Below are 144,179 nucleotides of genomic sequence, written 5' to 3'. Positions count from 1 at the left end.
AGCAAACTTTATGCAACTCACTTACGTGAAAAGTTTGCGGACTGGCTGGAACAGGAGCACATCCTAAAGGAAGCCCAGGCTGGTTTCAGGGCACATAGATCAACTCTAGACCAAGGACTGGTATTGCAACATCTAGTGGAGAAATACACCTCAAAGAAAGGAGGCTCTCTCTATGTAGCCTTTATAGATTTCAAATCAGCTTTCGATTCGATACCCCGGCATAGACTTTGGGAAAAATTAAATGCCACAAACATCGATAGACGTCTTTTGCTTCTTATCCGTAGACTACATGAAAATACTCGGATCCGTGTTAGATGCGACCGCTATGGGAACCTATCAAAGGAAATCCAAAGTTTCCATGGTGTCAAGCAAGGCTGTGTTCTTGCCCCTATTCTATTCAACTTCTATATAAACTCCTTAGTCGGAAAGATGGAGGAAGCAAGTACTCATTCCCCAAACCTAAACAATATACCAATCCCAGTCCTTTTGTACGCAGATGATGCGGCACTTATTTCCTTCTCCTGTGTGGGTCTAAGAAAACTTTTACGAGCTCTTACAGAGTATTGCGAAGCTGAACACCTAATAATAAATTACACTAAATCAAAAATTATGGTGTTCTCCAAGAGAAAACTCCGACATAAATGGAAAATTAATAACCAATCTATTGAGCAAGTAACATCTTTTAGATATCTTGGAATAATTTTTGATGAGAAAGGATCTTGGTGCCATCAGATTAAGAATTCCATTGCAAATGCGCAAAGATCTTTTAGAGCTATCATAAGATTCTTTTACAGAAAAGGAGGTCAATATGTTCCTGCTGCCTCCCAGGTCTTTGTTGCAAAAATACTTCCACAACTGATGTATGGCACCCAGATATTTAACTGCCAAAAACTCAAGTCCCTGGAATCTGTACAAACTAAATTTTACCGCTCCCTACTAGGGTTACCTACCTGTGTCTCCAACACTGCCATTAGGCTGGAGGTAGGTCAACTCCCTATTAATGCCAGGATATGGATCCTGAAGATTCACTTCTGGCTAAAACTTATATTTTTCCCAGTGGGAGTGGCTCCATTGACCTTATTAGACCCGTTTCAGTCTAAATGGAGATTGTCGCTTTATGAAAAATTGAAGGGCCTGGGGCTTTCCCTACAAGAACTTATAGCCGCAGGTTTTGAAAAGGCTAAAATGATGGTGAGCCAGCGAATAGGAGATGTAGAGCTTCAGGACCATATGAGCAAGATAGATAAATACCCAGCTATCCAAGATTATGGGAAAGGGTTTAATTTAACCCCATATTTGCTGGATCTACAAATCGCAAAATATAGGCGGGCGTTTACCCTTACCAGATTTGATGTACTGCCATCTGCCTTACTAAAGGGCAGATACGAGGGCACACCCTATGCCGAACGAGTTTGCCCATGTGGTCTGAAGGAGGTGGAAACGGCTTCACATGTGTTGTTACACTGCGACCTCTACGGGGATATCAGGTCACTGTTTATCTCTCCTATCGTTCAGAAATTTCCAGGTCGATCTGAATCTCAGCGGCTGAAAATCCTACTAGGAGATAAAAACCCAGAAGTAACACTGAAAGTGGCCAAGTTTTCTGCGGCCGCGATCAAGCGGAGGGCATTAGTTGTAAAAAAGTAAAAGATCTGACCCTTGGACAAGCCCCCCCCCCTTTTTTTTTTTTTTTTTTTTTTTTTCTTTTAGTCTACACATATATTGTAGTGCATATATGAGTATATATGTGCGTGTGTGTGGGTGTGAGTGCATATGTGTATTGTTTTGTAAACTACTGTTGTTTTTATGTTTTTTTTCTTCTGGTCTATGACCGTAATAAACTTATTCATTCATTCATTCATTCAATAAGCAATGAGCATCCATGCTCATGAACTTGATTCTGAATACTCATTGAAGACATCCAAATAACTAGCATTAAAAGATTCCAAGGAGTATCTCTGTCTCTCTATCTAGCTATGAATCACAGTCTCTTTAAATTACTTCTGTCCATTTGAGATTATAATGCTAGTAAATTCCTTATCACATTCCTATAACAGCTAGCAGCTCTTTAGCACATAATAGTGATTTCTCTGTAAAATCTCCCTCTATTTTCAAGTCAGCACATGTGATTGTGTTCCATTACATTTAAGTGTAAGACAACTTTCATGTCTCTTTAGGTAGAAACACATGGCCAAATATGGTGACAGCTACTTTCCCTTCTGTTGGACTGCAATGATTTGGCTTGTTTAGTTTATAACACTTGCTTTCCCATTACCTATACTCCAGGGATGGAGAACATCTGGCTCTCCAGACATTGTTGGACTCCAACTCCCATCAGCCCCCACCCAGCATGGCCAATGGTCAAAGATGATGGGAATTGTAGTCTGGAGGGATCATCACTTGGCTTAGAATTCCCATCATCTCTGAACTGCATATCCAGCTATTCAGTGTTGCTGATAGTGTTTAGATTTGCAAATGATATATAATAAGCACAATCAGTTTCATTCTGAGGCAGAACATTCTATTAAATGTTTTTCCCCAATTTTTTAAAAGCTATTTTTGAAGTTGTCGATACACCTCAATCACTGTGAAGAAAATGAAAATGATTTGTTATTTATGGCTAAATGCTATATAATTATTTCCCACAAAGGGCATCAAAGTTCATTCCATAACTACTACTCTGCCATGAAAGATCCTCTTTTTGCTTGAAGAGCAGGAAACAGATAATTTAGGTATTAAAGACTGCATAATAAGTACACCAGCTCTTTGACGACAAGAAGGTTACACATCCAGATGGCTGGATACCATTTCATGATAGCACTGAGAGGAGGGGGAGATATATTCCCCAAATGTTTATACAGACAAAATCTGAAGTGAAGGTAATGAAACATGACGAATTGACAGGAGTAATTAAAGCCAGGGGAATATGAATGAGACTAGTGAAGGGCATGGCAGCCAATTCTTCCCCATATCATCGTCAAAATACTTACACCAAACGACAGAGAACTTGGAAGAGGGCGACTGGTTAGAGAAAAGATTTATGCTTTGCTGTACAAGTAATATAATCTACCCTCTTTAAAACTCAGTCATAAAGGTATCATAAAACCCTTTAAAGCCATCTTCAAAAATGTGTACAGAATGATCATTATGTGACCATTGTTAATAATTTCTCTTCCACCTGCAACCCTTTCCTTGCACTTCCATGTGTCAGCAAAGGGGGAGTGATGTCCCTTGAAAAGAGGAGCATCAGCAGGTGACCATGTCAGACCACTGGACCATCTAGGCAGGTTTTCTGTATTCTGACAGGCACCTGTTCGCCAACCCATTAGGCAAGTGGAACCCTTTGCCGCAGGTGGCAGATTGTGAGGGCCATGAGTCAGGGTCCCCTGGCTCATTCACATCTGCCACCTCCACCCACCAAGAGAACCACTCAGTGCTGTTTTGCCAGCTGGCCAATTAAGTGTTGCTGTGGTGAATGGAACTGCTGGTCAACCAGCCACTACTCCAGCCCAGATACAGCTGCCTAGGACTCTAAGAGCAGCAGCACCCTTCCACTGAAGCAGAGTGGCTCTAGTGCTCATAAATCCCTGCCTCCCTTACCCGTGCCTTGGTCCAAGGAAGGGACCTTCTGTGGAGTGAGGTGTTTGGAGTGAGGCAACCCTGGAGAGCAGGAGGAAGGATACCATGTCTTTCAGAGCAAGACAGTACTGAGGTTAGAGGAAGAGGTGGGGGCAGGTGGTTAATGGGGGGCTACAGCTGTCACTGTGTATAGGGAAGCGGAGGCAGCTGGTCTGCCTCTGCTCAGGTGGCAGAATGTCTTGTGCCAGCCTTGGAGGCCTTTATAAGCATCATCCATTTTAACTGAAGGTGCCTGGCGTTGGATTTGGGTCATTTGGCACACAAAGCATGTGCTCTGCTACTGAGCCAGGGTCTCTCCCCTTGATAGGAGTTTGAGCTGAAGCCCAGGAGTTGAGGTGCTGTTTCTTCTCATACTGCGGCTAAGCACTTAACTAAAGAGGAATGTCAACAGCTGCATCTGTGATTAAAAGAAATGTGAAAGTTGCTTTGGTTTCTCAGACCCCCTGTTCTAGAGAATGGAATCTACTGAAAATAGTTTTTTCTCTCTGCTCCAACCTAACCTTGTTTTCTTGTTTAAGAAAACCAGAAACTTAAACTGTCATCAAAAACCAATCTGGCAAGGCAGAATGAAACTCTAGAAACAGAGAAAAATATTTCCTTTGGTGCATGGGGCTTAAAATAAGCTATTTGCTTGTGCAATTTATTTCTCTATTTACTCTGTTTCACATGCCTCATATTGACAAACCAGAGTGAGAAATATTAAAGACTATGGTGTGTAAATCGTTTTACACTCCATCTGAAATGTAAATGTGTTTTAGAAAGATTTCCCTGTCTGTCAGCAAAATATAAAGCCACTGATTGTTCCATTGCTGTGGAGAGCAGAAGGCTGGAGAATGTAAATACTTATTTACATTCATACTAATTATATGAGTCTTCAAGATATTTCTGATACAGTTGTGCTCTGTTTTCATGTGAGGGAATCAATACTGCTGTTTTTATTTTTCCTGCCTTACAGAGAATTGGGGGGGGGGGTGTCAGTAGGTCTTGGAAGAGATTGTCCCCATCTGTTTAAGCATCAGCAGAGGGTACTTGAGCACCTTCAGAGACAACCAGTTTAAGGCAGGAAGGCCTCATTTCATCCCCAGCCATTTGTGATCTCCCCACCACTTGTGGGGCAGTCCTATACATATACTCCCCACTGAGTTCATATATGCAGCCCATGTGGTTCACAGGGGGGAGAAGAATGAATCCCACCCATCTTGTAAGTCCCCATACACACATTGAACATCTCTGCAAGAAGGAGGCCTATCTCCATACAGTTCAGTCATGCCACACAAGGCAGCATTTATTTTCATGTGCAACCAAAAACATGGAATATGGGGAGTGTGTGGTTGCAGTGAAGACTAGCTGTGCCCTGCCCTCTGTGTTTTGCTGTCTTCTTTGAATGCCCCAACGACCCTTTCTCTTCTTGCTAGAGACAACACTTTCAAATCTTCCTCTATCTTCAACACCATTTCTTGCCTTTGACCACTGCCGCCGATGGTGGTGGTGGTGGTGGTGTTATTTATACCCCGCCCATCTGGCTGAGTTGCCCAAGCCACTCTGGGCAGCCTCCAACACATATAAAAACATACTAAAACATCAAACATAAATAACTTCCCTGAGCAGGGATGTCTTCAGATGTCTTCTAGAAGTTGTATGGTTATTTATTTGCTTGGCATCTGATGGGAGGATGTTCCACAGCCCGTCCAGTTCAGCACTCTGTCCTCACAGTGGCCAACCAGATGCCTCTGTGGGAATTCTGCAATCAGCACCTGAGCCCATCCGCATTCCCTTACCTGCCTGAAGTTCCCAGCAACTGGTATTCAGAGGCCTGACACCTCCAACAGGAGAAGATTCAGGACAGGTAAAAGGAAATACTTCTTCATACACCACATAGGTAAACTATGGAACTCACTCCACAGGAAGTGATGACCATTAACCTGGACTGTGTTAAAGGAGGATTAGACAAACTCATGGAGGAAAGCCCAGTGAATGGTTACAAACCAGGATGGCTCTGCTCTGCCTCCACAGTCAGAAGCAGCAATGCTTCTGAATCCCAGTTGCTGGAAGCCGCAGGAAGGGACATCTGCTTTTGTGCTCAGATCCTGCTTGCAGTTTTCCCAAAGGCATCTGATCAGCCACTTTGAGAACAGGATGCTGGACTAGGTGGGCCAGTGGTCTGAGCCATCGGGCTCCACCCAGGTTCTTATGAGACAGTGCATGAGGTTGAGGTGCATGGACCACCCTTGTGGTCCCCTCCCTGCTTGAAGACTACATCCTAAAACTTTGTCCCGTCCCACGCCCGCCATCCGCATAGGAAGAGATCATGCCTCTGAGTTGGGAATTAAATTTCTCCTAATCCCATTACCATTTTAATTTTTCTACATTTTAACTGTATTTCTGGTCCAATGAGAACTTGTCACTAGAGATTTATTATCATTCCCCACCCCCACCCCACCCCGGCGGCCTTCATTTATTTTCCTTAAGCAGCTTGATTTTTTAAAAAGGACAATCTTCAAACCAAATCCCTTCCAATGATTCTCTACTTCTCCATGCCTTCTCTCCTACTCCCCCCTATGCCTCATTACATGAGATAAAGTCATTTAACAAGGAAATGTCTGTTTTGGCAAACACTATGAGGTAAATGATAAAAGTTCTGGAAATATTGTGACTTCAAAAAGAATAAAGTAAAGGTAAAGGAACCCATGACCGTTAGTTTCAGTCGTGAATGACTCTGGGGTTGCGGCGCTCATCTCGCTTTACTGGCAGAGGGAACTGGCGTACCGGCGAGTCATGTGGCCAGCATGACTAAGCCGCTTCTGGTGAACCAGAGCAGCTCACGGAAACGCCGTTTACCTTCCCGCCGGAGTGGTACTTATTGATCTACTTGCACTTTGACGTGCTTTCGAACTGCTAGGTTGGCAGGAGCATGGACCGAGCAATAGAAACTCACCCCGTCGCAGGGATTCGAATCGCCGACCTTCTGATCGGCAAGTCCTAGGCTCCACCCGCCACCCGCATCCCTCAAAAAGAATAGATCTGCCTTAAAACATAAGCATAAAATTGTCTTTAATGGGCTGGATTTCAGTTGTTAAGATGAATGTATTGCCAAAGATGTTATTTCTGTTCTAAGCCCTCCCAATTATAGAGAATGTGAAATGTTTTAAAGAACGGCAGAAAGTTTTATCTAGATTCATCGGGCGGGGGGTGTGTGACAAGAATTAAATATAAACTACTTACAGACTCTAAAGAAAGAGGGGGATTTTCCCTGCCAGATTTGAAAATCTATTTTGAAGCTGCGGCGCTTTGCTGGATTAAGAAATGGATACAACTAGAAGATACCAACGTTTTAGATTTGGAGGGATTTGACAATGTGTTTGGATGGGATACTTATTTATGGTATGATAAAGTAAAGGCCCATAATGCTTTTAAAAACCATGTAATTAGAAAATCTTTGTACAATGTATGGATAAAATATAAAGATCTCTTGGAAAGGAAGACACCCAGATGGCTTTCGGCAATGGAGGTGAAGGACCAGAAAAAGTTAAATATAGACACCAAGTGGATGAGATATTCAGATTTGCTAGTGGAGGACAAAGAAAGTTATAAATTAAAACCATTTGACCAAATTAAAGAGAAGTTAAATTAGTTACATTATCACCAGATTAATGAATTGTACAAATTAGATAAGAAAAATGGTTTTGCTTCAGAAAAATCTAAGTTGGAAATGGAGTTGTTGGACTCTAAAGTTAAAAATTTGTCTAAAATGTATAATTTACTGTTGGAGTGGCATACAAAGGATGAACAAGTTAAATCAGTAATGATAGACTGGGCAAGAGATGTGGGACATAATATAATGTTTGAAGTGGGAAAGATTGTGGAAGAAAGGGGTCAAGAAATGTAAAGTATTGCACCTGGGCAAAAAAAATGAGAGGCACAAATACAAGATGGGTGACACCTGGCTTGAGAGCAGTACATGTGAAAATGATCTAGGAGTCTTGGTTGACCACAAACTTGACATGAGCCAACAGTGTGACGCGGCAGCTAAAAAAGCCAATGCAATTCTGGGCTGCATCAATAGGAGTATAGCATCTAGATCAAGGGAAGTAATAGTGCCACTGTATTCTGCTCTGGTCAGACCTCACCTGGAGTACTGTGTCCAGTTCTGGGCAGCACAGTTCAAGAAGGTCACTGACAAACTGGAACGTGTCCATAGGAGGGCAACCAAAATGGTCAAAGGCCTGGAAACGATGCCTTATGAGGAACGGCTAAGGGAGCTGGGCATGTTTAGCCTGGAGAAGAGGAGGTTAAGGGGTGATATGATAGCCATGTTCAAATATATAAAAGGATGTCACATAGAGGAGGGAGAAAGGTTGTTTTCTGCTGCTCCAGAGAAGCGGACATGGAGCAATGGATCCAAACTACAAGAAAGAAGATTCCACCTAAACATTAGGAAGAACTTCCTGACAGTAAGAGCTGTTCGACAGTGGAATTTGCTGCCAAGGAGTGTGGTGGAGTCTCCTTCTTTGGAGGTCTTTAAGCAGAGGCTTGACAACCATATGTCAGGAGTACTCTGATGGTGTTTCCTGCTTGGCAGGGGGTTGGACTCGATGGCCCTTGTGGTCTCTTCCAACTCTATGATTCTATGATTCTATTCTATGATTCTAAGTTCACTGCATGTAAGGTGTTAAAGGAAAATATTATGAAAATGATGTATAGATGGTACTTAAAATTAGCAAAGATTTATCACAATAGTGATAATCAATGCCGGAAATGTAAAGAAAAAGAAGGTGCCTTTTTTCATATGTGGTGGACCTGCCCCAAGGTGAAAGACTTCTGGGAGAAGAGTTATAATGAACTGAAAAAAATGTTGAAATATACACTTACTAAGAAACCAGAGGCCTTTCTTCTTGGAATAACAGGTTTGGAATTGCCCAATAAAGATGTTAAATTATTTTTGCCACAACTGCAGCAAGAATTTTGTTAGCGAAGAATTGGAAAACACAAGAAGTACCAAGAGTGAAAGATTGGCAGATGATAGATTTTTTGGAGCTGGCCGACCTGACTGGAAGAGTCCGTGAACAGAAGGAGGAGGAGTACCAGGAAGAATGGATGAAATTTAAAGACTACTTAGCTAAATATGTTAAGATAACTTAATTGGGAAAGCTTGCAAATAATAGATAGGTTTAGGATTTAAATATGTAAGGATAGGATTTAAGATGTTTAAAGCTAAATTAGAAAGAATGAAAGATGTTAAGTGATCAAGTTAATATTATGAGAAAATCGATTTTGGAAAACTGTTAAAATAATATATAATGAAATTCAACCAAGGGGATTTGAGGATGTATGTATGTATGTTTGTTTTAAATTTTTGGAAAATCAATTAAAAAATTGGGGGGGGGGACCATAAGCATATGAGAGAAACAGCATGGACATTACTGTAATATGCTATTGAAAGCTGCTATCTGGGTTTTTAAAGAAAGATAACAAGTTTGAATGATATGAAATGCATTTTGTAGTGATTCTACAGTTCAAGCTAGCTGGTTTAATCCTCTCCCTCCCCACCCCCTATGACCACCATCCAGGCAACATACTCTGGGCTTAAATTTTAATTTTGTTTTTCTCCTAGAAAATTGGAAACATGTATACAGTAAGGCAATCTATGTGACCTTTCCAAAGCAGCAGTTATAAATAAAAATTTTCCCATTGATTTCCTCACTGGAAATTAAGTACATTATTACCAGTCCCCTCTTGTTTTCCACAAGGAAGAGTATGCATTGGCAGATCAGACATTTACAATCTATGAAACTTTTGCATGTGATCAGTCATAAGAAGGGCTTTTTTTCAGCTGGAACTCACCAGAACTCAGTTCCGGCACCTCTCAGGTGGGCACCATTGCCATTCTAAGAGAACAAGGGAGGTGTTCAGGGTGAGTTCCGGCACCTCTTTTTCTAGAAAAATAACCCTGGGTAAGTTAGGGACACGGGTGGCGCTGTGGGTAAAACCTCAGTGCCTAGGACTTGCCGATCGTATGGTCGGCGGTTCGAATCCCCGCGGTGGGGTGAGCTCCCGTCTTTCAGTCCCAGCTCCTGCCCACCTAGCAGTTTGAAAGCACTCTTAAGTGCAAGTAGATAAATAGGTACCACTTTATAGCGGGAAGGTAAACGGCGTTTCCGTGTGCTGCGCTGGTGCTGGCTCGCCAGAGCAGCTTCGTCACGCTGGCCACGTGACCCGGAAGTGTCTTCGGATGGCGCCGGCTCATGGCCTCTTAAGTGAGATGAGCGCGCAACCCTAGAGTCGGACACGACTGGCCCATACGGGCAGGGGTACCTTTACCTTTACCTTTACCTTTAAGTATCCTCTACCCCAAGGAAGGGGAACCTTATGCCCAGAGGTGAAATGCCACCCTCTAAGTCTAAGCCTCTTCATCTGGCTCCCAGGACTTCCCCGAGGCTATAAGTCCGCCTCAGCCCCACCCCTTACCCCCAGGCCATGCTGCTCACCAGCCCCACTTTGCAAAAGCAAAAATGCTACCTTTTAGTGTTTCTTCCTGGCTGCACACTTTCCCTGCACCTCGGAACACTTTCCCTGCACTCCGATAATGACTCTTGTTTGCCTGGATGGGCACCGCACCCGCCTGACCCTGTTCTGCTGCTCTACTGTCCTCCTTGCCAGGCCCCTCAAAGGCCATTTTAGTGGCAGGGATGTGCATTCCAAGCCACTGCATTTGGGGTAAATTAAAATGGCAGATAAGCATTGTCAATGGCAGTTGAACCGGCTGCCCATTCAAAAGTGTTGCTGGCCCCCCTGCTAAAATGCTGCCCCATGTGGAGGGCCATAAGTGATGCTGCTGCTGTGGTGAGTGCGATGGTGGGAGGGGTTGACAACACCCCCCCTCCCGAGACATGCCAGTGTGGTGTAGTGGTTAAGAGTGGTAAACTCGTAATCTGGCGAACTGGGTTTGTGTCTCCACTTCTCCACATGCAGCTGCTGGGTGACCTTGGGCTAGTCTCACTTCTTTGGAGGTGCATTACCCATACAAGTTTTCTCCAAGGACATCTAAAAAGTATAGTCAGAATTGAGACTAAGGACTGCAGTTCATGAGTTTCCCTTGTGCCATAATTAGTGACCTTGTTTTATGTGTTTTTCTTACCACTGGTGGCAAAGCCATGAAATTCAGAAAAGTGTCTCCAAAATGAATAATTGGTTTATGTCAGTACATAAGTTCTTTAACCCTTGTAGGAGTTTACTGAGCACATGTGGATTAGTTGAGCTTTAACTGTTATTTTACTAGGCTGTTTAAAATTCAGCCATTGCCCAATCTGATATACATTCTTTTTATGAATCACAGATGTTGGCTGTCCTTGTTCAAGTGATACATCATTGCTGCACACCTCACAAGAAGGCAACTAACTCATTGTTCTGAATCTCATAGCAACTTGGGTGAGAGTGCTAAGAATTACATTGGTACAAGTGCCATCTGAATGAGTCAATGCAGTGTAGTGGTCAGTGTGCTGGATTAAGAGCAGAGAGATCTGGGCTTAAATCCAACTTGTACATGAAGCTTGAAGGAAGATCAGCTGCTACCTGTCAGTCTGACCTCTCTGGCAGGGTTGTCTTGAAAATTGCATGGAGAGAGCACCTTGTCCCTAGAGGCCCTACAAGAGCAGAACAAAGCCAAGCCCAGTCTCCCCCAGGCCGGTGTCCTCCAGATGTTCTGGACCACAACTCCCATCCTCCTTGGCCAGGTAGAGGTTGCTGGGAATTGGAATCCCAAGCAACTGGGGGGGGCACTGGGCTGCAGTTAGGCTGGCCTAAGACCTGAATATTTCCTGCCAGCTCTCTGTTTTGTATCCATCCCCTGGAAAGAGCTCTAAAGCCATCTGGAGTTATTGGATGGACTGTGGGAGACCTTTGTCTTCTTTGAGATATTTAATGTAATTGCCCACCCTCTCTTTCCAAGCAGATTTAGTCAATGAGCTCTATAAATAATGGTTTCTGGTGACTAACTGTCATTTCCATCCTCACATATTTCCAAGCCTTTGCTAACTCAGCAAGGGCACATTCTGCACTTCGCCAGAAAATAACAGCCTGATTGCATCCTTTTTTTTTTTTTTTTTGCAATGTGATAACTGAAATATATTAGCACATGGTTTCCTCTGGACCACTCTTCTGATGAAAAATAGAGCTGGCATCCATGGGTTTTTTCTAAATGCAACCTTTGGACATCTGTTTCTTGTTCCAACTGTCTCAGCCATTTTATCATCCTGTGTTAAACACAGCACAAATCAGAGACATACTGAAGGATTGCAAGTGTTTAATTCTCATGGGGCTGGGAAGAAAGATCATAAGGAAGATGAAATAATGGCTTTATATGGAGGGGCTCATAGCATCAACACCCCAGCAGAGATGGCTTTCTGCTTAGTCACAGCTTAGGAGGCAACATACAGAGCAAGCCTGCTTTCTAACCCAGCTGTCACACAACCAACCTAGCTGTTGTCCTTCTATTTGCCACCCAGGGGGGAGGGAGGAGCCCACCTATTTATCCTCCAGCACAGGGTAATACTAATGAAGGTACTTAGCTAGCAAGCTGAGTCATTATCTTAGAATTGCCTAGTTCAACCAAAGACTCTTCCATCAGATTTTAACCCTTGATGAGTACAGGACCCCAAGAATTGGAAGGGACTCAAAGCATCGTGCAGCCTGACCCCCTGAACCTACAACACTCTTTCTGTGTGTATCTCTGTTTATATTCTGCGATAGCTCAGTTGATAGAGCACGAGACTCTTAATCTCATGTTTGTGGGTTCAAGCCCCAACATTTGGCAAAAGAGTCCTGCATTGCAGGGGATTGGACTCCATGACCCTTGTGGTTCATTCCAACTCTACAACTCCTTGCTTCTATGATTATATCATTCTGCCCTGTCCCAAGATAACAAAAAGCAAAGCAGCAAACAACAACCCTACAGCAAAACAGAGCACAATTCAATTTAATCTGATGGCATTTCTCCTTTGTTCCTCTACTTCAGGGGTCGGCAACCTAAGGCCCATGGGCCGGAAGTGGCCCATGGAGGCCATTTAACCATCCCACAAGCCGCCCCCGAACCAAGCCACCCACTCGGCGAGTCCCCACATGCTGCACTAAAGCAGCCCAGCACGGTGTGAGTCCCCACATGCTGCACTAAAGCAGCCCAGCCACGGTCTTCCGTGGCGCCAGAAATCACTTCTGAGCATGCCCAGATCATAGAATCATAGAGTTGGAAGAGACCACAAGGGCCATCGAGTCCAACCCCCTGCCAAGCAGGAAACACCATCAGAGTACTCCTGACATATGGTTGTCAAGCCTCTGCTTAAAGACCTCCAAAGAAGGAGACTCCACCACACTCCTTGGCAGCAAATTCCACTGTCGAACAGCTCTTACTGTCAGGAAGTTCTTCCTAATGTTTAGGTGGAATCTTCTTTCTTGTAGTTTGGATCCATTGCTCCGTGTCCGCTTCTCTGGAGCAGCAGAAAACAACCTTTCTCCCTCCTCTATGTGACATCCTTTTATATATTTGAACATGGCTATCATATCACCCCTTAACCTCCTCTTCTCCAGGCTAAACATGCCCAGCTCCCTTAGCCGTTCCTCATAAGGCATTGTTTCCAGGCCTTTGACCATTTTGGTTGCCCTCCTCTAGACACGTTCCAGTTTGTCAGTGTCCTTCTTGAACTGTGGTGCCCAGAACTGGACACAGTACTCCAGGTGAGGTCTGACCAGAGCAGAATACAGTGGCACTATTACTTCTCTTGATCTAGATGCTATACTCCTATTGATTCAGCCCAGAATTGCATTGGCTTTTTTAGCTGCCACGTCACACTGTTGGCTCATGTCAAGTTTGTGGTCAACCAAGACTCCTAGATCCTTTTCACATGTACTGCTCTCAAGCCAGGTGTCACCCATCTTGTATTTGTGCCTCTCATTTTTTTTGCCCAGGTGCAATACTTTACATTTCTCCCTGTTAAAATTCATCTTGTTTGTTTTGGCCCAGTTCTCTAATCTGTCAAGGTCGTTTTGAAGTGCGATCCTGTCCTCTGGGGTGTTAGCCACCCCTCCCAGTTTGGTGTCATCTGCAAATTTGATCAGGATGCCCTTGAGTCCATCATCCAAGTCGTTGATAAAGATGTTGAATAAAACCGGGCCCAAGACAGAACCCTGTGGCACCCCACTAGTCACTCTTCTCCAGGATGAGGGGGAACCATTGATGAGCACCCTTTGGGTTCGGTCATTCAGCCAGTTACAAATCCACTGAGTGGTAGCATAGTCAAGACCGCATTTTACCAGCTTCTTTACAAGAATATCATGGGGCACCTTGTCAAATGCCTTGCTGAAATCAAGGTAGGCTACATCCACTGCGTTCCCTTCATCTACCAGGCTTGTAATTCTGTCAAAAAACGAGATCAGGTTAGTCTGACATGACTTATTTTTCAGAAATCCATGCTGACTATTGGTGATCACAGCATTCCTTTCTAGGTGCTCACAGACTGTTTGCTTAATGATCTGCTCCAGAATCTTCCCTGGTATTGATGTCAGACTGACTGGGCGGTAATTATTTGGGTCCTCTCTTTTCCCCTTTTTGAAAATAGGGACAACATTTGCCCTCCTCCAGTCTGCCGGGACTTCGCCTGTTCTCCAGGAATTCTCAAAGATGACTGCCAGTGGTTCTGAAATCACATCTGCCAGTTCTTTTAATACTCTTGGATGCAGTTCATCTGGCCCTGGAGACTTGAATACATCTAGACTAGCCAAGTATTCTTGTACTATCTCCTTAGTTATTCTGGGCTGTGTTTCCTCTGCTGAATCATTTGCTCCAAATTCTTCAGGTCGGGCATTGTTTTCTTTATCGGAGAAGACTGAGGCAAAGAAGGCATTGAGGAGTTCAGCCCTTTCTGTGTCCCCTGTTTGCATTTCACCATCTTCTCCTCTGAGTGACCCCACTGTTTCTTTGTTCTTCCTTTTGCTACGAACATACCCATAAAAGCCTTTTTTTTTGTTGCTTTTAACCTCTCTAGCAAGCCTGAGTTCATTCTGTGCTTTAGCTTTTCTGACTTTGTGTCTACACGTGCTGGCTATTTGTTTGAATTCCTCTTTGGTGGTTTCCCCCCTTTTCCATTTTTTGTACACATCCTTTTTTTAATCTTAACTCAGTTAAAAGCTCTTTAGATAGCCACCCTGGCTTCTTTAGGCACCTTCCATGTTTCCGTCTCATTGGTATTGCCTGAAGTTGTGCTTTTACTATCTCCCTCTTAACAAACTCCCAGCCATCATGAACTCCCTTTCCTTTTAGTATTACTGTCCATGGGATCTCACCCAGCACTTCCCTAAGTTTTATGAAGTCGGCTTTCTTAAAGTCGAGAAATTGAGTCCTAGTATGCTTGGCTGCTCCTTTCCGTTGTATAGTAAACTTCAGAAGAGCATGATCACTCGCGCCTAATGATCCTTCCACTTCTACCCCACTAACCAGGTCATCAACATTGGTTAGGACCAGATCTAAAATGGCTGTTCCTCTTGTTGCTTCTCCCACTTTCTGGACAATGAAGTTGTCTGCAGGGCCAGTGAGGAATCTGTTTGACCTTATGCTCTTGGCTGAGTTTGACATCCAACAAATATCTGGGTAATTGAAGTCCCCCATTACTACTGTCTCCCTTCCTTTTGCATGCTTGGCCATCTGTTCCAGGAAGGCATCATCTATGTCCTCCGTTTGGCTTGGGGATCTATAGTAAACTCCCACAATGAGGTCACTATTATTCTTCTCTCCCTTAATTTTGACCCAAATGCTCTCACTTTGGCTTTGAGGTTCTAAATCTTGGATCTCTTCACAGATATACACATCCCTGACATATAACGCCACTCCTCCTCCTTTCTTGTCTGGTCTGTTTCTCTGAAATAGATTGTATCCCTCCATTATTACATTCCAATCGTGGGACTTATCCCACCAGGTTTCAGTGATTCCTATTATGTCATATTTAGTTTGCTGTACCAAGAGCTCAAGCTCATCTTGTTTATTTCCCATGCTTTGCGCATTAGTGTACAGCCATTGAAGTCCATTAATCATTCCCCCGTGTCTCTTATTTAAGGATTTTTTCCTCCCACCACTAGGTCTGCGTGCTGTTTGCTCCATTTGGTCTATGACATTTGGATGATCATCTTCATCAATTGATAGACTCCTACCTTCAGGAGCACTGTCTCCCTCCCCCACATTAGTCAGTTTAAAGCCCTCCTGATGAGGTTTCTGAGATTTTTTGCAAAAACATTCCTCCCAACCGTTGTGAGGTGCAGCCCATCGCTTGCCAGAAGTCCATCTTCAAGAAACTGCATTCCGTGATCTAAGAATCCAAACCGTTCCTGTTTACACCATTTGCGAAGCCAGTTGTTCACTTCCACTATTTTTCCCTCTCTCCCTGGGCCACGTCGTTCAACTGGGAGGACAGATGAGATGACAATTTGTGCATTTAATTGCTTCAATTTCCTGCCCAGAGCCTCGTAATCTCTTTTGATCTTCTGGAGGCTATTGCTTGCAGTGTCATTGGTTCCCACATGAACCAAGAGGAAGGGGTATTTGTCAGTGGGTTTTATGATTCCTTGCAGTCGTTCAGTTACATCTTGGATCTTAGCCCCGGGGAGACAGCACACTTCCCGAGACATCTTGTCAGGCCCACAGATCACTGCTTCTGTTCCCCTCAGTAGGGAATCCCCTATCACCACTACACGCCTCCTCTTAGGTCTGGTCGGGGTTCTTCCGTGAGCTGTCCGTTCCAAGGTCGCCTGCACATTCCCTGAGGGCTGACTTTGCTGCTCGTCTTCATATACCTGATCGACTGTAATGAGGGAGAGATCCTCAAATGGAGTCTGCTCTTCGTCTTCCATGCTAGGGGAGAGGACCTCAAAGCGATTGTGTATTTCTAAACAATCAGAGTGAACCCTAGGCCTCCTACTTCTTTGAGTCACGTTTCTCCATATATCTGGCTCCTGTGTTGGTGAACTAGCCTCCTTCTCAGGGGAGTCCCCTGTCTCCTCCTTGGTGGAGACGGTGTGCTCTGTTGCTTCCAAGAAGAGCTCCAGCTCTCTAATTCTTTGGAGCGTAGCTACACGTTCCTCCAGTTGCTGGACTTTGTCTTGTAAGAGGGCAATCAACATGCAATTGCTGCAGGTAAAGCTGCCTGCAACCTTTGGCAAGATGGCAAACATTGCGCAGGAACCACAGGCGACTGCAGCTGTTCCCTCACCCTCCATCTTGAGAACGTGTCGTTGGGGCTGACTACAGCGGTCCTCCATCATAAAAAGCATGAAGACAGGACAAATAAATCCCCCCCAAAAAAACCTAGGTCTCCCCCAACAAACGTTTAAGACTAGCTCCCTAAATCTAAAAGATGGATCAAACTGCGCGCGCCTCTGACCTTTGCACAGGGAGAGCAGCTAATCAGCCACAAGAAACACGCACAAGAAAGCCCTTTTTGCACCTTCTTCGGCTGCTGCCCTACAAGCTCTGAATGCCAAAAATCGCTTCTATGCAGGTGCAATTTTTGGTATCTGGCCATGCACAGAAGCGATTTCCAGTGCCGCGGACATGCGCAGATGCACTGGCCCAGACCACAGAGGATCTCTATGGGAGTGATCCGGCCCATGCCCGGTAAGCCTTGCAGACCCCTGTTCTACTTCATCCTCATAGGTCAGACTCTGAAAAACCAGTTACTCAAATCTGGACTTTGGTGGATCTTTGGTGGGAAGAATTTCATAATTTGGGGTGGGATAGTGGAGCAGCCACTGAGAACAGCTGCTCCTCCCCCCTCCCCATAACCCTTCAGGGTCTGATTCCCTGTGTATGCAAAAGGGACCCTAAATTGTATCCTTTCTCATTATTCTTCCAATATTGTCAAGGGTGGACCACTAGAATTTTTAAAACAAGTCTCATTCCAGCCTCAAGTCAAGGCTTAAAGTTAGGTTCCTCTGCCATATGCCTTGATCTATTGCATTCACTCATGCCGCTTGAGTTTCAGTCAGATGAATAGATTTGACATATTCCTTATTTAAGGAGAAGGGGAAAATTTTCAAATGGTTTTTATGGCATGTCTAGTTTCCTCCCCTCTCCCCCCGAGGAGAATCGGAAATCAATGTTGCTACCATCTGTGGAAAGGGGCTATAGATTTGTGACAGTTCCTGGCATACATCATTTCGCAATTCAATTATGCAGTTTGTGACGCTGCAGCAAGGGATATTGATGGCTTCTGAACTCAACTCATGGAAGGGATTCGGGCCAAAAGTTGGGCCAAAGAAGCAAAAAATATAGCAGGGGATTTTTGGGGCCTGGTGAAATCCTGAGGTCAAGAGACTGAGTTCTCAACTACATATCTTGTTCGACATCTTTGTAAATTACTTAGAATCATAGAATCATAGAATCATAGAGTTGGAAGAGACCACAAGGGCCATCGAGTCCAACCCCCTGCCAAGCAGGAAACACCATCAGAGCACTCCTGACATATGGTTGTCAAGCCTCTGCTTAAAGACCTCCAAAGAAGGAGACTCCACCACACTCCTTGGCAGCAAATTCCACTGTCGAACAGCTCTTACTGTCAGGAAGTTCTTCCTAATGTTTAGGTGGAATCTTCTTTCTTGTAGTTTGGATCCATTGCTCCATGTCCGCTTCTCTGGAGCAGCAGAAAACAACCTTTCTCCCTCCTCTATGTGACATCCTTTTATATATTTGAACATGGCTATCATATCACCCCTTAACCTCCTCTTCTCCAGGCTAAACATGCCCAGCTCCCTTAGCCGTTCCTCATAAGGCATCGTTTCCAGGCCTTTGACCATTTTGGTTGCCCTCCTCTGGACACATTCCAGTTTGTCAGTGTCCTTCTTGAACTGTGGTGCCCAGAACTGGACACAGTACTCCAGGTGAGGTCTGACCAGAGCAGAATACAGTGGCACTATTACTTCCCTTGATCTAGATGCTATACTCCTATTGATGCAGCCCAGAATTGCATTGGCTTTTTTAGCTGCTGCGTCACACTGTTGGCTCATGTCAAGATTGTCAATACATGTCAATACTTAGATGAAGGAATTGAGGGAATGCTCATCAAATTTGCAGATGACACCAAACTGGAAGGGGTAGCTAATATGGCTGAAGACAGAATCTGAATTCAAAATGATCTTAACAGATTGGAGACCTTGGGCCCAAACTAACAAAATGAATTTCAATAGGAACAAATGTAAGGTTCTGCTCTTAGGCAGGAAGAACCTGATGCACAAATATAATATGGGAGACACCTGTCTTGCTAGTAGCATATGTGAAAAGGATCTAGGGGTCTTGGTGAACCACAAGCTGAACATGAGTCAACAGTGTGATGCAGCTGCAAAAAAGCTAATGCTATACTGGGCTGCATCAACAGAAGTCTAGTGTCCAGATCAAGTCATATTACCTCTCTATTCTGGCTTGTTTCAGTCCCCATGTGGGGACTATGTCCAGTCATGGGCACCACAGTTTAAGAAGAATGTTGCAGAGGAGGGAGATCAAAATGATAAAGTGTGGGGTAATTGAGCATTATGATGAATGGTTAGAAGAATTCAGTATGTTGAGCCTGGAGAAGAGAAGATTGAAAGATGAAAGGATCTTGTTTTCTGCTGATCCAGAAAGTAGGACCTGAACCAACAAGAAAGGAGATTCCAACAAAACATTTGAAATAAGTTTTAGTTGGTAAAAGCTGTTTGACAGTGGAACCAGCTCTCTTGGAAAGTGGTGGACTCTCCTTCATTGGAGATTTTCAAACACAGATTGCATGGGATTCTTTAGCTCTGATTCCTGCATTCAGGGGGTTGGACAAGTGACACAGGGTTCTTTCCAACTCTACAAATTCTATGATTCTATGAAATCAAGAATTCCAGGTTCAAATTGTACCTCAGCCATAGACCTACTAAGGAAACTTAAACCTGGCTGCCCTTCTGCCCTTCTTAGGACAAACTGTCATGTTTTACGAGTTTATTGTAAAGATTAGAAATTAATATTTCAATGTTAGGTTTTTTTAAGAGGCCTTTTACACCTAGAATTTTAAATTTTTGATGGCTGTTGAAATCTTGACTTAAAAAACCCAACAACATCCAGCTTCCTGGTGAGTGAAGGGCTATACCCAGGTATTTAAAGCGGGTGACCTGCTCTTTTTTTTATAATATATTTATTAAGGTTTAGGAATTTATATAAAACAGAAAAAAACAGAACAATAAAAAACAAAAACAATAAAAATACATACAACCCAAACAAAACACATACAAAACAAGTATAATTTCCATCCCTTATATTCATAAAACTTACTTTCCCGACCTCCTCATACCTCCCCTTTCTGTATTCCATTCTCTAATTAAGTCAATTCAGCAAATCCTTCCCCTAATTTCTGTATAATTTTTAGCCTTTCTTTTCTTAATCACATAATCATTACAGCTTTTAACCCCTTAATTTCTGAATCAACATCGTTCTAGCCTTCAATAATTTTACAATGTTTCTTAAGATAGTCCTTAAATTTCTTCCAGTCTTCTTCCGCCGTCTCTTTTCCCTGGTCTCGAATTCTGCCGGTCATTTCTGCCAGTCCCATATAGTCTATCACTTTCATCTGCCATTCTTCCATGGTGGGTAGATCTTGTGTCTTCCAATACTTTGCGATGAGTATTCTTGCTGCTGTTGTAGCATACATAAAAAATGTTCTGTCCTTCTTTGGCACCAATTGGCCGACCATACACAGGAGAAAGGCCTCTGGTTTCTTCAGGAAGGTATATTTAAATACCTTTTTCATTTCATTATAAATCATTTCCCAGAAAGCCTTGATCCTTGGGCATGTCCACCAAAGGTGAAAGAATGTACCTTCAGTCTCTTTACATTTCCAACACTTATTATTAGGCAAGTGGTAAATTTTTGCGAGCTTGACTGGAGTCATGTACCACCTATAAATCATTTTCATAATATTTTCTTTCAAGGCATTACATGCTGTAAATTTTATACTGGTGGTCCACAACCGTTCCCAGTCCTCAAACATAATGTTATGACCAATATCTTGTGCCCACTTGATCATAGCTGATTTAACTATTTCATCCTGTGTATTCCATTCCAACAGCAAGTTATAGATTTTTGACAACTTCTTAGTTTTGGATTCTAGTAATTCTGTCTCCAGTTTTGATTTTTCCACCTGGAAGCCAATTTTCCTGTCGGACTTAAAAACCTCCATTATTTGATAGTAATGGAGCCAGTCTCGCACTAAAGCGGGTGACCTGCTCAATCTTATGTCCGTCGATGTACTTACCATACACATGATTTGGGCCTCTTGGCAAAGACCATGATTTGGGGTTTTTGGCAGTTGAGATCCAATTGGCTCTCTTTACAATATGCAGTGAGTGTTTTCATGGCTGTTTTAAGGCCAATCAGTGTTCTAGAGAGGATTGCAGTGTCGTCTGTGTAAAGCAGCACCGAAATAGGATTTCCTGTAAGTTTTGGAGGATGGAAATTTATATTGCGGAAAATAAGGGATCATATCATTTATATAATAATTGAATAAGGATGGGGCCAGTATGCATCCTTGTTTGACTCCTTTCTCGGTTTCTATTGCATTGGGTAAGTGGCCTTGGGAGGTACAACACACTTTTAATGAGGTCCCTTCATGTAACATGTGTATTAGGTATAGCAGGCATCTATCTAGTGTGGAGGTCTCCACTTTTTCCCATAGCTTTGTTCTGGAAATAGAGTCAAAAGCTCCTCTGAAGTCAATAAAGGCCACAGAAAGAGAAGCAGTTTTACTAGATGAGTACTTCTCTATTAGATGTTGGAGAACTAAACATTGGTCGATGGTCGAACGACCCTCTCAGAATCCCGCTTGCTCATCTGCAAGAATGTTTCCTGCTTGGCAGGGGGTTGGACTCGATGGCCCTTGTAGTCTCTTCCAACTCTATGATTCTATGATTCTATGTTTTCTTGTTGCAGCCAGTATTGGAATTTCCACTGCAAGTGTCTTGCGTACAATTTACTTATTATGTTGAGAAGACTGACTGGTCTATAGTTGGCAGGATCGTTTTTTTGTTGTTGTTTTTTTGCATTTTGCACAATGATTGTTAGTCCCCAGTCTTCAGGAATATATCCATAGGTGTCTATGCCAGGTTAGGGAATGGAAGCCAGGTTATTTCACGTGAGCACTAAAGGTCCATATAATCCCCTCTTGGGATTCAGGCGGTGGCCATTGATTTCTAATGTGGTACCCTCTCTGCCAGCACGGAGGCCAAAGAGGTTAGAAACTTGGAGGATACTGCATGGACTATCCCTGTCCTAGGAAGTCTAATGCCCTGTTAGTGGCAGACTTTGGGCTCTCAGATCTGAGTGGTGCCCAGTGTGATGCTAAAATTCCGGGTGGGGGCACCTCCATTCTACAGCATTGTGGTGGCGCCCCGTGCAGTACAGCACTCGGTGTGGCTGAACCAATTGTGCTCCCTTAAAACTGCCTCTGGCCACGTGGCATGAGTCTCTCTCTAAATCCCTAGATTCAGTGACATCCAGGAGTTAAGTATCTTTTATAGCACTTGCTTTGCAATCCCCCCTGGGGGGGGGGTAATTTTCTTTGATCCAAGCGTGTGTTGGGGTCTACTAAAGAAGGGAGGGGCTCCTTTTCCCAAGGATTCCCCACCAGGCTCTGGGAGATGGCAGAAGAAAAAGTTACAAAGGGCTTTCCTTCTTCTTCTGGGGACTTCATCTGTCACCGCCCTCATTCACGATAAAATCCTCTGGCAACTGTAGTTGCCGATCAACTACACAATGAAAGGCAAGCCAAGTCATTTCCCATTAGTGATGGTGGGGGAAGTTCTGCTGACCATCACTTTCACACCCAAGGGTCCTTTGACAGAAACAGCTCCCAGGTTGCACACTGCCAGGTGCCTGGGAGGTAATGAGATGGTCGGTCTGCTGCTGCTGCTAACTGTGCCTGGCTCAGCTGGGAAAATTAGGATTGCAGCACCTGTGCCCCACCCCCATGGCATTTGAGACGGATGCTGAAGATAAATGGCAGCCAAAATGGCAATCACTCTTCATTTCTGAAGCTTCTCTGAAATGGGGGTTGTTTTGACTCCATCAGCTATTGGCATGGGGAAAGTGATGAGGTATCTTCATTTCCCCACACAGCCTTCAGCAACCCTGGTAAGATGGTATGTGGAGGAGGCCCTCGCCTGCAGAGCACAGTGATCAATTGGCTTTATAATGGGTGAGGTGCTCTTTCAGGTTACATACGCTTCAGGTTACAGACTCCGCTAACCCAGAAATATTACCTCGGGTTAAGTACTTTGCTTCAGGATGAGAACAGAAATTGTGCTCCGGCGGTGCGGCAGCACCGGGAGGCCCCATTAGCTAAAGTGGTGCTTCAGGTTAAGAACAGTTTCAGGTTAAGAACAAATTAAGTACTTAACCTGAGGTACCACTGTATTCTGGTCCCTAGCTGTAAAGGCCTTTATACACCAAAAACAGTAATAATAATAATAATAATAATAATAATAATAATAATAATAACAACCTCAACAACAACAACAACAATAATAATAATAATAATTTATTATTTGTACCCCACCCATCTGGCTGGGCTTCCCCAGCCACTCTGGGCGGCTTCCAAATTTTTTTAAAATACTCTAATACATCAAACATTAAAAGCTTCCCTAAACAGGGCTGCCTTCAGATGTCTTCTAAAAGTCTGGTAGTTGTTGTTCTCTTTGACATCTGGTGGGAGGGCGTTCCACAGGGAGGGCGCCACTACCGAAAAGGCCCTCTGCCTGGTTCCCTGTAACTTGGCTTCTCGCAGTGAGGGAGCCGCCAGAAGGCCCTCGGAGCTGGACCTCAGTGTCCGGGCAGAACGATGGGGGTGGAGATGCTCCTTCAGGTATACAGGACTGAGGCCGTTTAGGGCTTTAAAGGTCAGCACCAACACTTTGAACTGTGCTTGGAAATGTACTGGGAGCCAATGTAGGCCTTTTAAGACCAGTGTTATGTGGTCTCGGCGACCACTCCCAGTCACCAGTCTAGCTGCCGTGTGACCTTAGACTGCAATTTGTACTGTGATGTATGGAACATATAAAATTGTCTTATACAGAGTCAGACCATTGGTCCGTCTAGTTCATGGGTAGGCAAACTAAGGCCCAGGTGCTGGATCTGGCCCAATCACCTTGTTTTTACATGAGTAGAATGTGTCCTTTTATTTAAAATGCACCTCTGGGTTATTTGTGGGACATAGGAATTCATTCGTGTGTGTTTTTTCAAAATATAGTCCGCCCCCCCACAAGGTCTGAGGAACAGTGGACCCGCCCCCTGCTGAAAAAGTTTGCTGACCCCTGGTCTAGTTCATTGCTGTCTGCATTGATGGGCAGTGGCTTTCCAGTGTTTCTGACAGGGGACATTCCCATTCCTACAGGGAAATGGTGGGGACTGGAATGGGGAGCTTTTGCACAGAAGACAAGCGCTCTACTACTGAACGACAGTCCACCCCAAAAGGCAGAGTTGCATAGTCACAGAACATGTGGTTGTGATCAGGTATTTGGGAACGAAAACAAGGAGCGGCATTTAATCGCCCACATCTCCCCATGCTACTCACTGATGAGTTCAATTACTGGTTATATAAGTGGCCAGACTCTGCATTTTGCAGCTCTCCCCCCTTTTTCTTGTATTTTTGTTTTTGCAGCACTACGCATTCATTCTTGACCTTGTTCAGTGTAATAAATAATAATAATAATAATTTATGTATACCCCGCCCATCTGGCATCCCCAGCCATTCTGGGTGGCTTCCATCAGAATATTAAAAACAGAATAAAACTTCAAACATTAAAAACTTCCCTAAACAGGGCTGCCTTCAGATGTGTTCAGTATATTCAGACATAACCAACATCTTCAACATAATTTGGCTCAAAGTGAAGTTCAAAGCTGAATTGCAGGCATTCTCATTTTTAACAAAATCTCAGTGGAACTTTGCAGAAAATCAAATTAATTTCAGTTAGGAACTTCACATAACTTTGGGTGGGGATAGGGCAGTCTAGTCTCTTGGGCTTGCCGATTCGAAGGTTGGCGGTTCGAATCCCCACAATGGGGTGAGCTCCTGTTGCTCTGTGCCAGCTCCTGCCAACCTAGCAGTTCAAAAGCATGTCAAAGATAAATAGGTACCACTCTGGCAGGAAGGTAAACGGCATTTCTGTGAGCTCTGGCACTTGTCATGGTCCTCCGTGCACCAGAAGCGGTTTAGTCCTGCTGGCCATATGACCCGGAAAGCTGTCTGTGGACAAACGATGGCTCCCTCGACCTGAAGCGAGATGAGCGCCACAACCCCATAGTCACCTTTGACTGGACTTAATCGTCCAGGGGTCCTTTACCTTGTTTACCTTTACCTAGGGCGGTCTAGTTCCCACAGTTGTCAGTGGAATTTCAAATCAGACTTGGAAGCATCTCTTTGAGCAAAATCTTTAACGAATATTGAGGAAAGCCAATAGATTATTGAGAGTAAGAATATTTTTTCAGTAAGATTTCAAATGCCACATCAGTTATTTATTCATGATGCGTTTATATCCTGACCTTTTTATAGATTAGAACTCAGGGCAATGGACATGAGGTTCCTTCCCACATGGTTGACTTGACTTCCCAGGCATTGACTTGAAACAGACATGCTTTGCTTCAGAAAGTGTGGTTAGATATGCCTTCAGACCTTTGTCATCAATAAGATTTTTATCATGAACCAGGACAAAATTCAGGATATGAAGCCATGTACATGAGTGAAGTGTCAGAGGAGGAAGAAGAACCAGCTTCAGTGATGAGCCCAAGTGACGCCCCTTTGCACCAAGAGCCCATCTCTCTACCATCTCCCAGTGTGAGGAGGTTGTACTCCCATCATCCAAGGCTTTTTGCCCAGAAGTCCCAATGAAGCCACAGGGGCCACCATCCCAGTGAAGCTGATGGTTGCTTAAGCAGGCAAAGCCCCTTTAACTAAAAAGCTAACCATCCAGACAGGTATCACTCTGGGACTCTAGCTGAAGCAACATTTGAACCTGCTCATACAATTTTCCAACTTGAGAGCCTGCATGGGAGCGCTCTCCAGGGCGCTAGCTAGAACCTGAACTAAACTTTGAATTGCTTTGCCCTGAGCTTTGCTTTAGTTTCGTTTGCTGAGCCTTCAGTACTAGTCTGTCCCTCCTCAAATTGCTTGGTTTAAGGGAGCTGTTTGCTTTTGCTGTTGAGTCTGTGTACATTTTTCCACCTGCTGTTCAAACATTGTTTTTATTTGGTTGTTTTATAGTTATTGTACTTTCCCTTTTATGTTCTCTACACGGCTTCCAGAGGCCTTTCTGGGGTGGTTTATAAACTATAATGTCAACTATCAAATAATAAATAAATGTGATGGGTCTGACCTAATGTAGGCCCATTAGCATCTGGTTCAACATGAAGGTGTTTTGACAGAGCCAAATAGCATTACTGAGCCAAAAATAGCTGTTAAAATGTGGTTTTTAAGAAGGCTGAACCAAAGGTTATCCACAAAAAGCTTCACACCTAAATTTGAGCACAGGAGACATGGAAAAGCGGGGCTGAATGCTACCTGGCAATTTTCAAGGGGGTAAAATTGGGGGAACCATTACTTCACATTACTATTGAGCTCCTCTCAGAAGCCCCATTGGTGACCACACTTTTCTCACCTCAAAACCCCTCAGATGTTACATTACTTGGTGATGTAGTGTCACTGTGCTGGAGGCTTCTGGGGGCAAAAAGGGGTGCAGCCATTTTGTTACAAGAGTCCCCACCAGATCATTACTTTGTCATGATGTAGCATACTTCCTGGGAGGGGGAAGGCAAAGAATAACTCAGTGCTGAACATTAATAATAATAATAATAATAATAATAATAATAATAATAAATTATTATTTATACCCCGCCCATCTGGCTGGGTTTCCCCAGCCACTCTGGGTGGCTTCTAACAAAACACTAAAATACAATAACCTATTAAGCATTAAAAACTTCCCTAAACAGGGCTGCCTTCAGATGTCTTCTAAAAGTCAGATAGTTGTTTATTTCCTTGACATCTGACAGGAGGGCGTTCCACAGGGCGGGCGCCACCACCAAGAAGGCCCTCTGTCTGATTTCCTGTAACTTGGCTTCTCACAGCAAGGGAGAAGGCCCTCAGCGCTGGACCTCAGTGTCCAGGCAGAACGATGGAGGTGGATACGCTCCTTCAGGTATACTGGGCCGAGGCCGTTTAGGGCTTTAAAGGCACCAGCACTTTGAATTGTGCTCGGAAACGTACTGGGAGCCAGTGTAGGTCTTTCAAGACTGATGTTATATGGTCTCGGCAGCCGCTCCCAGTCACCAGTCTAGCTGCCACATTCTGGATTAGTTGTAGTTTCACCTTTGTAGGTCAACTTCAAAGGTTGCCCCATCTAGAGCGCATTGCAATAGTCCAAGCGAGAGATAACCAGAGCATGCACCACTCTGGCAAGACAGTCCATGGGCAGGTAAGGTCTCAGCCTGCATACCAGATGGAGCTGATAAACAGCTGTCCTGGACACAGAATTGACCTGTGCCTCCATGGACAACTGTGAGTCCAAAATGACTCCCAGGCTGTGCACCTGGTCCTTCAGGGGCACAGTTACCCCATTCAGGACCAGGGAATCCTCAAAACCTGGCCGCCTCCTGTCCCCCCAAAACAGTACTTCTGTCTTGTCAGGATTCAACCTCAATCTGTTAGCTGCCAACCATCCTCCAACCACCTTCAGACACTCACACAGGACCTTCACCGCCTTCACTGGTTTCGATTTGAAAGAGAGGTAGAGTTGGGTATCATCCACATACTGATGAACACCCAGCCCAAACCCCCTGATGATCTCTCCCAGCGGCTGCATGTAGATGTTGAAAAGCATGGGGGAGAGGACAGAACCCTGAGGCACCCCACAAGTAAGAGCCATGGGGTCTGAACACTCATCCCCCACCACCACTTTCTGAACACTGCCTAGGAGGAAGGAGCGGAACCACTGTGTAACAGTGCCCCCAGCTCCCAGCCCCTCTAGATGGTCCAGAAGGATGTTATGGTCAATGTGTCAAAAGCCGCTGAGAGATCCAGCAGAACTAGGAAAAAGCTCTCACCTTTGTCCCTAGCCCGCCGGAGATTATCGACCAGTGCAACCAAGGCAGTTTCAGTCCCATGATGAGGCCTGAATCCCGACTGGAAGGGATCCAAATGGTCCGCTTCTTCCAGGCATGCCTGGAGTTGTTCAGCAACCACTCACTCAATCACCTTGCCCAAGAATGGAAGATTTGAGACTGGGCAATAGTTGGCCAAATTGGCAGCATCTAAAGATGGTTTTTTAAGAAGCAGTTTGATAGCCGCCTCTTTCAGCAGGTCTGGGAAGGCTCCCTCACAGAGAGAAGCATTCACCACCCACGAAGCCCATCGCCCAGCCCTTCCCAGCTAGCTTTTATAAGCCAGGGTGGGCAAGGATCAAGGAGACAGGTGGTTGGTTTCACTCCTCCAAGCAGCCTATCCACATCCTCGGAGGTAACAGATTGGAATTGATCCCACGCAACTTGACTAGACAGGACTCCAGCACTCTCCCTCCCCAGCCCTGCTCCCACGGTGGAGTCTACCTCTTCTCGAATCTGAGTAACTTTATCCACAAAAAAACTTTGCAAAATCATTGTGGGAGATCATGTGGCCCGTACTAGGCCCCAATGTAGCAGGTGGTTCCATTAAATTGCGAACCACCTGAAAGAGTCTCCTGCTGCTGTTTTCTGCAGATGCAATAGAGGCAGTGAAGAAAGTCTTCTTCGCCATCGCTACCGCCACTTGGTAGGCTTGACATTGAGCTCTAACCCGTGTAAGCTTCAGAATGAGTTATCCACCACCGGCACTTTAGCCGTCTCATCGATTGTTTCATCACCCTCAGAAACCACGGGGCTGGCTGGGCTCCATGCAATCAGAGAGGGCGCTTCGGAGCCAGACAGTCGATAGCCCTGGTTAACTCTGCATTCCAACGGGCCACCAGGGAATTAGCTGAAAGGCCATCAACATGGGATAAAGCATCCCCTACCACTCTCTGGAAACCATTTGGATCCATTAAGTGGCGGGGGTGGACCATCCGAATTGGTCCCACCTCCCTGCAGAGGGGAAGGGTCGTGGAGAAGTCCATTTGCACCAGGAAGTGATCTGACCATGGCACTTCTTTCATTTTGCTTTTACTTAATGTCAGATCACCAACATCCATAGAGGTGAACACCAGGTCTAAGGCATGTCCGTGGCTATGGGTTGGGCCAAACTTAATCAGGGACAGCCCCATGGAGGCCATGCTTTCCACAAAGTCCCAATCGGTCCCTTGTAAGGTTGTGTCGGCATGGATGTTAAAATCCCCAAGGACAACCAAACTAGGTGTCTCCAGGAGAACATCCGCCACAACCTGAAGCAGCTTGGACAGGGAATCCTTGGTGCAGCGGGGAGGTCGGTACACCAAAAGGAATCCTGTACTGCCCCTATTGCCCAACTTTCAGAATATGCACTCAGAGAACTGGGTGTTCCCAATAGGATGCCTGGTGCAAACTAGTGACTTCCTAAAAATCACTGCAATCCCCCCTCCCTGCCCACAAGGCCTGGGTTGCTGTTCATAAGAGAAACCTGGTGGACAAGCAGCGGCAAGGACCGGCCCATCTGCTTCACCCAACCAAGTCTCTGTTACACATGACAGGTCAAGTCCTCCATCCATGATGGCAGTGGATGGCAGTGGTCTTATGAATCATTGACCTGGCATTGCACAGCAGCACCTTCAGGTCATGTGGGTATCCCTTGCTGATTCTAGTATCCGTCTGGTCAGGACCAGACCCGGAGGCAGGGATAGTCCTCAAACAATGACTAAACCTGCCTCCTCTGTAATGACACGGTCTGGTCTTAGCATAACTTCTCCTCCTACCCGTGATCACTGAGATCGGTTGTCCCAGTGCATCCCCCCTTTGGAACATGCCCCAGCCATTTTGTTGGCTGGGACCCACTCCCCGGCAGCCCTCCCCTTAAGAACAAAATAAAACTCAAAATAAAACAATACTAACAAAAAACTGTAAAAATTACAAACACATCAAAATCAAACAAATTCCCAAGCCCAACCAAACATCCATCCCATCCCACCCCCCCAAAAAAAAAAATTCAAAAGGGAAGAAGAAAATTTCAAAACATTTTAAAAAGAACTCTGCGCCCCTCCGAGTCCTCCTGGACAGCAGCAGCAGTAGCAGCAACCGTCCTTATGAGGCCTGTCAGGCCCCGCCCTGGGCCAAGTGGTGAGTGACAGGAGCGGGGCCCTTAGGCACTCACGCAGGAGTCCTTCCTATGCACTGGAGATTGCTGTCCATTGGGATTTGTGGGGTGGAAGGAGGAGAGGCCAACAGGATTTGGAGCCAGAGCCAATGACAGGCAGAACCAATTAATAGTTTTGTCCCAGTCTTCCTCCCTACTGCTGAGATGTAAAAGGGGCAATACTGAGATCAAGGAGGATGGAGCTGGCAGACAAGGCAAGCCCCTTGACTACTTGTAAGTAGGAAGGAAGGCAGGTGGGGCTGGCTGAGGGCAGGCTGAGGTTGGTGGGGCAATTCCCCCTGCCCCCCAGTGGGCCAGCCTCCACTGTTCCTATCAGTAGTCATCAAGACCAAATCTGGTAACCATTTGGCAGGAACACAAATGATCAGAGTTGCCTATATTCTGTATGTACTCCAGGTATGCTAGCTTTCCATGTATGGAAATGAGGACCTGGTGCTCAATTTGCCATCCCAATGGCCTCTGGTTCTCATCTCTTTTGAAATAAAGACAGTATCTAACATGTGGGGTGGGAAAGTGTGAAGGCATATAGGAACATAAAAATAAACAATGCAAAGAAGATGCAAATAGACTTAAATAATTTATTCTGGGCACCAGATTTGGTAAATTGGGGAGATGGTGCAGTATACAGAAGGCCCCAGCAATTGCCAAGGCTATTAACACTGATACTGTCCGTTTCTTAGACTGTACCTCCCAAAAGAAGTTTGCATCCAATCATCCTATATAAGCCAAGTGCACTGAATATGCTATTGCTACTTAACATATTTTAATAGATTGCCAACATAAAAAAAAAACTTTTTTTGCAAGTCCACAAGTGCAGGTCAAGCAAAATCTTTAGAAACAGCCTCTACAAAATTGGGGGCCGACATTAAGATGCCAATGGTACAAATTATTGTGAAGACCGAAAAAGCCATCAAACAGAGGCGGTCCACAACAGAAGCAGCAAACTTCCATTCATTGCAAATGGCTTCTGCCTCATCCTGGTCTCGAAACCTGTTGGCAATATATCGGACCTCCTCTAGGATCTTTGCCAGTTCTGGGTCAGTTTCAGACGGATGTCCACTGTGAAGGAGGTTGTCTTCGTCAGTCGGGGAGCAAGTCATTCTCCCACAGATCACACCGGAATCAGTGGTAGGGGTGCAATGGACACCTTCCAGGCCTCTGAAGCCTATGTAGAGCATATTCCCATTACTGGATTGCTGCCCACTCACAGTGTTTACATCTATGCTGGACATACTGCATCGACGCTGTTTATGCTGGCATGCTGGTCGCACTTTGTCCTCCCCTGGTCTTTTCATTCTCAGGAACCAGGCACACCAGTTGAGAAGGATGATTCTGGTCTGGGAAACATGTATAAAAACACACCGTAGCTATTATATCTTGGAAGATATCTGACCCCTTGCATGTTACTTGCTTGTCTAGCAATGGTAAGGTCATTGACCAATGAGCCCTGTGCCTGCACTCCACTCTGGTTCATACATTCAGTTAGGGGCTAGCACTACAAGAGTGTGGAGGAGGAGCAGTCTTTAAAGGGGAGCCCAAAGCACAGTGGAAGAGCACATTCTTAGCATGCAGGAGGTGCCAGGTTCAATGCCTAGAATATCCAGCTGAAACAGGGATGGGCGCCTGTGGCTCTCCAGATGTTGCTAGATAACTTTAGGAAGAAAGTAAGTGCTGTTGGACTATGAAATGGACTACTGTAGAAGGTGGTGGACCCTCCTTCACTGGAGGTTTTTAAATGGAGGTTGTATGGCTATCTGCCAGGGATTCTTTAGCAGTGATTCTTCATTGCAGGACCCCTGGGGTCCCTACCAACTCTACAGTTCTATGATTCTTTCCATCCCTACCTGTGACCCTCCAGATGTTATTTGACTCCTGCTTCCATCAGCCAACATGGCCAATGGTAAGGGATGATGGGAGTTTTAGTTCAGCAACATCTGGAGGGCCACATGTGCTAGTTACATGACTAGCCAGTCACATGAGGCCAGCTTACACAATTCTCCCCTCAAAAGAGTGAGGGAAAGATCATATTAATTAGGTACACACTTGGATGGCCCAGGTTGTACTGGATGCTACAAAAAGGCTCCTGTTGCTTCTCTACTTCTTCTACTGCCAAACTGTCCTAGCTGAATGTATGAGCAGGGCTGGCCCACCCATGAGGCAAGATGAGGCAACCGCCTCAGGCAGCAGGATCCACGGGGGCAGCAGATTCCAATTTAGATCTTTCTCTCCCCGCCCCGCCCTGTTCCTGATGTAGTTCTTCCCTCACCCTTTCTTCCCTAGTGAGGAGAGGGGCTCCATTTTGGGGTCCACCTCAGGGGCCAAAATGTTTTTGGCTGGCCCTGTGTATGAGCCAGGGTCTTGTGAAATCAAACCTCCCCACTGGCCTCTGAGCCACACATGTGCAAAGTGTCTTCCAGATAAACTACTTTACAAAAACCTTTTTGTTCAGATCTCTCTCTCTCTCAAACTCTCCAAAATCAAAATACTGTTTTCAATCAAATTTAACACACTATTTTTAATCATCTTCAGTTTTGCATTTTTTTATTGACAGTTCAAACTCTCTCGGTGCAGGAATGTTTAAGAGCTATTCTTAAACCAGATGTTGGGGATATATATATCACCTAATGCAAAAAAAAGATCTCACAGAAACTCATAAACCACTTTTGAATATCCTGTCTTCATCCTCTCTACTGTTTGTTTGTTAAGAAACTACCTGGTGATTAGCAAAATCAATGGTCCATCTTGCCTAGCACACTCAGCCCTGACTGGTAATAGCTCACAAAGGTCTCAAGCAGAAGTCCTGAGATCATTTTTATGGGAGGGCATCATGATGGACCTTGATGCCTGAAATATACTCAAAGTCGCAAAGTGATTTCATGCTCTTTATTCAGCTCATAGTGGTGAGGAGGAATGAATGAATGTCCCCTCAAAGTATCTGCTTCATATACATTATTTACACAATGGGCTGCACATGATTGGCTAATTCCGGAATTCTACTGTAAGCCAATCAGGTTGTGGATTCACTTCTATCTGGAGCATGATTGGGTGGTTCCTGCCAACCAATCATACTGCTGCATTGTTCTAGGACCAATCAGACTGCTGCATTCTGAATCCTATTGTTCTAGGACCAATCAGACTGCTGCCTTTTGGATCCTATTGTTCTAGGACCAATCAGACTGCTGCAGTTTGGATCCTATTCAACTCAGTACATAACAATGCCTTAGTCCATACAGCCTAACATACTGCCTTTCATTTGACAACATAGAAGTCTGAAGACACAAATGCATACATATGTTTGTTTGGGATGAGTAGAATCTGCTCCAATGGCTGAGATCTGACTGCAGTTTGAAGCACGTCCAGCCACTTCATAAGGAAAGATTTTTAGAAATGTTTTTTGAAGTTAGAAGGATAGGAGACCAGGGACCAGGCAGAAAAATCCAAGGTTCAGGTCCCCTGAGCCACTCACTAGCAATGCTCCTGACCTGTTGCCTCCAGAACTCCACCTCCCATCATCCTTGACCATTGGCCATGGTGGCTGAAGGGCCACAGGTCCCCCATCTCTGATGTATGGCTGAACTATGCTTGCAAAGACATATGTGCTATCAAACCATTTCCGTTTGCTGCCTCATCCAACTAATATCTGGGGAACAAGAATGACTTGCCTGCTCCTGTAGCAGGACTGTGATCTGCAGGGTTTCAGTTATATATAGACAGGGAGAGGAAAATATGCATCATCTGGGCTCTTACCCACTTGGGCATTTTCCCCCCATCTGGATCATGGTGGTGATACTGCAAAACGATCACGGTAACCACAACTGAAAGTCCGACAATAATCATGGTGCTTGCAAAATACTGTGCTGCAAATGGAGAGGAGAAGAAGATGAAAAGGAGGAGGAGGAGGAAATAATGACCAGGTTATGGGGAGAATTTAGGCTGCAATGCCACTTCAAATAGCTGTCATTCACCTAATAGTCTAACATTGTAGTCCAAACGCTGTTGGACTACAACTCCCACCATTCCTGGCCATTGGCCATGCTGGCTGGGGACTGATGGAAGCTTGAGTCTAAGGACAGTCTGGAAAGCCACGGGAGAGAGGACAGTGCAGTTGGTAGAGCATGAGACTTAATCTCAGGATCATGGGTTTGAGCCCTACATTGGAGAGATTCCTGCATGGCAGGGAGTTGAACTAGATGACCCTTGTAGTCCCTTCCAACTCCACAATTATTGGATAGCCCTACATCCTGGATCCAAAGGATGGAGTGCACAGAGCCCCCTGTGGATATGGGCATTTTATTCTATCCTTCCAGAAAGTAAGCACAGGGTGAGTGCAAGACAGGAAATACTTCTGCACATGTGCAGTATTTAATTCCTTTTATTTATTCATTGCATTTATACCTCACCTCTCCTCCAAGGAGCCCAAGGTGGTGTCTCTAGTTCTCCCCTTCTCCATTTTATCCTCACAACAAATCTGTGAGTTGGGTTAGACTGAGAGGCAGTGACCCAAGGTCACCCAATGCGGATTTGAACCCTGGTGTAACCACACTGACTCTCTTATTATAGAATGAATGAAGAGATTAGAAGCCCCTACATGTTGGAGGCTCTGGGTCATGGCAGTAGAATTAACCACTTAATTGGCTACCAGCACCACAGCATAAACCTTTTACTTTTAAGCATTGTAATTTCTTTCCTCACCGAATATTTGCCAACTGTGCAATTTCCTACCCCCAAACCATAAGCCAAGACTTCTAAACCAGTAAATCTACTGAACACACACAATTCCTGATCTATATTATTGTGGCCTTGTTGCAAGTTTGAATATACAATTGCTCACTGAACATTAATACTGCTGTTACTCACCTATTAATGGCACTGAATCAGATGTCGCTGGCATAATTTCGGCCACCAGGAGCATAAACACTGTGAGGGAGAGTAAAACGGTGATTCCTGAAAGGCAAAGTATTGGTATGGAATCAGGACATAAAGGCACTCTCGGGGTTGAGGAAAAGAGGAATGAAATTATTAAGAGGCTCACATACTAATGAAAATATGTATTTCTTCCCCTACAAGGAAAGGTTGCAGAGCTTGGGGCTTTTTTATTTAGGAAAAAAAGGCAAGTAAGAGGTGACATGATAGAAGTTTATAAAATTATTCATGATATATAGAGAGAAGATAAAGAAAAGCCTCACCCTCTCATATAACACTAGGACACGTGGGTGAGATCCTGTGGTCAGAAATAGTCAAAGAGAAGGGAGTCCAAGAAGGATGGGAGATTCTATAAGGAGAAATATTGAAGGCAGACAATTCCAAAGGCAGACAATTCCAACAAGGATGTGTAAGAAATGGAAGAAAGGGGAAATCACAAAAGAGGAGTAGACACAACTAGCCAACAGTTGCAAGGTGAAGGTCAGGCTGGCTAAAGCTCAGAATGAGCTTGCAAGAGAGGTTTAAAATAATTTAAAAGGTTTCTGTGGCTATGTTTGAACCAAGAGGAAGAACAAGCAAGTTGTAGGTCCTCTGTATGGAGAAGATGGAGAAACGCTATTGGGTGACAGAGAGAAAGCAGAACTGCTCAGCACCTGCTTTGCCTCTGTCTTCACCCAAAAGGAAAGCGATGCCCAACCTGGTGATAACAGAATAATTGATGTAAGGAGGGAGCTGCAGCGCAATATAGGAAAAGAGGTGGTAAGAGAGCACTCAGCTACTTTAAATAAATTCAGATCTCCAGGACCTGATGAACTTGATCAACCTGATGAAGGAGCTTGCGGGTGTAATCTCAGACCCTTTGTCTATGACCTTTGAGAATTCTTAGAGAACAGGTGAGGTCCCTGCAGACTGGAGGCGGACAAATGTCCCCAACTTCAAAAGGCAGGAGGCAGAAAAACCAGGTAACTACTGACCGGTGAGCTTGACATCAATACCATAAAATGTCCTAGAACACATAATTCAACAGTCAATCTGTAAGCACTTAGAAAAGGATGCTGTGATGACTAAGACCCAGCATGGGTTTCCTTTTTTTTGATAGAGTTACAAATTGGGTGGATATGGGGAATGCTGTGGACATAGTGTATCTTAACTTCAGTAAGGCTTTTGACAAAGTCCCCCCTGAGGAAGCTAGTAAAATGTAGGTTGAACGAGGTAACTTTTAGGTGGATTTGTAGCTGGATGACTGACTGAACCCAAAGAGTACTCATTAATGGTTCCTCACCATCCTGGGGAAAAGTGACAAGTGGGGTGCTGCATGGTGGTGTCCTGGGCACGTTGTTGTTCAATGTGTTTATTAAAAAGACTTGGACAAAGGAATTAAGGGAATGCTCATGAAATTTGCATATGACACCAAACTGGGAGGGGTAGCTAATAATGCAGAAGACAGAATCGGGATTCAAAATGACCTTAACAGATTGGAGAACTGGGCACAAGTTAACAAAATGAATTTCAATAGGGACAAATGTACAGTTCTGCATTTAGGCAGGAAGAACCAGATGCATAAATATAAGATGGGGGACACCTGACTTGCCAGTGGTACATTTGAAAAGGATCTGGGGTCTTAGTGGACCACAAGCTGAACATGAGTCAATGTTGTGATGCAGCAGCAAAAAAATTCCAATGCTATTCTAGGCTGCATCAACAAAAGCCTAGTGTCCAGATCAAGGGAAGTAATAGTACCACTCTCTTCTAACTTGGTCAGACCACATCTGGAATACTGTGTCCAATTCTGGGCATGCACCACAATTTAAGAAGGATGTTGACAAGCTGAAATGTGTGCAGAGGAGGGCAACCAAAATGATCAAGGGTCTACAAACCAAGCCTTACGAGGAGTGCTTGAAGGAGCTGGGTATGTTTAGCCTGGAAAAGAGGAGAATAAGAGAGATATGACAGCCATCTTCCAATATCTCAAGGGCTGTCACATGGAAGAGGGAACAAGCTGTTTTCTCCTGCTCTGGAGGGCAGGACTTTCTGACAGTAAGAGTTGTTCAGCAGTGGAACTGTTCAGTTTCTGTTAATTGGTTCTCATGGGAAACTTACAGATTCTGGCTTCACACAATTAACTCAAGGCCGTGTCAATTTACTCTTGGCAGAAAGCCAAGGTCAGCTTGACCTAGAAACTACTTACTCTGATTGGTTAACGACCAGCACTCAACTCTGTTATCTAGGGATTGCTAGCACAGTTTGGTGTGTTAGGGGTGTGTTAGGAGTAGAAGTGCTGTGTATGGTTAAGAGAGAGAGAGAAAGAAAGGATTTATTTTGCTTTGTTTTGTATGCAGAAACTCTGCTGGTTTTATTTTTCCTTTTAATAAATCCTGTAAATAGTTATTCTGAGTCTAGCTGACTAGTCATTTCCACCTCAACTAGCTTCTTCGCTGTGCAGGAAAACTCTGCTACGTTTGGGCTAAAGCCATTAGAGCTATGCCTGACACTTCAAAGTTCCATGAGGTTATGGGCATTGTGCTGCCAGCCTGAGTTGTGGTGGTGTCAGCATCAACGGCGTTGGTTCCAGTAGTTCCAGAAGTTGTTGTTCCTGTTGGTGCAGCAGATGGACACTGGCTGGTTCCTGACTGTTGTGAGCTGGTGACGCAGTGGACACAAGGACAACAGCTGCAGCGTGTGAGTGCTGGGTGCTGTGGTTCCTGTTTTCTCTCTCGGTGGTCGTGAGTAGCTGGTTCCGGGTTCCAGGGACATCGCTCTCAAGATGGCCTCACAACCAGTTCAGATGGCTTTTGAGCGTCTGAATGACTCCAATTACTTGCTGTGGTCGGAACGCATGCAGGCAGTGCTGCAGAGGGATCGTCTCTGGCAAGTGGTGAGTAAGTTTCCTGCGAAGCCTGATGATGAAGACCTCGATAAAGACCAAAGAGCAAGGGCCACAATTGTCTTGGGGCTGGAAGATTCCCAGTTGCCGTATGTGAGGGGAATCAAGACAGCTAGAGGTGTGTGGCAAGCACTTAAAGAACTCCATGTGCGTGAGACAGCGGTTTCCAAGCTGTTCATTCGCAAGGCATTGTACAAGGCAATGTTACAGCCTGGGGTTACAATGCAGGAACACCTACACAGTTTACAGTTAAAGTTTGCTGCGCTACAGGAAAGAGACTGTGCATTAGACCAGCAGGAGAAGGTGGCTATTATTTTGAGTTCTCTCCCGGAAAGCTGGGATAATTTAGTTTTGTCTCTAGAAGGCATACAGGAGCGTGATTTATCAATCAGTTACGTTACTGGGCGTTTGATTGAAGAGTGGCAGAAGAGGCAAGAAAGGTCGTTTGCTGCAGAGGCTTCTACAGGCGGGCGGTTTGGAAGGAGTTCTCATGCCGTGCCAGAGGTGAAGCAAAAGCAGCATACCGATGAGGAGTCAGCGTTTGCTGTTAGGCATTGTTTCCGATGTGGGTCTTCAGCGCATCTAAAACGACAATGTCCGGAGTTGGTCAAGTCTCAGTTGCCGGTGCAGGAGCAGAGACGAGATCAGCAGCAGCAGCAGCAGCAGCAGCGGAAAAAGAAGTTCTTCAAACAAAAACAGTCGGCTCAGCTGGTGACCGCCGAGGTCAAGATTGCTGATGAGAAACAAGCTGTCTGGGTGGTCGATTCGGGAGCGTCTCGGCACATCGTAAATTCAGATGAATTGTTTGTTTCCAAGAACTCAGCACAGCGCAGCCAGGTGGCTCTAGCAGACGGAAGTACTTCCGAAGTGATTTCGGGGGGTGCAGTTTTTGTTCCTTGTCTTCATGAATGCCTGCAAAATGTACTTTATGTGCCTTCATTAAGGAGCAATCTGATGTCTGTAGATTGTTTGCTAAAAGCTGGGTTTAAAGTGTATTTTGAAGGAGACAGTTGCATTATTAAGAAGGCTGGTGAGATTTTAGGCACTGCTAAGTCAGAGGGAGGCTTGTTTTGGCTTAAAGCAGGATCTCAAGTTGCAGCAGTAGTCAGTAAATCTCAGCCTGCAGTGAATAACAAAGCTATACATGACAACTGTGTGCACTTATTGCATAGGAAAATGGGGCATGCTGGCTGGAAAAGTATACTAAAAATGTCTGAATTGGCTGATGGGGGTAATTTAAAGAGTTGTAACAAGTACCTTGATTGTAATGTTTGTAAAAAGGTTAAAACCCACAGAGTCTCTTACCCCAGAAGTGACAGAGTTAGTGAGTCACCGCTACAGCTGGTTCACATGGACGTAATTGGTCCGTTTGCTGTAAGCAGGGGTGGATCGCGTTTTTCATTAACAATTGTGGATGACGCCACGCGTTATTCTTGGGTTTTTCCCATGAAGAATAAGGGTGACGTGTTCACTAAGTTTAAAGGCTGGGTGGCATCTGTGGAAAGATTTCTGTCCATTAAACTCAAAAGGATTCAGACGGACAGAGGTGGCGAATTTATGTCAAATGCTTTTAGAGATTGGTTACAAAAGCGTGGCATTGGGCATAGAAAAACGAACGCTTTTTCCCCAGAGGAAAATGGCGTTGCAGAGCGAAAAAACAGATCTTTACAAGACATGATGTTTGCCATGCTTGATGATGCTGATTTGCCCATGTCTTACTGGGGGGAGAGCATGCTCACCGCGTGTTATCTCCAAAATAGGCTCTTTCATCAAACAATAGGTACAACTCCATACTTTAAATTGTTTCAGAAAAAACCCAAAATTGACCATTTGCATGTGTTTGGATCAAAAGCCTGGGTATTAATTCCAAAACAAATGAGAAAGAAGGGAGATCCTAAGACCAAACAGTTAGTGTTTGTGGGTTACCAGGAGCTGGGAAAAGGTTTCCGCTTTGCTGAAGGGACAAATGGCATTGTGATCTCCAGGAATGCCAGTTTTTGTGAACATAGTGGCTGGGAGAGACTACATGCCAATACTGAGGTTTGGTTTGAACCTTCCCAGGAGCTTCATGACTCTGAAGGTAAACATAGAGAATCAGAGTCTGAGGGGGAGGAAAGTTCAGATAAGAGCTCTCAAGAAAGTGGAATTAGCCAGAGACCAGTTGCTAAGCAACAAAAGAGAGGTCGTAGTTCTGAGGAGGAAAGTGGGTCAGAAGAAAAATTTTCTCCCAGAAGATCTAAAAGACAAAACAAAGGAGTGCCTCCGGTGCGTTTTTCTCCAGATACTGCAAATGTGTTTAGTGTAATTGCAGAGCCCAAGAGTTTTCAGGAGGTGTTAAAGTTACCAAAAGAGGAGGCAGAGCTCTGGAAGCAGGCAATGGAGGAAGAGATGTCCTCTCTGAATGAGCACAAGGTTTTTACACCAGTAGCAGCGCCTGAGGGGGCAAAGATTGTAGGCTGCAGGTGGGTGTACAAACTTAAACCTCTGGTGACAGGAAAGTACAAATTAAATAAAGCTCTATATGGTCTCAAACAGGCTGCAAGATCTTGGAACAAATGTTTCCATGAGGCCTTAGTGTCATTTGGTTTCAAGCAGAGTACAGCTGACAATTGTGTTTATGTACGTGGTACAGGCAGTGATCAAGAGTTTTGTCTGATTTATGTAGATGATGTATTGTATGCTTGCAAAACAGATAAACAAACTAAAAGGTTTGCCAAGCAATTGTCCAGTAAGTTCAAAGTGAAAGACTTAGGCCCGGTTAGGACATATCTAGGGTTGGAAGTGTGCTGGGCCCAAGATGGCAGCTGCCTAATTAGTCAGCAGAACAAAGTTAAACAACTACTGACTACATACAGGATGCAGGATTGCAAAGGGGCAGTGGTGCCTATGGATCCAGGTTTCATAAAAACACTTCATACAGATGAGAGTCCTGAATTTGAACATCCTGATGTATATCATTCTGTAATTGGAAGTTTATTGTATCTAGCACAGTGGTCCAGACCTGATATTAGCTATGCAGTAGGCATATTAAGTAGATTGGTCTCAAAACCCACACTAAATGCCTGGAAAGGGGTAAAACAAGTTCTGAGATACCTCAAACAGACAATTGGCTATATGTTACAATTAAATTCTTCAGAGGATGAAATGTTGAGTTGCTACTGTGATAGTGACTGGGGAAATTTGCCGGATAGAAAATCTGTCACAGGACTAGTCATAATGGTCGGTGGAGCTTTAATCAGCTGGCGGTCACGCAAGCAAGACGTTGTAAGTGTGTCATCAACAGAATCAGAGTACGCCGCGTTGAGTGAATTGTGCAACGAGGTGATTTATTTCAAGCATTTGTTAACAGATTTAAATGTAAATTGTGGAGAACCAGTACAAGTTTACATTGATAATCAAGCTTGTATAACCTTAAGTAAAACAGAGGGTTTCAAATCGCGTTCCAAACATATCTCTGTAAAATACCAAAATGTGCGTTGCTGTGTACAAGACAATGTAATCACCTGTACTTATGTATCAAGTGAAGAAAATGTAGCAGATGTGTTAACTAAACCATTGGCAAAGGTAAAGAACAAGCGAATGTGCAAGGGTTTAGGTTTGCTGGAAAAATAATCTCCTACATAGGTGTATTTGATGTTAATTGTCCAGCAGAATCTGTGAGGGGGTGTTCAGTTTCTGTTAATTGGTTCTCATGGGAAACTTACAGATTCTGGCTTCACACAATTAACTCAAGGCCGTGTCAATTTACTCTTGGCAGAAAGCCAAGGTCAGCTTGACCTAGAAACTACTTACTCTGATTGGTTAACGACCAGCACTCAACTCTGTTATCTAGGGATTGCTAGCACAGTTTGGTGTGTTAGGGGTGTGTTAGGAGTAGAAGTGCTGTGTATGGTTAAGAGAGAGAGAGAAAGAAAGGATTTATTTTGCTTTGTTTTGTATGCAGAAACTCTGCTGGTTTTATTTTTCCTTTTAATAAATCCTGTAAATAGTTATTCTGAGTCTAGCTGACTAGTCATTTCCACCTCAACTAGCTTCTTCGCTGTGCAGGAAAACTCTGCTACGTTTGGGCTAAAGCCATTAGAGCTATGCCTGACACTTCAAAGTTCCATGAGGAACAGACTCCCACAAGTGGTGGTGGACTCTCCTTTCTTGGAGGTTTTTAAGCAGAGGTTGGATGATCATCTGTCATGGATGCTTTAGCTGAGATTCCTGCATTGCAGGGGTTGGATTGGATGACCCTTGAGGTTCCTTCCAACTCTATGATTTTATGATTCTATGAGTTGTTGGAGGCTGAAGGGGCAACAGGATTTGGTGAGCAAGGAGAGCCTGTGACAGAGAGCAGTTCTGACTCAGAGGCTGAAGCAGAGGTGGGGGTGGGGCAAAGGCTGCAGAAGAATACAGATTGTCCTACTGTGACAAGCTCTCCTCCCCACTTGTCTCCAAGGACACACAGAGAGTGATGCACAGAGTGGAACAGAGATTGGAGATGCCCCATTGCAGTTTGAGACTGCTTGGGAAACTTCTGGCAAAGTAGGAGGCTTGGAGGTGGGTGAAGGTGGGGAACCTCAGTCCTGGCAACTGTTCTACTGGGGCAATACTTGCTGGGATGTATTGCTGAATTGTATGCCGTTTCTTTGAATAAAGAGTTAGCTTCTCGGATAAACTCTTGTTTCTTGCTTGCTGACCTGCATCTGACTCCAGTCCTGACAGCAGGCTTCCTTTGTTTCCTATATGTGCAGCCTTAACTGCATTACTACTACTACTATTACTATTATCATATTCATTATTGACTTGGAAAGAGCCCAGAATGTTTCTCCTCCCTTCTGTGTATTTTTGTAGGGTTGTGAATTGTGACCTTTGGCACTTTTTTTTCATTGCTCATCACTTGCACAGGGAAAGATGCCAATGTGAGCCATCTTTTGCAGATGCATCCTTTCCCAATAATAGCAAACAAAGCAAGAACAAAAGTTTAACCCTGAACAAATGCCCATTGTTGTGGTTGTTTAGTTGTTTAGTCATGTCCGACTCTTTGTGACCCCATGGACCAGAGCACACCAGGCACTCCTGTCTTCCACCGCCTCCCGCAGTCTGGTCAGACTCATGTTTGTAGCTTCGAGAACACTGTCCAACCATCTTGTCCTCTGTCGCCCCCTTCTCCTTGTGCCCTCCATCTTTCCCAACATCAGGGTCTTTTCCAGGGAGTCTTCTCTTCTCATGAGGTGGCCAAAGTATTGGAGCCTCAGCTTCAGGATCTTTCCTTCCAGTGAGCACTCAGGGCTGATTTCCTTCAGAATGGAGAGATTTGATCTTCTTGCAGTCCATGGGACTCTCAAGAGTCTCCTCCAGCACCATAACTCAAAAGCATCAATTCTTCAGCGACCAGCCTTCTTTATGGTCCAGCTCTCACTTCCATACATCACTACTGGGAAAACCATAGCTTTTACTATACAGACCTTTGTTGGCAAGGTGATGTCTCTGCTTTTTAAGATGCTGTCTAGGTTTGTCATTGCTTTTCTCCCAAGAAGCAGGCGTCTTTTAATTTTGTGGCTGCTGTCACCATCTGCAGTGATCATGGAGCCCAAGAAAGTAAAATCTCTCACTGCCTCAATTTCTTCCTCTTCTATTTGCCAGGAGGTGATGGGACCAGTGGCCATGATCTTCGTTTTTTGGATGTTGAGCTTCAGACCATATTTTGCATTCTCCTCTTTCACCCTCAATAAAAGGTTCTTTAATTCCTCCTCACTTTCTGCCATCAAGGTTGTGTCATCTGCATATCTGAGGTTGTTAATATTTCTTTCAGCAATCTTAATTCCGGCTTGGGATTCAGTACTTTTATTTTTTTACAGAATAACTGTTTCTCTACAATATATTTTTGAAAGTTATTTGTTCACTATGGATTTGGACACTTCTTAAAAAACCAGAAGCAAATTTTACATGATTGTTTTTGAGATCAAGAAGCAGGCTTTCTTCTATGTTGGGATACGGTTGGATGCCATTTTGAACCAAGATGATGGACTGGGGCTGTGTATACACCATACATTTTAAGCACAACTCCTCCCCCCCCCAAAAAAAAATCCCTGGAAACTATAGTTTACCCCTCACAGAGCTTGAAATCCCAGACTACAGCTCCCAGGATTCTTTTGGGGATGTCATGTGCTTTCATGGTATGTACACAGTTTGATCCTTTCAAAACCTGCAATTTTTGAGGGGGTGGGGAGGCTGCTGTTCTTTTCCTACATCTATATTTCCCTGGGTTCATGGCTGTTGCAAGAAGTGCCTGTGGGGCACTGAGAGCCTGGGATTGTTTATTTGTTTGCTTTTTTCTTAAATTCAGCCACAGTAGACTTTTAAAAAAAGAATTAAAGCTTCATTTAAGTTATATAGAGAGAGATTATATAGATATAGATTATATAGATTATATAGATTATATAGATATAGATATAGATATAGATATAGATATAGATATAGATATAGATATAGATAGATATAGATATAGATATAGATATAGATATAGATATAGATATCTTCCATTGCTCTGCTATAATGATGGTGGTGATGATGATGATCGTGATAAAAAATCCACACGAAGAGCTCTTGTGAACTCCACAAGGAGAATTCTAGACAATTGAAAGGCCTATATCAGAGGCCTGTGGTCTTTGGAGGACAAATTACAAGGCTTCTACAATCCATCATAGAGATGTAGAGTGGGAAGGTATCCCAAGGGTAATGCACTTCAACCCCCTGCAATGCAGAAATAATTATAACCAAAGAACCAAATCTCTTCCCATCTGAAAGTTATTCCTATTGTTGAGCCCAAACCTCCTTTCTTGTAATCCATTGGTTCAGGTTTTGCCCTTTGAAGCAGCAAAAAAGAAGCTTGCTACATCTTCCATATGGCAGCCCTTCAGATATTTCAAGATAGTTCACCTCTCAGTCTTCTCTTCTTCATGCTAAACATACCCCGCTCCCTTAATCATTTCTCATAAGGTTTGGTTTCCAGACCCTTGATCATCTTGGTCATCGTGCTCTGCACACCTTCCAGCTTGTCAATACCTTTCTTAAACTGTGCACGCACAGCCACCAGGGAATTTTGAGGAGGTCCCTTCCTTGAAAAAAATTGGGGGGCCCAATGGCACACCTGCCCACACCCACACAGCCCTCTCACACCTTCCCCTAATTGAAGGCAGTTGGAGTATCTTGACTTCTCCTGTGGTGGGACTGAGTGGCTGTGCAAAGAACAAACAGCAGCACCATGTTTCTGGGTCAGAGGGGGCAGGTGGTGGAGGTACGGGGTGCTGCTATTGCCTGGGTTTAGGGTTAACAAGGCATGGAATGGGGTGCAGCCAACATCATCCTAGGAGAGGGAGGGGAGACACTTTATGTCTGTTGTCCCTACTCAGCCACACATCCCACACATACATTAGCAGAAAAATAGTACAATATCCCTCATGAGGGTGGGGATACTTGAAAAATGTCTAGCCAAAATTCATGCAACAAATGGATGAATTTAAAATCTGCATTAGAACTACAGACACATTTCCTTCTTTTTAAAAAATGTAAACTGGTGCAGAAATGTAGTGAACTGAACTTCAGAATGGGGGGGGGGTGAAAGTGAAAGAAATTGCATTTGACAGATTCATCCATCCCATTTCCAGGGTACATATACAGTCTGCACTGCAGTATCCCTCCTTCTGTGATTGTGCCATGAATAGGTTCTGTCCCCTTTTCATTCATCTTCCTTCTCTCTCTATCCCTGGACCATGCATTCTGTGACTTCTTGAGAGTTTCCACTTGTAACTACTTTCTCCTTGCCAGAAACTGACTGTGACATTTAAGCTGAAAATGCATGCAAAATAGCTTTGCTTATAAACAAATAGAACAATATGTTTACCGAGTGAAATCTTCTCCCCAGAGTCGGCTGGAAGCAGGAAAACGAGAAGGGCAAGAGCTGAGATCAGCACACAGGGGATGAGAAGATTGAGCCCATAATACAGAGTCCTCCGTCGCATCGTCACCGTAAAGGTCACATCTGGATAAGGCTCTTTGCAACAGTCATAGAAAGATTCGGTTCTTTTCCCAGGAACACCTGTGGGGGTGGGACAAAAGGTCTCCTGTGAATTTCACCAAAGCAATTACTAAGAAAAGTCTCCCAGGGTTATTGCTGAGAGCAGATGTGGGCACCTCATGGCTCCCAGGCCATCTGTGGCCCTGGCAGAACTTCACTGAAGCCCACATGGATCCTCCAGCCGCCCCTCTGTTACCACCAACATCACTACCTGCTTCCAAAGGTTGCTGCCTCCCCATTCAGGGAGCTTAGCTAAGGACAGCAACTGATACAAATAAATGATTATCTGTCATCAGAAATTATTGTTCTCCAGCCTACCAAAGACTGCTTTGGTTGTGTGATACTGGCACCCTGTCTGGTAAGCCGTTGAGGCTACAAGTCAGAGTAGCAGTATGATTGTGATGGGGATGACAGTGTGTGTCAGGAGAGTCATCCCATGTGCTTCCCCCCACATGTAAAACTGCTCTGCCTCCCATCACCCCACCAAGCAGAGGTTTAGCAGCTGAGAGAGCACATCTGTAAGGGCTAGCAGTGACTACTAGCCATGATGACTATGTTCTGCTTCCACTATTGTCAGTGGCAGGCCTCTGAACACTAGTAACTGTAAATCACAAGTAGGAAGAATGCTGTTGCCTTCATGCCCTGCTTGTCTCGCATCTAGTTGGCCACTGTGAGAACAGGATGCTGGACTAGATGGGCCATTCAGCAGGGTTCTTCATATGTTCTTAGGATGATGCAGAGCTAGCAGGGCTTAACCAACAGGTGAACCCAGGTCCCACTCACTGCTGACTCCAATCATAGCACCCCTGATCACTCAGCCACTACGTAGTAGCAAAAAAATGTTACTCCTTCCTGGTCAAAATACTCTTGAGGTCTCCACCTTGCTGAAGCTAAGCAAATCTAGCTCTGGTCAGTGGTCGGTGGAGGAAACTGCCTGGATTTTGTCAAGCTTTGCTGTTGCTATGTGTAGGCCATCCCTTGGTAGAAGAGGCTTCTTTGTTCTGTTTTAATTTGGTTTGCTAATACTACAGGCAGTGCTGCTTGTAATGGAACAATTCCACTTTCGCTGTCCTAACCACCATATTGTTAACCCCCAAATGACCAAGATTTGTACTGAGACGTATTGGGGAAGGCAAACTTTTGTGGCCATCAGTGGAGGGTGATCACCCAGATGTTACTCCGACTTATAGCCTCAATGGCTCACGAGACAGGGCATCAGTATGAACAGTGGGCTCCTCTTCCTCACCCTGGTAACTCACTCTCTTTCCTCAGAAACACCTGGGAAATGTACTTCTACAAGAGACTTCTCAGCACCCGCACCAGTCTACAGTTCCCAGGTTTCCTTGGGGGAAGGCCATGGTCTGTTAGCCTCATTCTGGGTGTGACCTGCACACAAAGTGACCAGAAGCCAAGAAAACAAGAGGGAGGTAGAATTACATCTCCTTGGCAGTACACTTCTAAGGTCTTGCAGAATAGGGATCCCCCTGTGAGATCTCATGAGGAAAGGGAAGGCCGTTTTGCCATGAGAATTACAATTTCAATGGGTCTTCTAGGCCACTGGTTGACAGGGCTGGAAAGGATTTCCCCCTCCCAATCTCAATTGCTCCACTGGTTGGGATGGGGGTCACCTTTCCCCAAGTGGACTTATGTTTAGCATTGAATGAATTCTGTATAATTTGGCAGAAATGACATTGGGCAAGAATAGCATTGGAAAGGTGGGCCCCCATAAGGGGCCTGAGGGGAGTGCTGGCTGAGGGATGCCCTAAGCTCATGCTGGGGCCTCTGCCTGACTGGAATCTCTGTCTCTGGATGCCCAGTGAGAACCTGGATGCTTGGCTTACACCTCAACAGGGTTCAATGCTGTGTGATTCCCATGGAGCGAGGCTGGCACTTCCCCAACCCAGTAAGGTGCCTTTGCAATGGCAGGGGCTGAGGGGAAGGAGGAAGTGATCCTTACCCTACTGCCATGCCAACTCTGCTTACTTTCTGTATTCAAAAAAGATCGGGCCTGATTTCACCCAACACCTGTGCCCTTTCTCAGTTATTACATCACTCTCACTGGGCTGCAGTTTGCATCTACCTGGGCAATGCAAACTCCAGATAAGTGTGTGGTGCAGAGCAGCATGTTCAAACTGTTTAGCCTGTTTTGAAGACTTCTATGATGCAAGGGGCTAAATTCATCTTCAGGCTTATGAGAATTAAACACTGATAATGCAGGCAATGTATAAGAGCATTAACTGAGATTCTGCTTATCCTTTAGGTGCTTTAGAGAAGAAAGGCCCAAATCCCTTAGCCAATTTTTGCAAGTCTTACCCCCAAGCCCTTTCATTCAAACAGAGCTGTAGCTCTGCAGTAGAGCATCTGCTTTGCACGAAGAAGGTCACAGGTTCAATTCCCAGTGGCATCTCCAGGTAGGACTGGGAAATCCCCTCACCTGAAACCCTGGAGAGCAGCTGCCAGTCAGTTTGGGAAACACTGAGATAGATGAACTAAAGGACCAACTCAGTATAAAAAGCTTACTGTGTTTTATTTTACTTTCCTTTAAACTGTTCTGAATATTTCATTATAAATTGCTACGATACATTCTGGGAACTTATGGTGAAGGGAGAGTAATAAAACAATTAATAAAGTTTCTACTCTGCCAGACTCATGGACATGCCATGAAGCTGAATGTTGGAAGAAAAAGTACTTCTTCATCATGCAGCACTCTGGACCTTCTTCCCCCAGGAGGCAGTGATGGCCACCAACTTGGATGACTTTAAAAGAGGATTAGATCAATACACAGAAGAGGGCTATCAGCAGCTACTAGCAGGGATGCTCTGCCTCCTGTCAAGGGCAGCAATGCTTCTCCATATCAGTTGCTGGAAATCACAGGAGGAGAGAGGGCTCTTGTGGTCAAGTGCTGCTTGAGGGTTTCCGACAGACATCTAAGTAAAGAAGAGCCTGGGCAAAGAAAAACATGTTGACATGATACTGGGTGAGATGGGCCATTGACTTGATCCAGCAGGCTCTTCTAAGGTTCTTCCAGCAAAGCACTGGACCACTGAGGGCTAGCATCCTATTTTATTTTTAAATTAAACATGTAGGAGAGCGGACCGGCCCACCCTCGTATTGTTCAAGGAATATTATGATCCTTCCCTAATCCTTGGAGCACTTTCCCACAATCTGAAAATCCAAGAAACAGAAATGTGTGTGAACATGATGACAATGATCTAACACTACTTGTGTTTCAGATGGAATTGAAGATTGACATAAAAAGGCTCAGCTAAACATTTAAACAGGACCCAAGAGAGTATCCCGATGCCACTGACAAGGTTCATTCTAAGGCACATCAGTTCCATCTCTGGAAGCAAATCTCCCTGACTGAACTGAAGGCAACTGCATTTAGGAATATCCATACAGCTTACCGACTAAATCCCACTCGCCATTTGAAATGTATCCAGATATTTCTGCTTCTTGCATTTGCAAATCCAAAGACCATCCACCGTAAGTCCAGGATCCAAACTTCAATTTACATTTCTGGACATCAAAAGGAAACCAACGCACATCTATGGAGCAAGAACTCTTGAATATTCCTAGATGGATGTTTCGGATGAAGGGAATATATGTATATATATGAGCAGACATTTCTCAGCAATTCTCTCTCTCCCTTTTGTATAGCTGCTCGCAGGAAAATGCCCCCACCCTCTGACATTTAAAACAACTGATCTGCTTGAAAGTGTTTTCCCCAAAAGCTGAATGAAAATAAGGGTATCAAGGTCAGCACCGTTGTTATCAAAACAGTGACATTCTGTACTCTCTCATTTGAGGATTGTTGTTCATTTCGCTTTTATTTCACAAAACAACATTTCCACTTACACCCAGCCACCCACCCACCACTGAATTATTTCATACGCACATAAATGCTCAACCTCAGGTATTTCCAAATGTGAACCTCACAGATCCATTGCAGCTGCAGGAACAAAGGCATCACTTCACATGATTATTTGCAGTTGTGACTGATTCACACCTTCAGTGAATTCAACACACTGAAATGATCTTGTGTGAATTGAGACGCCAGAAAAATTCATATGGTTAGAAAATGAACTCTCATAAGATTTATTTATGTATGTTTATTGCCTGTCCATCACTGAATGGCTCATGGAATATCACAATTTAAAACAACATACAAACTGTTCAAACTATTTCATTGAAACTACAAAGCTTGATACCATTGCAAGGGCAGCAAAACTGGAGGGCAACCCAAGCACACCAACAGGGTAAACATCCACTCACCCAAAGCCCTGGGTAAAGAAAAACACTTTGACATGATGCCAAAAACAGTTCCATGATGGCGCACCTCAGAAGGGAGGGCGTTCCACAATCTGGGGGCCACCACCACCAAGAAAGCATTCTCACTTGTGCTGAAATCTGTCCTCCAATTTCTCAAAAATGTATTCCCCTGAGAAAGAGGCTTCCATTTTCATTATTAAAGAACAGAATATTCTTTCTAGCTTCTTTTGAATACAGTATTGGGGATAATGTTGAATTCATCTGCTCATTGCAGATGAATTCTGTGACCAAGGTATTTGCATGTGTGTCTATTTCCAGGAAGCATTTCTATCACACCCATAAAGGGGACCCAAGGCACAATGACTAAAGTGGGGAAAGGTTATATCCATTTAAAACATAGCAATATAGAGGATCTGCAGAAAAAACCCATTCACCAAAATTGAACATAGTCCAAGCAGAAAAGTTCCCTAAGAAGGAAGGAATCATCTCCCTCCCAACTCCTGGGCATGTTTCCTCCCTGCTGCCAAGACCTTGGGTCTGTTAACCTGACAAGCGCATCATGGCTCTGCTGGCTTATCATTTATCCTGGTGCACATGCAAAGCCCACAGGGCATCCCCGATAACCCGCCAAGCAAATGCTGTGCAGGGTGGCCAAATAGTGCCCTCACTGCATAAATGCTTCAGGATTTTAGCCCACTAGATCTTTAATTTCTCTTTCCTACCCAAACCAGACACCAGATGGAAAGAAATTAGATGCCATTCTGAATACATTACTCCCAACTGTATGAAGCAGGCAAAAAGAGGAATTCCAAGGCCAATGAGGAGCTATAAAAAAGAAAATCCTACTCAGTCCCTTTTACGGGTGACTAGCAAAACCCACACTGCATAGGGAGGGAGGGTGCCACAGTGAAGAAGAAAGGGAAGTTTGGGGAAGAACTGGCTTATAAATTCACCCCAGGAGTGGGAGTGGTCTTTCCCCAGCACTTTGCAGCCTCCCTGGCTGTCTAGACTTCCTGATCTGAAAAAGGAGGCACTTCATGATTTGACTGACACATGGGCACCAGGAAGGCTGCATAGAGCTGGCGAAATGATTTGAAGAATGAAAGGAAGGACAGTCACAAACACCCCTTGGCCACTTCAAAAGAAAAAGAAAAACATGACACACACAAACAAAATATTCCACCCAACCCAATCAACTAAATTTTCTCTCTCCTTGCATAATTTTTGAATGCAATTTCATTTTTGATTAAATGATGGGGAATGGTTGGGTAGGAAAGGGTTCAGCACAGCACTACCTTCAATAAAAAGGCAACCACTGATGCTTTGAGTTTTCTCTATCTTGGGTTGCATTTAATCTGAGCCAAAGAAGAATGTCTTTCTTCTTCCATCCTGACATTACTGAGGTGGTGGCAAAAGCTGTTATGGCTGTATAAGGGACTTCTGTCTGCCTATTGTCTGACTGATTCCTGATCTCCTCTCCTCATCTATGAAAACACACCAGGTTCCCTGCAAAGCAGAATTTTCACACGGCAAAATACCATTCTTACCTGGGGGGAGATACTGGCAGTATCCTGACGAGTTCACCAAAACATTGGTATGAAATGTAGCATCAAAGCGCTCATCAGCACTAAAATGAATAATGAAGAAAAGCAAATTTAGTCCAGTTTAAAAATAAAACATGGTTTACTGCAAGGTGTGAAGCCTGGGTGGTATAGCAGTTTGAGTCTCAGACTAGGAACTTGGAAACCAGGGATCAAATCCTCCCACTTGGCCAGGAAGCTCAATGCCTCTCACCTTTGGGCAGTCATAGAATCATAGGATTGTAGAGTTGGAAGGGATCTCAGGAGTCATCTAGTCCAATGCAGGCAAACGGAGGAATTTCAATTAAACCATCCCTGACTTGTGGCCATCCAACCTCTGCTTAAAAACCTCTAAGGAAGGAGAGTCCATCACATTCCAAGGGAGTCCGTTCCACTGTCAAACAGCTTACAGCCATAAAGTTTTTCCTTTTTAATTTATTTTTATTGAAACTTTTCAGCATATATTACAATAAAAAACAGACTAGTCTAAATAAAAATGAAAAAAAGAAATAACATAAAAAGAAAAAAATACAAAGCCCTCTGTCAGAGGTAGATCTTAACCCTTGTCTCACACAAAGGGTGTGGCCCCTCCCACCTCTCACCTGGGAGCTTCCCTTTCTTCTCCCACCCTGGGAAATCTTCCCTTCCCTGCCTCTCACGCAGGGTCTTTCACCCAACATTCATCACCTTCCTGTGTGTACTCTCCTTAACCCAGAATAGAGGACCTCAAAAAACAAAACATAGGCAAATAGAATGCATAGGAGAAAGAAAAGGCACAAGAAATAAAGAAAAGGGAATAGAAAAGGAAAGCAAGAGAGAAGGAAAATAAATAAAGAGAACTTCCGATTCACCATCTGTCAATTATGTGTGTAAGTTATTCAAAGTTTTCACTCCAGAATGGCATCCAGCTATATTCCAAGGTAATATCCAGCTGTTCCTCAATCTGCTAGACAGTATTTTCCTAATCTTCAACCCCATTCATTTTCTTTTCCACACAAAAAGTCCAAAGGGGGCTCTTCAATTGTTATTGTTGCTAAATGTTGAGAATAGTCTTTTTCCAGTCCAATATAATGGCTTTATCTTCAAGGAATTCCAACACCCATTATTCGGATAATAACCAATAGTTATTTATTTGTTGTATATTCATTCATTCATGCCATATCTTCCAATCCCATTTCCTGTTGGTCATGATTTCCCATCCTTATTTAGAAAAAAGTTCCTCCCATTTCCTGTTCTTCCATTATTTTTCCAGAATAATTGCTAGAGGCTTGCCAGGTTTTTCCTCTGAAGTCACCCCAACTTGTACACAGGATCCTTTCTCTCTCGGCTCGATCTCTGCCATCTCAAGATGTTTCTTACTATCTCTGTCAATAGTTTCATCTCACTCCTCTGGCATCACAACTCTGTCATTTGTCTATTTCACTCCTCCAGGCAGGTGGAGGTCTTATCCATTCCATCCTCTGTTACCATTTCACTCTCCTGCCCAGGCAATCTTGATCAGTATTTTCCCCCAAAGGCCCGGTTTATTATTTGGTCTGAGCATTTTACACATCTTAGCTCTGAGCTCTTTCAGTTGCTCATCCTATAATTGTCACATGATACCAACAGTGGGATATTGGGCAATATCTTTGCCATATTGGTCTCCACCTTAACCGTCTCTGCCTTGAAAACTTGAAAACTTGTGTATGTCTCTTTAAGACAGAAGTGGCTTCCCATGCTCAGGAATGTAGCTTCACTTCTGTAGCCAGCATCCCAAAGAAAGGATGGTTTTCAAAGTAATATAAAATAACCATTCTTAATAAGCAGAGAAACCTTATCCATTTGTAATCTTTCTTAATCTCAAATAATTAGATACACTTTCGTATTATTTTTCAGCCTGCTGGTTAATGTTAGTTAATGTATGTTTATGCCAGCATTCAATTCGCTTTCTAGGTGAAGTTTAATTGGCAGACAGATTACCCAAATCACAGCTAGTCCCAATTCCAGAAGTAGTTAAAACAGGGGAGGCTTAGCTGACCTGATGCTAACCTTCAAAACTATTGGTGTCTGGGCACAAACCTATTGTCCTCAGTTTGAAGAACAGTCTTCTTCAGAGCAGGTTAACCCTTTATCTCCCTATCTCCCTTTATGCCTTGGTTGTCATTAATCACCACATAATTACCGTATCTCTGCCAACAACTAGCCAGGGATCTTTTCCTCCTGGAAATACAGTCAGAAAATTCTTCCTGGTGCCACTCATTATAACCTACCTCACAGGGTTGTTGGGGGATTAAATGAGGATGGGGAAAGCATGTACAGTGGTACATGCAGAAGTTGAACAGAATTCGTTCCGGAAGTCCGTTCGACTTCCAAAACGTTCAGAAATCAAGGCACAGCTTCCAATTGGCTGCAGGAAGCTCCTACAGTCAATCAGAAGCCACAGAAGCCCTGTCGGATGTTCGGGTTCCAAAGAACGTTCGAAAACCGGAACACTCGCTTGGCATTTGGGAGCCAAAACGGACAAGTACCAAGGCGTTTGGGATCCAAGGTATGACAGTATTGCACTTGAGCTCAGTTAGTAGAGCATGAGACTCTTACTCTCAGTGTTGTGGGTACAAACCCCATATTGTACAAAAGATTCCTGTGCTGCCATCCCATCAAGTGCCTTTATCTTCCATGAATTTGTCTAATCCCCTTTTAAAGCCAAGTTGTTGATATCCACTTGTACATACTGTGGTGGAAAATTCCATGGTCCAACTATGCACTATGCAAAGAAAGTGCTTCCTTTTGTCTGTTTCATTGGATGACATCCACCCCCCTTTGGAAAGATAAAAACTTATTTCTGCCTACTTTCTCCACACCATGCATGGACACTTCTATCATGTTCCCACTTTCTTGCCTTTTTTCTAAATTAAAAAGCTCCAAATAAAAGAATTATTGTTGATGTGGTTGCTGCAGCATCCTGATTATTTCTTTTGCATTTTATGCAACTTTTCCAGCTGTCTGTCTGTCTGTCTGTCTGTCTCTCTCTCTCTCTCTCTCTCTCTCTCTCTCTCACACACACACACACACACACAAGGTGTGGTGGCCAGAGAACAGTACACAGAGTGTTTCAAGTGTGGTCGCCCCCTACATTTCTTTTGCCCTCTTCTGATTTCACAGCTGGAGAAGCACAGGACTCTTTGAGAAGCTCCGTTAAGAAGAAATTGGTCGCTCTGTGTTTCTGGGTATCATTTCCCGAAAAGACTCTTATGGAAGTGGAGCAGATTTAACACACTCACACACATAGGTGCCCTAGCTTGGGCACGCAAACATTTCACCAAAAATCTGGACTGATTTATGAATAGTGCAAAAATGGCACCTCATGCCTCTACTTAGTGCATATTAGCTCCTCCTACTCATCCAACTGTTGAAGAGGGTGCGGAATGTTAGCTCCTAATCCAGATACGTGGTGGACATGTAAGAAAGTGGCTCAGTTCTGGCAGGGAGTGACAAAGCTGGCATAAGACACTCCTAACCACAGAGGTGACTTGGTGAATTCAGCTTCCATCCACTCTATGCACATGCCATCACACTCATCAGTTGGGTGTCTGCTCCACTAATGGGATTGAGACCCACATGGAGGGGACTCCAAAAAATCAGAGTGTCAACCCTTCAGAAATGACCCTTGTGGAAGTTGACAAATTGGCAAATGTGCATGTTAACAATTACTGGAGAGAAATGAAGGGAGCCTGCCAAAATGCCTTTAGCATAGGCATGCGTTTAGCTTGGAACCACCATTGTTCCTTTTAAAATCCTCCTGTAGGATAGACTTACCAGGGCTGATTGAAGCAACAATCCATTTTTGCAACAAAGTTAATATCATCCCCTACAGCCATGGCCTCCCTCAAAGAATTCTGGGAGCTCTAGTTTGTAAAGTGTGGTGGGAGTTGTTAAAGACCCTTATTTCCTTCCCTGTGCTATAAGTCCCAGAGATCCCTGTGAAGAGGGGTTGACTGTTAAACCACTGGGAATTGCAGCTCAGTGAGGGGAACAAGGGGTCTCCTAACAACTCTCAGCACCTTTTACAAACTACAGCACCCATAATTCTTTGGGGGAAGGCATAAGAGTTTAAAGAGGAATCATTGTGCTTTAAATGTATGATGTGAATGGGGCCTTTGGCATGATAATCAGAGGCTTTATGTCACTGAACTGCAGTGGCTGAAGACTAACAGCCAGAGAAAATCTTTCCCCCTCCTTCTTTGTGGGCTTCTTAGAGGCATCAGCTTGGTCACAAAGAGAAGCAGAGTGCTTGTCAGATCCAGCAAATGCAATTCTTATGTAGGATGGATCTATCAATGCAATTAATAAACCGAAAACAGAACCTCCGCATACAGGGAGGTTTGAGTACCAGACACTCAGGATAAATTATGAGTTATGAGACCATCTTCAAACAGCTGAAGGGATTTTACATGGAAAATAGACCAGGATTCTTTTCTGCTGCTCCAGAGCATTAAATCCAAATCAATGGATTCAAATGACAATAAAAGAGATCCCAACCAAACATTAGGAAGGACTTTCTGCTGGTAAGAGATCTTTGATAGTGGAGCAGACTACCTCAGAAGATAATAGACTTTCCTTCTTTGGAAGTTTTTTAACAGAGGTTGGATGGCCAGCTGTCAGGGATTCTTTAGCTGTGATTCCTGTATTGCAGGGGGTTGGACTAGATGACCCTTGGGTAGCTTCCTACAGTTCTATGACTCTACACTGTCTTCTGCCTGTCAGTCAAAACTGTATCTTCTTACTGTGTTCAAAAGTTGTGTACTTTACTGTGTTTCACTGTCTCAGTGTCACTGTAGAGGTTGACCAATGCACAAAGCCCCTATGGTATTCCTTCAGTTTTCTTTAACTTTGAGAGAAACCAAATTTACAAGGGGGCAAATGATTTCAACAAGATTAATCTAGAACAGAACACCTGCTCTGAACATCTGCTAACCCATCTCACACCTGAAAGGTTTCAGAGGACTCTGATTTCCTCTCCTCCAAAACTTATCTATGCAGAACCCAAGCCATGACCGAAATGCTTAAGCTTAAAACAGCCATTGGACTTGACAGATGGACGTGGTAGGCACAGCGAACCTTAGAGCAGGGTTCATCCCAAATCATTTAACATAAAGCACACTGCAGGGAGAGGTTCTCAGAGTATATCAAAAGCAAAGTGGGTTTGTCAGCTTTGAGAGAAGGAGCATTCAGGAGGGTGACAGAAGACCCATCTTCTCCACACACAGTGAAAGCAATATTACGAGTCAACACCACCTGGAAGAGCAACATTAATCAAGTGGGTGGATGGAAGGAGGAGGCAGGCGCAGCTGCAGCTGACATATTGGCTATTCTAAGTAGATGGGAAACCCAAAGAAAGATGCTCTTTGAGATGGAGAGAAGCAATGTGGTTTCTTTGTACCCAGCAGGGATGCATTCAATCAACAGACATATGGCAAAGAGAATTGAAACCTCCACAAGGCAGCAGGGTGACCACAGAGTTGTGTTGCACCACAATGGATGAAAAATGGTGGAAGAAAAGCATACTTTTGATGTGGTGCAAAAACAGATGTCTTGATTGTTTTATCCTTTCAGTCTTGGACCTGGGACATGGCAGGAGATGGGAAGATAGTGTCAGTTGCTCAGAGCCTTTGGCATGGTTCCTCAACTGCAGTGTCCAATCAACAGTGCTTCTAGTCTTGGACACAGATCCTAGATAAGATGTGCAGCATTCTTCAAAGCCCTGTTGAGCCAACGTGGTGCCAATGCTAGAGGATTGGGCTTCGATGGGAGAAGGGGATAGGTAGAAATGTCTAGTACCAATTTGAAAAGTTTTAGCAGAGGCAGGAAGGAATCCATCCTCCTCTATCTAAAGCAGGGATAGCTTATGAACATCATCCCTGACCATCTGCCTTGACAATGGCCATGCTGGCTGGGAATGACAGGATGTTGGAGCATCTGGAGTGTCACTGGTTCCCCAGCCTTGGTATTAACATGGCCTGGGGAACCTGTGGCTCTCCAGATGTTGCAAGACTCAAGGTGCTATACATGGTTCTCCCAGTCCTCATTTAATCCCCACAACAACACTGTGAGGTAAGTTAGGAGGAGAGAGAGTGACCAGCTCAAGGTCCCACCTTGTTCCCAGGGCCCCCACATTCAAATTTACACTAAGTAGCTTGTTGCCTGACTGCAGCTGAGGTTTTTTTGTGCACCCCACCAAGCTGAAAGGGACTTGTTTCTCTGTTAGAGGGCAAGGGATTGCTGTCCAATCCACTCACAGCCTAAGATGAAGGATGAATGGGAATCTTAAAGCAGCCTCACCCCCACTTGCACTGTGGCACTTTCGCTTTCACCAAGGGTAGCATGTAAAATCATATGAAAACTAACAGGGGCTTTTGATCTTCAGCTATTCAAAGCCAGTAATAAATTAAAAAAAGGTTCAGTGCAGAACACAGACTCCAGATGAATCAAGGGCTATGCTGCTATGGAAATGTGTTGAATTGCTAAAGAGAAGCAGGGATCCCTTTGATCCTGCAAAGGCTACCCAAGAAGAACTGACATCCCCAAAAAGCTTATATTATTCTATGTTTTTACTCTAGCCAAGGCAGGACCAAAGAAAGCAAATTTTCTGTATCCTCACAAAGGCAGGCTCCAAATTATAATGCAGTTCTGGTAGTTCACCTTTAAGGATGTTAGCCAGGCAGTGTCTGCTCCAGGTTTAGGGTGGTCCTTGTCTTCAGGGACCTCCCTTCCTGAGCAGACTGTAGCTGTAGCTCAGTGGTAGAGCATTTGCTTTGCATGCAAAAAGTCCCTGGAGAGTACAAAGGAACAAAAGAGTGAAAAGCAAGAAGACAAGCGACCTGGGAATATTTAAGCACCCTGTCAAGCTTAATCCCACTCTCAGACATGCAGTCACAAGGCAGGCACTTCACTCCAGCGCATAAATATCAGTCACTGTGCATGGATACAGTGTCCAGCTTGGCAAGATAAATGAGCATGGACAGCCATGAATGCAGAACATCATTTCCAAAGGGCAATTTGCCAGCTAAACAGCAGGAGATGAGAAGGCAGCTTTGGGGAAGCTATGGCATAAGTTTTTTAATGATGTGCCTCAGATGTTTTTATATATGTGCACACACAGAGGGAGGGAGAGAGCTTTGCCGTTTCTCAGCATTCAGCAAGGAAGTTTGAAAGAGCACAGGGGTTCCATGCTGAGCACCCAACTCTTGCATCCCAATAACTGCACTTCCCATCTACCAGTATTTGCAGAAGCACAGCCTGTACACGGTGGCGGAGAGCAGTGGGGGCGGGGCTGGCGCACATCCTGGGGGCGGGGGCGCCACCCAAAGGGGTGGGGTGTGTGTTCTGGGGGCAGGGTGTGCCACCTGTGGGGGCAGGGCGCCCAGCGCGGGGGGGCAGCCACTATGGAACCCCACCGGGATCGCGCTGCCCGGGGCAGTGTGCTCCCCCCATCGCCTCTTCCTCCACCAGTGCCTGTACATGTCACAGGAGCGATCAGTATAGATCTGCTAGGCTTAGAACTGCTGTAGCTGCCCTCCAAGCTGAAGGTTTGCTGCCTCTATAAGGGATTTCCAACTGCCGGGGGGGGGGGTCACATACCCAGATATTTAAAGCTGCAGCGTTGTTTGATCATGTGTCCATCTAAGCCATGGGTAGGCAAACTAAGGCCTGGGGGCGAGATCTGGCCCAATCACCTTCTAAATCTGGCCCACGGGTGGTCCAGGAATCAGCGTGTTTTTACATGAGTAGAATGTGTCCTTTTATTTAAAATGCATCTCTGGGTTATTTGTGGGGCATAGGAGTTCGTTCATCCCCCCCCCCAAAAAAATATAGTTCGGCCCCCCACAAGGTCTGAAGGACAGTGGACCGGCCCCCTGCTGAAAAGGTTTGCTGACCCCTGATCTAAGCACTACTTATGTGGGCTTATCTCTTGGACAAGACCATCCCCTCCATTTTGGAATAATTTATATCTAGACTGCAAACCTTACCAAGTTGCCACTGAGTTCCTGCTCCCTGGGGCTGCTGCCTCACTCTGCCTAACAGAAAGGCTCACCCAGACTGAGCTGGAGCAACAGGGAGGCTAAAAAGTGGGGCATTTCAGCAATGAATTTTCCCTCCCTCTTCATTCAGTTAAGCCTTCTGTGATAGATGCTGATCGTTAAGGTAAACACACAAGAGCACAGTTAATAACCCCAAAGAACAAGCAGTGCAATGATCAGAACTAAGTCCTTCGGGATTTGATGGGGCTCACTCCCAGATAAGTAGGGTTAAGAATGGGGCACACAAATGTAGGCTTGGCTTAATATCTTTGTGCACTGCTATGGAATCCCCAGTTTATAATTTATAAACAAAACAAAACAAAAACTATGCATTATTTGTGATTATGGTTATCATCAGCCTCACCAAACATATTGACAAATAAACCAGTCTTGTACTGAGGGCTTATCCACACTTACCTTTCCTCTGCTCTTTCCAGGCATGCTCCACACTTTAAAGGTCCATGTCCAAGCAGCCTTTCCCCCCTCTGGAGCTTTCCCAAGGAAAACACGTTCCTTAAAGCTCAATGGGAGCAAACGGAAATCCATGGAAAACTCAAATGTGCTCCAATTGAGTGCTAAAGAGCAGGTTTTCACGGGGAGAGCTTGGTGTATTGATACTAAACATGTGCCTAGAAAGAGCAGGGCAAAAAACAAGTGTGGGTAATCCATATGTTTTCTCTGATTTGTGGCAGGTCTCCAAGGTCTCAGGCAGAGAAGGGTCCACCCCAGATCTCAACACAGCCTGCTACATAGAATTGTAGAGTTGGAAGGTACCCCAAGGTTCATCTAGTCCAACCGCCTGCAGTGCAGGAATCCCAGGTTGTTAAAGTTTGTGGGTCATAAATCCTTTGACCCACTGAGTCTGCTGCAACAGCCCTGCAATAAATTTGATTTACTGCCACTCCGACAAACTCCAATGGCGCCCACACGCTTCCACTCGAGCGCTGCCACTCTTCTCAGTTGCCGGATAATAGCAGAGTTCACACACAGAGTAAAATGGCTTCTCTGTGTCAACATGGTGTCTTCAATAACTCAGCTCGACACCAGTGCTTCTATTCTAACACTCTTTATTTAGAAGCATAACAAACGGAAAAGAAAACCCACAGAATCTAGCTGCATGTTCGCAGCACACTGTCTCTAACAAAAACGAAACTACCTTGCTCGCATTCTCAGACAGACTGCTCTCCAGAGAGAGCTCAGCCCCCACAGAGCACAGATCAAAGGAAAATGCCCGGGTCATGTGGGCAATGCACCCAGTGAACGCTTCTGGAGTGTTAACTCTTGGCTGTCCAGAACTACAACACAGGTAAAGAATCCCTGACAGATGGCCATCCAACTTCTGCTTAGCAACCTCCAATGAAGGAGAGTCCACCACCTTCTGAGGGAGTCCTTTCCACTGTCAAACAACTCTTACCATCAGAAAGTTGTTCCTAACGGTGAGTTGGAACCTCCTTTCTTGTAATTCGAATTGATTGGTTTGGGTCCTACCCTCTGGAGCAGCAAAAACATGCTTGCTCCATCTGCGACATGAAATTCCTTCAGATATTTAAAGGTGGCCATCAAATCACCTCTTAGTCTTCTTTACTCCAGGCTAAACAGACCCAACTTTCTCACCCTTTCCTCATAAGGCTTGGCTTCCAGACCATTTATTTTTTTGGTCAGTTGAAGATGCTAGGGGTTGAACTTGGGACTTTCTGTATGCAAAGTGTGTGCTCTGCATCTGAGCTGTGGGCCATACTTTAACTTTCAAAAAAAGAAAAATTGACATGAATTACTTCTATTTGTCTTGGAGCTGTTGTCTGAACCCAGGGCCACTTGTGAAAAATGTTTTGCAGGAAATCTTATGAAGTTCTAATGAGATTTTGTAGTTCAAAAATGAGGTACATGTTTATTATTCTGTGTAAAAGCCTCTTCTGGCGAAATTGTTTGCGTTATATTAAGGAAATGACATTCTTGGTATAGACGTGAATTACATTGAATCAAAATTAAGTGCTTTTTCTCCTAATGCAATGTGACTTTGTGATTAAGGCTGAAATGAAAGAATCATAATAACAGCAACCATATTGCACAATTAAGTGACAATTCTGTGCAGTTTGCCAAACCATAACTTGATTATCCACTGGTAGAGATAGAAAGATGTGTTAATTTCAGTTTCTCTCGATCCCTCATTTTTTTTCAATTTTCAATTCACTTAATCTCATTTCCACATCACTTTGCAGTTTTTTAAAATGCTGCATGTGACGCTTAAAGAGACTTCCGGATCAGTCGCGATCACATAAAGGTCGTGAGTTCATCCAGCGAGCTTGTCAGGATGAATCATAGAAAAGAGTGAAAGAGGGAGTGAAGGCAACACAATACCCCTAAAAGGGCTCAGAAAAGGATTCTGAGCTTTGACCGAGCCAAGCGGCACAAAAAGGGGTTTCTCAATGGCTCCTGCACTTAGTAAAGTGACACAGAGAGAGGGAGAACCCCAGCCTTCCCTTTCTATGGGATGCCTCAAAAGCCTGAGCGATTCAGCTACAGCTCTCTCCATAATTCAAGACTAAGATAATAAAAATAGAGGGAAGACAGCAAGAGGAGCAGGAGGAAATTAGGGAGAAACCATAAAGAACATAGAAAACTAGATTAGACATAGGATGAGAACTTGAAGAAACTTTTCACTTTCTTACTCTTAATTATAAAACTACCACGAAAAGAATAAGGTATTAAAGAACCAATTCACAAGGGGAACATATAGATAATACATAAATAGCAACATGACAACAAAGAAAAAACAGGTAACAGGTGTAACCTTGGCAAAAGGTGTAACCTCGGCAACACCTGGAACACAATCAAGAAGCCCTTCCACAATAGAGATCAAGCCCAATTTAGATATTAAAGAACTGATACTGGGTATGAAAAAAAGAGATGAATGAAAATATGAAAGCGTTAGATGTAAAATTAGATTTAATGGGAAATAAGATAGAGCAGAACTCAAAAATAGTTCTGGGCCTCTCTGTACAGATTGAAAAATTCTCTGACAAAAGTAAGGAATTAGACACAGATAGGCAAGAATTAAAAATGAAATCCAATAAGTCGGACAAAGCATTGAAAAAGAACCAGAATGAGTGCAAAGAGATGAAGAAAAGCCAAGAGAAAATGAAGGAAGATCTTGTGGAATTAAAAAAAGATGCAAGAAACAATGCTGGATGCAGTTGTGACACAGGAGATGCAACAGAGAAAACGGATGCTGAGATTTTGAGGAATAAGAGAGTGACAAGAAGAGAGTATCGAGGAACTGATAATAAAGGAGCTGGCAAAATGGCTAGAAATCCAAGAAGAATATTTCTCTATTTGTATGGACAAAGTGTTCAGGGTCAAATCAAGGTTTGTGAGGTCCAATAAATGGCCAGGAGATTGTCTTGTGTTCTTGAATTCAAGAATTCTAAAAGATAAAATCCTACAAACTAACAGGAAAAGGGGGCTGAGAATTGATGATAAAGATATTATAATACTAAGAGAAATTCCTGCAAGATTGCTAAAGAATAGGGTAAAATATAAATACTTAGCTGAGGCATTGAAAAAGAATGACACCCCCTTCAGATAGGAATTCCAGAAGATATTTCCTTTACCTTTAAGCAAAGTAGAAAAAGATTTACAACAGAAAGTGAGGTAGAGAAATTTTGGAGGAAGACATTAGGAGGGCGGAATTGTGGGGAAAAGGGGAACCTAGAGAGGTAGGGATAAAGTGGGATGTCAAATCCAAACTCTTCTTCTTCATCGCCATCTACTTTGAAAAAATAAATGGGATATAATATAATATAAAAGAGTGTTGATTAATAAAAAAACTAGTTGATGAATTTATTTCCTCAGATGTTGTTAAGAAAAGAGGGGTAGTTATATGCAAACTCAAGATTCAACCTAGAGCCTTTATTTAAGGATGAAGAAGGGAGAATGATGGCAATAAAAGTGGCATATCAAAAAGAAAAAATAATTATCATTGGAATCTATGCACCAAATGATAAGAAGGCGGAATTTTACAAAAAACTGGAGGATAAACTGCTGGACTATTGTGACAAAAAGATCATATTATTAGGAGATTTAAACTGTGTTACCTCACTCGATATGGATAGCACAATGCGAGAGAGAGAAAGTATAGAAGAGAGATTACCGTTAACCTTCTTCCAACTGGTAGAAAACTTCAATCTTCAAGATGCATGGAGAGTTAAACACCCAAATGAGAAACAATTCACACACTGTTCAGAAGCAAAACATTCTGCAGGGAGAACTGATAAAATTTGGGTCTCAAAAAACTTATTACTAAAGATAAAAAAGCAGAAATTCAATCAAAAACACTATCAGATCACAATCCAACTATGCTGGAAATAAGAGAAGGAAGAAAAACAAGAAGAAGATGGAAAATTAATGAAAACATCCTAAATAATGAGAATATATTAGGAAAAGTGAGGGTGATTTCAATAGAATACTTTGATAACAACTTAAACCGGGGAACTGATATAAATACCGTATGGGATGCAAGCAAAGCAGTGATTCAAGGCTTCTACATCCAACAAAATATAACCCAAAGAAGAGAGAGAGAAAGGAACACAGTGGTACCTCTGGTTACGAACTTAATTTGTTCCGGGGGTCCATTCTTAAGCTGAAACCTTTCTATTGAAATCGCCCTCACTTTTCCTAATATATTCTCACTCCCCAGTAACCATGATGGAGGTGCAACAATCAATTTCCAAAGCAAAGACAAGAAAGTCACCAGGTACAGACGGTTTATCTGCAGTGTATTACAAAAAATTAGAAGACATATTGTCAGATCCGATGAAAAAAGTCATGAATGGAATTTTGAAAAAGGGGGAAAGACCAAAATCATGGGAAGAAGCTTTTATCACTCTGATACACAAGAGTGATACACAAAAGAGTGGCAAGAGAGATTATTTGATTACCTTAAATTGGCAAAACTGACGGATGCAATTAGGGAACAGTCTAAACAAAAATTTCAAAAAGAGCAGGGAAAGTACAGAGATTTTTTTAAAAAACCAAAAACAGTGCCCTCAAATTAAAACCTGGACTTGCTTGGAATAATTTTTGCAAAACAAAATATGGTTTACAAATACAACATATGGAGAAGGGTAGAAAAGACGAAATGAGAAAGAAACAGTTTATCGAGTTTAAAATCAGACCTGCTTTGAGGAGGAATGAAATCTACTAGAATTAGAATAAGAATTAAAGATTGGCTAACATAAGTCCGCATGCAGATATATGGGTATACAGTGGTACCTTGGGTTACATACGCTTCAGGTTACATATGCTTCAGGTTACAGACTCTGCTAACCCAGAAATAGTACCTCGGGTTAAGAACTTTGCTTCAGGATGAGAACAGAAATCGTGCTCCGGTGGCGCGGCAGCAGCAGGAGGCCCCATTAGCTAAAGTGGTGCTTCAGGTTAAGAACAGTTTCAGGTTAAGAATGGACCTCCAGAACGAATTAAGTATGTAACCAGAGGTACCATTATATGTTTTTCATTTATTTTGTGTTTTCTTTTGTAGTTTTGTAGTTTGTTTTCCACATGCCGTGTGTGTATGTGCTGTAATAATAAGTTAATAAAAAGCATTTACAAAAAAACAAAAAAGCTACATGAGAATCTGTATGAAATTTCATGCACATTTCTCTGAACGCACACATTTTTGTCCAACAGATGCATTTTTGCAATCCATTTCCCCCAATATTATTCATTTTTGCACACCAGTGGCACTAGTATACATTTTGTGCATTCTTTCTCTTGAACTACACATTTTTGGTTGTCAAACTGCATCAGAAAATTCAAAAAAGTAAGAATTTTGAACAGCAGTTCCAGTTTCTCTGGACAACCTGTTCATTCGGCTTTCATCCAGAACTGCTTGCATGAAGTTTGCATGGTGGGTAGGCTTTGTCTGGTTGTTCTTGAGAATTCATTGTCATTTGTTTGTAAGGAACTTATACATCCTGATTTGCTTGCAGGTATTTATCTGGGTTCCTGATCATCATTCATTCATTCCACACTTTTCAATGCATTTACTCATCACTTTCAAAACCAAAGTGGATTTGCTGCGCTAGGTTGAAAGAGCACACTTAGGACTCTTCCAGACTTCCACACAGGTCTCGGCTTTAAAACTCCTTGTCCAAGCATTGTTGCTTTTTATCCTGGTGCTTTCCCTGGGAAAGCCCCTGTTTTACCACTGAATCAGAGCAAATGGCAACCAGGTTTTCCATAGATTGCTGTTTCCACCAATTTAGTGAGAAAATGAGGGTTTTCCTAGGGAAATCACAGGGATAAAAAAGTGCTTGGGCATAGCGCTTCAGTCTTGCTTGGAGGTCTACAGCAGACACACACACCCCCGTAAGCACACCATTTTGATTATTTATTTATTTGATTTGATTTATTAGATTTCTATGCCATTTTTCATTCAAGTGAATCCCTAAATGGCTTACAAAGAATAAACAACAACAACAACAACAACAACAATTCCCACCTTTTGCACCATGTAAGCCTACCTGTTATATAGAAGGATATCCGGCTTCCATATCTGGCCATCAGGAAAACGGACGTTCTTCACTCCAGGATATTCTGACATATTCCACTGTAAATAGTAGTCTGTCCAATACTGGAAAATTAAGAATAATAAGCAAACACGCACAGGTTAATTTAATTTTCTACTAGCAGTAGCTTGTTCCTTCCAGAGTATGGCAGAGTTAGGACTCAGATGAATGTCTTGCCTGGAACTCTCAAGAAGTGGCATTTTACTTGCAAAAAAGCCCCAGATTCTACAAATTGTGCATTTAGCAACTGAGGCGGGGGTAGAGGGTTGGGAGAACAACTGAAGGCATTAAAATTTCATTTTTAGGTCACCCAGTTGCACACAGCAGCCTGTAAAAGAAATGCCACTCTGCTTGTGACTTACAGTTTGTGCCATCTCAAGCATGAAATTGGAATATATATATTAAAGGTCCCACAGAGGAAATAGGAAGCTGCCTCAGATTGTTCATCTAGCTTCTCTCCTGCAGCCTTCCCCAACAAGTGTCATCCAGGTGTTGCTCAGTTACAGTTCCTATCAGCCCCAGTACGACTACTGGTAAGGGAAAATGGGAACTGTAGCACGCAGGAAGTGGCTGGCACACCAGCCCCCCACTCATGATGTCAGCCTGATGGTCAGCTGTAGAGAGATGAACCAAACAAACCAGAAGAGGCTAGGCAGGTTGGCCCTGCCAGAGAAGAAGCAATGCTCAGCCAGCTGGAGGATGAAGGTGTGGTGCGTGGCACATTAATAGAAGGACTCAAGCTGGGCGGAGGAGAAAGGATGGAGGTGGAGTAGTAGAATAAGGAAAGAGGAAAGAGCTAGGCTGTTTAGCAAGCATTGCCACAGTGACTTAGGACACAGCAGGAGAGAAAGGAAAAGCCAGCAGTTCTGGAGCTAGCCAGCCCAGTGGTGAGTCAAAGAAGAACATAAGAAGAGCCTTCTAGATTAAACCAATGGCCATCTAGTCCAGCATCCTGTTCTTACAGCGGCTGACCAAATGCCCCAGTGTGAAACCCACAGGCAGGATTCAAGTACAAGAGCAGTCTCCCTTCCTGTGGCTTCCAGAACCGGCATTTAGAAGCATTGCTGCCTCCCACTGTGGAAGCAGAGCAGAGCCATCCTGGCTAGTAGCCATCACTAGCCCTCTCCTCTTTGTCTAATCCTCTTTTAAAGCCATCTAGGTTGGTGGACATCACTACTTCCTGTTTAACCATGTTTAACCATGTTAGAGGACTTAAGGGGGAAGCAAGAGTGCTTAGCTAAGCAGATCTCAGAAGGGCATCTGAGTGAAGAGCTCACGTGTTGTTTTCTGAAGGAAAGTTAAATCCTGGGGCTCTGAAGACCCTTGAGATCCCTAGTGGGAGAGTGGAAGCTCTTACATAGTCTGACTTCATTCAGAGAGGATCAGGTGGAGAAGACTGGTCTACTCTCACCAGCAGTGAATCTCCAACATTTCATACAAGGTCATTTCCCAGCCTTGTCTGGACCTTTTACACATCAGGCCCTCCCATTGTGGCATGTGATGTCACACATGTGTGAGATGTCACGTGTGTACGCTGGGCACCCACAATGATGGGTGGAACCTGGTGAGCCTAACCTGAGTTGCTGTGCTCATTAAGCCTGACACTCCTGTGCAGATCCTGTTCTGCTAATAAAGAGTTAACTCCAGCTTGCTTGGTTATTTACTGCTGGCTCACCCTTGTCGCTATAGGAATGTTAAGGATTGTAGGAAAGGATATATTGAATAAATATTATCCTTCCTTCACTCACACTAGTGATGTAGCAAAGCAAATTCCCATTAATTTAGCTGGAAGCTAGTTTGCAGATTTGTTTGAATCTCTTAGTTAAGATTATTTCCTGGTGTCCCCTTTCATCCCTCTTAAAAGAATAAAGATACAAGAGTTTTCCTGAGTAAAATAACAAAAAGTTTACTCACATTTCGGTTCACGATATGATCCCTGAAAGGCAGGCTTTTCTTAGCAGTTACATAAACAAAGGCAAGCAAGAGGCCACCTTCCAGCCAGGCAAGAGCACTTGAACAGAGCATGGTGTGGGACTCATGAGGGGCAGGGATTGGAGAGAATCCTGTGGGCCAGAAGAGGAGCCTGGCAGGCCACATTCCCGCCCTAAACGTTTGCAAGGCTCCTCCTCCTTTGCATTGTGTTTGTCTTGACTGCAGCCTTGTGAGCTACCTACCTCAAACAACGGGGGACAAAGAAACATGGTGGGCTGAAGATCCTGTACTGATTTGCACTACCCAGCCAGCTTCTGCGCAAGGTTAAGTGGAGATCACCTAAGGCAGGTTCCTATAATTTCACACCAGTGCTCCAATCATTAGTTTTAGCTTCAGAAAGTCACACATTTCCCCCAGATGATTGTTTTGCTCCACGCAATACATGAAAGCCTCATTCCAGGGAAATTTGACCTCTTGTTTAGCTCCAATCTGCACTATTTTCTTTCCTTTCGTTTGTATTGGGCAGTTCTTTTGCAACTCAGTATGCTGTTTACAACCCTGTCAAAGCAGCAAATGACCAAAGCGGTGCTCCTGTGTGCCCTCCAGCTCTACAGATGTCAACTGCTGGAGGTCGTCTCCAGTCAGGATGCCCAGTGATTAGCTCTTGTCTCTCCCAGTGCTTGTGACACTGATAAATCTGTCCTTGATTAAACTGCCTGGGTTCTTCTGGGACCAGTTTTTAAAGCTGATGAAAAGTTTTCTTACTTTTATAAATAACTTGTGCCTTTTCCACATCTTCTTTTAAAATGCAATGGCAGCAAAAGACAAACTTCTTTTTTTGTCTCATCAGTATCAATCAGCCAATATGTTTAACTATGCAACACATGGTTAAACCATGAAACTCACTGCCGTGGGAGGCAGTAATGGCTACCGAGCTAGATGGCTTTGTAACAAAAATAAATATATGAATAAAGGACTTAACCATATGAGGCTGACATAAAAACCCTGCACAAGCACTATGCAACAGAACGAAAGATCATTATTCCCCCTCCTCTCACTTTCCCCCCAAATAATGTACAGTATATAACAGTGTCTCATACTGAATGCAAATGAACTGTGAAAAAGACTATGAATTGAAAGTGGAAAGACTATAGGTACCCCTTTTTGTTTATTTGTTACAGAGGAAAATCTTTAATAAAAACTATAAAAAAGAGGATTAGAGAAGAGATCTTGGCTGTCAAAGGCTCCTCTCCAGGATGGCTCTGGTCTGCCTCCACAGCGGAGGCAGAAATGCTTCTGAGCGCCCGTTGCTGGAAAACAAGAGGGGCAGAGAGCCCTTGTCTTCACATCATGCTTTCCCCATTTTCTTCCTAATGTAACACTAATGTCTCAACAAATGAAACTGATATGTAGAAGACTTCCGGGTCAGCACCATTGGCGAATGGCGGAGTTCCCCTGATCAGAGGAACTTGCTCCGCGAGAATCGGGTCTCCCGCCGTGGCGAAGGTGGGGACCCTTTAGAAATCCCAGGTGGAGAAAGCCTGGGAATGTGGGATTCGGCAGGGCACCAAGAGCGCCTCCCCTACTCGCGGGGAACCCCATCTGGTGGGGTGAGTGGCGCGGTGCTGCGAACTGACTGCTACTTTCGCGGAGAGAAGCCGCACAGCCGTCGCCGGAGAGCGCTGACTTTTTCCTGTGGACAATTGGACTTAAAAGTAATTACCCGTGAGTAAAGTGAAGAATTGGAGTATTAAAAGCTGAATTTGACAACGAACGGGGGGAGGTGCAAAACAGGAAGTCCGCCTTCCTCTTTTTGTAAATAGTCGGAAGCAAATAGACACAAGCTAAAGCCTGAAAGTCTGCTTTAAACGTTTAAATTTCCAGTACAAAAATAGCGAACCCTCCCTGGAAGCAGGGGAAAAGGGGGGGAGATTCTGGACTTTATTTGCCTGCAAAAAGAGAGGGAGAAATCAACTCTCCATCACTCGGAACCTGGGAACGGCAGCCATTAAAATCTCTGCATTTCGGAGCTCCGCTTTGACTGGGAACAGACTGTGTTTTTGACAGTCAGTGAAATAGTGAAACTAAAGTGAAACTTTGTTTCAATTACTTTCCCCCGGTTTAAAAGATACAAATTACCTTCTTCTGACCTAAAGTCAAGATTAGATACTAAATATATAGGTGCAACTGCAATTTAATTTTAATTTAATTTTACTTTTAAAAAAAGGATACTTTGGACTAACATAAGAGAAACAATAACTATTTCCCTCTAGAGGAGGACTTTGAAACTGCTGTAAGGAGTGGAATTTTCCAATTTTAAAGATAAGACTCTGGGACTGTGTTTGACCTTGAGGGTTTGTGTGTTATGGCAGATGGCAAAGAAAAAATAGACCCCTCAATACAAGAAAAAACAACAAGGTCTGGGAAGTCTTTTCGAAGAGCCTCTACATCTGGCCCTCCTGCCTCATCTGCAGCTGCATTGATGCATTCTAAACCAAAAGGAATGATTTTGGAAGAAGCTCTGTCACTTGCTCTGAGTAAAATTAATAATTCATTGGAACAAATGAATAAAAAATTGGATCAAAATACACAAAGCATAAATAGTTTGGGACAAAAAGTTAACTCTAACACAGAAGCAATTGAGAAATTGGTTAAGGAGTCCAATTCAACCCGGCAGATTGCAGAGGAGGTTAAGGAAAAGGTCGGTGCTGTGGAAGCGAAGGTTACTCAACTGGAAACAGAGGTTCCAGATCTGCAGAAGCAAGTGGAGGATCATAAGCTGACGCTGTCTATGATTGAGCTTAAGGAGAAACAGACAAATTTGAGGATTCGAGCAATACCTGAACTAGAGAAAGACTCTCTGGTGGACTATCTTACGGAGGAATTTGCGACCTACTGGGACCGGGACTTGGAAAAAGACGAGTTTAAAATCGTGAGAGCCTTCAGACTTGGAAGAGGAGGTAAGAAGGAGAAAAACAGAATAAGAGACTGTTTGATTACCCTCCGAACTAAAGAAGAGAGGGATAAAATTTTGAGTTGGCATTACGAGAAGACTCTGGTAATACACCAGTCAAGAGTGGAAATATTTAAAGATATCCCTAAATATCTTTTGGACTTGAGGTTCAATTTTGGAGATTTGGTCGCTTTGCTGAGAAGGAACGAAATCAACTTCAGGTGGGAATTCCCTCAAGGCCTGTCATTTAGTTTTAAAGGAAGGAAAATAAAAATAAGATCAGTAGAAGACAAAACAAAGTTCCTGTATAAGCACGAAGAGGATTTACACAAGGGAATTGGAAAAGAGCCAACAACACTGAACAGAGGATCACCAGACAGAGGACCGGAGCAAAGAGGGGAGAGAATATCACCAAGTAAGGGAACTTTGGACATATCAACATTGTCCTTTGGATTGGACTCCCCAGTGAACGTACCAACACTACTACCAACAGAAGAGGAACAAGCTCTGGGGGCAGTTGGGGGGGTATCAAAGTAATCACAGGATGGCGCTGCAGGCCTTGAGCTGGAATGTGAATGGACTGAACAGCCCAGAAAAAAGGAGGAGAGTGTTTCATTTGTTGAAAAAAGAGCAATTGGACTTGATTTGTTTACAAGAAACACATGTGACAAGGTTACACAGGAAGCTACTGAGTAACAAAAAATTAGGCCAAGAATTTATTTCATCGGATAAAGTCAAAAAAAGAGGAGTGGTCCTCTATGCAAAGGAGAGTTTATTACCTAAATTTATATTTAAAGATGATCACGGAAGATTTGTTGCAATTGAAATTCAAACACAAGGAGAAAAATTCTTGATAATAGGCATTTATGCACCAAATGAAGGGAAATCGGACTTTTTTAAAAAGTTGCATGAGACACTGGTGGACTATCTGGATTATAATATGATTTTGATGGGAGATATGAATGGTGTAGTGTCTACAAACATGGATAAGGCACAAAGACAAATAGTTACTAAGGACGGAAGACTACCAAAAACTTTCTTTGATATGACTGAAAATATGGACTTAATTGATATCTGGAGAACGAAGAATCCTCTGGGAAGAGAGGGAACTTTCTTCTCCGAGGCTAAAATGACATGGACAAGAATTGACCAAATCTGGGTAACCAGAGGAATGGCTCCGAAGATAAGTAAAGTTGAAATTTGCCCTAAGACCAGCTCTGACCATAATGCTGTGAAGATGGAAATGAAATTGATGCCATCTGGTTCCTTTAGATGGAGGATGAATGACTCTTTGTTTAGGAATGAAGAATTTACTAAAAAGGCCCCAAAAACTTTGAGAGACTACTTTGAGATAAACATGAACACAACCGTGGAAAAAAGAGTAATTTGGGATGCAAGCAAAGCCATCATGAGAGGATTCTTGATACAACAAAATGCAATTAAGAAGAGAATGCAAAATGAGAAAAAAGACAAAATTCTGGAAAGAATAAAGGAAGGAGAGAAGAAACTGAGGGCGAAACCAAAGTCTCAGGAGATTTTGAAAGAAATAAAGTTATACCAAGTACAATATATGAAAATGATGAATCAGGAAATAGAATGGAAGATTAAACAGATGAGACAAAAGACATTTGAATCGGCAAACAAGTGTGGGAAACTGTTGGCCTGGCAATTGAAAAAAAGACAAAAACTTAATACCATTACGAATCTGGAAGTGGAAAGAAAAAATATACAGAATCCAGTGGAAATCAGAAAGTGTTTCCAGAGGTACTTTAAACAATTATATACACAGGAGAAGCAGAAAGAAATGGACATTGATAAATTTTTGAAAATAAATGGACTACAAAAAATTTCCCAAGAAAACAGATTAATGTTGGATTATAAAATAACGGAACAGGAAGTAGAAGGGGCCATTCAGAATATGCAATTAGGTAAATCTCCAGGACCGGACGGACTGACTTCTAGATATTATAGATCTTTGAAAGAATGGTTAATACAACCTTTAAAGGAAGTCTGTAATGAAATAATGGAAGGGGAAAGGGCGCCAGAGTCGTGGAAGGAAGCGTACATTACACTTATACCGAAAACAGAGACTGAAAAGACGCAGCTTAAGAACTACCGCCCCATATCACTGCTTAATGTGGATTACAAAATCTTTGCAGACGTTTTGGCCAAAAGATTAAAAAAGGTGCTAGCAGAAGAAATTCATAAAGATCAAGCGGGTTTTCTCCCGGGTAGACATTTGTCTGACAATACGAGGAATATAATCAATATTTTAGAAAAGCTACAAGTGAAGATTAATACTAAAGCAGTTTTGATTTTTGTGGACGCGGAGAAAGCCTTTGACAATATTTCCTGGAGTTTCATGAAGAAGAATCTATTGGGGATGGGGGTTGGTCAAGGCTTTGGAAACGGTATAGGTGCAATTTATTTAGAACAAAAGGCTAAGTTAATTGTAAACAATGTAGTGACGGAAGAATTTAAGATCGAGAAAGGAGCACGACAAGGCTGCCCAATCTCTCCATTGCTTTTTATATCGGTCCTGGAAGTTTTGTTAAATATGATTAGAAGGGACCAAATGGTAAAAGGTATACAAGTAGGAGCCAAACAGTACAAATTGAAAGCATTTGCTGATGATTTGGTATTGACTTTACAGGAGCCAGAATCAAGTACTAAAAGAGTATTAGAACTGATTCAAGAATTCGGTCAGGTAGCAGGTTTTAAGTTGAATAAGATGAAAACAAAAGTTTTGGAGAAAAATCTAACTGAGATTGAGAGAGATAAATTTCAGAAGGAGACAGGATTGACACTGGTTAAGAAAGTGAAATATTTAGGGGTAAACATGACTGCTAAGAATGTGAATTTATTTAAGGATAATTATGAAAAATGTTGGACTGAAGTGAAAAAGGATTTAGAAATATGGTCAAATTTGAAGTTATCGCTTTTAGGCCGAATTGCTGTGATAAAAATGAATGTATTGCCAAGAATGTTGTTTCTGTTTCAAACATTGCAAATTGTGGATAAAATGGATTGTTTTAAGAAGTGGCAGAGACATATCTCTAGATTTGTCTGGCAGGGCAAGAAGCCTCGTATAAAATTTAAGATATTAACAGATGCAAAAGAAAGAGGTGGATTTGCCCTGCCAGACCTAAAACTTTATTATGAATCAGCCGCTTTTTTTTGGCTGAAAGAATGGCTGCTTCTTGAAAACACTGATGTGTTGGATTTGGAAGGTTTCAATAACGTATTTGGTTGGCATGCATATTTGTGGTATGATAAGGTCAAAGCACATAAGAGAGCCAGTGTGGTGTAGTGGTTAAGAGCGGTAGTCTCGTAATCTGGGGAACCGGGTTCGTGTCTCCGCTCCTCCACATGCAGCTGCTGGGTGACCTTGGGCCAGTCACACTTCTTTGAAGTCTCTCAGCCCCACTCACCTCACAGAGTGTTTGTTGTGGGGGAGGAAGGGAAAGGAGATTGTTAGCCGCTTTGAGACTCCTGAAGGGGAGTGAAAGGCGGGATATCAAGTCCAAACTCTTCTTCTTCTTCTTCTTCTTCTTCTTCTTCATAAAGTGTTCAAAAGCCATTTTGTTAGAAAAGCACTGTTTAATGTTTGGATAAGATACAAGGATCTGCTTGAAAATAAAACCCCAAGGTGGCTGTCACCAATGGAAGCGAAGGCTCAGAAAAAACTCAATATGGAGGCTAAATGGCCGAAATATTGGGAAATTTTGGAACAAGAGGGAGACAGACTAAAATTGCAGAGTTTTGAAAAATTAAAAAATAAAGTGCAAGATTGGCTCCATTACTATCAAATAATGGAGGCATATAATTTGGACAAAAAAAATAGGCTTCCAAGTGGAAAAATCAAAATTGGAAACAGAACTGTTAGACTCTAATGTTAAGAATTTGTCAAGAATGTATAACTTGCTGTTGAAATGGAATACTCAAGATGAAACGGTGAAATCTGCTATGATTAAATGGGCACAAGATGTTGGACATAATATTATGATGGCTGACTGGGAACAGTTATGGACCACTGGTATGAAATTTACGGCATGTAATGCCTTAAAAGAGAATTTAATGAAAATGATCTATAGGTGGTACATAACACCAGTCAAGCTTGCAAAATTTTACCATTTGCCTGATAATAAATGCTGGAAATGTAAGGAGACAGAAGGTATTTTCTTTCACCTTTGGTGGACATGCCCAAAGATTAAGGCATTCTGGGAGATGATCTATAATGAAATGAAGAAGGTATTTAAATATACCTTCCTGAAGAAACCAGAGGCCTTTCTCCTGGGCATGGTTGGCCAATTGGTGCCAAAGAAAGACAGAACGTTTTTTATGTACACCACAACAGCAGCAAGAATACTTATTGCAAAGCACTGGAAGACGCAAGATCTACCCACCAGGGAAGAATGGCAGATGAAACTGATGAACTACATGGAAATGGCGGAAATGACTGGCAGAATCCGAGACCAGGGAGAAGAGTCGATGGAAGAAGATTGGAAAAAAATTAAAGTATACTTTAAAAAGCACTGTAAAATTAATGAATGTTAAAAAGATGCTGGAATGGATTTACATGGTCTTAGCAGAAAGGTTACAAAGAATTAAGTAAAAATGGACTGTTAATGGGTTAAAGTGTAAAATTTAAGGTTAAATTGTGTTAAGATAAATTAAGGAACAAAATTTGAGAAAGAGGGAAAGGACTTGCTGGAACAATTATGAAATAGAATACAAAAAGGGAGGCGTGAGGAAGTCAAGGAAATAAGTAAATGAAAGATAATGATATGAAAATACTGGATGTTAATGTTTTTTAAATGTTATTGTTTAGTTGTATTGTTTTTGGGTTTTTCTTCTTTTCTTTTCTTTTTCTTTTTTCGCTTTAGTGTTGTATTTTTCTTTATTTTTGAAGTATTGTAATCTTTTTTTAATATTATTGTCTGTTTTTCTTTTTTCTGTAATTGTTAAACTTTAATAAATATCTTATAAAAAAAAAGAAACTGATATGTAGAAAATGTAACTTGACATTGCACATACTTTTGTAAACCAAGAAATCTTTTATTAAAAGTGTTTTAAAAAAATCCAACTTGTATACTCATATTTCAAATAATCTAATTCAAAGTAGTGCAAAAGCCTTGTCTTCGTTATTCAATAAATGCTTCCTAGTTTGTTTCAAAAATATCTTGCCACTGTCTTTTTCTGGTTTATTTTTATAAAATGTGTTAATGTTGTCATTGACACAAATTCCCAGTGTTTATCAATCCATTCTATTGATTGGTTGGTTTGTAATCTTCACTTGCTTGCATACAGTAACCTTGATGCTTTCAACATATAAGAGACAAGTTCCTTGTGTCCATTCCTTACAATGCAGTGTTTTTAAAATCATACGTTGATAAAAGTGCTGTGAGTGCCAGCACATAATGGATGCCATGGGCAGCAAAAACAGTACTTGGTACTGGGGAGGACTGTAAAAAGAAAGGGGAGGAACCTTGCATATATGTAGCTGGTCTCTTATTAAACTATCAACTTTTTCCCATTTTTAAAATATGCTGGTGTTTCCACCACGTATGAAAATAATTCCCATTTTTTGGCATTTCCAGTTGAATAGTTCTTTATCTTCCGCAGTGTCCCCTGTTCTGTATCCTGTAACCCTCCCCTCAAATTGTTTAAAATGGAGTTGTGTAAATACACTTCATGTCAATTTCTAGTAACACCGTTATGTCACTGTGTCCTGCTGCTCAAAGCACCGTGCAACATCTGAAATACAGTCAGTTGTGAGCAAAGAGCTCTTTGATGTAACTGATGGTTGATACTGAAGGTGTTATGTACTGAGCTTGGATCCTAGAACAATAGGCAGGTAAGATCCTAGAAGGCAGCAACTTGATTGGTCTGCAGGAGCTGCCCAATCCGGGTCCAGGAGGAAGTCAATCAGCAACCTGACTGGGCTGCAGGAGCAGCCCAATCAGGCTCCAGGAGGGGAATTGAATCAGCCAATCATGCGGGACCCATTGTGTAAATAATGTATATATAGCCAGAGGTTTTGGGGGGAAACTCATTCACTCACTGATGACCATGAGCTGAAGTAAAGAGCATGAAATCAACACTCAACTCCAAGTATATTTCAGAAGGAAATGAATGCAGTGAAAAAAGTGGAGGGATGGGAAAAGAGAGTAGAAATTTATGAAGTTAACTTCCAGATTCAGACGACTTCAGGAGTCCTTGTGAGCACTCCTCGCTTTTGATTAAGGGATGTTTGCTCATTTGATGTGTGTACTATCCATGTCAGTGGCAGACCTTGGGGTTTCAAATTTCAGTGGTGCTCTGTACAACACCAACATTTGGCACGCCCCCCCACCCCACCTCTCACCTTCCATTACACATCGTAGTTGTGGCGCCACCAGAGGAAGGTGAAAGTCAATGCTGTCCATTTGGGACAACATCTGATAGCTGGCCTACCATAGTATTCGGGATTTCACAAGAGTGGACAGCTGACTTACTGACACACACTCAGCATGTCTGACCCTATTTGACAGCTGGCGTGCAGTAGCAGTTAATGTCTGACACTCTCTGATATATATCTTACAATGGAAATGAATCAATATTTTATTAAATGAATTCATTCACTAAACCAATCACAAGAAGCAAATATTGGGCTTGGTATATTCTGTTAGCCTTTAAGGTCTTTTTGCTGTTTTTACTGTAGAACATCTGCTTTGCATGAAGAAGGTCCCAGGTTCAATCCCCAGCATCTCTATGTAGGACTGAGGAAACACTCCTGTCTGGAAAACTGGAAAGCTGCTGCAGGTCAGTGTGGATGATACTGAACTAGATGGACCATTGGTCTGGCTTGATACATAGCAGCCTTCTGGGTCTCTGCAGTTTCACTTTCCATGGTGCCCACATGTTTCTTTTAAAGAGAGGAGCTGTAGCTCCATGATAGAGCCTCTGCTTTGCATGCAGAAGGTCCCAGGTTTAATCCCCAGCATCTCTGGGAAGGGCTGGGGTGTCCCCTGCTTGAAGTCCCAGAGAGCAACTGCTAGCCAGTGTAGACAATCTGGAGCTAGATCTTGGCATATGAGAACTTCCTAAGTTACTGATAAAATCACCCTCTTAAAGGAAACTTCTAAACTTTAACACTCACCATGTGTAGCCAAATGTTGGTGGTTAAAACTTGGTTCTTTTCATCCTGCCAAAGGAAAGGAAAGGAACAAATCAATGTTGGTTGTTGTTCTTTTTATTTTTATTTTTAAAAAGCTGTTATGAAGAGTTATTGAAATAGCTTTCCTCTGCTATGAATCTCAAATAGCTGCCTGCTCAAAACCAAAGGATCCTGCTTGAAAGGCATCTAGTTCCTTCATAATACCTTGCATCAAGCACTTTCAGAAATAGGTCACTGACTAATGTGAATTATCATTCTCGTTGATACAGGGCATCAGGCTATTTATTGCTTATGGGTTATCCTGTGTGACGGCTCAACCAGATCCTCTAGAGCAGGGATGAGTTCAGGATTTTCAGATCAACTCTGGGGGTTTTTAATAGATCTACTGGAGGTGCAAAAAGCACGCAGCTAGAATGAATGAACTGGGTTCCTTTGCGCACATTCTGAACCTAAGTTATTGTCTGCCATGCCAGACCTTAACTGGGGCCACAGTCCTTGTGCACAGAAAGCCCATTCCTGGTTAGCATTCTTCATTTCAGCTGCTTAATTGCAGTGGCAAAAGTCATATCATTGTTAAACAATTTGTAAGTCCAGAAACACTCCTTGATCAACTGTAAAGCACCCAGAGATTCCACTCTGCCTCCTGCCCAACCCTTCTCTGGAGAAGTCATCAGGTGAACTTGGAGACCAGAAGCAGCCAGCAGGGTGCGCTCCGGCTGTTACTGGAGTACAGTTCCCATCATCCTTGACTGTTAGCCATGTTGGCTGAGGCTGCTGCAAGTTGGAGTCCAAAAACATCTGGAGAGTGCCATGTTGGCTACCCCTATCCTAGGCTGAGAGTTGCTTTCAGACATTGAACAAATTAGCTCCCCACCAGTTGAATCCACAAAGCCCAGGAGAAACTAGGGATGTTTACATGTGTCAGAGGCTCAGGAGCAGAAGAGCAGGGGAGAGAGCAAATAGAGAGCGGAGGAGAGGAATCAGAGGGGAGCGTAGGGGAATATGACAGTGGACCGAGAGATTCCATGAGCTTCTCCAGCGAATCTGAAGATTCCCAGGAGGGGGCGCCTATGGTAAGGGCGAGGCGAATCCCAGAGGGGACGATCCATAAACAAGGAACCAGAGGGGAGTCCCAAGGGAGTAGCGGAGCAGTAGGGCCAGTTCCCCCACCAGAGCACAGTGGGGGGGAAGAGTCACGTGAGTCAGGACCAGCTTCTCCTCCATCGGGGAGTGGGGAGACGGAGGGAAGGCCAGGTCCAGCTAGCCTCCCCGAAAGGGGGAGCAGTGACACAAGTGTAACGGTCAGAAGGAAAGTGGGAGGCTGCGCGCGCGCGCCAAGTTCAAATGTGGAGGAGCGCGGGACAGCAGAAAACCCGGATTGGGAGCCAGGTCCTAAAGCCCGAAAGAGGGGGGGGGAGGAGTCGGGAGAATCAGCGTCAGAAGAATCTCGGAGGGCTGAGACTCCGACTAGCAGAAGGACCCAGAGAAAGAAGGAACAGAGGAAAAGGTGGAGTAAGGCTAGAATCGTAAGCTGGTGTCAGGGGGAAGGAGATTCAGATGGGAGTTCTACAGTCTGACGGACAGATGTAGCGTTGCACGCTGCGCGTCTAGAAATGAGACTGAACTTCAATAAAGACTTTTAAACTTGGGCAAGGAGCAGCGTTGGTCTTGTGTGAGCTGGGACCTTGGGCAGTGCTGACAACATGTATTAAGTGAAGACATGAGAGGGACTGATGGTGCTCACCCATCCTGTACTCTAATGCTGCTGTGTCTACTGGCCACACACCCTTGCCAGGTATACACTTGACATTGCTAAGAAATAAGGATCACTTCCACATGTGTCCACTTATAATTCCATTCCACTACATTTCTGTATTAATAAGATTTATAAAAAAAACAACTGCACAATTTATTTAAATAGGTAAATTTCTAAATACATTTTCTCTTAAACTGCACATTTTTTTTTAAAAAAATGCAGTTTTCATTTTCTTTGCTTCTTCACTGCATCAGAAAAGCTGAATCAGTTCTACTCTAGTCCAGAAGGTGTGGAAAGAGTCAGTTCATAGCAGAATCAGAAGATCCAAATCCTCAAGAACTCTTTATAAAAAGGGGGGTGGTCTTAGACGGTGGGAGGGAGAGGCTGAAAGATATGTTGATGTATCTCATCCCATGAGATACAAAAAATCTCATAGGAGAACTTTTGGTTCAACTCCATCTTACCACCTGCCTCTCAGGAATAGCCCCAAACTAGAATGAGAGCAAACAGGTCATCCTCTGAGGCTTTTGCTGTCACCAGCCCTACATGTGGGGAGACCAAGTAAAGACAGAGGCCTGACAAAAAGAAGAGCTGATCTAGACCCATCATAATTAAGACGGAGAAATCTGTGTTACAGAGGAGTGATGGCAACAAGTGAATACCGACTGACCCATCCACAGCTGGGTCCAGCATCTGCCCATGCATACCTATGTATAGCTGGATCTCACCCACCCACCCCGCCCCGCTTAACAATGAATGAAAATACAGAGGTTCCATATGGGCAACAGACCAAGCAAATTAGCCTCTGGATTTGGGTTTGCAGGTCAATTTGGCGTCTGTGCCTCACAGCTCAGGTGTCCTCTTGGGTGGATATTTTGTCCACGAAGGTTAACAGCAGCTGTACCCACAGTCCATCTGTGACAAATAAGCACTGCCTTTCAGCCAAATGGTTATTTAAGAACCTTGGTGAAAATAGACTTTCTTTACCACCAGGACTCCCATTGATGCCTGAGGAAAACAATCCATCACTCTTTATCTGTGTTCTGTTTCCTTGAAGGCTTTGTTCATAATGGCTTCCTAAAGGTGTGGCTTGTTACCACAGCGATTCACAACCATACCTCATCCATGTTAATTGCAACATTATTACTTTCCATGCATACAGAAATGTGTGTAATTCATCAGACAAGCAAATGGCTATTGAAGGGAGTAAAAAAATGGAATAAATGAAAACCCTGCTTTCCAAGGGGATGAATCCATTAAGCCTTGAACACCTGCCTGGTTAATGACATCCCCAGAAAAGCTCCACGTTGGCTGCCCAGATGCTTCTGAAACCAATTCAAGGTGCCAGTGCTAACTTTAAAGCAGAATGGGAGGGGGTGAGCAGCCCTCCAGATGTTCTTGGACTCCAGTTTCCATGAACATCAGACAATCTGCCAATGGTTGGGGGGGGGGGCTGGCTGGCATCGATCTGTCTTGGGAGACAATGGAAGAGTGTGGCTTTGGGGGTGAAGTCAAACTATTGGAGAGTTACAGAACCTGCTGGGGCTGTAGAGACTGATACGGGAGAGATGTTTTCTGGCAGCTGGGGCAGGTGAAGGCATCTGGTTGTGCTGATGCAGTTGTGCTGTGGCATTTCTTCTTTCTGTGCTCCTCCCACTAGTCATTCCATCTCTGGTCACTGCTGTAGATACATGACCTGACTGAGGCACTGCGTCTTCTGCAAGGCATTCCCACATGGCAGTGTTAATGTTGCCAGCTGTCATATCTCATTTGCAGACTTTTTTTATAATCCAGAGGTGGTCTGTCAATGGGCTTGGTGCCTAAAGCCAGCTCCCCATAGAGCATGTTCTTGGGGATCCTGCCATCTTCCATTCTGTGGACATGAGCAAGCCAGCATAGAGACAGGAGTGTGAATGTGCTGGGGATGTGGGCTTAGGGGAGCACATCTTGGTTTGAGACTGTGTCAAGATCAGTTGAGAAGGCCCTCCTGGTCATTTCACCACCCTCAAAAGTCTGTGGGTGGCAGTTAAGGACAGGGCATTCTCTGTGGCAGCCCCTAAGCTGTGGAATCTCCTCCTCATTGAGGTGCGTCTGGCTACTTCATTGTATTGCTTTGCTCATACGTTGAAGACATACCTCTTTAACCTGGCCTTTGACACCTAGGAGAGATAAAGTAGAGCTGATGTCCTGGACTGGCTGGATGCAGAGGAGTGGGGGGAGGCACCAGGTAGGGAACCCCTAGGGGAAGAAGTGGTGGTGGGATGATGATAAGTGGTCAGAGGGAGAAGAAGGAGCAGACTGGGAGGAGAAGGTGTTTGAAGCAGAAGAGGTAACAGGGTTTATGGAGCAGGAAGAGGCTGTGACAGAGAGCAGTTCATACTCCAAGGCTGGAGAGGAGAATGGCCAAGAAGCAGAGCTGAGACAGACTGCTGAAGAATCCAGAGACTCTCCCCCTCATGCTACAACCAGCTCCCCTTCCCCCTGTTCTCCTAGAACAGAGATTGGTTGTGCACAGACACAGTTTGTGAATGCTTGGGAAAGACCCTGGAGAGCAGAAGCCTTAGAAAGTGGTGGGAAGCTGGGGACTTCAGTCCTCACCACTGCTTTGTTGAGGCAAGACCTAATGGGAAGAGCTGCTGGGGTCACTAGACCTGCGTTGTTTTGCTTCCTTTGAATAAAGAGCTACCTTCACATACACCATGCTTTTCATTGCTGACCTATACCTGACTCCAGCTCCTGGCAGAAGCAGAGATATAGTGATGGGCAGGGTGGGTGTATTTTTATATTGTTGTCCCCTGCCCTGGAGCCTTGTGCTTGAAGGGCTGGTAAGTAAGTGAAGTGGGACTCAAATAGCTGAAGGAGCACCTCTCACAACGCTAGCCTGCCCATGTCTTCAGATCCACCATGTGGGTCTTGCCCCGTCACTGGGTGAAGTTTGTGATGTGGCCACAAGGGAGAGAGACTTCTCATCCACTGGATAATGTTTGTGATGTTGGTGCCAGGTCAAAACTCACTTATTTGTCCAGGTTTTGTGCTTAGTCTGACCTGTCTGCCGGCTGCCTGTAGTGTTTTTATTTACAAGAATGCTGCGTTGTTTTAAAATGTGTTATATTGGATTCATTTTGTTTTTCCTTTTCCCCCACATACTACTTGCCCTCTGATGGAAACAGGAGAGGAGGGCAGGCAAGGAGATGAGGACACCATCCCATACCTGCCTGTGGATCAACTCAGAGCTGGCCCTCCTGCTGCTCTTTTCCTTCTCCATTCATGTTCCAAAGAATTAAAAGGTCCTCCATTTTCCCAGGAAGAAGACTTAAGACAACTTATTAGGTTGAAATATAATGAATCGGAGACTCTATCAATCAGCCAAATAACTAAGTACGGGAGGAATGAATGATGACATAAGAGGGAAGCTGGGTTTGTAAGCCAGCGGGTTATTTGCTCCTCAGCCAAGGGTGGGGGAAGTGTCTCCCTGCTGTCCAGGGTTCACCATGATGTGCAGACCAAGTACCTGCAAGCCTCCACCTGTGGGTGATGACACAGGAGTACCCCTTACTCTCCCCATCATGTCTCAGGGGAGCCGTGAATTAAGGGCTCACCTTTCCTCACCTGCTGCACTGAATGCCAAAAAAGGCAAAGAATGCCAAATCAGCACAAACTGAACAGTGTGAAACAGGCAAAAGCAGGAAGTCCCAAGTGCCAATTAGGAGCTCCCCACCCCCGTTTCTACTCAGCACCATAAAAGACGGCTAGCCAAAGTCCACACTATAAAGGGAAGGAGGGAGGGCAGTGTAGAAGAGTGGGCGGAGTAGCCTTAAATACCAGACTAGCCTGCACACTCCCACTGGTCTCTCAGGCCCACCTGGTTTCAGGCCCTGTCCCAAAGAAAAAGACCACCTTGAGGTCTCTTTCCCCAAGTGGGGGGGCATGAGGCAAATCCACATGCACCACTGAAATCCCCACTCAGCCATGGCGCTCACTGCGGTGACCTTTGGCCCATCACTGCCTCTCTCAGTGTAACCTACCTCACAGGGTTGTTGTGGGGATTAAATGAGGGAGAGAAGCATGAAAAGCTCCTTGGAGAAAAAGGTGAGAGACAAATAAAATAAATAACACAAGTGTGGAAAGCCATTAACTTTCATTTCTTTCTTCTTCTCTGAGTATATATCACCTTTTATCATTCTGTTTTTCAAAGGCTCTCGTCTCTCCCCACCCCAATGCATTTTCTTGTGGGCCCATCCCTTACATGGCTTTAATTTTTAAAATGAAAGATTTGTAGCTTAACCACTGCATTTTAAAAATGACTGTTGTACATTGCTTTGGGGGCTCTGGTCCAGCCAATGACTGGGATATAAATCAAATGGCTGTCTGTCTGCCTAACTGAAAGAATGAAGACTCAAGTGCCTAGATTATTGTTTTTTCTTCTCTCAGGGAGTTATCCTGAGTTTACATGAGCTCTTAAGAGCCCCATGACTCAAATGTCATGACAAGGCATCAAGAAAAATGGGAGTGGAGAACCATGTACCTTACTCTTGTTCCTGAATCACTAATTTGTACAGTTTGGCAGAGCTCACAACTGAGCATCAGTGACGAAGAAGCAACTCCAGGCAGTTGCTGCTCACTCTCTCCCTTGTGCATTTCATGACTTTTAAAATTCGGGATGTGTAAGAGAGCATTCTTGGGCATAATAGCTCCCGCTCAGATTACTGCACCAAAGATTCCCTTCCCTCAAAATGAATCTTCCAGCCCCTTGTTACCCAGACATAAAAATAGCACAGCAGGCCGAAGTGCAACCAATAATGCTGCTGTCTGCCAAACAATGAACAGGATGGATTTTCCTTTTGCAAAAATATCAGTCTTCATATTGGCAACAAATAAGATGACTATTGAAGGGTGAATAATTCCAATGGGTTGTTGTTGTTGTTGCCAGCGGGAGGGGGGCCCACAGCTGCATACAACATCTTAATGAGCAGAAAGACCACAGTGCCTCAGGAAATCATCTTCCAAAGGCCAAACCATGTGTTATCCCTTTGCCATAGAACATCAGCAACAGTTTCAATACCAAAAGAACATGTGAACTGAAATGCAGCCATCCTTTGAAATTTGCATTTCTCTGAATTGCAATTCTCCTGCCACATAATGTGTGCAAAAAATACTTCCCTGCAAAGGTAGATAAATGCTCAAATAATCTTCTTTGGAAAGGTTCTGATGAAGAACAAGATGAGTCAATTAAAGACTTTGTGAGGAAACAGAATGTGGAGTTCAATACAAGGTGACACGGGAAAGGGAGGGATCTGCTATACAGGACTAGCTCCTCATGCTACAGATTCTACAGATACAACTTCTATAAAAAATGGCCTGTAGTGAACACATACTGCAGCACACACACACCATGCTGGTGTCAAAATGGCTGTTCTGTTGTGGTTTGGCAATCTATTGTGGATGCTTTATTCAGAATTCCCTGCAGGCACACATAATAAACAAGGAGGTGGGTGAAGCTAAAAACGTAGGATAAATTGCTTTGTATAAAGAAGTATTCATTCAGAATAACACAGTGAATTTATAAGCTCAAGAACAGGTCTCACTTCATGTATCACCCACCAATCTACCTGCAAGGCAGAGTTGCAAATACCCAGGTGACACCATTAGAAAAAAGTATATGGTACAGATAGGGATGGAATGTTCTAAACATCTTGATGTGGGCTAATCTGCACATTTCATTGGAGATGTGTTATAGCTCAGTGGTTGAACATCTGCTTGGCATGCAGAAGGTCCCAGGTTCAATCCCTGGAATCTCCAGATGGGGAAATAATCTCTGTGTGAAATTGTGGAGAGCCGCCATATAGACAATAATGGACCAAGGGGTCTAACTCAATAAAAAGCAGCCTCCAACATCAGCTGGACTCGTTTGGTTATGTTAAAATCTACATTTCTTAAAATGAACAATTACAGTTGTTGGATCATATATCAGGCACATGCAATGTATACATATAGGGCACTGTTTGTGTGTTGTGCAATATACAAATTCTGTACATAGTTCAATATATACATTACTATTTTTCTAGAAAAAAAAGAGGTGGCGGAATGCCTCCCTCATTCTCTTAGAATGGCAATGGCACCCACCTGAGAGGTGCTGGAACTGAGTTCTGGTGAGTTCCAGCTAGAAAAAAGCCCTGAATATAAACTCACTGGTTTTTGTATTCCCAACCACAATAACTTCAACTCTAACCCTCCTCCCTCCCAGTCCCAGGCCACATCTACTGATCATCACCAGGCTGAGCTGACAAAGACCTCATCCTGAAACCTTAGCGCATGGGTGGGGAACCTGTAGCCCTTCAGATGATACTGGACTCCAGCTTCCATTATCCTAGACGATCAGCTATGCTGCCTGGACCTGATGGAGGTTATAGTCCAAATGCGTGAATAGCTCAGTTGGTAGAGCATAGGCCTCTTAATCTCTCAGGATCATGGGTTTGAGCTCCAGGTTGGGCAAAAGATTCCTGCATTGCAGGGATCCCTTCCAACTCTATGATTGTATGAAATTTGGAAGGTATCATGCTGCTTCCCCCTGGCCAAGAGTGGATTGAATGACATTTTCTTCCATCCCTATCAAACAGACAGGAAGTAGCAATGAGTCTACATCATCAGTCAGAAGTCTCAGGTGGCAAATATAATTTCAGGACCACGGACTGAGGCTAACATGCAATTGAACAAAGAGCCAAGAGCAGGGGGAGCTAATGTGCTGCTGTCCAGATATTTTTGAACTACAACTCTCATAATACCTGATCATTTGCCATGCTGGTTGGGGACGATGAGAGTTCTAGTCCAACAACATTGGGAGATGCTACATTGACTACCCCTGGCCTAGAGTATAGCTCCAGAATTGATCAGAACCCTACTGAAAGTTTAAATAGTAATGCACAGGGCAAGGGGGTGATCTTGGCCCTGCATTTCTGGAGAAGAACTGTCATTTGAGGGGGAAACACTTGGGGACTTGTAGCCCTCCAGATTTTATTAGACACCAGCTCCCATCATGCCTGGCCATTGGCTATGCTGTCTGGAGCTGATGGGAGTTGGAGCCTAAGAACATTCCTGACTCTCAAAGCAGACAAATGTGTGCAAGATGGATTCAGTGCTCTGGTTCAGTTTGAGGAAGCTTCTTTATGACTTCTTGGCTCCCTGCTCTTATTTGTTTGTTTGCCCATAGGATGAAAACTGTCGTCTTTGGCTAATGCATGCCATAAATCAAGGAAGAAGAATTATGGATGCAAGGGAACTGCTGTGAAATTATCAGTGAACCCATTTAGCTGATGAGAGCAGCTTTTAATTTACTCTACTTTTATTTTCTGCTTTCTTCCAGCCCTTCCTGAAGCAAAGCTAACCCTTTCTCCTCCATCAGTCATTGACCAAGTAATGACCCTCCAACTTGCAGGTTAAATTGTTGCACAGTTAATTGCAGTAATAGGTTAAGACCAAATAATTAATGAAGGGATGTTCATTGTGGCCAGTCAGGCATGGGAGGCCATAAATTTTGTCTAACAGAGTTGAGTGCCAGCATTCTTGCATGGACAATAAAATGAACTCTGGGCAGGAAAGAGGTGTTTAAGCATTAAACAGTGTGGCCTTTTCCAGCGAAATTCTCATACATTGCTACTTCATCCTTCACTTAAATCAGAATAAAATGAACAGGGGAGGGGTTTCTATATTTCTGAGCAATAAATAGAAGCATCTTGCTAATATTTGCTTTTTGAGGGGTAATTAAATTCAAGGTTTGGAATTGAAAACAAAACTGCAAATATGGTAGTGCCATTATAAAAATCATTGGTACACATTGGTATAGTGTAGAGTTGAAAAAGTTTCAGAAGAGGGCAAGCTCAGTGATCGAGGCAATGGAGCAACTTCCCATTGAAGAAATGTTGCAGCACTGGGAACTTTTCAGTTGAAAGAGAAGGCAAGAGAGAGCTGACATAAGAGAAGTTATAAAATTATTCATTGCATGGAGAAGGTGGATGGAGAAAAGTTTTTCTCCCTCGTTCAGAACACTAGAACACATGACCATCCAATGAAGCTAAATGCTGGAAGATTCGGAACAGATAAAAGAAACATAGCACATAGATAAACTATGGAACTCACACCTACAGGAGGGACTGATGGCCAACAACTTGAGAGGCTTTAAAAGAGGACTGGGCAAATTCATAGAGGATAAGGCTGTCTATAGCTAGGAGTCACGATGGCTCAGCCTCAATGGTCAGAAGCTCTAATGCGTCTGAATGTCTGGAATCCATGGAGGGGAAAGTGCTCTTGTGGTCAAGTCCTGTTTGCGGGTTTCCCACAGGCATCTGGTTGGCCATTGTGAGAACAGGGTGCTGGTCCAGATAGGTCATTGGCCTGATCCTGCAGATTCTTATGTTCTTAAGTCTCACTGATTTCAATGGTGGGGGGAGAGAAAAGCTGTGCATTTGTTTAAGGCTGCAGTTCTATGCACTCTTACCCAGGAGCAAGCCCTATTGAGCGCAGTAAACCTATGTAGTATTGCATTTTTATTCTCTCCCTCCAGAATCAAGTGTCCCAATCTGGTCAGATTATATATATATATATATATATATATATATATATATATATATATCTTTTTTTAAAAAAAGCACCTTAAGGTGGTCTGATAATGAATGGCCAACATGAGGCTGCAGTCACACCCAAAATGCTACAAGCAGAAGATAAAATGATTAAGGCAACAGCACTGCTTAAAAGGATCAGTGGAATTAAATTGATCAAAAGCAGATTATTAGAATCATAGAATCACAGTATCATACAATTGTATATTTGGAAGGGGTCCCTAAGGCTCATCTAGTCCAACCCTGTGTAGTGCAGGAATCTCAACTAGATTATACATGACAGATGGCCACCCAACCTCCACTTACCATATCTCCTCACAGTCTCCTCTTTTCTAGGCTAAACACACCCAGCTCCTTCAACTGTTCTTCATAAGGCTTGGTTTCCAGACCCTTAATCAACTTGGTGGTCTTGCTCTGGGCACATTCCAGCTTCTCAATATCCTTCTTAAATACTGGACACAGTATTCCAGGTGTGGTTGATCCAACAAGCAACACACGCCCTTAGGAAATGGGGTGGGCACAACTTCCATGTGGCAAGCGTGGCTGTTCTCTGAAATGGGTAAGCAAACAGGAGCTGCTTCTGGAAGGCTGGGCGTGAGGTTTCTGTTCATGCCTGTGCTGGTGTCCCTGTGTTTCAGGCTTTACTTTTGGACAGAGTTTTTCTTCCCCAAAAACCTGTATCATATCACTTTCCATTTGTTTAGCACATTTAAAGAAAGCTTCCCTTCTCTATTTCATTTTCTAAGATATGTTTTTATTGATTTTCCAATATTGTTCCAATATCAGCCTCATTATAACAGTACCAATTTTATCCAATTGATGCAATTATTAATGCCAATTAGTCCAATGTCAAATTATATAATTTAATCAAACTGGCCTCCCTGCGTGCTAGATTTGATTACAGTGGTACCTCAGGTTAAGTACTTAATTCGTTCCGGAGGTCCGTTCTTAACCTGAAACTGTTCTTAACCTGAAGCACCACTTTAGCTAATGGGGCCTCCTGGTACCGCTGCACCGCCAGAGCACGACTTCTGTTCTCATCCTGAAGCAAAGTTCTTAACCTGAAGCACTATTTCTGGGTTAGCGGAGTCTGTAACCTGAAGCGTATGTAACCTGAAGCGTATGTAACCTGAGGTACCACTGTACTTATTATGCATTTTTGTGGGGTTCCAAAATCTTAATAATTTTCATTCCATTCCATTCAGATATAATAATCCTTTATATAACAGCTGCAATCTTGTGATTTCATTCATGTTGGTATAATAGGTAATTTATAAAGTTTCAGGTGAGGAACTCTAAATGTAATCCTTATTCTTTTCTGTGTGTGACAGTTCCCCCCCCCCCACCCCCTGATGTTTTCCCATCCATTGTGTTACATTCTTCATTCCTACAACTGTTGATGCTTCCCGTCATGCCTCGGGAAAAGCAGTTATCTCGCAGTTTCCAAAAGTCACTGCATCACTTCGTCCCATGATTTGGCTTCTAATAAACAAGCCATCTTCGCCATATTTCCAGCATAGGAAGAATGGTCTGAATTCAGATTGCAAATAGTTAATCCAAAAGCTTCTATTCCTGCAGCTGATAGACACATTTCTTGCTTGCCGCTGATTTATGGCCAATTGTCCTTATCTCAAACACATTCCTTTGTCGATAATGGAGGTTAGGGAGGACCTTGCTCCATATTTTCAAAGCGTAGTGTCCCCCCCCCTTCCCTCTCAGTTCCTTTCTCTCACACACATAGTTCCAGTTTTGTTAAATTCCATATTATATTCCAATTTCTTCCTTCCTCACTTGTATAGATATTTTTTAAAAGAACTTGTATTCCAGGGGGAGTTGCTGTATCATAAATGTAGAGAAAATCTTTGATATAAGCAAACTGTAGGCTCCCCTCCTCCCATCGTCTCATTCACTGAATGAAAACCCCTCTCAATCCAAACTTTTTTAATCCTTGTGGCTTGGTTCATTTTTGCAGTTTCTTATCTCACTGTCTCTAGCACACACCTGTAATGGTAAAGGTAAAGGGACCCCTGACTGTTAAGTCCAGTCGCAGACGACTTTGGGGTTGCACCACTCATCTCGCTTTATTGGCCAAGGGAGCCGGTGTACAGCTTCTGGGTCATGTGGCCAGCATGACTAAGCTGCTTCTGGCGAACCAGAGCAGCACACGGAAACGCCATTTACCTTCCCGCCAGAACGGTACCTATTTATCAACTTGCACTTTGACATGCTTTCAAACTGCTAGGTTGGCAGGAGCAGGGACAGAATAATGGGAGCTCACCCGTTGCGGGGATTTGAACTGCCAACCTTCTGATCGGCAAGCCCTAGGCTCTGTGGTTTAGACCACAGTGCCCAATTTTAAAAACCCAATTATCAGAATAACCTGTGCTTCCAAGAACGGGATTGAGGGGTCGCAGCAGCCGCCCTCACATTCCAAGGGGGGGGCAAGCGAGTGCCAGACCACCAGACAAACTACAGGTGAGAACCAGGTTCCTCCTCCAACCAAAGAAGAATTCAGAAAATGCAATTCCCCCATCATTTTCTGATTATCTCCATCTGTCTCTCTCCACAGTGTTGGAAGAGGCACCCATCCCCTGGTGCACAGGAAATAGGAAGCTTTCCCTTCTCTATTTTGTAACACTTGGAAAAGTGCTCTGACAAGGATGGATGTTGGCTTTAAGACTGACATAATGGCTAACCAATCAGTGTTATGCATAGCCCTGCTCTGAGAAGGAGAGGTAGCTTCACAGTCGATACAAGGACCAGCCAGATAGCACTGTGAACAGCCCACATAATAATTGACACAAGGACTAGCCAATTAGCACTGAGCAGAGTCCAGCTCTGAGAATGAGGCAAGGTAGCTTCATGATTGACACAAGGGGCCAACCAATCAGCACTGTACCAATTTAGCTTCCACTGACTGGAAAATCAGGTCCTTCCTCAGCTTGTTTGTGTGCTCTTTGAGTCCTAGTGGAAGGTGGAGGACAATGCAAGCCGCTCAGGTTCCTATTTTGATTCAGTATAACAAGAATGGAGAACCTGTAGCCCTGCAGTGCCCACCCAGTATGACCAATGGTCAACGTAATGGCAATTGTAGTCCAACACTATCTGGAGAGCCAAAGGTTCCCCATCTCACTACCTTCACTACCACACTGACTTGGTTAATGTCCATCTTTAGCCACCCTATATCATATAAACCTGCTTCCTGGATGGGTGTAATGAAAATAAAATGCCACTCTGAGCTCAGTAGGGTTAGATGTAAATGCACCAATAAATAACCATATGCAGGCTTCTTAGAGGGAGCCTTCTAGCCTCCAAAACAACATCCCATAATGAGAGCAGTGTGAGATGTTTCATTTGAGTATTAAGAAAATGGGAGGCTGCCAATGGTACAGTGGCTCTGTCTCACCTCATATAGAGAGCTACTGTTACTTACTTGAACGTTATCGTGCTTAAAACCAGGAGGTTAATCAGTTGATTATCTCTTATCTGCTTTTTCTGTGTACTTTCAGTTTAATTATTCTCAGCATCTTTAGATATAAAATGTTCATTTATTGGTTCCTGGTGGAGGTTCCTCTGGCTCATGAGTAGGCAAACTAAGGCCCAGGGGCTGGATCTGGCCCAATCGCCTTCTAAATCCAGCCCACGGATGGTCTGGGAATCAGCATGTTTTTGTTAGGGGACATTCAGCACAGAAACCTTTAAGAAGTTTCTGGGATTAATTGGCTGCAACTGGCCGTTGCTATAAAAGAAAAAAGCTGAGTTTTGTAGCCTGCCTGCAGGAATAACACCCACCAGAGTTTGTGTTTATTGTTTTGTAATAAAGTCTTCGCTTTAGTTTGGGTTTTTACACTTATGTCTCCTGGAGTCACTCTGTCCTCTGCCACCGGCTGGAACTCCCCCTCCAATAGTTTTTCCATGAGTAGAATGTGTGCTTTTATTTAAAATGCATCTCTGGGTTATTTGTGGGGCATAGGAATTCGTTCATTTTTTTTCCCAAAATATAGTCTGACCCCCCACACACACACACACAAGGTCTGAGGGACAGTGGACTGGTCCCCTGCTGAAAAAGTTTGCTGATCCTGTTCTGGCTTGTATCTGAGGTGACTGATGTTTACTCAGCTACTGAATACCCTTAAGGAATGCATTCTGTATCCATTTTTCTTCAAGGTATTCCTCTGCTTTGAGGATGCTTCTGTGCATTACAATGGATTTTGGGATATCAGCCAGAGTAAAGGTAGCCAACATGATGCTTTTGAGTTGGAGTCTAACTCCCATCAGCCCTGGCAAGCAGAGCCAATGGTCAGAAATTATTTGAGCTGGAGTCCAACAACATCTGGCAGATGTTGGAAGATTCAGGACAGACGCATTAAAGTGTTACTTCATGCAGCCAATTCTAGTGGGAATCTGCTCCCACATGAGGCAGTGATGGCCACCAATTTGGATGAATTTAAAATAGGATTAGCCATGATACCACCACTGTATGCCTCTGAATACCAATGGCAGGGGAACTGTAAGTGAGGAGTGCAATATCGTACTCAAGTTCTAGGCATCTGATTGGTCACTGTGAGAGCAGAATGATGGACAAGATTTCTCTTTGGTCTGACGCAGAAGGCTCTTCTTATAATCAGTGTTATTTTTCTAGAAAAAGAGGTGCTGGAACTCACCATGAATACCACCCCTTTTCTCTTATAATGGCAATGGCGCCCACCCAAGAGGTGAAGAAAGCTATATGGGATTTATCACAATGGCAGTCCTGTTCTAGAGTGTGGGATCAGTTCAGTGGATCGCAGTCAGGTTTGTTGGGAAATGTGCTGAAAATTGTGTGTGCCCTAGAATGTACCCTCTATTTAGAAGCTACTGCTATTCAAGGGGAAGATAGTGAACAACCTTTATTTGCTGACTATTATTTGTCTTCTTATCAATGATCCCCTAAGTTTTTAAAAAGCCACAGGAGTCCACTGAAAAGTATTGACTAGGGCAGATCTAGGAAACTCACAGATGTTGCTGATCTGCAACTCCCATCAGCCTCAATAAGCATGCCCAGTAGCCAAGGATGATGGGAGTTGTAGTTCAGCATAGGTTCTCCACACATGAGGTAGGGTATGACTGAGGAGGGGGAAGATATTTGTCCCCTGCTTTAATTTGCACCCAAGCTAATTTGCACTTCTTGAACTGCAGTTCTATTTCATTGCATTTTTCTGACATTTGCAGTGCTGTTCCCCCTTTTTTTAAAAAAATGTGCATATTAGCAGAAATGCACCCAAAAATATGTATTTTTGTTGTTGTTGTTGACATCCATCTGCCTTCAGAGACAATAGAGTATGCCTCAGGGAGATGAAGTTAAATTGCCGTGTTAGCAGCACCAAAGTGACTTCCTCAGGATGCAAGTCTGGACAGTGTGTCTGGAGGTCCTTGGTTGCCCAGACAATAAGACCACCCTCTTGGCCTTGCTGATGTGGTCTAAAGGAAAGCAGAGCAGTGTGTTTGGCACCAGCTTGGCTGCAAGAGTTGCCAAAAGGATGTATACAAGGAGCTATCCAAACTTCTTAGGGACTCCACTCCAGATTTGTGTAGGGTTTACTCCTTAGCCTTTTCTTTTCCCAAAGATATCTTGCAGGCAGTGGAGCTTTAGGATCAGAATTTTCCTTCTCCTAGATGAGGTACCTTTCCAGGTTGACAAGCCCCATCTGCCCATGTCCCTCTGTAGCACCTGCAGAAACTGTCTTCTTGACCCACTCTTGGTCTCATCCACTCCATCCACTGGAGCCTGTCTTCACATGCTGGGGTAGTCCCTAACTCACCGAGGGTTTGAGACCCATTGGCTACCTTCACCAGGTTTAGCCAGCCAGTCAAAGCCTTTCCGAGGTGTGGCTGCTGTCACATGCTGGCAGCTTCCAGGAGCCACAGGTGAGAGATGAGTGCAGGGTGCCAACCAAAGGTGGGCAAACTATCCCAGAAGGTGCACAATGTGTCCCCCACCAGAGGTGCTACCCTCCCCTAACACCCAATACACCCCATGATTTTTGATACACACCTAAAACCCCAAATCTCTGACCAATGTGGAAATGGGGTAAACTGAACTCATGACTGGAAAAAATAGGAACTTGAAACTGACATATCTGTCTACCCCCCCCCCCCAATGTACGTATAGCATGGAAGAGATGTTTAATCAATGGCTATTAAGATGGCAGCCAAATAGAACCTCTTTTCAGAGTCAAGCCTGTGATTCTGCAGGGGAAAATGACACCATCTAAGGAAGAGAAGTGGGACTGCATGGAGACTTGTGGCAAAACCTTGAAACCCCTCCCTTCCTCACAACCAGAAACAAACAGGAACATTTCCAGCTACATGTTTGCAAGAATGCATCAGCTAAGCTTTGAAGCTGCTTCCTTGCCTTAAAAAAATGACAGGTTTTGCTCCTTCTAGGTCAGACTTTCATTCCAGAGTGGAGACATCTGGAAGGTGTCAGGCTGTGTGAGACATATGCAAATAAGGCTTTTCTACTAGTCAGGAGTGGGAGGCAGCAGGCAGAAACCCTTGTTACAAGTTCTGCAAGGAAACTCGAATGACTTTCCTTAACTTGGAAGGGTTTTGCAAAATGAACTGAATTTTAAAAGCTGCTAAAGACACAACAACTTTTGCACAATAAACAAAAGTTTTCAATAGCCATCTCTAAAATATTGTTTTAAAAAATCATATGAAAGCAGGTCAACAATGGCTCCTAGACATATTTGCATATTTCATGTCTGCATTTGAATATGAAAATCTGTGCCAATGTTGTTGTCTCACAAAGCAGAGCAACATTGTCATGGCTGATCCCCCCTCCCCCCCACCACCCTGCATGCACTGCCAAGCACTGCTCAGAAGATTTTAAGGAAGTTCAGATAGTCAACGTCTACAGATGTCCAGTGTTTGAAAATTTCCCACGTTCTCTCAAAGACCATAGTTTATACATTTTAAACAAATAATAAAGGTTTGATCTACTACATACTAATGTATCTTTTTTATTGCTGCAAGGCAAATTATCTTGCTTATTAGGTAAATAAAATAGTCAGGCAGTATCTGTGGAAACTGTATTTGCACTTCCACACATAAATTGAAAGTTAGTATTGAAAGCTAAACTCATATTTTCATTTTGAAGTCAGGAAGTTTCAAATAACTATAAGTGTATGGGTATTCATAACAGTTTTTAGAAGTTGCAAAGAATGTTTTGCAAAGCAGATGTGCATGTATAATACTATATAAAGCAGCCCTTCACAGCCTTGTTCCTTCCAGATGCTGCTAACTACAACTCCCATCAGCTGCACTCATCATGGTCAATGGTCAGGCATGGTGGAAGTTGCAATCACAACATCTTGAGGGTACCAAGTTGAGAAGACTCCTGTAAAGAGCATGGTGTGCTTCATACATAAGTCTTGCTCTTGCAGATGTGTAGATGGATGGTGTACATGACATATATCTGTGTGTTTGTGTGCATCCAGAGTGAGCACGGAGCATATCAAAGCATGATTTGTTTCCTGTTCTGTGGTGTGGAAATGCAAGGCAAGGTCCAACAGGGGTGTAATGAAAGATGTGGTTTCGGTGGGGTTCAGACAGAGCTCCAGGAACACAGAGCTCCAAAGTTGTTCCAGCGAGCAGCTAGCTGAAATGGAGTCCTTATATACACCTGCAAGCTGCTGATTGACCTCAAGGAACTCAGTGTCCTCCTGCAATCTCCTGCTACTATGGAGCAGGATGGGCAACACATTTACAATGGCTGTAATGTCAGCTTTGGGGGCAAAGACCTGATTGAAAAGATTTTCACCAGTGAAAGGTCAGCTGATGGTCAGGGCTTGCATAGCACTGTGCTCAGAAACTCTAATGATCCACTGGTTGTTTTTTGCTTTCAAACCCCACTTTTGGCTCAGTTGTGTCTTTACCTGCTCCACACCTAACATAAAATGTGACATCAACAGTGATGTCAGGTTTACAGCAGGTGGGTGTGGCTTAACCATAGACCTGGCAGGAGGCTTGGTGGGCTGAATTAGGTCTGTGGGTTGGAGGTTCCCCACTGCTGATATATGGTAGGTCTTAACTAGTACTTTTAATGATGCTTAGAAACATACTGGTAAGTTTTAAAATGGGAGCCATCCATTGCTGGCATTTGTCTGCCTCAAGAGACAATGGAGTGAACCTTGGGGGGGGGTGAAGTCAAACTGCTGCATTAGCAGCAGCAAAGTGACCTCCCAAAGGCACAAGCCTGGGCAGTGTGTCTGGAGGTCCTGGGCTGGACAAGACCCCCCTCTCATGGAGTGCTAAGTGTAAATAAGAGTCCTCTGCTAAGTTTGCTCTTTTTCCTTTTCTCCTTTTCTTTGTGTAGACACAAAGTCAGAAAAGCTAAAGCACAGAATGAACTCAGGCTTGCTAGAGAGGTTAAAAGCAACAAAAAGGGCTTTTATGGGTATGTTCGTAGCAAAAGGAAGAACAAAGAAACAGTGGGGTCACTCAGAGGAGAAGATGGTGAAATGCAAACAGGGGACACAGAAAGGGCTGAACTCCTCAATGCCTTCTTTGCCTCAGCCTTCTCCGATAAAGAAAACTATGCCCGACCTGAAGAATTTGGAGCAAATGATTCAGCAGAGGAAACACAGCCCAGAATAACTAAGGAGATAGTACAAGAATACTTGGCTAGTTTAGATGTATTCAAGTCTCCGGGGCCAGATGAACTGCATCCAAGAGTATTAAAAGAACTGGCAGATGTGATCTCAGAACCAGTGGCAGTCATCTTTGAGAATTCCTGGAGAACAGGCGAAGTCCCGGCAGACTGGAGGAGGGCAAATGTTGTCCCTATTTTCAAAAAGGGGAAAAGAGAGGACCCAAATAATTACCGCCCAGTCAGTCTGACATCAATACCAGGGAAGATTCTGGAGCAGATCATTAAGCAAACAGTCTGTGAGCACCTAGAAAGGAATGCTGTGGTCACCAATAGTCAGCATGGCTTTCTGAAAAATAAGTCATGTCAGACTAACCTGATCTCGTTTTTTGACAGAATTACAAGCCTGGTAGATGAAGGGAACGCAGTGGATGTAGCCTACCTTGATTTCAGCAAGGCATTTGACAAGGTTCCCCATGATATTCTTGTAAAGAAGCTGGTAAAATGTGGTCTTGACTATGCTACCACTCAGTGGATTTGTAACTGGCTGACTGACCGAACCCAAAGGGTGCTCATCAATGGTTCCTCTTCATCCTGGAGAAGAGTGACTAGTGGGGTGCCACAGGGTTCTGTCTTGGGCCCGGTCTTATTCAACATCATTATCAACGACTTGGATGATGGACTCAAGGGCATCCTGATCAAATTTGCAGATGACACCAAACTGGGAGGGGTGGCTAACACCCCAGAGGACAGGATCACACTTCAAAACGACCTTGACAGATTAGAGAACTGGGCAAAACAAACAAGATGAATTTTAACAGGGAGAAATGTAAAGTATTGCACTTGGGCAAAAAAAATGAGAGGCACAAATACAAGATGGGTGACACCTGGCTTGAGAGCAGTACATGTGAAAAGGATCTAGGAGTCTTGGTTGACCACAAACTTGACATGAGCCAACAGTGTGACGCGGCAGCTAAAAAAGCCAATGCAATTCTGGGCTGCATCAATAGGAGTATAGCATCTAGATCAAGGGAAGTAATAGTGCCACTGTATTCTGCTCTGGTCAGACCTCACCTGGAGTACTGTGTCCAGTTCTGGGCACCACAGTTCAAGAAGGACACTGACAAACTGGAACGTGTGCAGAGGAGGGCAACCAAAATGGTCAAAGGCCTGGAAACAATGCCTTATGAGGAACGGCTAAGGGAGCTGGGCATGTTTAGCCTGGAGAAGAGGAGGTTAAGGGGTGATATGATAGCCATGTTCAAATATATAAAAGGATGTCACATACAGGAGGGAGAAAGGTTGTTTTCTGCTGCTCCAGAGAAGCAGACACGAAGCAATGGTTCCAAACTACAAGAAAGAAGATTCCACCTAAACATTAGGAAGAACTTCCTGACAGTAAGAGCTGTTCGACAGTGGAATTTGCTGCCAAGGAATGTGGTGGAGTCTCCTTCTTTGGAAGTCTTTAAGCAGAGGCTTGACAACCATATGTCAGGAGTGCTCTGATGGTGTTTCCTGCTTGGCAGGGGGTTGGACTCGATGGCCCTTGTGGTCTCTTCCAACTCTTTGATTCTATGATTCTATGATTCTTCACATCCCTTTTTCCTTTTGTGTCATATTTCATTAGACTGCAAACCTCCAGACTCTCTTCCTTTATAATTCCTGTACAGTGCTTACAAAATTGTATAGACTTTAAACATGTTTTATAACACTAATTGAGGGTGGCAGGTGGTGCTGTGGTCTAAACCACTTGGGCTTGCCAATCAGATGCTCAGCAGTTTGAATCCCCACGACGGGGTGAGCTCCCATTGCTCTGTCCCAGCTCCTGCCAACCTAGCAGTTCAAAAGCACACCAGTGCAAGTAGATAAATAGGTGCTGCTGTGACTGGAAGATAAATGCCATTTCTGTGCACTCTGGTTTCCATCACAGTGTCCTGTTGCATCAGAAGCAGTTTAGTCACGCTGACCACATGACCCGGAAGGCTGTCTGTGGACAAACGCCGGCTTCCTTGGCCAGAAAGTGGAGATGAGCAACATACTCCATAGTCAAATCTGACTGGACTTAACCAAAAGGTAAACCATCCTTTACCTTTTACCTTTTTACTTTTAATAGCAATCAGCGGTGTAGCGTGGGTTGTCAGCACCCGGGGCAAGGCAAGTAATTTGCGCCCCCTAACCCCTAACCTGCCGCCGCTGCCAGCTTCTTCTTGCTGCTGCCTGGTCTGGTCTGGTGTGGTTCTCTCCCGTGCTCAGCGCTGCGCTGGGCAGCCGCTGCACTGTCCCTCCCCCAGATAGTCCCTCGCTCTCTCTCCGCACCGCATGCCTGGCACCCACCCCCTCCGCAGTGGGCGGCGACCCGGCGGCTCGGATCGGATTCGCACAGCCAGCACTGCAGTGAGAGAGAGTGAGTGAGCCAGGCAGGGGCAGAGAGCTGCGAGTGCGAGCGCGCCCCCCCCCCCCACAGATGTTGCGCCCGGTGCTGCACCCCCCACGCTACGCCACTGATAGCAATAAGAATACACACAGCTCTGTCGACAGTTTTAGCTTTCAGAGTGGTAAGACGTTTCTAGGCACATAACCCAAGGGGACTCTACTCCAAAACCTTTGTATTGGGTCCCAGATCTCCTGCCTCTCCCCCATTTTCTTTCTTTCCTTTTTAAACCTAACTGTTTTATTATTATTTAGGTATTTATTTAATTTGCTTACAGGGCAGCTGGGTGCCCTGCAAAATACAGTGCCAGTGAGATCCCACCCACCTGACAACTTAAACTGCCCAGAGGCTAATTAACCCCTGAGAGTTTGGCTTCTCCCCCTCTGAAAGTCAGCCTAAATTTGCATGTATATCTCATGCAAATTTGTATCATGGATCTGTGACCTCAGATCTTTTAAGTACCTGGACAAGAGCCATCAAATCTTGCACAGCTAACCAAAGGTGGCTGCATGCCCAGAAAAGCAAATCCAGGAGGTAGCATCCCTGTTCTGTCAGTCAGTGATTGTTTGCCTGCCCTCCATTCATCATCCTTCCATTACCTGCTTGGGCTACATTTAACTGGTGCCTTTTAGCAGCGCAATTATCTCATCAATCTGAACAAGGATTTTGTTCTCATACAGCATGATGGAAGATTCCCTGGGAATCTTCCTGAGGCTTCAGAGCTAAGTAATGCTAGAAAACAGTTCTACGCAAAGAACAAACCTATAAAAAGATTGTTAAGCTGCTCTGGAGATAAACATGTCCTGCAGTGCATTTGTCCAGAGTGTTAAGGAAGCTGATCGATCACTTTGTCAGAAGGAACATCCACTAAAAATGCAGTAAGAAAAGAAGAACTGAGAGTCATTTTCACAAACTCCTCCATACATGCCTGCCTCAAAAAATATTACCACCATCCTGTTGTTGTTGTTGTTGTTGTTGTTTTAAAAAACCCACTTTAGGTTAGATCTTTTCTTGTTTAGTGTCAAAGCCCACAGAAGAAAAACTTCCCAGCAGCAAAGACAGAACTTTAGAAATTGTCCAGACTCCTGTTTCATGATAGGAATGCAGAGCTCAACCTACCCCGTTTTCTGCAGTTTTTTTAGAAAAACATTGTACTTTCACATTTAAATTGTTGATCTTTCCTTTAAAATTCCTTTGTATGAATTTTTCTGAATAGACACATTTCGCATGTCATTTCCATCTACAATATGTATTGTGCATGTATTTTAGTCTCCTAAAATACATTTACACTGTAGAATATATACATTTATATATGCATTTTAGAAACTTGAAAACAAACCTGAAACAGCACTGCAAATTATATTATATGAGTAATCTGATCAATACTGTGTTCTGATTTGCAAATAGGATTGGAAATTGCAAATTAGCTTAGTTCATTTTAAATGTGGGTTGAATGAAATTCTCCTCCATCCCTATGAAACAGTCAGGAACTAGCAGTGAGTCTACAGCATCAGTCAGAAGTTTCAAGTGGCGCAGGTAACTTCAGGACTCTGGACAGAGGCTGGCATGCAAGAGAACAGAGTGTCCAGAGCAGGGGGAGCTGAGCATTGAGCAGAACCGTACCAAAAGTTCAAACAGTTAAAATTACAATTGTAATGCTAACAGTATTCCTGCAGGAGTGTCGCCATTTATGGGAGAAACACTTTGGTTGTGGAAATAGATCTGACATATCTGGAAATGTCATGGTGGTGTAATTGGGGATGAGGGGGATTATGTAGGCAGGAAGTCATTTAGGAGGCAGAAGCTAGAGGAAGCATAGTAATACTAAATGTGGGGGTTGTCTCCCTTGTCGTTGATGCAAAAGGCTCCCCAGTGGCTGCATCCTAAGGTGGGGGGAATGCGTGTATGTCTATGTCTTAGGGTCCACAGATCCCTCTTAATCCAATGCTAAGATTTGTGAGTCTGGACACTGGACCATAAGGGATCCCTTTTGTTTTAGATTTCTGTTCCACTTATTTTCTAGTGGGACACAAAGGCTCCAACTCTGCCCACTGTTGCTTCCCAAAAATGAGTATTCAATGACACACTGCATCTGAACATGGAAACTCAGGCTGCCGCCAAAAGACTTCTCCTCCATGAAGTTGTCCAAGTCCCTTTTAAATCCATCTAAGCCAGTGGCCATCATTGCTACATCTTGTGGAAACAAGCTCCACAAGTTAATGGCACGTTGTGCAAAGGAGTCCTTTTTTTCTCTGTACTGAATCTAGGGAGGACCAATTTCGTCTGGTGACCTTGAGTTCTCATGAGCTGAGAGAGAGAGAACAAAACTTATCCCCACTCACGTCCACCACATGTGCCATTTTAGAAGCTTCTGTCTATAGCCCCCTTGTCTTTTTCCTAAATCAAAACAGCCATAAATGTTTTTTTTTCTACCCAGTTTGCAAGGGGACAGCTCTCCTCCTCCTCTGCCTTGTTTGCCACAATTACTATTTCCCAGCATCAGTCACTGGGAAATAGTACTCCCCAGTATAATAGTCTTACTCCCCAGCAATGTCCAGATTGCAACTCACCCCATACATGGAAATAATGTGTAAATGTTGCATGCTAATTAGCAGCTGCCCTCCACTTAGTTTCTGATGTGGTAGCCCACTCTGCTATTCCTTTGCAATTGGATATATTTAATCCCCCAAAAAAACTTATATAAAACGGAACTGACATGAGCAAGGGACACTTGAACCATGCATGCCCGAGGCATAAAAATTACACACAGAGCAGTAATTCTGTTAAGCATTAGCTGCTTAATGGTGACCATAACTATTCCATGGCATGTGGATTTGCTGATTCTGTTGTTTTAGTAAGAGTTCTAGTGTTAAATGGGGAAGTTTTATGATCTGGCCCCAGTAGCCTATGGCAATCAGTCATGTACAATCTGTACAATGTGCCTCTGTACCTGCTTAGGAAATGTACAACTAGAGAACTTTGTAGCCTGATCATTTGCAGATTTGCTGCAGATCATACCTTTACCATTAAGGATTATTAGCAACAGAAATAATTATTTGGAAATTGTGAAAATAGCCCCTTTGCTAACAAAGTCAGCTTTATCCCATTAAAAAAACAATCAAAGTAATTGATTCACAATGTCCACCTAATTTTTTACATTTTGAATAGCTCTGATGAGCTACTGGAGGGAATTGTGTCCTCAGTTACACTGACCACATTTAAGATCCTCCTGCCAGAGTGATCCAGTTTCTGTTGGCTTCATTTGCAGTACAGGCAGGATTTCCCAAAGTGGTCGTCATTAACCCTGCTGGGGTTGATGGGACCGCACAGGGCGGGAATAAAATCCTAGGTGTCAAAAGGAGGTGAGAAAGGAGTTTACTAGGTATAATGTAAAAAATAAAATAAAATAAACTATGAGCCTCAGAAATGAAAGGCATGGACATTTACAGGGTACATCAGCCTTGTCAGTGATGTGTCTATGTTTAACAAGTTGATTCCACAATACAACAAAATCCCTGTTTGTTGGTTGGTTGGTTGGTTGGTTAGTTGGTTGGTTTTACATTTTATGATTTGTCATAATGGCAATTGACTATTAATAAATGTTTATTATATATTTATATTTCTTGACTTTTTTCTTTTGCATTTCTAGGTTTTTGTGTAATGGTCACTGACAATTTTATAAGGGGTCAATGAAACCCAGGTCTAAGTACAAAGGAAGAAGTGGGCCTTTTCAAGGGCACAGGAAGTTGCTTGCAGGATAAAACTGAAGAGTCACTTGTTCCAACATCCTACTTGCTACATTGACCAGCCAGATGTTTCTCAAAATGCTTGAGTGGGGTGTGAAAGCACTTGCCCAACCTTTCTTTTTCATATGTACTGGACCCTGAGATCATCCTCGGAGGCCCTTCTTCATGTGTCTCCTCCACAAGAGGTCCACAGGGTGGCAACATGAGAACAGGCCTTTTCTTCAGGGGCTCCTCATTTGTGGAACACTCTCTCCAGGGAGATTCACCTGGCACCTTCATTATATATTTTAGGGTATCAGGAAAAACACCTCTGCAACCAGGCCTTTGGCTGATTTGAAAATATGTTGGGGCAGGGGCAGGTTATTGGATTGTTTGTTTTTTTATTATGTATTTTCTGTTTTTATATTGTGATTTCATGTTGTAACCGCCCTGGGACCTGCAGGTATGGGGCAGTATATACAAAATACAAAATAAAAACCCAAAATACATAATAAAAACAAGCACAAAACAAACCAAGAAACACCGCTCCCTTCACAAACACATTTAAAAGGACATAGAACATTAATCAGCCCAAAGACTGGTTGGCACATAAAGATGTAAAATGAAGGTGCCAGGCGAATCTCCATTGGAGAGAGCATTTAATAAATAATAATAATTTGTTTTTACCCCTGGAATCTAGTATTTGCACCTACACTCTTAATAAAGAGGTGAGACACTTGCTATAAGACAAACTAGGAACACAATTATATTTACAAAGCATGGAGATATGCAATGATTTGGAAAAGGCAATCAGTCAGTGGCAGAGCACCTGGTTTGCATTAAAAAGCTCCTGGGTTCAGTCTCTGGCATTTCCAGGTAGGTTCTGATGTGTCTGCAGTCTCAAACTCTGGATATCTGCTGCCACTCAGCACTGACAATACTGAGTTAGATAAACCATGAATCTGACTTGGTCTAAGGCATCTTTCTATGCTCCTCTACTCCTATTCAAACAGTGTGTGGGAACCTACCCAAAACAGGAGTCACCTCTGCAAGTCTGATGCCATTCTGAGCTGAAAGCAATATACTAACTGCTTCTGTCCCATCTGGCTCCCCTTCTTCTGGCTGGGTTGAAGGATGCCTCACAGAGCTCACACACACTAGCCCCAAAACTCTGGCTGTGGGTCCCTTTCCCTGCCTCCAAGTATCAGACCCTAGATAAGCGACTTGGGGACTCCCTGCTCACCATCCTGGTGCTTTTGAGTGTTCATCAGTGACTTAACTGCAACTTAGTTCCTCACAATTTATTATTTTATTGACTTACTTACTTAAAGTTAAGGGGACCCCTGACCGTTAGATCCAGTCGTGGCCGACTCTGGGGTTGCGGCGCTCATCTCGCTTTACTGGCCAAGGGAGCTGGCGTACAGCTTCCGGGTTATGTGGCCAGCATGACTAAGCTGCTTCTGGCAAACCAGAGCAGAGCACGGAAACGCCGTTTACCTTCCTGCCGGAGTGGTATCTATTTATCTACTTGCACTTTGACATGCTTTTGAACTGCTAGGTTGGCAGGAGTAGGAACCGAGCAACGGGAGCTCACCCTGTCACGGGGATTTGAACCACCAACCTTCTGATCGGCAAGCCTTAGGCTCAGTGGTTTAGACCACAGCGCCACCCGCGTCCTTACTTACTTACTTATACTGCCCTTTACCAAAAGATCTCAGGGTTGTTCACAGCATAAAAATACAAAATAAAAACCCAAAATACATAATAAAAACAAGCACAAAACAAACCAAGAAACACCGCTCCCTTCACAAACACATTTAAAAGGACATAGAACATTAATCAGCCCAAAGACTGGTTGGCACATAAAGATGTATAATGAAGGTGCCAGGCGAATCTCCATTGGAGAGAGCATTCCACAAACGGGGAGCCACCATAGGAAAAGGCCCTGCTCTCGTGTTGCCACCCTCCAGACCTCTCATGGAGGGGGAACACAAGGAAGACCCTTGGAGGATGATCTCAGGGCTGGGTTGGCTCATATGGGGAGAGGTGGTCCTTCAAGTATGCAGTCCTGAGCCATTTAAAGCTTTATAGGTCAAAACTAGCACTTTGAATTGGGCCCAGAAACTAATTGGCAGCAGTGCTGTTGAGCCAGGATCTGTGTGAGATGCTCAAACTGCTTTGCCTCAGTGAACAAGAAATGCCTGCCATGAGGTCCCAGAGCAAGTGACAACCATTTAAACTCCATTCAAGCAGAGTCCTCGGATGCTGGCGAGCATAGAGATGTGTGCAAGCACATGCAGTAAGAGGCCTGTGGGCAGAGGCTAAAAATGCCACTCTTGCTCTGCCTAGTTTTGCCTCTGGTGCTGCCCACCAATGGCCTGTGGCCCCCAGAATGTTGTCCAGAAGGGAATGTGGCCCTTGGGCTGAAAAGGGTTCCCTGCCCCTGGTGTAAGGTGAGCAGCAACAAGAAAGAGCTCCATCCACCCCACCCCTGGTGGCTAATTTGGGAGACACCCAAAGCCAGCCACCCTCCTGGACCTTTTCAGGACCAAGTAACCTTGCCTGGGCAGAAGGCCAGAAGCAGAGCTCGAATTGCAAAGAGCAAAGTGATTTGGGGTGGGAGTTATACACCCTGGCCTGACCACTCCCTCACATTGGCTACAACACTCTGAGTCCTACGTATCCTGCCCCTGTCCAGAGCCAAGCACTGCACAGCTTCCTCGTCTTTCACAGACAGGGGTGGGAGGGGATAGAGAAGCAGTGCTCAAGGTATTCTTCCTTGATGCATGGAGGGCCCATTCCTGTCTTAAGGCTAAGAAGGATAGAAAAGGAGTCCTGCTGGATCCAGCCAGGAATGCATCCCATCCACTGTCCTGTTTCCCACAAGAGTCAATCAGATGTGCAAAACATGATGCTGAATGAAAGGTGGTTCTAATAAAGGTGCCAGAGCATAAAAGGCTTAAGGATCAGATATGCAAATGCCAACCCCTCGGTTACAACACATTTACTTACTTTATGGGGTTTTAAAATTACCAGCCAAGAATTATGCAGCAGTACCTGGTTAGCTGATAAATACTGAAAATACAGTAATAATGGGTGAAATATGATTCAGGTGATGAAGCCAGCTCTGTGAAGTTTTGCGATTATTATTATTTTTACATGGATCAAGAAGCTGTAAAATTCTCAGGGATCAATATTTTGCATAAAACAGATGATTTGTTGACCAAGAATTTTATGCTGTTAAGGAAGGAAGTGAGATGAAACTTTGATACATGGAGTGGTTGTAACCTGTTTTAAAGGTCACATGTTTCTGTTAGGATGAAATCTTGATACATGGAATAATTATAATCAGATTGAAAGGATGTGTGTGTTTTCTTTAAAAAGGAATGCTCCATTTGTTTCTGCTTCAAACATTTCCAATTAAAGTGACATATACAATTTACGAATGCTTTTCAAAGATGACCATTTAAGACTATTGTGTTATTTCTCAATAAAAAGAGCTCAGTGGCCCATCTAGCAGGGCCTCCTGTTCTCTCAGTGGCCAACCAGATCCCGGGGGGGGGGGGGAGCAGGCAGGATTTGAGCACAGAGGCACCCTTCCCTTGCGTGCTTTCCAACAAGTGGCATTCAAAGCATTACTCCCTGCAACCCTGGAGGCAGAGCCATTGACATCGTGGTTCGTAGCTTGTGATAGCCCTCTCTGCCATGAATTTGCCCTTTCCACTTCTGTAGCCATCCAGGTTAGTGGCCAGCACTGCCTCCCACGGGAGTTCCACAGTTTAACTATGTACTGCGTGAAAAAATACTTTCTTCCATCTATCCTGAATCTTCCGACCTTTAGCTTCATTGGATATCCCCAAGTTCTAGTGTCATGAGAGAGAAACTTTTCTATATCCACTTTCTTTATGCCTTGCATAATTTTATAAACTTCTAGCATATTGCCTCTTACTTGCCTTTTCTTCTAAACTAAAAAGTCCCAAATGTTGCAACATGATTTGATTTTATGATTTTATATGTGTTGGAAGCTATCCAGAGAGGCTGGAGCAAACCAGCCAGATGGGCATGGTATAAATAATAAAATTATTCTTATTATTCTTATTTTTTCACACCCCAGTGCTCTTTATTCTGGATTAAGGGGGTGGGGTAAACAAATGACAATGGTGCCCAGAAACCTCTCCATCAGCTGGGTGGCACAAAATATGTTCTCTTCACATGAATGGCTTTCTGAGTACCAATGCTGAACATCACTGCCAGTTCTGGAGAGGGAGAAGGCGAGGTACAGCGACCTCAGCATGGTGCAGGTGTGGCAGCAGGAGCATTGGACTGGCACTGCCACTGTACCCACACTGCGCGGAGATCCCCTCTCAGGAACCATCAGGACATGTTTGGCCTTCTGAGGGCAGGTGAGCAACAGCACCCTGTGTGGCTAGCTTAAGGAGCACAGAGCAGGCTAGTCCATGTGAAGTAAGGCTGAATTAGGCTCCTGCCACAATCCCTAGCATCTGCCACTTGAGGCCCCTGCCTCACTCAGCCTAATGACAGGGCCAGCCCTAGCCATGTGAGCTGCAAATTAGCAAAACCAAGGAAAAACCTCATGGGTGACCCTTGTCTTGGGTCTTCTGCTATATCAAGTCTAAGTTGTATCTCGAATGCAAGTTTTTGTATTAGTATTATTATTCTTTAATATATATTTATAAGTTTTCCAATTATTATAGAACCTCAGGGGCAGGTAAACAATAAAAGAATCTCAATAATACATCCAACTAAAGGCGGGGTGTGCAAAACCTAAACATCCAACCTAAAATATTGACAACCATATTTCTCTAGGTGGCACGGAGAGAGATACCTGCAAATCTGAACACTATATGAACTAAAAAGCTCCCCATACTGAATGCAATTGAACAGGATCTTCCTGTCCCTTAGAGGCCAGTAACTTATGTGTTACTTTTTTCTGCAATAACCAAATTCCAGGTATTTTTATAGCATAAGGATATAGTCAAGTTTTTAAAATGGCTTACACTGCTGTGCTACAGAATTCCTGGCAGCATCCATGTCAAAAGTTCCTTTTGGCAAAATATCTTCAAAGTACACATCCACATATTTAGTAGGGAAAACTGGTAATAAATTTGAGTATGTAGAATCATAGAATCATAGAGTTGGAAAAGACCATAAGGGCCATCGAGTCCAACCCCCTGCCAAGCAGGAAACACCATCAGAGCACTCCTGACATATGGTTGCCAAGCCTCTGCTTAAAGGCCTCCAAAGAAGGAGACTCCACCACACTCCCTGGCAGCAAATTCCACTGTCGAACAGCTCTTACTGTCAGGAAGTTCTTCCTAATGTTTAGGTGGAATCTTCTTTCTTGTAGTTTGGATCCATTGCTCCGTGTCCGCTTCTCTGGAGCAGCAGAAAACAACCTTTCTCCCTCCTCTGTGTGACATCCTTTTATATATTTGAACATGGCTATCATATCACCCCTTAACCTCCTCTTCTCCAGGCTAAACATGCCCAGCTCCCTTAGCCGTTCCTCATAAGGCATTGTTTCCAGGCCTTTGACCATTTTGGTTGCCCTCCTCTGCACACGTTCCAGTTTGTCAGTGTCCTTCTTGAACTGTGGTGCCCAGAACTGGACACAGTACTCCAGGTGAGGTCTAACCAGAGCAGAATACAGTGGCACTATTACTTCCCTTGATCTAGATGCTATACTCCTATTGATGCAGCCCAGAATTGCATTGGCTTTTTTAGCTGCCGCGTCACACTGTTGGCTCATGTCAAGTTTGTGGTCAACCAAGACTCCTAGATCCTTTTCACATGTACTGCTCTCAAGCCAGGTGTCACCCATCTTGTATTTGTGCCTCTCATTTTTTTTGCCCAAGTGCAATACTTTACATTTCTCCCTATTAAAATTCATCTTGTTTGTTTTGCCCAGTTCTCTAATCTGTCAAGGTCGTTTTGAAGTGTGATCCTGTCCTCTGGGGTGTTAGCCACCCCTCCCAGTTTGGTGTCATCTGCAAATTTGATCAGGATGCCCTTGAGTCCATCATCCAAGTCGTTGATAAAGATGTTGAATAAGACCGGGCCCAAGACAGAACCCTGTGGCACTCCACTAGTCACTCTTCTCCAGGATGAAGAGGAACCATTGATGAGCACCCTTTGGGTTCGGTCAGTCAGCCAGTTACAAATCCACTGAGTGGTAGCATAGTCAAGACCACATTTTACCAGCTTCTTTACAAGAATATCATGGGGAACCTTGTCAAATGCCTTGCTGAGATCAAGGTAGGCTACATCCACTGCATTCCCTTCATCTACCAGGCTTGTAATTCTGTCAAAAAACGAGATCAGGTTAGTCTGACATGACTTATTTTTCAGAAATCCATGCTGACTATTGGTGATCACAGCATTCCTTTCTAGGTGCTCACAGACTGTTTGCTTAATGATCTGCTCCAGAATCTTCCCTGGTATTGATGTCAGACTGACTGGGCGGTAATTATTTGGGTCCTCTCTTTTCCCCTTTTTGAAAATAGGGACAACATTTGCCCTCCTCCAGTCTGCCGGGACTTCGCCTGTTCTCCAGGAATTCTCAAAGATGACTGCCACTGGTTCTGAGATCACATCTGCCAGTTCTTTTAATACTCTTGGATGCAGTTCATCTGGCCCTGGAGACTTGAATACATCTAGACTAGCCAAGTATTCTTGTACTATCTCCTTAGTTATTCTGGGCTGTGTTTCCTCTGCTGAATCATTTGCTCCAAATTCTTCAGGTCGGGCATTGTTTTCTTTATCGGAGAAGACTGAGGCAAAGAAGGCATTGAGGAGTTCAGCCCTTTCTGTGTCCCCTGTTTGCATTTCACCATCTTCTCCTCTGAGTGACCCCACTGTTTCTTTGTTCTTCCTTTTGCTACGAACATACCCATAAAAGCCTTTTTTGTTGCTTTTAACCTCTCTAGCAAGCCTGAGTTCATTCTGTGCTTTAGCTTTTCTGACTTTGTGTCTACACGTGCTGGCTATTTGTTTGAATTCCTCTTTGGTGGTTTCCTCCCTTTTCCATTTTTTGTACACATCCTTTTTTAATCTTTACTCAGTTAAAAGTTCTTTAGATAGCCACCCTGGCTTCTTTAGGCACCTTCCATGTTTCCGTCTCATTGGTATTGCCTGAAGTTGTGCTTTTACTATCTCCCTCTTAACAAACTCCCAGCCATCATGAACTCCCTTTCCTTTTAGTATTACTGTCCATGGGATCTCACCCAGCACTTCCCTAAGTTTTATGAAGTCGGCTTTCTTAAAGTCAAGAAATTGAGTCCTAGTATGCTTGGCTGCTCCTTTCCGCTGTATAGTAAACTTCAGAAGAGCATGATCACTCGCGCCTAATGATCCTTCCACTTCTACCCCACTAACCAGGTCATCAACATTGGTTAGGACCAGATCTAAAATGGCTGTTCCTCTTGTTGCTTCTCCCACTTTCTGGACAATGAAGTTGTCTGCAAGGCCAGTGAGGAATCTGTTTGACCTTATGCTCTCGGCTGAGTTTGACATCCAACAAATATCCGGGTAATTGAAGTCCCCCATTACTACTATCTCCCTTCCTTTTGCATGCTTGGCCATCTGTTCCAGGAAGGCATCATCTATGTCCTCCTTTTGGCTTGGGGATCTATAGTAAACTCCCACAATGAGGTCACTGTTATTCTTCTCTCCCTTAATTTTGACCCAAATGCTCTCGCTTTGGCTTTGAGGTTCTAAATCTTGGATCTCTTCACAGATATACACATCCCTGACATATAACGCCACTCCTCCTCCTTTCTTGTCTGGTCTGTTTCTCTGAAATAGATTGTATCCCTCCATTATTACATTCCAATCGTGGGACTTATCCCACCAGGTTTCAGTGATTCCTATTATGTCATATTTAGTTTGCTGTACCAAGAGCTCAAGCTCATCTTGTTTATTTCCCATGCTTTGCGCATTAGTGTACAGACATTGAAGTCCATTAATCATTTCCCCGTGTCTCTTATTTAAGGATTTTTTCCTCCCACCACTAGGTGGGAGTATGTGCTTAGTATTCTTTGATAACTCCTGATAAATTTCATTCCAGAATAAAACAACCCTGTGATCCTTCCCATGAGGGATGAGGGGGAAAGTGCCTTTATTCCAAATTGTATTGATAATGTTTTATAAAAAGCTGTGCCTGTAGAATATTTAACTGCTTGGGATGGACCATTAGTTAGAAATATGTTTGAATTTTAAAAACAACAACAAAACTGATAAATCTCAACTTGCCTCCTAAGAATGCCATTCCACCATTGGGGGGGGGTGCAAATTTTCCACACCCATCCTCTCCTGGAAGATGACAAGACAAGATGGAGACAGTTATTGCCTGATGGCAATTTTGCCGAATGGGGAGAGGCAGGGCAGGGGATTTAAGCCTGCTCCACCTGTACTCTATCTTCTTCTTAATTTGACACCCATTTTGCAGTGTGGACCTTAAGGCAAGTTGTCTGTTTCCAAGGGGCTGAGTAGTGGATTTAAGGGAGGGGAGATCCTGTCCGGCTTTGGGTCTTCTCTTGTTTGCCTCCTCCACACTAATTGGCATGTAGACTAGGAAAGATTAATCTCCTACCTGAGGTAGTGTTGGGGTGTGGGTATCTCTTAGTTGCTGTTGCTCCCCAGGTGCTGGGGAGGGGTGCCCTCTGACCAGGCAGACACATGGGGTGAATGTTGGCCAAGGGAGACATGATGTGCCTGGTGGGCTCATATACCCCAACTGTAGCTCTTAACTTGCACAGGTGATGTGGGTTGAATTACCCCCATCTATTAAAAACTACCTGCACAAATTTGATTTGGTTACATTGATTGAATTTGGCTAATCAATTTTGTTTTGCAGGTCCTCAAGTTGTTAAATTTTAATAAAATACCTACATTTCATTGTCTTGAGTCTTCATCCTGGTGTGGTGGCAAATTGAGGAGGATTGAGGTTTCACAAGGGAAAAATCTCAAAATAGAATGGTGGATAGGAAGGATAGGTCCCCCCCACTCCAATCTGCTTACAAAACTCAAACAATTAAAAGAACAATGTTGATTTGATGAGCTTCTCCTAAGGCTACTGTAAGTAGGAGAGGCTGCAGAGTTTTGATAAGCAGCTTATATATCTTCTGGGTTCCACTGCCAAATGTGCCTGCTACTTTAGCAACGGTTTGCTTTCCCATATTTTCTTCTCCTTTTGAAGAGGGGCATTTTTCCCACAGAAGCCATTCTCATCCATGTGAATGCCTGGCACATCCAGCTGTGAATTAACAAGCAAGGGGATGAAGGAATGAGAAGGCCAAAGGACATTTGCTATGAGAGAACCAGATGAGCAATGGAGCAGGATCCATGTCAGAGGAGGCATGCAATACCTCAAGTAATCTAGTCAATGATTCCTTCTAAGTATGCAAATCAGAGAGATAAAGTAATTGCGAAGTTTATGGCTAGCAGTGGATTCTACTTTGGGGGATCTTAAATGGTGAATTATTGGGGACTGCTACATTCCACTTCAATTTATTCCTAAAACTTGTCTTTAGAATCATAGAATTGAAGACTTCGAAAGGATCCTAAAGGTCATCTAGTCCTGCCCCTTGCAATGCAGGAATATCAGCTGAAGCATCCATGATAGATGGCCAGCCAACCTCTGCTTAAAAACCTCCAGGAAAAGAGAGTCCACAACCTCCCAAGGGAGAGAATTCCACTGTCAAACAGCTCTTACCTCCAGAAAGTTCTTCCTGATGTTTAGTCAGAATCTCCTTTCTGGTAACTTGAAGCCATTTGTTCAAGTCCCACCCACCAGAGCATTAAAAAAAAAAAATCTTGCTCCATCTTCCACGTGACAGCCCTTGAGATATTTTAAGGTAGCAATCATATCTTCCAGGCTAAACATACACAGCTCCCTCAACCTTTCCTCATAAGGCTTAGTTTCCAGACAATTGATCCTCTTGATTACGTTACTCTGCACACGTTACAGCTTGTTAACATCCTTCTTAAACTGTGGTGCACAGAATTGGGCACAGTATTCCAGATGTGGTCTGACCAAGGCAGAATAGAGTGAGACTATTACTTCCCTTGATCTGATGCAGCCTAGAATAGCATTAGTGCTTGTTTGTTTGTTTGTTTGTTTGTTTGTTTGTTTGTTTGTTTGTTTTGCTGCTGCTGCTGCTTCACCACACTGTTGACTCATGTTCCAGCTTGTGGTTCACTAAGACCCCTAGATCCTTTTCACATGTACTGCTAGCAAGCCAACTGTCTCCCATCTTATATTTGTGCATCTGGTTCTTCCTGCCTAAGTGCAGAACCTTACATTTGTCCCTATTGAAATTCATTTTGTTAGTTTGGGCCTAGTTCTCCAATCTGTTACGGTCATTTTGTATCCTTATTCTGTCTTCTGTGGCATTAGCTACCCCTTCCAGTTTGGTGTCATCTGCAAATTTGATGAGCATCCCCTCAATCCCTTCACCTAAGTTGTTTATAAAGACGTTAAACAACAACGGGCCCAATACAGAACCCTGTGGCACTTTTAAAAATGTATTTGTTACTACCCCTGTGCATGGCTGGGATGGGGAAGATGTTGAACTATTGGTCCCATCATCCCTAGTCATTGGTCATGCTTGTGGGGCTGATGGGAGTTGGAGTCTGACATCTGGATGGCCACAGCTTCCTGCATCCCTGATGCTTGGCCACCTGCTCAATTTAGTATGCAAAAGATGCCACTGTTAATGGATTTCATGAAACTTAGGTGCCTTTCAGGGGGTTTAAATATGACGTGAGCCAAATTGAGCATTATTTTGACAATGGAATGGTGGTTGAATAAAAATTCTCCAGATAAATAAGTGGGTGCAGAGTGTTATCCTAATCAGCTGACAACCTGCCCTTGATTTCCATCTACTGTGGCTATTGTTAAATTTTGCAATCCTATGTCTGATATACCCAGGAATAAGGAATCACCAGACGTTGCCCTTGCCTGTTGGTCATTCACATATCAAGCAGATCAACTGCAGAATTTCTATTAGTGTCACACCGGGAGGAAAAACTTCAGGAGTGTTTTTCCCCAAAGTGTCTGAAAAAACAATTTCACAGCTTTAGACAACAAAAACAGCTACATAACTCTAATCATTTTTCTTAGATTGTTCCCCCCACCCACAAAATATTCTACTTAAAGGAGCAAAATAGCTTAATCCATCCTATAAATAACAGAAAGTTTATTGCCTTGCTATTAAAGCACAAGAGTATTTGCTATGGAATATATAGAGCAGAAGCCAGAGGACGGAAATGCAACGTTTTAACAGTCTTATTTAAAGTCATAAACCAGAAATGGAGGAGAGAGGAGGCCTCTAAAGTATGGTTACCAGATGTCCCTGTTTCCCGGGGACAGTCCCTGGATTTACAAATCTGTCCCTGGACAAAATCCGTCCCCAGATTTCATTTAATGTTCCTGGATTTATATTTTAAGTGTTGTAGATTTATTAGTAGGGAATGAATGTTGTGGTTGGTTCAATGGCACAAGACACATCATATGGAGACTTCCGGCAAAATGGCGGGCGCCATGGCAGTGAGCAGCCCCTGAAGCCAGCCAGAGCCAACTGCACTACCAGGCTGGCTCTGGGCTGCTGAGACTGCCACTGCTACTGCCACTGCTGACAGGGACCTGGGGACACCTGGTGTGTCAACTGGGGGGAACTGCTCTCTCACACACACACCCCATGACCCAAATTGAGCTAGGAGTGAGAGTTCCCAGCCAACTGCCCAGTGGTGCTCTGGGACCAGGAAAACCCCAGAGCCGACGCAGAGAGGAGGAGAAGAGAAGGAGAAGGAAGAGAGAGAAAGAGGAAGGAGAAAAACGTGGAGAGCCCCGACCTCGCCGCACCACTGCCGCCGCTGAGGAGGAGAGATAGGAAAGCACTGGGAGGGCAAGGACACGTGGCTGAGCCCAAGCCCGACCCAAGCCTACTCCACAGTGGCTAGTACTCCAAGAGAGCAGGCCGGGGCCCAGGGGAAGGCCACGCGACAGAGGAGACCACAGAAGAGAAGATATTACTTCTTTTTTTTAAAAAAAAACTTTTTAAAAATAACTTTTTTCTCTCTTTTTTTTTTTTAAAAAAGCGTCCCCGGATTCTTTGAAAAAAATCTGGTAATCTTACTCTAAAGGTGTAAAATGGACAAATTATTACGGCCCAATGCATTTCATAAGGTGGCATGGGTGTAGCCAGGGGGCGGGGGGGCAACTAAATCAAGTAAATACATAAAAATACTTAACTAACTGACCACTTGCATTGCAGGTAATATCTCAACCCTGCAATGAAGGGCTTCAATTTTGCCCATTGACTTTGTGTGGCCCCAGTCCCACAAATGTATTATTGTGGATGCCAAAGCACCCGCAGCCCCCTGGAATTGGTTCCAGTGTTTGCCAGTGAACCTGCTATTACATAAGACCTTATCAGTTACTGAGATCTGGATTATACAAATGAAAAGACTTACCACATCCATGATTTGCCTGAGGCTGAGGCTGAAGGAGACAGTGAGCGGCTGGGAGTCATTGGCCACAGGCCTTTCCAAAGGGTTGTAATTCTTCAGGAGTTCCTTGTAGAGTTTCCTCTGGTACTCTCCCTGCAGGGACACTGGAGAAACAGAGGCAAATAGAGAGGAGTTTACAAAAATGTCACTGTCAACTCAATGTCATTGACAGGTTCAAAACTCTGCTCAAATCAGCAGTGGGTAGAGCCAAACAGCTAAACTGTCATTCTACTGAAAAATCTTACTGAGATCTGGTGACAGGCAAGCGCTCAGAGTGCAACCCTTGAGCCAGAAAGGCTCCATTTAAATCTCAACTCCACAAAGCACTCTGTAGGTAATGTCAGGTGCACTTCCACCATGGTGTTTTGAACCACAATTCCCATCAGCCCCAGTGCAGGCAAAACAAATGGAGGCTGCCAGGGTTGGCAAAGACTGCCTTAGGCAATCCACTGCTTCTCAGTCTAGCCTGGCATCTGCCCTGTGAGAGTAATAAGACACAGTGTGGTATAGTGATTAAAATGAATAGGGAGACTTGAATTCAAATCCCTGCTCAGTTGCAAAGCTCACTAGTCATCTTTGGAGCAGTGCCCCGTCTCTGTCTCTTCGCCTGATCTTGGCAGTTTTCCCAAAGTAGTAAAAAATCTGATTATCAAAAAATGAAAGAAATATGCAACTTTGCTCAGTTTTAATCATTCATCTTGATTGCAGAATTCTTCTTTTCTTGGTGCAGAATCTGGATGTGGACTTTTAATTTTGCTTTAGTTCAAAGCAGAGAGAGAGAGAGAGAGAGAGAGAGAGAGAGAGAGATATTCGCCTAGGACCAGATCACTTCCTTGGCCCTTCTAAATCAGGCATCTTTGGAAAGGCGCAAAGCTTCATTTAATTGAGAGTTGTATCAAGGATGAGGGTTGGATGAGATGCCGTGGCTTTAAAAAGATGAAGAAGACTCCAACCATAGATGTAGACACACACACACACACACACAGAGAGAGAGAGAGAGAGAGAGAGAGAGAGAGAGAGAGAGAGAGAGAGATTTCTTATTCCTGCAGCCAAGAATATATTACAAGCTCAACTACACCACTGAGGTCCAGTGGGGATGACCAGGGAACACAAAGTATGCCTTCAGCCAGAGATAATTTGGGAATTACCAGCAAAAAGAGCCCTAGACAAGAGTGGGAGTGTGAGGTTGGCTAGAGTCAAAATGACCTGTCAAGATCCATTTAAAAAATCATCCTGGCTGCTATAAATCCATCCAGTAGGGTCTGGACAAAGTGTACATTATTCAGGGGAAAGGAAACAGAGCCAGATCTCACAAGTGCACATGATACTAAATATTTAGGTGGTCAGTTGCTGCTGCTGTAGACCCTGCAAAGCTCACTTCTCTGGGTTGCTGCTGCAGCTGTTGTTCTTAACCTGAGTTATTACCAGCCCTTCCCTATAAGCTCCCAGGGGGGAATCACAATCATTATGGGAAAGGAATCCCGCAATTAAGGGCTGCAGCAGAGAATGCCCTATCTCCTGGACCACCACCAGCACTTCTGCCAAGAGGCCTCTCTGATGATCTCTGCACCCAAGAAGGCCTCTAGGGAAGGAGGCAACCTTTCAGGTATTTGGGGCCCAAGTGACTTTGGGCTGTAAGCACTAGCATGAGCACCTTAAATTGGGCCTGGAAACCAACTGGCAGCCAATGCAGCAGTTTTAAAATGGGGGTTATAAGAGTTCTGAATGCAACCACTGCCAGTAACCTAGACACTGCATTTTGGACCAAGTGAAGGTTATTAGCATGCATTGTGTCTGTACAGGATTACAGTTGTGAGAAGAAGTTTCGGTGTCCAAACAACATAGCCATCTCTTCTCAAGTGCTTTCTCCATGTACATCCTCTGAACAGTGGGAGACACTCCTCCTGATTACTTCCCTTGCAGAAGAAGTGGGGAACATCCACCCCACAGGCTAAATTGGGCCTGGTGGGGCTCCAAATTTGGCCAATAAGTCAATTTCCCCCAAAAGCACACCTACTTGCCCCTCACACCTGACTTCATATGTGTCATCAAGTGTGCATCAGGTGGTGATGTGGCTTCTGAGGAAGAACGTTCAGGACAAATAAAAGCAAGTACTTATTCACACAGTACATAGTTAAACTATGGAACTCTCTCCCACAGGAGGCAGTGATGGCCGCCAACTTGGATGGCTTTAGAGGAGAATTGGCTACTCACCATGATGGCCCTGCTCTACCCCCACAGCTGGAGGCAGCAAGGCTTCTGAATAGCTGTTGCTGGCAACCACAGGAGAGGAGAGCTGCTCTTGTGCTCAGGTTCTGCTTGTAGGTTTCCCACTGGCCACTGTGAGAACAGGATGCTGGACTCGATGGGACATTGGCCTGATCTAGCAGGCCCTTTCTATTTTCTTATAATGTTCCCAACTGTTCCTTGGCAAGGAATGCTTGCAGTCAGTGCCAGTCAGCTGGCTGGAGGCAACTGCAAACAGGCTGGAACTGGGAACTTCATAGCACAGCTGGTGCCTGCCCAAAGCGGCCTTGCTAGAAGAGCCAAAAACTTGATCTGCTGTGCTATAGAGTTCCCAATGAAAACTTTGTAGCTCAGCTAATGCTTGCCCAAAGCAGGCTTGCTGGAAGTGCCAATCAGCTGATCAACTATGATAACAAGCCCACTGGGATTGCTATTGAGTTTCTCACTGGGAACTCCATAGCATGACCAATATCTGCTCAAAGCTGATTGGTTAGAAAAAATTGCACTTAGAGCAAGCCCACTTGGGGGATTGGCATTTATAAGAAGTTCTAAAGCACACCTTGCTGTAAGTACAAACATTCCTTGTCATTGGTAGCTTGAATGAAGGCAAGTGATGCAACGGATCTCTCTCTGCTCAGGGTTTTTGGCTACCATTGGATACTAGCCTTTTCACCAATTTGACATTTCTCTACTTAAGAAGATAGCTTTGGCAAACTGGTGTCATTCCTCACATTGTGTTCCTGTATATGCATTGACTTATGCATTTTGTAATGTTTGTTTATTTATTTAGAGCCTTGTACTCCTCTGCTGAAAAAGCTCTCAGAGCAGATTAGATATGATCAATTAAAGTAAGACTGTTCTTGCCCACAAGCTTACACTCTAAGGGCATGACACAAAAGAAAAAGGGATGGGGAGGAAAAATATGAGGGACCACACATTTTATTTGTCATCCCAATGCATATGTTAGAAAGTGCTGCTGTTCTTGTATCTCCATCTCCTTCTCTTCCCCATCCTTCCTCCTTCCCTTAATTATTTCCCTCTGCTTCTGAAATTCAGATTGTATTTGATTTTATGACTTCTACCAAATGTCATATTCATTGATGGGGCTATTATAGAAAATAACAACATCAATCCCACATCAACTCACCTGCACATGTCACAAATGCACACTAGCATAACCATGTACACACAAATGCATGCATTTTGATAAGGATCTGCATATGTGGAAATATCATGTCAGAATTAGACCCTCATTCAAGGGCTTTGAGTCAAAATTGAAACATTTCAATGAGGAAGGTTTATTTGGTCCTAAATGGGTGTATGAATAATTTAGACAGGGAGAGTGAGGATTCCCCACAACCGTCCTGCAGTTATTTAGGGGGTTGGGTGCGCTGCTTGGTCACTGGTTATCTGACAGGAGACTCCTTTCCCAGAACACTTCATGTGCTCACCTTTTTAAAAAAATTGTACACTTAAGCAGGAGCATCAAAAGCTGCTGTGAGGATAGGAACTGAAATGAAGATTCACACAAATTTGAAAACTGGCAAACTTTTCAGCATTCTTTTTTCTTTTTTCTTTTTAATGTCCACATTTTCAAAGTTTCCTCTTGAAGTATTGGTGTCTTTGTATAGTTTCAGCAAACACACACACAAACACAACCATATAAATGAACATAGCTCAGTTGATAGAGCATGAGACTCCTAATCTCAGGGTTGTGGGTTCAAGCCCCACATTGGACAAAAAGATTCCTGCATTGCAGGGGGCTGGACTAGATGACCTCATGGTTCCTTTCAGCTCTATAATTCTATGAATCTATTATTCTAATAATACATTTCATTTATGTTAAACTTCACAGAAATGCTAAGAATGGACCAACTGTATCTTTGTGGAAATTCAACTTTTGAAGGATACTTTTTAAAAAGGGAATTAGTCTTCCTAATACATTTTCACACAGTTGCACTAACAGTGCAATCTTTTGTATGTCTACTCAGAAGTAACCCCTATCAAGTTCAATCAGGCTTCCTCTTCAGTTAGTTTTTCAGCTTCACAGCACAACTACAACCTGTGTGGAAATAACTAAGTCCCACTGAATTCAACAGAACTTTACTCTCAAGTACTGGATTTCAGGCTTTGTATCTATTTGATGAAGCCAAGATTTGTACACCTTGGGCTTGATGTAAACTCAAGTACTTCAGGAGAGGTTAGTGCATCCTCAAATCTCTCCAAGGAAAATCAATGGGACTTAAAATGCTTTGCTGTAGCCCTTAATCTATGGGGGGGGGGCTAAATCACTGAGAATGTTACAAAAAAACCATATTAGAACAACATAACTTTGAAATGCTGAAATGTGACTTACTTCTGTTAGTTACATGATTATCACTGCCTATACTTTTCTGCAGTCAATTTCCCTCTGAACTCCCTGTTTACAATCACCCACCCACCTCCAATGCCATGTGTATGTACACTCAGTGCTTATATACACTTAATGCCATGTGTGATGAAGCAGTTAAAGTATTGGCCTAGGACCTGAGAGACCAGGGTTCCAACCATTCAGTCATAAGTTCACTGAGGGGCCTTGGTCAGTCACTGCTCCTCTCAGCCTAACCTACCTTGCAGGGTTGTTGTGGGGATTCAGCAAGGAGGAGGAAGAACCATGTACACCATAATGAGCTCCTTGGAGGAAAGGCTGGGATATAAATGCTATAATTGCAATAAAGATAGCCTGACAAGGTGGACTCGTCCATGGAATTTTATGGCATCATAAATGTGTTGTTCTTTAAAGTGCCAAAAGACTCTTGTCCTTTTAAGCTCTCATGTTCTCAAGCGCCTAATGATCTTCAAGCTGAATTAGGAGTTGATAATACAAATCTTTCACCTTACCTGCTGGTGCCCACTATCTTGAGCACCTTCCTGATACCCTGCAATGATCAGGTGAGCCAATTCCAGGCTTTATCCAGAGAGACATGCAGAGCAGGTCCAAAATCATGCATGCTGAAAGCAATCCATACTTTGTCCTTGTTTGGCTAATATATTCTTTTTGTGATTCTTTCTTTACTTTAGCATATTACTTACATCATTACTATGGAGGTTTTTCAGGGAGGGAGGGGTTCTCCACACCAAAAACCCTATTAAAAGGCAGGCTCTAAGGGTCTTAAAATACACACCATACATAAATAACATAAATATCATCAAAGTATGCCCTCTTCTCTGGAAGCCACACAAATACCAATATGCAGGGGAAATATCAGGAGGTGGAAATGCTCCCACAAGCTCAGAGGAAACTTCCTCTCTATCCAGACTAGATCATCCAAACTAAGACAGAATGCATGTGTTTGGCGATGTGGGGGGGGGGGGGGCGAGCAATGCCTGTGAGACCTGTGCGGTCCAGACCAAAAGTCCTGGTCAGACACCCCTAAGCCACCCCAGCAAACTCTCCTTCAGCACCAAGGACGGCTCCTCGCTCGGAGGCAGCGGCTCACCGTGCACGAGTCCCCCGGCGAGGATCAGCACCACGGACAGCTCCCGGGTCCCCATCCTCGCAGCCCCGGCAGCCCAAGCTGGGTCTCCCGCGGTCTGGAAGCGGCGGCGCTTCCGCGCGAGGAAGGGCAGGCGGCCGGCGGGAAGCTCGGGGATGCCTGGCAGGCGGCGGGCCGTGGAGCCCCGCGCTGGCGGCGCCGGGCTAGATGGAGGCTCCTCCTCTCGGGGCTAATCTCCGCTTCTCTCCTCCGCCAGCTGCCGGCTCAGCCGCGGCGCCGGAATGCCAATCGCCTGGCGCTGCTTTCTTTCCTCCGCGACCACCCCCTCCTCTCCCCACGTGACGGGTTTCCCTCCTTGCGAGTAGATCCACCGGCGAGGACCATCCGTTGCCAGAAAGAGGCTGATCCTGCAGCAGCGACAGGCAAGAATGCAGCACCCAGCCCGGGCAGAGCCGCCTTTATAGGGGGAGCGCCCAGACTGGCCCCCGCCTCCTCCTCTCTCGTCCCTCCCTCCTTCTCAGCCATCAACCCACCTCTGGTCCCTTCTGGCTTGGCTCCGGCTCAGTCCCTTCCCGCTCCAGAGTCTGCCTGGGGGAGTTGGCGGCGCTTCCGCAGCGGCGTTTGCCTGCCTGCCTGCCTGCCCACCTCGGTCGGTCCCAACCTAGAGCGGAGCCAGGCGCACATGGCAGGCGCACGCTTCCCGGGGGGGGCGCTGCGGGGAGGAAGCCGTTGGATGTGTTTAGGGCTTCCTCCCGAGCCAGCGTGCAAGGGAGACTGGCAGGACTTCGGCGCATTCCTTTTCAGCCTGAGATCCGATTGCACGCCCATCTGGAGTCCCGTTAGTGTGACAGCGGCTTCCGAGTAAACGTAAATGGGCATCGAGGATCCGGTTGTCACAGCTGCGCGGAGGCAGCTTCGTAGCGATGGAGAGGAGCTTCTCACAGCGTCGGAGGCGCTCTCGGTGCGGTGTGCTGCACGATGTAAAGATCTGCTATAAAATAAATTCAAAATTAAATTGTCACTCACACGGACACTTTAAGGCTGCAGTCCTGAACGTACGTAACTGGGACTCAACACCCGCTGGCTACTTCATTATAACCATGTTGACAATATAAATCTGCAACTTTTCTTTTCTTCAAAGGAAAGAGTTTATTGTGCCCTTTGGCATGCAGGCTCCACAAATAGACAGGTGAAGTTTTTGTTAGAGTAGCTACTCAAGATGCTCACTTACTTGGTGGTAAGGTTATGATTATTTATTTATTTATGCCCAACCTTTTCCTCTGATGGGACTCAAGGTGGCTTACTGATTAAAAACAAGACTCGCTAAAAACTTGGGGGGGGGGGAATAAAACTATATGCATGTATAACATCTGTTTGAAACATACAAATAATAAGATCCATTCACCTCATTAAAATCTGCTTCTGGGCATTCAGTCTGTAGGCTACTTGAGTTCTTCAGGAAAAAAAATGTTTCTAAAGACTACTCACATATGTTCTAAAACATCCCACCATCCCTGTCTCTTAACACCAGACAGGCATCTTCACTCTACCCTTTGCAGTGCCTGCTAAAAAAAACCCTGATGTATGTTCTAATTTGTTTTAAGTTTATTGCTGATTTTCTCTTTTGAGTGTTTTAAAGAGCTGTTTTAACTGATAATTTTGTTGTTTTGTGTTTTTGTAAACTGCTTTTTTACAATCAAGCAGTGTATAAATTTCATTAATAAAATTCATCAGAATGTGATATACACCTGGATTTTCCTATGGGTCGTGACAGGTATTGCACAGACATTAAGCATTAAGACATTAAGCATTAAGAAGTCAAGAAGATGTGGATTGGCTAAGAGGCCTCCTGATGACTACATTTAACTCTAAGGTCATAAGAAGGGATGCAGGGGGCGCTGTGGGTAAAACCTCAGTGCCTAGGACTTGCTGATCGTATGGTCGGCGGTTCGAATCCCCGCAGCGGGGTGAGCTCCCGTCTTTCGGTCCCAGCTCCTGCCCGCCCACCTAGCAGTTCGAAAGCACTCTTAAGTGCAAGTAGATAAATAGGTACCGCTTTATAGTGGGAAGGTAAACGGCATTTCCGTGTGCTGCACTGGTGCCGGCTCGCCAGAGCAGCTTTGTCACGCTGGCCATGTGACTATGCTACCACTCAGTGGATTTGTAACTGGCTGACTGACCGAACCCAAAGGGTGCTCATCAATGGTTCCTCTTCATCCTGGAGAAGAGTGACTAGTGGGGTGCCACAGGGTTCTGTCTTGGGCCCGGTCTTATTCAACATCTTTATCAACGACTTGGATGATGGACTCAAGGGCATCCTGATCAAATTTGCAGATGACACCAAACTGGGAGGGGTGGCTAACACCCCAGAGGACAGGATCACACTTCAAAACGACCTTGACAGATTAGAGAACTGGGCAAAACAAACAAGATGAATTTTAACAGGGAGAAATGTAAAGTATTGCACTTGGGCAAAAAAAATGAGAGGCACAAATACAAGATGGGTGACACCTGGCTTGAGAGCAGTACATGTGAAAAGGGTCTAGGAGTCTTGGTTGACCACAAACTTGACATGAGTCAACAGTGTGACGCGGCAGCTAAAAAAGCCAATGCAATTCTGGGCTGCATCAATAGGAGTATAGCATCTAGATCAAGGGAAGTAATAGTGCCACTGTATTCTGCTCTGGTCAGACCTCACCTGTAGTACTGTGTCCAGTTCTGGGCACCACAGTTCAAGAAGGACACTGACAAACTGGAACGTGTCCAGAGGAGGGCAACCAAAATGGTCAAAGGCCTGGAAATGATGTCTTATGAGGAACGGCTAAGGGAGCTGGGCATGTTTAGCCTGGAGAAGAGGAGGTTAAGGGGTGATATGATAGCCATGTTCAAATATATAAAAGGATGTCACATACAGGAGGGAGAAAGGTTGTTTTCTGCTGCTCCAGAGAAGCGGAGCAATGGTTCCAAACTACAAGAAAGAAGATTCCACCTAAACATTAGGAAGAACTTCCTAAGAGCTGTTCGACAGTGGAATTTGCTGCCAAGGAGTGTGGTGGAGGTTGACAACCATATGTCAGAGTGCTCTGATGGTGTTCCCTGCTTGGCAGGGGGTTGGACTCGATGGCCCATGTGGTCTCTTTATGATTCTATGATTCAATTCTCGGTAAGTTGTATGAGACCAGGGGGGAGGGGAGCTGCTCTCAGCAGGAGGGAGAGACTTCCTGGCTTCTTCAGCCACCTGCCTCTCTGTCTTCAGGCTCCACCCCTCTAAAGCCCCTACTTCTGCCTTGGAGCCTGAACTGTGCTCTGCCAGAGCCTCTTCCTGTTCACTAAACCCTGTCACCTCTTCTGCTTCTGACACTTCCTTCTCCCAGTCTGCTCCCTCTTCTCCCACTGACCACATTGTTCCATCACCAACTCTGAGCCTTCTTCTCCTGCAGGTTCCCTAGGGGGCTCCCCAATTGGTGCCTCCTACCACTCTTCTGTGCCCAGCCAGTCCATGACCCCTGGAATGGCATTCTGATTGATTTAATTGGCTTTTGGCCAGACCAGAAAGAGAATTTTAAGATCTGCTGTAAATATCTGAGGCAATATTGGGTTGAGGGCACTCCTGGGTCATCCAATGCCAGTTTCAGTTTGCAGGGCCTTGGGGTGCCCTTTGGGCTCAGCGAGCACATGAGAGTGAATGCCAAACTGGTGGAGCTGGTGCACTGGTCAAGGTGCTCTTTGTGAGAAGGGAGAAGCCCTCCCAAACCTTTGCTGTGGGGCCACAGGATGAGCCTGGAAATCTGCCCAGGGAGGAGTTGGTCCTTTCTGTCTTAGGGAACTTCCCTGCACAGACTATATTTTGATTAGTTAATCAGGTTGATCTACAGTTTGCAAACCCTCCAAGTTGTCATATTTGAATAAACACAACCTTTCTCTGAGGATGGTTTCTAGTGTGTTATTTAATGATGTGCTTGCAAAATGCTTGTGTGAGACAATCCTTAGATTAAAGAGAATTGATGCTTCAGAAGCTGCTACAGCAGTTCCCACTGAGATGCACCAGGCATCTACAGGAGCATAAGAGCCTGAGAAGAGCCTGGCTGCTGGATCAGACCCATGGCCCATCAAGTCCAGCATCTTGTTCTCAGAGTGGCCAATCAAATGCTGGTGGGAAACCTGCAAGCAGGATTGGAGCACAAGAGCTCTTCCCTGCCCCGTGATTTCCAGCAACTGGCATGCAGAAGCGTTGCAGCCTCCAATTGTGAAGGCAGAGAACAGCCATCCTGGCTTGTAGCATCCAAAGCCCTCTCCTGCTCCATGAATTTGCCTAATCCTCTTTTAAAGCCATTCATTTTAGTGGCCATCACTACCTCCTGTGGGAGTGAGTTCCATAGTTCAACTACATTGCATGAAGGACATCCTTTTTTGTGTCCTGAATCTTCTAGTGGTTCCACCATATGGTTAAAGCACGCTTAATTCTGAGGGCTTCCCAAGCACTGGTTTTTAGCATTAGCCTTACTGGAAAGTTTGGCGCTCTAATGTTGACTCTTTTAGGATCTTCCTGCCTGTGTGATATTGATTTTGTTCTGTAAACTGCCTTGCAATGTTATAATGAAATGTTTTGATGTAATTGCCACTGCCCTTTTAAAAAGCTAAAACAAAAGCTACAGAATTTGGGCAACTTGAGTCCAGTTCTACTTGAAGGCAGTTTGGGACTTGCTGAGCAAACAATCTGAAGACGGATTGGGAAAAAGTGTAAAAGGATTCAAATGATTCTTACATGCTTTTAGCCGGAAAACAAATTGAAATGTAAACACACACATTCATTGTAATACTGGTGGTATTACTTGAGATTTCTGTTTGGGGATGCTGACTATTTTCCTCTCCCCCAGTGTAGCTTCTTAAGTAATTGCAGAAAAGTAGATTATGAATGCACTTTCATAGCCTTGGTTTTAGATTCCCTTGTGAGAGTGGATCCAGATTTCTTTCTTTCTCTTTCTTTCTCTCTCTCTGTATATATGCACACAAACATAGTGTTTCTGTATGTGGCAGGAAGTAAATAGTTCTGCACTGAATAATACAATATTTTTTATTTTTTAAAAAGATATTAAAGTTTTACAAAAAGAAGAAAGTTACAGAATAAAAAAGAAAAAAAAGGAAAGATACAAAAAGTGCAAAAATATATAGGTGAAAAAATGCAAAATACAGAAAAAATAAATAGAAAATAGTTAAAAACAAATCAATCTTTTCATATCTTAGATTTCGATTACTTATTTCCCCGACCTCCTCACACCTCCCTTTTTTGTATTCCTGTTCACATGGTTAATTCAGCAAATCCTTACCCTCTTTCTTTTTATCTTAATTCTATATCTCAACATATAACTTTAAATTTTCATCCGTTATCAATCCATTTTTACATATTCTTATTAACCTTGTTGCTAAGGCCGCTTCATTTCAATCCGACATCATTTTAACATTCATTAATTTTACAATGTTTCTGCAACTAGTCTTTGAATTTCTTCCAATCCTCTTCCACCGACTTCTCCCTGGCCTCGGATTCTGCCAGCCATTTCCGCCAGTTCCATATATATCACTTTCATCTGCCATTCTTCCAGGGTGGGTAGATCTTGTGTCTTCCAATACTTTGCGATGAGTATTCTTGCTGCTGTTGTAGCGTACATAAAGAAAGTTCTATCCTTCTTTGGCACCAATTGGCCGACCATGCCCAGGAGAAAGGCCTCTGGTTTCTTCAGGAAGGTATATTTAAATACCTTTTTCATTTCATTATAGATCATCTCCCAGAAAGCCTTAATCCTTGGGCACGTCCACCAAAGGTGAAAGAATGTACCTTCATTCTCTTTGCATTTCCAACATTTATTATCAGACAAATGATAAATTTTTGCAAGCTTGACTGGTGTCATGTACCACTTGTATATCATTTTCATAATATTCTCTCTTAAGGCATTACATGCCGTGAATTTCATACCTGTGGTCCACAACTGTTCCCAGTCAGCAAACATTATGTCATGTCCAACATCTTGTGCCCATTTAATCATAGCAGATTTAACCGTTTCATCCTGCGTATTCCATTTCAACAGCCAGTTATACATTCTTGATAGTATCTTAGTTTTGGGATCTAACAGTTCTGTTTCCAATTTTGATTTTTCCACCTGGAAGCCAATTTTTTTATCCATATTGTAATTGATAATAATGAAGCCAGTCTCGCACTTTATCTTTTAATTTCTCAAAACTCTGCAATTTCAATTTGTCACCTTCTTGTTCCAAAATCTCCCAATATTTCGGCCATTTGGCCTCCATATTGAGTTTTTTCTGAGCCTTCGCTTCCATCGGTGATAACCACCAATAAATTAAGCATTACAATTTATCAACTGTCATGTCTAATTCTGAATAAGAGTCACGGTGTACCTTTTAAAAATGCATATATTTAGATAAGAAAAATAGAATAGAGGAGCTTTCTGAGGCTTTGTCGTTAGAGAATTCAAGTCTTACTATTATCATTGAGCAGTACATCTTGTTTCCTCTTTAGCTTTGTTCTCATGGAGAACAGGCCCTCTATCATGGCAGCTCCTCACCAGTCCTTCAAGGACTTTTCTCTGGCAGCAATGTATCCCTGGAATGTGATGATGCCTCTAGCTTGCTGGTGTGTGTGTGTAGGAGTAGAAACTGTTGGGTGTTTTTTGATATTAATGAAGTCAATGGTTCTACTCCAAGGTCTATGCTTGTAATTATAACCTGCATGGCAGGACATCTGTGAGCTTTTGGCAGTTCAGCACACCTGAGGTATCTTAACAATTTAACTAATTAGCAGGGGGAGTTTACCTGCTGCACCAAATGCAGCGATGTGATAGGGTAATTGATTATTTGAAAACTGTATTTGATCAAGTGGTGTAATGTGTGCTGTTATAGAATACTGTTGAGGAAAGGTGGTGAGAAGGGGTGTTTTCCAGCTGTTTATTATTTAAAAATAAAGATAAGCAAAGATATTACGGGCAAGTTTTTATTCCATCACCCCAGTCGCTGCACAAACTCAGGTGGCAAAGAAGGTCCAACATCTGGTTGTGGGCCCAGAGGCAGCGCATGGGCATATGGACTGCTTGCTGAAAGGGCTGCAGAGCTGAGCTGTTTGATCGATGCCGTAAAGACAGTGCTTACCTTTCCCCAATTGATGGATGGTAATTATAGCCTTTGGTCCTTTAGAATGAGAGTATTACGGACTTCCGGGGGCGGCGCGAACGGCAATGGCGGTCCCCTTCTATCTATAGAGGGGAAACGGGTTGTCTGCTACGGCGAAGCAGAGACCCTTGCTGGAAATCCACAGGCAGCGATAGCCTGTGGCCGTGGGACTCGGCGGGCACCTTTAGTGCCCCTCGAAACTGCAAAGGGACCCCGCAAGGGGCTCCGGAGCGGGACGGGGGGGTGCGGTGCTGTGAGTCGATCGCTCTTTCTGTGGAGTGAAGCCGCAAAGCTGCTGTCGGTGAGCGCTGACCCTTTTCCTGGGACTATTCGGCTTAAAGGAAACAACTACCCGTGAGTAGGTGATCTAAATCAGGACTTAAATTCAACTTAATTTGGCACACAAGCGGGAGATGCAACCAGGAAGTCCGTCTCTCGGCTTTGTTTAAAGATTAAAGCAACGACGTTTAATTTACTTATGCTTTTGAAATTGGGATTGCAAAAGAATTGAATCTGTACATCAAGCAGAAGACCCCACCTCAATTTACTTGGGGTGGAGAAGGGAAAATTGACTTTTTCCTCTTTGTTTCTGGATTTATAAAGCAACTGAACTCCCGGTTATCGGGCTGCCAACTTTGGAACTATAAGGCTGTTTGGAACTGTTATACTGTATCCTGCACTTTTCTTTGGAGACATTGTAAACTTCTTAGTATGAGTAACTCTGCGAAAATTTAAAGGATTCTGAAGGTCCTCTGGAGACTGGCTATTGTTAACTTTTTGAGGACACTTTGTGACTTTGGGGAAAATTTTAAAAACTTTACAAACTGCGACATTTTTAAACATAGTGTCCCTCTAGTGGTGCATTGAAGTTTGACAACATACTGGGGGAATTTTCCATCTGCGGACTTGGGGATTTCCATGGGAAAAACAGGCTGTGGGACTGACCTTGGCGCATAGACAAGAAGTGGGATGAGTGGGAAGACAAGATCAGCTAAAGCCAAAACACTGCAGACTACTATAACTTCACAGCTACGCAGATCATCTGTTCCCACGATTTCTGTGACACAAGAGGAAGATCTAGATCAAACTAGGCCTGAAGGAATGGCCTCAGGAGGGGACTTTACTTCAGTGTTAAATAAAATTTTTGAAAAATTGGAGGGTTTAAGCAAGCAAGTAACTGACCAGTCAACTAAAATTGACCAGAATACTGTTAGCATTAACAATTTGACCCAGCAAGTTAGTTTAAATGCGCAATCCATTGGGAAATTACTGGAAGACACTACTTTAAATCGTAAAACAGCTGGACTTCCGGTTAGCGCCAGCGCTTAATGGCGGATCTCTCCCGGAGCTCCGGGAGAGGTCTGCTTTGTGGGTTCGGGTCCTGCAGCTACGGCGGAGCGGGGACCCTCAAAAATCACAGACGCGTAGCCTGTGAACTGGAGACTCGGCGGGCACCTTTGCGCCCCCCCGACGTTGTGAAATAGCCTTTTTAAAGGCTGCGGACCAGCGGAGGGTGTATGGAGCGGTGCTGAGAGTCGCTTTCACCCAGCCTGCGAAGCGAAGCCGCGTCGCCATTAGCGGAGAGCGCTGATTTCTTCCGGTGAATTTGGATTAAAAAGAGCAACTATCCGTGAGTAGGATTGAACGCTAAAATATAATTGGACACTAAAATTAAAGAAATTGGGCACCGAGACGGACAAGCACCAAAAAGGAAGTCTGCTTTCCGTTCTGTAGCAAGATCAAAGCGAAAGGCATTTAAGCTGTAACTGTTTGAAAGGAGAGTTGTGGGAACTAAGAAATCCACCACCAAGCAAAGAACTCCCTCCCCGAAGGCAGGAGGGGGGGGGAAGAAGACTCTAAAGTGTTTTCCTGCCAGTTTAAAAAGAAATTGAGCTATTTACCGCTGCTCTTATACCTGGGGTCCGGACTGCCGGAGAAAAGGAACCGGCTAAGAACTGTCGCTATAGGAAGGTAAAAAAGTATCCGTAATTGACTTTGGTTACTCTCAACTTGAAACATCTATTTTGTTGCACAGTAAAGTTACTTGCAGGACATTATTGACTTGGATTCTTCAGAAAGAGAAAAGAATAATTGAAAGGGACTAGGAGGACTTTTGCTTGCTTTCTGGAGAGCGTGGGATTAACTTGAAGGTAAAGAATTAACTTTACGCCCTCTAGAGGACTTATAAATTGTTTCAGCAACAAGTGGAGCTTAAAATTTGAGAACTTTTGTCTGACAGCTCAAGAGTGTGGGAATGACCTTGAGCAAAAGTCTTTGTTATGGCAGATGGTAAAGAGAAAGAGGATTCACAAGAAACAACCTTGAGATCTGGCAGACAATACAAAGTGGATCTTTCCACACAAAGAAGGGCTTCTGTATCAGGAGCCTCTGGAACTACAATTGTCTCAAAGGCAAAAGTGAAAACAATGTCTTCAGAAGAAGCATTTGCTAAGGTATTGGGGAAGATAAATGACTCTTTGGAGGAACTAAAAAAGCAAGGCGCAGAAACTAAAGTACAAGTTGCTGAAACAAATAAGAAAATTGAAGAAATCTCTGGGAAAATTGACTTAAATACAAAAAGCATAACTGACCTTGGGAACAAAGTGAACTCAAATGCAGAAGCAATTGGGAAATTATTGGAAGACTCATCTACAACACGAAAGATAGCTGAGGAAGCTAAAGAAATTGCAACTGCTGCTGAGGAAAAATTTCCACCAGTGTACAGGAAACTAGATGAGTATGAGCTGGCACTCTCTATGCAGGATATGCAACGTAAGGAGAGGAACTTAAGGATCAGACTTGTGCCGGAAAAGGAAGGTGACAACCTGGTGGACTATCTGACAAAAGAATTTTCTGAATTTTGGAAGCAGGAGTTGGATAAGGAAGAATTTAAGATAGAAAGTGCATTTAGACTGGGAACAAGGCAGAGGAAGAACAGACCCAGAGACTGCTTAATAACTCTAAGATCAAAGGAGGAGCGAGACAAAATATTGAACCTGCATTACCAAACAACCCTTCGAATTGAAGATTTCCATATTGAGATTTTTAAAGACATTCCCAAAAGTATTTTGGATGCAAGAGGACTCTACAAGGACTTGGTGACACTGCTGAAAAGGAACTACATACCATTCAGGTGGGAGTTTCCCCAAGGCTTGTCTTTTAAATACAAGGGGAAGAAAAGAAGAATAAAGACAGTGAGTGATAAAGACAAGTTCTTAGGAGAACACGAAGAAGACCTACAGAAAGAGACGTTTCCAGGACAAGGGCATCCTTCATTAGATACGGATACGGAACCACTGACAAACGAGGAACAAAAATTGGGAGCTGTAGGAGGAAAGAGTAAATAATCCCATCATGGCCCTGCAACTTTTAACCTGGAATTGTAATGGTTTGAATATTCCCAGAAAAAGAAAAAATATATTTCATGCCTTAAAGAAAGACCAATTGGACTTGATTTGTTTACAAGAGACCCATGTGACAAGAGCACATAGAAAATTATTAATAAACAAAAGATTGGGACAAGAATTTATATCCTCAGACAGAGTAAAAAAGAGAGGAGTGGTGATTTATGCAAAGGAAAAGTTGCAACCGAAACAAATTTTTAAAGATGAACAAGGAAGATATTTGGCAATTGAAATTCAATCTCAAGGAGAAAAGTATCTGATAGTGGGAATCTACGCACCAAATGAAGGGAAAGCTGAATTTTTTAAGAAGTTGCATGAGATCTTGATGGACTATATGGATTACAATTTAATCATGATGGGAGATATGAATGGAGTAGTTTCAACAAATATGGACAAAGCACAAAGACAGGTAGTGACAAAAGATGGAAGATTACCAAAGACTTTTTTTGAAATGACTGACAATATGGACTTGATTGACATTTGGAGAACAAAACATCCATTAGAAAGAGAGGGAACCTTCTTTTCTGAAGCCAAAATGACATGGACAAGGATTGACCAAATTTGGGTGACTAGCAGTATGGCGCCGAACATAAAGAAAGTGGAAATCTGCCCAAAAACTTTCTCTGACCACAATGCAGTAAAGATGGTGATGAGGCAAACAACAACTGGCTCCTTCAGATGGAGAATGAATGACACCTTATTCAGAGACGAGGAGATTTGCAAGAAGGCCCAAAAAGCTTTGAAAGACTATTTTGAAATTAACTTAAGGACTAAAGTAGAAAAAAGAATAGTCTGGGACGCAAGTAAAGCCGTGATGAGAGGGTTGTTGATACAACAAAATACATTAAAGAAAAGAAAGCAAAATGAGAGGAAGGAAAAAATCCTGGAAAAGATAAAAGAAGGGGAAAAGAAATTAAGATTGAAGCCAAAATCGCAAGAGATCCTAAGAGAAATTAAATTTTATCAAACACAATATATGGAACTGATGAATCAAGAATTAGAGTGGAAAATTAAGCAAATGAGACAAAAGACCTTTGAATCTGCTGATAAATGTGGCAAGTTACTGGCCTGGCAAATAAAGAAGAGACAAAAACTCAACACGGTAACAAATATAGAAGTGGAAGGAAAGAACATAAGTAACCCAGCGGAAATTAGGAACTGTTTTCAGAGCTACTTTAGACAACTATACACACAAGGGCCGCAGAAAGAAATGGATATACAACAATTCATCGAGGAAAATGGACTGAAAAAGGTTTCGCAGGAAAGTAAGACAATTTTGAACCAGGAGATATCAGCACAAGAAATAGAAGATGCCATTCAAGGCTTGACGCTGGGCAAATCCCCCGGACCGGATGGACTGACTTCCAAATATTACAAAGTTTTGAAGGAAGAGCTGATACAACCTTTGAAGGAAGTCTGCAATGAGATTATGGAGGGGAGAAGGGCACCCGATACGTGGAGAGAGGCCTACATTACACTTATACCAAAGACAGAGACTGAAAAGACCCAACTTAAAAACTACCGACCCATCTCGTTATTGAATGTGGATTACAAAATCTTTGCTGACATTTTAGCAAAGAGACTGAAAAGAGTTTTGATGGAGGAGATTCACGGGGACCAAGCGGGCTTTCTTCCGAAAAGGCATTTGTCGGACAATGTAAGGAATATAATTGACATTTTGGAAAAGTTGGAAGTGAATATTAACACCAAGGCTGTTTTGATATTTGTGGATGCCGAGAAAGCCTTTGACAACATTTCTTGGAGTTTTATGTTGAAGAACCTCCGGGGGATGGGGGTAGGCCAAGGGTTTGAGAATGGTATAGGTGCAATATACTCTGAACAGAAAGCAAAATTAATTGTAAATAATGTGGTTACAGAAGAATTTAAGATTGAAAAAGGGACACGTCAGGGGTGCCCTATCTCCCCTATACTTTTTATATCGGTCCTGGAGGTTTTGCTTAATATGATTAGGAGGGACCAGTTGGTTAAAGGGATTCAGGTCGGAGCTAAACAATACAAATTGAGAGCATTTGCAGATGACTTAGTACTTACATTGCAAGAGCCAGAAGCTAGTACGAAAAGAGTTTTGGAAATAATTCAAGAGTTTGGTCAATTGGCAGGATTTAAATTGAATAAGCTAAAGACAAAGGTATTGGAGAAAAATTTAACACAGGTTGAAAAAGAAAGGTTTCAGAATGAGACAGGGTTGAATGTGGTTAAAAAAGTGAAATATTTGGGTATAAACATGACAGCTAAGAATGTGAATTTATTTAAAGATAATTATGAAAAAACTTGGACTGAAGTGAAAAAAGATTTGGAGATTTGGTCAAACTTAAAGCTTTCCTTGTTAGGTCGAATTGCAGTTATAAAAATGAATGTATTGCCAAGAATGTTGTTTTTGTTCCAAGCATTGCAAATAATGGATAAAATGGACTGTTTCAAGAAGTGGCAAAAGGATATATCTAAATTTGTCTGGCAGGGCAAGAAGCCCAGAATTAAATTTAAGATATTAACGGATTCAAAGGAAAGAGGGGGGTTTGCCCTGCCAGACTTTAAACTATACTATGAAGCGGCAGCTTTCTGCTGGCTGAAAGAATGGCTGCTTCTTGAAAATACAGACATTTTGGATTTGGAAGGTTTTAATAACATTTTTGGGTGGCATGCATATTTGTGGTATGACAAGGTTAAAGCACACAAAAGTTTCAAAAACCATATTGTCAGAAAAGCACTATTAAATGTTTGGAATAGATATAAAGATTTGCTGGAAAATAAAACTCCAAGGTGGTTGTCGCCAATGGAAGCTAAGGCAGTTAAAAAGTTAAACATGGAGTCGAAGTGGCCAAGATACTGGGAAATTTTGGAAAAGGAAGGGGACAAATTGAGATTGCAGAGTTTTGAGAAATTAAAAGGGAAGGTGAGAGATTGGCTGCACTATCATCAAATAAATGAAGCGTTTAAATTGGACAGTAAAATTGGCTTCCAGGTGGAAAAATCAAAATTGGAGACAGAATTGTTAGAACCCAGTACTAAGAATTTGTCAAAAATGTACAATTTGCTGCTGAAATGGAATACACAAGATGAAATGGTTAAATCAGCTATGATTAAATGGGCTCAGGACATTGGTCATAATATTTTGTTTGCTGATTGGGAAAAGTTGTGGACCACCAGGATGAGATTTACGGCATGTAATGCTTTAAGAGAAAACATTATGAAAATGATATATAGGTGGTACATAACCCCAGTCAAGCTTGCAAAGATTTACCATTTGCCTGATAATAAATGTTGGAAATGTAAAGAAAAGGAGGGCACATTCTTTCACCTTTGGTGGACGTGCCCGAAGATTAAGGCATTCTGGGAAATGATCTATAATGAACTTAAAAAGGTATTTAAATATACTTTCCCTAAGAAACCAGAGGCCTTTCTCTTGGGTATTGTCGGACAGGGGGTGTTAAAGATGGATATAACCTTCTTTTTGTACGCTACAACAGCAGCTAGAATACTCATTGCGAAGTACTGGAAGACACAAGAACTACCCACACTGGAAGAATGGCAGATGAAGGTGATAGACTACATGGGCCTGGCAGAAATGACGAGCAGAATCCGAAACCAGGGAAGAGAAGCAGCGCAAGAAGAATGGAAAAAGTTCAAGGACTATTTAAAGAAATATTACAAAATTAATGAAAGTTAGAATGATGTTGGACTGGAAAGTAAATGGTTACTATTAGCAATGGTTAAGACAAGGAAAATAAGGAAGATTAGTTTAAATTTAATTTAAAATAAGGGAAGATTTGCTGAGTAATCGATAAGAATTTGGAATACAGAAAAGGGAGGCATGAGGAAGTCGGGGAAGAAAGGTATAAGAAACTAAGATATGAAATGGTACATGTTTTATGTTTTGTTTTTGTTCTTTGTTTATGTATGTGTTATATGTTTGTGTTGTTATAAAAATCTTGAATAAAAAAATTATTATAAAAAAAATAAATAAATCGTAAAACAGCTGAGGAGGCCAAGCAGAAAGTTGAGGAAGTGCAAGAAGAAATTAAACCTATGCGTAAACAGATAGGTGAACATCAGGCACTTCTGTCTATGATAGAATTAAAAAATAAAGAGAATAATCTGAGAATAAGGTCAGTACCAGAACTTGATAAAGAGGACTTAATTAATTATTTGACGAAGGAATTTGCAGAATTCTGGTCTCTGGAAGAGGAGAAAGATTTTAAAATTGTAAGTGCATTCAGATTGGGAAAAGGAGGGAGGAAGATTAAGTCAAGAGACTGTTTGATTTCTCTCAGAACGAAGGAAGAAAGAGATAAGATTCTGAGTGCGCACTTTAAGAAGTCTTTAGAGATCAAAGACTCAAGGGTGGAAATTTACAAGGATATTCCGAAACATCTATTGGACCTTAGACTTAACTATGGAGATCTGGTGACTTTACTGAGAAGTAACAGAATTATCTTCAGATGGGAGCTCCCCCAGGGGGTCTCCTTTACCTTTAAAGGGAAAAAAGTTAAAATTAAATCTGTGGAGGACAAGGAAAAATTTTTGAAGGACTACAGAGAAGACCTTCAGAAAGGGGTTGTAGAAGACATAAGAGCCTTAGGACCTGGACCACTAGGTTTTGTACCTACATCTTTGGGATTGAAAGAGTCTGACAAAGAGATACCACTGTCAAAGGAGGAAAAACTTTTGGGTGCAGTAGGAGGAAAATAGAGCTATTTCAACATGTCCCTGCAACTATTAAGTTGGAACATTCATGGTTTGAACTCTCCTGAAAAGAGGAGGGAAATCTTTCATTTATTAAAAAAGGAACAATTGGACATAATTTGTTTGCAGGAAACACATGTGATTAGGCTTCATAGGAAAGTTTTAATTAACAAAAAATTAGGCCAAGAATTTATTTCATCGGATAAAGTAAAGAAGAGAGGAGTGGTTATTTATGCAAAAGAAAGCCTATCACCAAAACTTCTTTTTAAAGATGAGCAGGGAAGAATTCTGGCAATTGAAATTCAAACTCAAGGAGAAAAATTTTTGATTTTAGGAATTTATGCACCAAATGAGGGGAAATCGGAATTTTACAAGAAGTTGCATGAGACAATGTTGGACTTTATGGATTATAATAACATCATTATGATGGGAGACATGAATGGAGTGGTATCTACGAACATGGATAAAGCACAAAGACAGACTGTAATGAAAGAGGGCAGACTACCGAAAACCTTTTTTGAATTGACTGACAATATGGACTTGATTGACATTTGGAGAACCAAAAACCTCCTAGGTAGAGAAGGGACGTTTTTTTCTGAAACCAAAATGACATGGACAAGAATTGACCAAATATGGATAACTAGAGGACTGGCACCTAAGACAAAAAAGGTGGAAATCTGCCCAAAAACCTGCTCCGACCATAATGCTGTAAAGATGGAAATGAAACTAACACCTATCGGTTCCTTCAGATGGAAGATGAATGACACCTTGCTAAGAGATCAAGAGATTGTAAGGAAGGCCCAAAAGACCTTGAAAGACTACTTTGAGATAAATCTGAAAACTACGGTGGAAAAAAAGAGTAATCTGGGACGCAAGTAAAGCGGTTATGAGAGGGTTCTTGATTCAACAGAATGCAATAAAAAGGAGATCTCAAAATGAGAAAAAAAGAAAAAAATTTAGAGAAAATAAAAGAGGGAGAGAAGAAGCTAAGATCTAAACCAAACTCAAAAGAGATTTTGAGAGAAATTAAGCTATATCAAGTACAATATATGAAATTGATCAATCAGGAAGTAGAGTGGAAAATTAAACAAATGAGACAAAAGACCTTTGAGTCAGCTAATAAATGTGGAAAACTATTAGCGTGGCAGTTGAAGAAAAGACAGAAGTTAAATACGATTACGAATCTTGAGATTGAAGGGAAAAATATACAGAACCCAGCGGAGATTAGAAAGTGTTTCCAGAGATATTTTAAACAACTTTACACGCAAGGGCCACAGAAAGAGACTGACATAGATCAATTTTTAAGAACCAATGGATTACAAAAAATATCCCAAGAAAATAAGATAACACTAAACTATAAAATTACAGAACTTGAGGTTGAAGGTGCCATTCAGAACATGCAACTGGGCAAGTCTCCAGGGCCGGATGGACTAACCTCCAAGTATTACAGGACTTTGAAAGATCATTTAATTCAACCATTAAAGGAGGTTTGCAATGAGATTATGGAGGGGAAGAAGGCGCCAGAGTCGTGGAAGGAAGCATACATCACACTGATACCGAAAACAGAATCTGAAAAGACACAACTAAAGAACTACCATCCCATTTCCCTTCTAAATGTGGATTACAAAATTTTTGCAGACATTTTAGCTAACAGATTAAAAAAAGTGTTAGCTGAAGTAATATATAAGGATCAGGCAGGCTTTCTCCCAGGCAGACATTTGTCTGACAACACAAGGAATATAATTGACATTTTGGAGTTGTTGCAAATGAATATAAATACAAAAGCAGTATTAATTTTTATTGATGCGGAGAAGGCCTTTGATAATATCTCTTGGAATTTTATGAAGAAAAATCTTAAAGGGATGGGAGTGGGACAGGGGTTTGAAAATGGTATAGAAGCAATTTACTCAGAACAGAAAGCAAAATTGATAGTAAATAATGTGGTGACGGAAGAATTTAAGATAGAAAAAGGAACACGGCAGGGCTGCCCTATTTCCCCATTACTATTTATTTCGGTCCTGGAGGTGCTGTTGAACATGATCAGAAGGGATCGGTCTATTAAAGGAATTCAGGTCGGAGCTAAACAATACAAATCGAAAGCTTTTGCAGATGACCTGGTTTTGACATTACAGGAGCCAGAATCTAGTACGAAAAGAGTTTTAGAACTGATTCAAGAATTTGGTCATGTGGCAGGATTTAGATTAAATAAGTTAAAAACTAAAGTATTAGAGAAGAATTTAACATCAATGGAAAAAGAAAGGTTTCAGAAGGAAACAGGTTTAACTGTGGTTAAGAAAGTGAAATACCTAGGGATTAATATGACTGCGAAAAACTTGAATTTATTTAAGGACAATTATGAGAAATGTTGGTCAGAAGTTAAAAAAGATTTAGAAATTTGGTCCAAATTGAGGCTTTCCTTGTTGGGTCGAATTGCAGCTATAAAGATAAATGTATTGCCAAAAATGTTATTTTTGTTTCAATCATTGCAAATTTTGGACAAGATGGACTGTTTCAAGAAGTGGCAGAGAGATATTTCTAGATTTGTCTGGCAGGGCAAGAAGCCCAGAATAAAGTTTAAAATATTAACTGATGCAAAGGAAAGAGGTGGATTTGCCCTGCCAGACCTTAAACTGTACTATGAATCAGCAGCTTTCTGCTGGTTGAAAGACTGGCTACTTCTTGAGAACACAGACATTTTGGATTTAGAAGGTTTCAATAATGTTTTTGGGTGGCATGCATATTTGTGGTATGACAAGGTTAAAGCACATAAGGCATTCAAAAACCATATTGTTAGGAAAGCATTGTTTAATGTCTGGATAAGATACAAAGACTTATTGGAAAATAAAACCCCAAGGTGGCTTTCGCCAATGGAAGCTAAGGCTCAGAAAAAGCTCAATATGGAGGCCAAATGGCCAAAATATTGGGAAATTTTAGAGCAAGAAGGTGACAAATTGAAGTTGCAGAGTTTTGAGAAACTAAAAGATAAAGTGCGAGATTGGCTTCATTACTATCAAATAAGAGAGGCCTATAATTTGGATAAAAAAATTGGTTTCCAGGTGGAAAAATCAAAGTTGGAAATAGAATTGCTAGAACTGAAAACTAAGATCTTGTCAAGAATGTATAACTTGCTGTTAAAATGGAATACACAAGATGAAACGGTCAAATCAGCTATGATCAAATGGGCGCAAGACGTAGGTCATGATATTATGTTTGCTGACTGGGAACAGTTGTGGACCACCGGTATGAAGTTTACGGCATGTAATGCCTTAAAGGAGAATATTATGAAAATGATTTACAGGTGGTACATGACCCCAGTTAAGCTTGCAAAAATTAATCACCTGCCAGATAACAAGTGTTGGAAATGTAAAGAAGCTGAGGGAACATTCTTTCATCTTTGGTGGACGTGCCCAAAGGTTAAGGCTTACTGGGAAATGATCTATAATGAACTGAAGAAGGTATTTAAATTTACCTTTCCTAAGAAACCAGAGGCCTTCCTTTTGGGCATAGTCGGCCAATTGGTGCCAAAGAAAGACAGAACATTTTTTTATGTACGCAACAACAGCAGCAAGAATACTTCTCGCTAAATATTGGAAGACACAAGATTTGCCCACCGTGGAAGAATGGCAGATGCAAGTGATAGACTATATGGAGATGGCAGAAATGACCGGCAGAATCCGAGACCTGGGAGAAGAGTTGATGGAAGAGGACTGGAAAAAGTTCAAGGATTATCTACAGAAATATAGTAAATTGTTTGAATGTTAGAATGATGTGGGATGTAAAGGTAACACGGCATTTGGGACATGGTTAAAAGAGGTATGAAAAAAAAGGGTCTAAAAAAGAGGGGAAATCAGAGATATAACAAGTGGGAGTACACAATTATAAATGAGATGTGAAAGAGGGTTAGAATTTGCTGAATTTGACGGAATAAAGAGGAACACAAAAAAGGGAGATGTGAGGAGGTCAGGAAAGAGGGATATAGAACCTTGAAATTTAAAAGTGGATTTTTTTTTCTTTTTCTTGTTTTTTATTAAGTGTGTATTTTTTGTTTTTTGTGTTGATATGTTTATGTTTGATTTTTATGTGTTGTAAAATCCTAATAAACATTTATTTAAAAAAAAATAGAATGAGAGTATTACTTGACTCCAAGGACCTTTTTGACTACACCCAGGATTCACCTCCTCAATCAGTCACCCCAGAATGGACGTGGGGAGATAACAAACCCAACATGCATAGCTCCCTAGAAATGGTGTTGCTCCCAGTAAAGGTTCCCCCCCTCTATCCATATCCATATCTATATCACTCCTACATCAGTTAATCTGAACTTGTTGCCCTGAGCTCTCTGTTCTATCACTCTCAAAGCCCGTCTAGTCTTAGACGAAGGGGGGTCAGGAATACTGTCTAAGGACACTGCCAGCTGTCTCTCTCCTGGTGTTTCCTCTTCTAGCTGTTCCTCACCCAGTATTTCCCAGCTTTTCCCCTCTGGACTATGCCTTTCTGCAAACCACTGTTTGAAATCAATACAGTCCTCCTGCCCTTGGGAAGGTTCAGGAAAAGGGGGGTGGGTTCCCATCATTCCTCCTCAATCCAGTCCCTGACACGAAAGTTATCCATTTCCTCTGAAACATGCTCACCATGCCTTTCAGGAACTCTACTCAGACACCTTTGCTAAAAATGGAGGCTCTAGTCAAACTATAGAGAATCTGCCTATGTGGGCACCAGTGACGGTGACAGAGATTAAGAACCTGGTAGCTTAGCTAAGACTGGGGAAGGTCCCAGGGGAAGACCTAATCCTGCCAGAGGCCATTAAAAACAATATGGACTTATAGGCCTCTATTCTGGCCTCACTCTTCACCTGCATTGACACCCATGGCCGAGTCCCCAAGGACTGGGGGCTTGCAATCATTGCCCCAATATATAAAAAAGGGGGGGAAGGATGATCCTGCAAACTACAGACCAATTAGTCTCCTCAACGTAATTGGAAAACTTTGCACAAGACACCTTCAGTGGAAATTCCACGACTGGATGGACCAATGAAATATACTTTCAGAGGAGCAAGCTGGCTTTAGGGAAGGTCAGTCCACTATTGACCAGTGCCTAGTACTCCATCATCTCATTGAGAAGTACTCTCGTAACACAACCTCCCTTTATGCTGCTTTTATAGATTTCAAAGCAGCATTTGATTCTACCCAGAGCTAAATGTGGAAAAAACTGGCCACCTCAATAGATCAACATCTATTCCATTTAATTTGTATGTTACATGAAGGGACCTCACAAAGTAAGCTGTAACCCCCGGAGCCATCTCACCAATGCCGTTGAAACTGAGAAAGGTGTCAAGAAGGCTGCATACTGGCCCCACCCTGATTCAATTTCTACATCAACTCCATAGTGGGTCACCCCCATAGCACAAACTTTCACTCCCCAAAACTTGCTGGAAGACACATCTCTGTTCTGCTCTATGCAGACGATGCAGCAATACTGGCCTCAAAAGAGCACTGAGAGCACTAACACAGTATTGCAAGGAGGACCAGCTAGAACTCAACTATCAGAAAACTAAAATCATGGCATTTACCAAAAGGCTTATGAGCCGCTCATGGAGCATAGATGGCCACAAGATTGAGCAGGTCTCCTGTTTCAAACACCTGGGGGTGGTGCTTCATTCTGCCAGCAGTAGGAAAGCCCATAGGGACTATGTTACTGAAATTGCTCAGAGAAGCTAATCTGCAATCCTTAATTTTTTAAAAAAACAAGAGGTGGTCACTATATACCTGCAGCACTCAAACTATCTGAAGCAATAGCACAACTTCTCTATGGTGCCCAGTTGGGCCCCTTCTCCAATTTTGCATCACTAGAACTTGTACAATCCAAATTTCTAAGATCAGCCCTTCAAGGCCCAAAATGTATCTCTAATGCCACTCTGACTAGAGACAGGCTTCACAAAAGTGGCTAGAGTGTGGGTGACCATACTCAACTACTGGCTCAAACTATCTTTATTTCCCCTTGGCCTTGCCCCACTAACTATGAGTGGTGATTTTCAATCCACATGGAAACAGGCAGTGGCAACTAAAATCTCATCCCTAGGTCTTCTAAGCATGGGATACAATCAGGCCAAAGCATTCATGAAAACAGCATGTAGCAGACACAGAGCGCCAATTGGATCTAGCTAGGACCCCAACTTTTATTGGCAATGAATCCACCAGGTACTCTGCCTCCCCCATGGCATATCAAACTAAACTCGAAGTCCCTTAGCACCGGAGGACTTTTACCCTGGCACGAGGTCACACCCTCCCCTCGGCTGTCATTGAAGGTTGATATAGGATGATTGCTTTCTCAGAAAGACAATGCCTCTGTGACTCTGGACAATAGAGCATGTGCTTCTCCTTGTATCAGCCTCCTCTCCCTACTGCTCCATAAGGACCCAGGGCGCACAGGACAATTCTATACCTCCCTGCTGCTTTCAGATACCAACCCTGCTACAACATACCATGTTGCCAGTGCTCAAAATTTGTCGGATGATGACCTGTGCCACAAACTAGACTTAATGAACACTCACATCAGAGTGCTCTCTAAATTGATATAGTCTTTTATATACTAATCTTTTATGTTCTTCTACATCCATTTAATCCTCCTAACCCTTCTTTTAGATTTTTTTAGTTTCTTTTTAGATTCTTATAGTTTTTATACATACAGTACCTTCTGTTTTAAATACTTTTTAGCTTTCCAAAACATTTTACAGATTCTAAATTATTGTACCCAACCTTACTTATGCTGGTCTATGACCGTAATATTTGAAGATGATGATGATGGTGATGATGCTCACTATGGTCATGTAATTTCCGAACATCTGTACTGTTTCACTTTTCTCATTTAGAACGTATACAACACTGTCCCTTGAGAAAGCATCCAGAAAAATTAGTATGGACTTATTCTTCGCTAGGGAGGGAACATTAAGTGTACAGCAGGATAGGCTACGTGTGTCACTCTGGTGCTTCACTGTTCAGTACACAGATGGGGGAAAGGCTAAACACTCTTCTCAGTGAAGCAACTTGCACACTTGGTTGTGACTGGTGCATTTTGGTTTACCTTCCTGTTGCAAGCTCATTG

General features: G+C 43.4%; 1 protein-coding gene and 1 long non-coding RNA gene across 5 annotated transcripts in view; both read right to left on the bottom strand.

Moving 5' to 3' along the window:
- Positions 1-30,551: 30,551 nt before the first annotated feature.
- CHRFAM7A (CHRNA7 (exons 5-10) and FAM7A (exons A-E) fusion) lies at positions 30,552-123,399 on the bottom strand (the record flags this gene model as incomplete). Of its 4 annotated transcripts, none has more annotated exons than XM_083586731.1 (10): positions 30,552-31,324; positions 33,735-33,844; positions 34,845-34,931; positions 45,686-45,880; positions 49,267-49,434; positions 51,679-51,758; positions 66,293-66,402; positions 78,364-78,408; positions 116,033-116,172; positions 122,325-123,399. In XM_083586731.1, 9 exons carry the CDS (start codon positions 116,039-116,041, stop codon positions 30,806-30,808), a joined length of 1,323 nt encoding a protein of 440 aa, XP_083442857.1. In that variant the 3' UTR covers positions 30,552-30,805. The 4 variants fall into 4 exon arrangements, with proteins under 4 accessions (XP_083442857.1, XP_083442856.1, XP_083442858.1 ...); XM_083586730.1 differs by lacking the exon at positions 122,325-123,399 and adding an exon at positions 121,795-121,849; XM_083586732.1 differs by lacking the exons at positions 116,033-116,172; positions 122,325-123,399 and adding an exon at positions 80,928-81,145.
- Positions 123,400-144,133: 20,734 nt separating this feature from the next.
- The window catches only part of LOC310749856, a 4,292-nt gene continuing 4,246 nt past the window's right edge, over positions 144,134-144,179 (bottom strand). Inside the window, exon 2 of the long non-coding RNA XR_014541850.1 lies at positions 144,134-144,179. This exon is cut by the window's right edge and continues 116 nt beyond it. This is a non-coding gene — a long non-coding RNA (uncharacterized lncRNA).

This window comes from Podarcis filfolensis, assembly GCF_964270895.1.
Source record: "Podarcis filfolensis genome assembly, chromosome: 14".
Classification (NCBI taxonomy): domain Eukaryota; kingdom Metazoa; phylum Chordata; class Lepidosauria; order Squamata; family Lacertidae; genus Podarcis; species Podarcis filfolensis.
The sequence above is the reverse complement of the archived record's forward strand: the minus strand, read 5'-3'. Positions and strand labels throughout refer to the sequence as shown.